General features: G+C 51.6%; 11 protein-coding genes, 3 non-coding genes and 1 pseudogene across 23 annotated transcripts in view; 8 read left to right on the top strand and 7 right to left on the bottom strand.

Annotated features, from left to right (window-relative positions):
* The first annotated feature begins 5905 nt into the window (after positions 1-5905).
* Positions 5906-7326, top strand: LOC100767160 (annotated as a pseudogene).
* A 14707-nt stretch (positions 7327-22033) lies between these two features.
* Positions 22034-25743, bottom strand: LOC100689009 (MHC class I antigen Hm1-C4). The gene is given in 8 exon segments (NM_001243994.2): positions 22034-22234; positions 22380-22427; positions 22575-22607; positions 22780-22893; positions 23020-23295; positions 24693-24968; positions 25196-25465; positions 25671-25743. Coding segments are annotated over 8 exon segments (1095 nt in total). The 3' UTR covers positions 22034-22229.
* A 14807-nt stretch (positions 25744-40550) lies between these two features.
* Positions 40551-50801, bottom strand: Ddx39b (DExD-box helicase 39B). 3 transcript variants are annotated; one of them, XM_027388853.2, is made up of 11 exons: positions 50644-50800; positions 49151-49486; positions 48475-48602; positions 48173-48265; positions 47735-47918; positions 45675-45793; positions 43252-43383; positions 41742-41851; positions 41508-41652; positions 41241-41388; positions 40551-40780 (listed from the first exon to the last, which is right to left on the bottom strand). In XM_027388853.2, exons 2-11 carry the CDS (start codon positions 49359-49361, stop codon positions 40764-40766), a joined length of 1287 nt encoding a protein of 428 aa, XP_027244654.1. In that variant the 5' UTR covers positions 49362-49486; positions 50644-50800; the 3' UTR covers positions 40551-40763. The 3 variants fall into 3 exon arrangements, with proteins under 3 accessions (XP_027244654.1, XP_035307137.1, XP_027244655.1); XM_035451246.1 differs by lacking the exon at positions 50644-50800 and adding an exon at positions 49955-49977; XM_027388854.2 differs by lacking the exons at positions 40551-40780; positions 41241-41388 and having other exon boundaries at positions 41508-41633; positions 50644-50801.
* On the bottom strand, positions 47604-47680 carry LOC113832498. Its single transcript, XR_003479805.1, has one exon. It is a non-coding gene; the product is annotated as a small nucleolar RNA SNORD83 (small nucleolar RNA).
* LOC113832497 lies at positions 49825-49900 on the bottom strand. Its single transcript, XR_003479804.1, has one exon. It is a non-coding gene; the product is annotated as a small nucleolar RNA SNORD83 (small nucleolar RNA).
* A 2992-nt stretch (positions 50802-53793) lies between the features above and the next one.
* Atp6v1g2 (ATPase H+ transporting V1 subunit G2) lies at positions 53794-57897 on the bottom strand. 3 transcript variants are annotated; one of them, XM_035451297.1, is made up of 4 exons: positions 57780-57897; positions 56754-56855; positions 56444-56544; positions 53794-55105 (listed from the first exon to the last, which is right to left on the bottom strand). In XM_035451297.1, the coding sequence occupies exons 2-4, from the start codon at positions 56833-56835 to the stop codon at positions 54932-54934; spliced, it is 357 nt and encodes a 118-aa protein (XP_035307188.1). In that variant the 5' UTR covers positions 56836-56855; positions 57780-57897; the 3' UTR covers positions 53794-54931. The 3 variants fall into 3 exon arrangements, with proteins under 3 accessions (XP_035307188.1, XP_027244651.1, XP_035307187.1); XM_027388850.2 differs by lacking the exon at positions 57780-57897 and adding an exon at positions 57003-57120; XM_035451296.1 differs by lacking the exon at positions 57780-57897 and adding an exon at positions 57011-57053.
* Positions 57898-58477: 580 nt separating this feature from the next.
* Nfkbil1 (NFKB inhibitor like 1) lies at positions 58478-73633 on the top strand. Its single transcript, XM_027388848.2, has 3 exons — positions 58478-59153; positions 72495-72716; positions 72834-73633. The coding sequence occupies exons 1-3, from the start codon at positions 58889-58891 to the stop codon at positions 73418-73420; spliced, it is 1074 nt and encodes a 357-aa protein (XP_027244649.1). The 5' UTR covers positions 58478-58888; the 3' UTR covers positions 73421-73633.
* An 11991-nt stretch (positions 73634-85624) lies between these two features.
* Positions 85625-87609, top strand: Lta (lymphotoxin alpha). Its single transcript, XM_035451792.1, has 3 exons — positions 85625-86271; positions 86354-86453; positions 86657-87609. Exons 1-3 carry the CDS (start codon positions 86176-86178, stop codon positions 87067-87069), a joined length of 609 nt encoding a protein of 202 aa, XP_035307683.1. The 5' UTR covers positions 85625-86175; the 3' UTR covers positions 87070-87609.
* Positions 87610-88902: 1293 nt separating this feature from the next.
* Tnf (tumor necrosis factor) lies at positions 88903-90591 on the top strand. Of its 2 annotated transcripts, XM_027388670.2 has the most exons (4): positions 88903-89088; positions 89627-89678; positions 89852-89899; positions 90173-90591. In XM_027388670.2, the coding sequence occupies exons 1-4, from the start codon at positions 88903-88905 to the stop codon at positions 90589-90591; spliced, it is 705 nt and encodes a 234-aa protein (XP_027244471.1). The 2 variants fall into 2 exon arrangements, with proteins under 2 accessions (XP_027244471.1, XP_035306507.1); XM_035450616.1 differs by lacking the exon at positions 89852-89899.
* A 3385-nt stretch (positions 90592-93976) lies between these two features.
* Ltb (lymphotoxin beta) lies at positions 93977-95428 on the bottom strand. 2 transcript variants are annotated; one of them, XM_035450481.1, is made up of 4 exons: positions 95260-95428; positions 94793-94807; positions 94586-94681; positions 93977-94419 (listed from the first exon to the last, which is right to left on the bottom strand). In XM_035450481.1, exons 1-4 carry the CDS (start codon positions 95426-95428, stop codon positions 93977-93979), a joined length of 723 nt encoding a protein of 240 aa, XP_035306372.1. The 2 variants fall into 2 exon arrangements, with proteins under 2 accessions (XP_035306372.1, XP_027244470.1); XM_027388669.2 differs by having other exon boundaries at positions 94586-94901; positions 95267-95428.
* A 3663-nt stretch (positions 95429-99091) lies between these two features.
* Positions 99092-103049, top strand: Lst1 (leukocyte specific transcript 1). The gene is made up of 4 exons (XM_035451435.1): positions 99092-99218; positions 101519-101644; positions 101949-101971; positions 102900-103049. Exons 1-4 carry the CDS (start codon positions 99092-99094, stop codon positions 103047-103049), a joined length of 426 nt encoding a protein of 141 aa, XP_035307326.1.
* Positions 103050-103236: 187 nt separating this feature from the next.
* On the bottom strand, positions 103237-106924 carry Ncr3 (natural cytotoxicity triggering receptor 3). Its single transcript, XM_027388844.2, has 4 exons — positions 106882-106924; positions 103875-104222; positions 103649-103774; positions 103237-103355 (listed from the first exon to the last, which is right to left on the bottom strand). The coding sequence occupies exons 1-4, from the start codon at positions 106922-106924 to the stop codon at positions 103237-103239; spliced, it is 636 nt and encodes a 211-aa protein (XP_027244645.2).
* A 16427-nt stretch (positions 106925-123351) lies between these two features.
* Aif1 (allograft inflammatory factor 1) lies at positions 123352-124017 on the top strand. Its single transcript, XM_035451204.1, has 2 exons — positions 123352-123534; positions 123809-124017. The coding sequence occupies exons 1-2, from the start codon at positions 123377-123379 to the stop codon at positions 123891-123893; spliced, it is 243 nt and encodes an 80-aa protein (XP_035307095.1). The 5' UTR covers positions 123352-123376; the 3' UTR covers positions 123894-124017.
* A 4687-nt stretch (positions 124018-128704) lies between these two features.
* The window catches only part of Prrc2a (proline rich coiled-coil 2A), a 16660-nt gene continuing 8179 nt past the window's right edge, over positions 128705-137185 (top strand). For 3 of the 4 annotated variants that reach the window (XM_027388784.2, XM_027388783.2, XM_027388782.2), the window contains exons 1-15: positions 129039-129181; positions 130934-131108; positions 131775-131952; positions 132293-132392; positions 132473-132545; positions 132750-132893; positions 133072-133223; positions 133731-133810; positions 133966-134108; positions 134366-134456; positions 134557-134767; positions 135119-135590; positions 135902-136092; positions 136284-136593; positions 136902-137112. In XM_027388784.2, the coding sequence (XP_027244585.1) occupies positions 130997-131108; positions 131775-131952; positions 132293-132392; positions 132473-132545; positions 132750-132893; positions 133072-133223; positions 133731-133810; positions 133966-134108; positions 134366-134456; positions 134557-134767; positions 135119-135590; positions 135902-136092; positions 136284-136593; positions 136902-137112 (2468 nt within the window). In that variant the 5' untranslated portion in view covers positions 129039-129181; positions 130934-130996. Of the gene's footprint in view, positions 128842-129038; positions 129182-130933; positions 131109-131774; positions 131953-132292; positions 132393-132472; positions 132546-132749; positions 132894-133071; positions 133224-133730; positions 133811-133965; positions 134109-134365; positions 134457-134556; positions 134768-135118; positions 135591-135901; positions 136093-136283; positions 136594-136901; positions 137113-137185 lie in introns of those variants that run through there. The other variant, XM_027388781.2, reaches the window with a different exon arrangement.
* LOC113832495 lies at positions 131283-131414 on the top strand. The gene has a single exon (XR_003479802.1). It is a non-coding gene; the product is annotated as a small nucleolar RNA SNORA38 (small nucleolar RNA).

Here is a 137185-nt window from a genome sequence, read left to right as displayed (position 1 = left end):
GCTGACTCAGCACATTTGCTCTTACTAGCATCGTGTGCAAAGTAGTGTGTCACTGTGACCTTGTCACACATGCATACAATGAGCTTGTGTCGCGTGTCCTCTCTCTTTCTCTATTGCTTCCTCTAGACACCCTTTCCCAAGTCTGAGTCCCTAATACTCCTCCAGCTCTGATGCAACACCCCATGGATTTCCCGAGATCCATCCGGTGACACATTGTTTCTTCCTGATTTTGTTTCATTCTATCTTTATTTCATCAATTTTCCAAGACAGGGTTTCTCTGTGTAGCCCTGGCTGTCCTGGAACTCACTCTGTAGACCCAACTAGTCTCAAACTATTATCTGCCTGTCTCTGCCTCTCCAGTGCTGGGATTAAATTGTGGACCACCAATGCTGGGTGTTGTTGGCACACACTTTTAATCCTAGCACTTGGAAGGCAGAGACAGGAGGATCTCTGTGACTTTGAGGCCAGCCTGGTCTACATAGTGAGTTCCAGGACAGGATCCAACGCTACAGAGAACCCTGTCTTGAAAAACCAGAAGAAATACTGTGTATCATCACACCTGGCTCTCTTTTGTTTTATGAGCCAGCTTTTCACTGTGCAGACCTGGCACATGCAGGCTTCCTGGAAACAGCTGTTTGTCAGGCATTGCCTGCACTCCTGGTTCCAGTGTGGAGGCGGTGCCACTGACTTAGTTTTCCACCGAATTACTTCTGTGAACTCAAATCATTCTTCTCCCACTTGGCCTTGATGCTCACATGACAACAGCCTCCAGCATCCAAGTCCCCAGCAGTGGGCCTGGGACCAACGACTGTGTCACTCGAGAGTTCACAGACAAGATACAACATGGTCTCCCACACAGGGGCCTTCAGAGGGTCCTGTGTGGAATTTCCACTGTGCAGCCATGACCTTGACATTGGTCCTGGCTTCCTTCCTTTCTTTTGTTTATCTTCTTTCTTCTTGATTTTTTTTTTAAAGGCAGGGTTTCTCAGTGTAGCTCTGACTGTCCTGGAACTTTCTGTAAATCAGGCTTGTCTCAAAGTCAAAGAGATTCACCTGCCTCTGCCTCCCGAGTGCTGCTGGGATTAAAGGCTGCATCATCATGGCTCAGGTCCTGTCACCTAGACTCCAGCTGTCAAGGAGACCTGGGAGTGACCCTCCCTGATCTTCCCTCAGCCTCTGTTCCCACACCACAGTGATGCTGACCGAGGAGCCCTGGAAGCCATGGACAGGAGAAACATGTGCCCTGCCTTTCCCATGACAGTGAGTCCCTACTGTGTGCTGTAACAGGGCAGCTGTTCATTCTCCATGGTCATTACCAACATACAGAGTACGGTGGGCCTCCCGTAGATCTCAGAAGGCCCTGGCTATACTTGAAAACCTCACGGAACACCAGCCTGTTGGGGTCCTTGCAGACAGGGTCCTGAAATGTGGTGGCGGGGTGACACACATGCCACTGTTTCCCTTAAGACTGAAGAGTGCTGAGCACTGGGGCAACCCTTCTTCCCACTGGCTGCGCAGTGTGCTGGGCTTGCACAGTCCTGCTCCCTGCCTGCACTGATGTCAGAGTTTGCTGAGGTGACGCTTGTGGCAGGCAGAGAGATAGAGTCGGGGGGAGGAAAGTAGAAAGATGGCCCTGCAGGTCAATGCATCCCTTGCCTCCCATTTTCAGCTCTCAAACTCTTGTGATTTTATAGTTTAGTGTGTTTAGTATGTCTGGAGCCCTTGAAGGTCAGGAGAGGTGTTAGAACCCCTGAATCTGGAGTTATGAGTGGTTCTGAGCCACCCTGTGGGTTCTGAGAACTGGTTGAAGTATGTGGCGAGAAAAAAAAAAATCCAAGTTCACATCCATACACCAGAGCTGTTATTTTGTTGTTGTCATTTTGTTTTGTTTTTCCAGACAGGGTTTTTCTGTGTAGCCCTGGCTGTCCTGGAATATGATTTGTAGATGAGGCTGGCCTGGAACTCACAGAGAACCACCTGCCTCTGTCTCCCCAAGTGCTGGGATTAAAGGCTTGGCTGCCACCACTCAGATGTTATGTTTACTGCCTTCAGGTAGGCACAGACACTCAATTTTGATATGACAATAAAATACCACTTTAAGCTTTCATAAATACTTGTTTTGTTTTATGCATGTGAGTGCTTTGCTTGCACGCGGTATGTGAAACACATGAGCCCTGCAGCCTGAGGAGGTCAGAAGAGGGCATCAGATTCCAGGGAGCTGGAGTTACAGGGAGCTGTGAGCTGCCTTGTGGGTGCTGGTCCAGGCCTAGGGAAGGAGGGGTTGAGCTATGTGCACGTGAGAGTGGTGCCTGCAGGGGGCAGAGTGAGGCCTGTGTGCACCTCTGTCTTAGTTGTCACTGCTGTGATAAACACCATGACCCAGAGCTTCTTGGGAAAGAAAGTGTTCATTTCTGCTTCCACCTCCACATCTCAGTCCAGCACGGAAGGATCCAGGGCAGGACCTTGAGGCAGATCCTGGAGGTGGGAACTGAAGCAGAGGCTGTGGAGGAACACATCCTACTGTCTTGTTCCTTGTGGCTTGCTCAGCCTGACTCCTCACACACCCCAGTGCTACCTAGCAAGTGGTGGCTCCTCCCACACTGATCTGGGCCACCCACATCCATCATCAATGAAGAAGGCTCTACAGAATGGAGACTATTTCTCAGTTGAGGTTAAAGCTCCTCAAACATGTCTGGGTTTGGTCAAGTGACCAAAACTAAACAACACATCCTCCTGTGCAGGGTCGCTGAGCCTAGGGACTGAGGGAAGAGGATGTGTATGAGCCCCGTCCCTGGCATGGCGCACCAGGAACCCATCCTGCTTGGGGGAGGCCCCATTGTTAGAAGAGGTGGACTTCAGAGGAGGGGACACACTGGGTTACAACTCCATCTCTGTCCCTCAGTTCTGTGGCCCTTCCCCCTCCTTGCCATGTGTGTGACTCTGTTGGTACAGTCAAAGGTACACTGAGTAGGTCAGGGAAAGTCTCTTCAGAGCAGCCAAATGGATTGGACTGATTATGGAGGGGGAGAGAGAGAGAGAGAGAGAGAGGGAGAGAGAGAGAGAGAGAGAGGATATGAATTAAAATAAAAACAATTAAATTAACATTCTCTTTGGCCACTCACAATTTCCCTTCTTGACCAGAGTGCATGATGCTCCAGGGCCTGCATCTAGGAACATCAATGGCCTTGGGGACAGCATTCAGGATTGTCCCTGTGGTAATTAATGATCTGCTTTGGAGAGTTGGAGCTCTCCTGTGATAGGTCAGAGCTGGAGAGTGACATCAAGGGAGAAACAGGGATGGAGTTTTGTGACTGGTAGTGATGACCTGTAGGGTCTAGGTGGGGTCTAGGTGAGGTGACAGAGTCGGATGGGACAAATATGACACAGAATAAGTAATGATGGGGCATTAGAGAACTAGGCAGCAGCATCTGCCACCATCCTTGCAGACTGTAGTGGGGGGGCAGGTGTGAAGGGGACCCCAGGCCTCTGTCCTTCTGACTCCCCACCTTGTGGCACACAGAGGGAGGTGCTCTTCTCTTGCTCAGTGACCTCCGTCTAGTCCTGGGAAGGCAGGAATGACATCAGGGGTCAGGGCTCCTGTGACAGAGACTGGGCAGTATCCCAGCCTTGTCTATAACAGGAGAGGACACAGGGCCATGCTGGAAGCCGGGTGTGAGACCCTAAGGTGCCCATTTTCCTTGGTGTCTGGGTCCCTGGTGGAGCTGGGAGACCTTCACCCAGAAGTTTGCTGACAAATCAGCAGACATAAAGAATTTGTGAAACAGACTGGGTGAATCTCAAGTGTGAGTTCCTGTGTCAGTCCTCTTCTTCCCAGTCACTCACATCACAGTCGTCCCACACAGGCCCTCAGTGTCCCCAGTGTGGGGACACAGCCTGTCCTGAAGGAGTGCTCACCAGGGCCTGTGTCCCACAGCAGCAGGAAGCTGTGCAGACAACAGCTTAGTGTCTCAGACCGTCCTTCTCCACACGTAACCAGTGACACCAGCCTCTTGGTTTTTATTCGTTTGACCAGTCCCCAAGGGTTTGTGGTTTCTCCTGCCTTCAGCCACACCCACCGCTTGGCTTGGTCAGGTTGCCACAGGTGGGTGCAATATCCAAGGCGACCACAAGAGGGCGGGGGTACATAGAGTCAGGGTTCTAGGCAGGTGAGAGCCACACCTTCACCCATGGACATGGTGCTGGGATCAGAACTCTCATCCTCTGAGGACCAGTGGATGTTGTTACCTGGACGCCAACTCTCCAGTCCCTGAAGATAGTTTTAAATTATATTTAACCCATATGAACTGGACACCAACAACTGACACATCAGTTGTTCAGGTCGTGTGACTGTGACAAGCTCCAATTCACACGAAAATCAGCTGGGATATGATTTAGTTGGTTATTTAAAACGCCAAGGAAAGGTTATATTTTGTGACTAATAAAACTATTTCCATGCTTGAAAATTTACAGAATTCCAGCAGAGGGTGGATGAGGTGGGTGAGATCAAGACCCAAGGAATAAATCTGTGAAGCTGAGACCTAGTGACACAAATATTTCAGATGAAATGTGTAATGGCCCAGTTTAGGTTTAATTCCATTCATGTCTCTATGGCTTATGTGTGAGTAAGTTTGATGAGATTATAATTGGAATTATAAACATTGATAGGGTCTTAAGAAATCTCAACGCTAAGTCACTAAAGACAGAGGCCCTTAATGTCCTAACCCTGTTTCCTGATAAAGGGCTGTGACTGCGCACAGTGGCCTTCCTCAGCAGGTGTCCTCCAGTGGTGATGGGATCCTGTCCTGTGTGGAGACTGCAGGGTGCTCTCCAGGTTCAGATCCAAAGGCTCTCGACCTCCTTCCTGGGATGCTGTGTCCCCCACAGTTCCCGTGGAAACCAGAATTTAGATAAAACTGGAAGTTGCACAAAATACCCGCACACACACCAGCATCAAGAGGGTGAGCAGCAGCGAGGCCACCAACGCCAGCAGGTTTGTGGCCTCTCAAGGCCAGGGCGCGGTCTGTGTGGCTGCATCCCAGCCAATGCTCATTCTCTGTCCACAGGGTCTCCATGGGCTCCAGCATCTTCTCCATCACACAGCAGTGAACCCTGTCCACACTGCCTGTGTTATGTGCACACACTCCTATGACAGAGTTAATAAATCCACCACAGTAAGAGATGAGTAACAATTACAAAGCAGAATGATGACAGCAGGGCAGTGTAGAGAAGTGATCAAGTTTGTCCCCTCCCACTGTCCTGCCCTCACCCTTGTGATGTGTGGTGACAGATGAGCTGATGAGCTGAGGGAGATGAGTGACCCAGGCTGTGGTCAGTGACTCTGTGGATCTGATACCTGAGTGGAACCCGGAGAACCTCAGCCCTGTGCAGTGTGGACAGTGAGGACACTGGACAGAGGGCAGTTCTCACACCAGGGGAGCGGACTGGGGACAGAAGCTTCATCCATAGTCAGAAAGAAACCATATAAAGCATGTATGTCTGAAAGTTCATATAAAACCATATAAAACATGTAAGCATGAGTGATGAAGTCCTGGGCCAGGTCTTCCGGGGGCCGGAGACTCGCCAGCCAGAGCGGGAGGGAGTCAGTGGGCGGCTACCAGCTGCAGGTCCCAGCCCCCAGGTTACCCCAGCTGTCCTCCCGGCCATGGTGCAGCCAAGGCTCCAGGCGGCACCAGGCGGGGATGCAGCCAGCACCGCACCTGCGAGCATCTGGAGTGGCCTCCACTGTGGCAGCGACAACCACAGCGGGACCCAAGGACGCCGAGCCAGCAGCTGCTAAATTTTCCCCTGTAGAGTGCCAGAGAAGAAAACAGCCCAAGGAGAGAACGCTCCAAAAGCTCGGCTTACTTCGTTTTCTTGGCTGTCGAAAGCTAATTTGTTTATGAAAATGCCCTGCGCGTGTAACCAGAACAACTGGAGGCGATGGATCCGACCCCTGCTCCTACTAATTTATGTAGTTTCCATCCTGATCTCTGTTCCCTTGTGTATTTGGGAACATCAGAAACTGAAGGTTGGAATACACACTAAAGCATGGTTTATTGCTGGTATCTTTCTGCTGTTGATGGTACCTGTGTCCCTCTGGGGGATTCTGCAACATTTGGTGCACGACACACAACCCGAACTTCAAAAACCTATATAAGGATTCTTTGGATGGTCCCAATACACAGTTTGGATAGTTGGTTGTCTTTGAAATACCCCAAAATTGCCATATACGTGGATACCTGGAGGGAGTGTTATGAAGCATACGTCATTTATAACTTTATGGTATTCCTTCACAACTACCTAACCCATCTGATTCCCAAACGTGATGTTACACCTGGAAGCTAAAGAGCAGCAACAGCATCTCCCTCCACTATGCTGCTGTCCGCCGTGAACTATGGGAGAAATGCTGCTCCTTCGCTGCAAACTAGGAGTATTGCAGTACACTGTGGTCAGACCAATTGCCACTGTGACAGCATTGATATGTGAGATTGTTGGTGTCTACGATGAAGGGAACTTTAGTTTCTCCAACGCTTGGACTTACTTGGTTATAAGAAATAATTTGTCACAACTGTTTGCCATGTACTGCCTCCTGCTGTTTTACAAAGTGCTAAAGGAAGAACTCAGCCCTCTACAACCCGTTGGCAAATTTCTTTGTATCAAACTCTTAGTCTTTGTCTCATTCTGGCAAGCAGTACTTACAGCTTTGTTGGTTAAGGTTGGCGTTATTTCAGAAAAGCGTACGTGGGAATGGCAAAGTGCAGACGCGGTGGCCACAGGCTTGCAGGGTTTCCTCATCCGCATGGAAGTGTTCTTTGCGGTGATAGCCCATCACCCCTCCTCCTATAAACCCTGCATGCAGGAGGCAGAGGAAGGCTCATGCTTTGACTCTTTCCTCACTCTGTGGGATGTGTCTGATATCAGAGATGATATTTCTGAACAAATAAGATTCGTTGGGAGAACAATGTGAGATTATCTGGGAAAAAAAATGTTTTCCTGAAGACCCGGAGCACACTGAACACACAAGCCTGCTTTCCCATTGTTACAAGATGCAGTTTCTGCAGGTTCAAAGCCGTCCCCCGCCTGGGCCAGTATCAGGGCTTTGGACACAGGCTCACTCCACAGAATGTGGCTGCTGCATCCAAGCTGTGTGAAGATGTCATGATTGATGTCCCAGAAGAGCAGCAGCCTTCTGATGCAGGCCAACAAGAAGACTCAGAAGACACACTTACTTCACGGGATACACTTTCTACAGCCAAGCTATGTGAAGATGCCACAGCTGACATCCAAGAAGAGCAGGAGCCCCCTGACACATCAATGGACTCTTAAAGTTGCCACAATCCTCTTTGTGTATAGGCTCAAGATCTGGACAGTTCAAAATGTTGGAAAGTTTCAAAGATAGGCAAAAACCAGATATAACTACTACATACAATAAACACACACATATAATACTAATACACACACGTTAGTATATATATATTTGTATATGTTTTATATATCACAAATAACATTTAGATTCCCTAGGCTTTGGCTTTCTTAAATTGTTATGGCAACATAAATTCAAACAGTAAGTAACAACTTCAGCTAAACACTCTTGTATTTCTCAAGAGGATGGACATTTGAAAAAAAAATCAGTGCTTCGTACCACTGCATGAATGTAATGCTCTGGACTGAAAATGAAAATGTACATATAAATTCAGATTAATTTAATTTAATCTTAGTCATGTGCCATTTAATTTATATAATTAAATTACATGTCTTTCAATAAATGCAATAACATTTCCTGAAAAAAAAACATGTATGTCATTTTTTCCTGCAATGTTTGCTTCTTTCTTAACTAAAGTCACTAAACTGTAGAAATATATACCCTCTGATAAGAGAGAGCTAACACACAGAGTCCCAGGGCAGCATGGCATGTCTCTGCAAGCTTTAAGATAAGAAGGAGGAACTTTAATTCACTCACCCTGCAGCAGTCCTCAGCTGTTAACTACCCTCACCAGGACTCAGGTACTACCTGTTCCCATGAACTGTTCACACAAAGCTCTGCGCAGTTTACTGGGAAACTTGGTAGTGTGACCTTTAGGCTGCTCCACAGATGTGTCAGATAACAAGGGGAAGCTGTTCTGCCAAACTCTGTAGATGTGTCTATAAAATCCTTGGACCTGGGCAGGACATGTTGGTGCTTTCTTAAATCCCAGCTCTCAGGAGGCAGAGGCAGGTGGATCTGTGTAGGTCCATGGTGAGCTGGATCTACAAAGAGATTCAAGGCAGCCATGACTACACAGAGAGACCCTGTCATAGTAAAGCAATCAATCAATCAACCAGTCAGTCAATCTATCAATCAGTCAGTCAGTCAGTCAATATATCACTATATTAATCAATGCAGGCACCAATGTCCTTGAATCTGGGAATTTTACAAGTCCAAATGTCCTGAAACAGGAAACACTATCCCATCCAGCACTGTGCCCAGCCTGTCCCCAGCTCTAGGAGTGAAGAACCCATGACACAGTCCCCAAGGCCAACCTAGGAGAAATGCAGATCTACACTGTGACAGGGGGAACCTGGACCCTGTGCTGGGACCAAGTCACCTCCTCCTGCTCCCCATGGCTCCTGTGCCTGGCTCACCTCACTGACACCAAGATTGCCACCTGCAGTGACGATGGCACAGATGATAGGATGTGATTTTTTCTGACAGCTCCCTATTGTAGTACATGATCTAATAGGTCTTAATAATAAAAACCCAGTGGCAGATATTAGGGGATGAAAGCTGAAAGATTAGAGAAGCAAAAGCAGCCAGTCACTACCTCTTACCTCTTACCTCTTACCTCAGACCAAATGGGCGATCCTGTCTCCATGAATACTCAGACTGAATGCTCTCTTTACAAAACTTCACACTGCATCCTCACACTGCATCCTCACACTGCACCCTCACACTGCACCCTCACACTGCATCCTCACACTGCACCCTCACACTGCATCCTCACACTGCACCCTCACACTGCATCCTCACACTGCACCCTCACACTGCATCCTCACACTGCACCCTCACACTGCATCCTCACACTGCACCCTCACACTGCATCCTCACACTGCCTGTCTCCTGCCTTATATTCTGCTCTTTGCCCAGCTGTATCCTCTTGTCTCTACCTCTCTAGAGCTGGAATTAAAGGCGTGTCATCCCAAGTGCTGGGATCACCTTTGTGTGAGCTCTGTTTCTCTTTTAGACAGATTAAAATACATGAAGCCCAGGGTGGCTTTGAACTCACAGAGCTCTGTCTGCCTTAGTGCTGTGTGCTGGGATTAAAGGTGTGTGTGTGCCCCACTGCCTGGCCTCTATGGCTAACTAGCTGCTTAGCTCTGCATTCTGATCTTCAGATGAGCTTTATTTGTTAGTCATAAACAAAGTATTACTACACCCTATGGTGTAACCTTCTACTCTCTCTGTCAATCCAAAAACAGGCTGAGGACTTTACTCAGTATTTTCTGAATCACAGGATGGATCTGTGGTTGGTTCCATGGATCTGTCACACTTGGGCCAACATCAGCCTCCTCCTGCAATGCCTGCAGTTGAGTCTCTTTCCTCCATTGGTTCCTATCAGCTGCAGCTGCTCCCTCTACTGCTAACCCTGAGCCCTGCATGGAATTTTTCAGAACCTGAGCCCTGGATGGCATTTGGCAGGGGTAGGGTTACCCTGGGCTACATGGTTAGTGATGAGGCAGGGATGGTGCAGGGACCGTCTCAGACTTCAGAACCTGCTGACCCACTGTGTGCAAAGGTCACAGCTGCTGCCCTAGGGGTGAGAACCAAGCTTGAAGGTGCTCGCCATTCATGTCCCACCCAGGACTTTCACTTTGATCTGTACAGGGTCATGAAGTCTGTGACCCTCACCCTCGAAGTCACCCCAGGACATTCAGACTCTGAGAAGCTCTGGGGTTTTGGGCCCCTCCCTAGCCACTTCTGCAGGGGCTCAGAGTTTCTGTGTCTTACTGCATCCACAGTGGCACCAGTCATCCTGGAAGGACAGTGGAGGGAAGAAAAGGAATTTAAGGTCAGAGCAGGAGGGAAGCTAGGGGTGCCTTGAAGGCTTGGTGAATGAGTGATGCCAACTGCAGATTCCAGGGAGCCCCAGCTGCACCCTAAAACCTGTGATTCCACCTAGGGTTTTCTCTTTTGGGTGCTCTCTATGAAAAAGACGAAAGCCTGTGTGCAACACTCCAGTGGGACAAGTCTTCTTTGGGGTGGCAGGAGCAGGGTCTCCGGAGCTGGTCACACTGGGAAGTCCCCCAGGGAGGAGAGACACCAGGAGGGCAGAGCTTGGCTTGGGCTGTCCAGAGGGCAGGAATCTTTCTTCCCTTATCAACCCCACTCTGTGACGTGACCTAATGGAAACAGTCCCTCTGAGGTTGGGAGTGGGCCAGGTCACTCTGAGTTTGTCCTGAAGAGCTGTGCATGACTTCTGGGGCGGGGGGTGTCGACCCTGATGAAACCCTTGGTTTGTCAGTGGTTTGGGATCCTGCCCTTCCGTCCAGGGTTTATTTCAAGTGTCCCATTCTCTAGGATCAGGACTATTATTTTGTTTTGGTTGAGACAGGGTCTTATTGTAGTTCTGGTTGTCCTAGAATTCACTTTGTAGACCATGTTGGACTAGAACTCACAGAGGTCCACTTGCCTCTTCCTCCTGAGCTCTGGTATTAAAGGCATGTGTCACCCACGGCCAGCCATGACTGTTTGTTGTTCATCTGTTTGTGCTGTCACTAAAAAGCCTTTCCAAGGGCAGGAGTAGCCAACTATGTCCAAGTCAGAAGCTCGTCTGGCTCTCCATAGCTTCCCTTTCTCTGTGTCACGTGGACTTGGATGCTCCTTGGATATTCTAAGGGCCTTGTTCTGAGGTGACATTTCTATCCTAGGGAAGCTGTGGGAGGATTCCTTCAGGGAGTCCCTGGGAGAACTCTGATGAGGGCCAAAGCCATTGCTGCTCTCTGCTGCCCTCTGCCGGCCTCTTTCCACTTTTTCAGCTAACACACTTGCTGCACAGGCCTGACCCCTGAGTGTCATCCCTGGAACCCACCTGTGGGAAGGAGAGAGCCAACTACCACACGTTGTCCTCTGACATCCATGAACATGCCATAGCACATGTGTGCCTTATGCCTACATGACACACAGTGATAATTTATTTTAAAGAAGAAACACAATGAATTCCTGGTGCCAGAGAGGCCACTCTGCTTAAGAGCATGTGTTCAGTGTCAGCCGTCAGGTGACTCACAATGGTCTGTGATGCCATGTTCTGGCCTCCACATCCGTGCATTCTCAGGCACACACCCACACAGGCCATATATGCAAATAATTTAACATTATAAGTCAGGAATGGTGGCACACACCTTTAATCCCCAGTACTCTGGAGGCAGAGGCAGGCAGGTTCCTGTATGTTTGAGGCCAGCCTTGTCTACATAGTGAGTTCCAGTCCAGCCTGGGCTACACAGTGAGATCCTGTCTCAAAAAGAGAAGAAATCATTAAACCATCCAATGCCTCTCTCAGTTACACTTGACCCCAACCTCTTGGACCCTCATATCCTGGGTGCTTCATCAGTTCTCAAAGACTATGACTCTGAGGTCACCCCCCACTGTCTTCTCCAGCACAAAGATGTCCTCAGAGTGTCCCCCTTTGTCCCTCTGTCTGAGAACCCACCCGCCCTGCATCTCTAGTGGGCATCTCAGCTCAGCATCGCCTACCGAGGCTTCCACGGCCCTCCTCATGCATCCCTGACAGTCCTCCTCTTCCTCACCTATGGCCACTCTGTCTTCCTCCAGGACAGTCTGCAGTGCTGCCTGCTGCTCCAGCCCCTCCCTGTCACACCCACAGTTAGTCCAGGAGGAAGGACTGTGATGTCATCTGTAGAGAGGACCCAGGATGCCTCAATTCCCATCCCGGTGACCTCACAGGGGAGGACACTTCCCGTCCCGGTGATCTCACAGGGGACGCTGGAGTGTGCATCAGGAGCAGGACACTGCTTTCCCCAGGTCCCCACTGTCTGCCCGGCTTCTCCCCTGCTACAGTTCCCTCCAGCAGATCCTGATGGAAGAGGAATTGTGCCTCTGTTCCCTCTGCTCAACTGCTCTAACTCCTGTCACACTGTGAGGACAGCTCTGTGTTGTGTGACAGACTTTCCCTGGAAAGACCACACACACACACACACACACACACACACACACACACACACACACACACACACACAACAGTTCATGTCAGTTAGGGAACTCACAGCTGACAAAGTAACCATTGCATCAGTGCTCAGCCTGGTGAGCCAGTGGGTTTTATTGGGGTCACCAACAGGAGTGTGGGAGAGGGGTAACTCACAGGGGCAGGAACAACTGACAGCCCACAGACAGCATCACTGAAAATGCCACCCCAAGACAGGAAACAACTCCTGGAACTTCCTCCTTGGAGCTCTCTGCACAGCTTCCGGACAGCTGGAAGGTCAGAGAATTCTCTCCACAGCTGGATGGTCAGTGTGCTTCCCCAGGACATGTTACTCCTTGTCACACAGTTGTGGAGGAATCCTAGAGAGTAGTCAGTTTCTTTATATAAAATTATTTTATTTTACATGCCTGGGTGTTCATGTGTGTATCTGCACCATGTGTGTGCAGTGCCCGCTGAGGTGAGGGAAGGGCTTGAATCCCCTGGAACTGGCGTTACAGACACCTGGATGCTGGGATTCAAACCCCTGTGCTCTGGAAGAGCAGCAGTGCTCTTCCCTGCTGAGCCAGCTCTCCAGCCCCTCTTCCAACTTCTGTTCTCCCAGACACATGACCTTGAGTTACCTCCTGAGTGTCATGGCCTCCCTCTCCCTCCAAGAGGGAAGGTTTCAACTCAGCAGGTACTACTATGGAACAGTTGGAGGGTTCCAGCATTCTCCAAGGCCTCATGGTGCAGACAGCCTGTGGCTCTGCTCCAGGCATCTGCTTCCTTATTCTTCTCAGAACACACAGCCATGCTCCTGCCTCAGCACATCTGATTGCGTCACCCACAGCCTGGAGGGAACTTGGTTCAACAGCCTCAAGAATGATTTCTTCTTCTTTTAAAAATTGCTGTATTTAATTAATTCTTCTCTCATACAGTACGCCCAAACTGCAGCCTCTCTCCCTCCCAGTTCCCTTTCTCCCCCAGGTCCTCTGTTTCTCTCAAAAAAGAGCAGCCTCCTAGGGATATCAACCAAACAGGGCATAACATGATGCAATAAGACCAGGCACAAACACTCATCTCAAGGCTGGAGGACCCAGTAGGAGGAAAAGTATCCTAAGATCAGGCAGGAGTCAGAGACAACCTCACTCCCACTGTTAGGATGTCACAAAACCCCAAGCCAAACAATCACAGACTATATGCAGAGGACCTAGTTAGTGCAGACACAAGGAGGCCCTATTATTGTCACTTCAGTCTCCGGGAGCCCCAGGAGCCCTGCTTAGTTGATTCTGTGGGCCGTGTTCTCTTGTCATCCTCACCCCTCTGGCTCTTGCAATCTACCTGACCCTCTTCCATAGGAGTCCCCAAACTCGGCACAATGTTTGGGTGTGGGTCTCTGTATCTGTTCTCATCAAGTGCTGGATGAAGCCTCTCTGATGATAATTGGACTCGGCACAGAGCTGTGAGTATAGCCGAATGTCATTAGGAATCTTTCCATTGACTTTTTTTGGGGGGGGGTTCTGGTCTGAGTCATCCAGCTTCCGGTGGTTGGCCATCGGGGAATTGGTAGACATGGGTTCTTGTAGGGAGAGACCTTGATTACCTGTCCTGATGACCCCACCCATTTGGGCATGGTGACAAGTACTTAGAAGGTTGTAGAAAAAGGCGAGAGAGCCAGGTTTGCTCTCTCTCGGGTAGAGTCAGTTTGGAAGCATCTGAGACCAGACTTCTAAGAGTGCCAAATCTGGTTATTGCTTCCTCGTGTGAGTATATATTTCCCAATAAATTACCAGTTAATAACCTATCTTGGGTTGCATTCGTGTTCCTCATTAGGTTCAGTCTTGTGACCTGGGCCTCAAGTTAGGCCACTCCCATAAGCTCTGAGCCACCATTGCCACAGCACACCCTGCAGGCAGGATAGGTGTGAGACAAAGGTTTTGTGGCTGCATTGGTTTACTGGTCCCACTACTGGGATCCTTGTCAGGTAACTGGAGATGGCTGGTTCAGGCTCCGTATCCTCCGTTATTGGAGTCCTTGCTGGGGTCACCCTCAGAGGTTCCAGGAAGTTTCCTCTGCACTATGTTTCCACTTTGCCCTCCAAATGCCTCCTTCCAGTTGTCTCTTCCTGTTCTCTCACCCTCCATTCTTCCCCTTACCAGGCATTTTCTTTTGGGGCCACCAACCAGCTCCCAAATCACAACACAGAGACTTCTTATTAGTTATGAATGCTTAGCCCAGCTTAGGCTTGTTTCTGGCTAGCTCTTTTAACTTAAATTAACCTGTTTCTCTTTAACTACCTTTTACCTCGGGGCTTTTTACCTTTTATTTCTTTCTGTATATCTATCTTAGTTTCATTGCTTTTCATGTCTGGCTGGTGGCTGCCTGGCTTCTGGCCCCAGGCATGTCCCTCCCTTTCTCTCTCATTCTTTCCTCCTCTTCTTCTCCCTTCTATTTACTCTCTCTGCCTGCCTCACCTGTCCCTCCTGTGCCTGGCTATTGGCTGTTCAGATCTTCATTAGACCAATCAGGTGCCTTGGACAGATAAGAGGAAACAAATGTAACACATCTTTAAATAATTAAACACACATCCTTACATTGTTAAACCAATGCAGCATAAAGAAATGTAACACTCCTTTATGCAGTAAAGTGATATACCACAGCATAAACAAATGTGAAACAACTTTGCACAGTAAAAATAAAGTTCCACAAGACCTCCCTGCCCCACCTGACCCCCCTCTTCCCATTGCCACCATACCCCGTCCACACACAAGATCTGTTCTATTTCCCCTTCCCAAGGACATCCATGCTGCCCCCAGACACCTCCTGCACTCAGCCTCTCTTGGACTGTGCATGGTAGCATGGCTGTCCTTTGCTTTACAGCTATTATCCATTTATGAGTGAGTATGTGTCTGTTTTTCTGGGTTTCGAATACCACATTCAGGATGATGTTTTTTTCTAGTTCCATGAATTTTTCGGAAAATTTTCATGATGTCATTTTTTTTCTAACAGCTGTGTAATACTCCATTGTGTAAATATATCAGGTTTTTTTTTTTTTTATCCATTCTTTGGATAAGGGATATCTTGGTTGTTCCCAGTTTCTGACTGTTATGAATAAGCCACTATGAATACAGTTGAGCAAGTGTTCTTGGGGTAGGATGGGGCATCTCTTGGATGTGTGCCCAGAGTGGCATAACTGGGTCTTGAGTTAAATGGATTCCCTATTTTCTGGGGAACAACCCCATTGATTTCCATAGTGGCTGTACAAGTTTGCACTTCCATCAGCAATGGAAGAGTGTTCCTCTCCAGCAGGAGCTGTCACTTGTGGTTTTGATCCTGGCCACACTGACAGGTGTAAGATGGCTTCTCGGAATCCTTCTGATTTGCATATGCCTGATGGCTAAGGACGTTGAACATTTCTTTAAGTGCTCTTTAGTCATGTGAGATTCCTCTGCTGAGAATTCTGTTTAGATATATCTCTCATTTATAAGATTGGATTATTTGGTTTTCTGATATCTGGTATCCTGAGTTCTTTATATATTTTGGATAATAGCCCTCTATGAGTGTTGAGTTGATAATAATCTTTTCCCATTCTGTGGGCTGCCGCTTTGTCCTCATGATGGTGTCCTTTGCCTTACAGAAGATTTTTGGTTTCATGAGGTCCCGTTTACTAATTGTTGATCTCAGTGCCTGGGCTACCAGTGTTCTCTTCAGGAAGGTATCTCCTGTTCAAATTCACACAAGGCTTTCCCTACTTTCTCTTCTGTCAGGTTCAGTGTGTCTGGTTTAACATTGAGGTCTTTGTTTTACTTGGACTTGAGTTTTGTGCAGGGTGATAGATACGGATCTATTTGCATTCTTCTACACGCAGACCTGCAGTTAGACCAGCACTATTTGTTGAAGATGCTTTGTTTTTTTCCCATTGTGTATTTCTGGCCTCTTTATCAAAAGTCAGATTCCATAGGTGTGTGGGTTTATGCCTAGGGCTTTGATTCAACTCCATGGATCAATGTGTTTGTTTTTATGACAATACCATGTGGTTGTTATTATTACAACTCTGTAGTACAGCTTGAAATCAGAGATGGTGTTACCTCAACAAGTTCTTTTATTGTTCAGAATAGTCTTTTTAAAAAGATTTTATTTATTTATTATGTATACAACATTCTGCTTCCATGCATATCTGCACACCAGAAGCTTGTAACGGATGGTTGTGAGCCACCAGGTGGGTGCTGGGAATTGAACTCAGGACCTCTGGAAGAGCAGTCAGTGCTCTTAACCTCTGAGCCATCTCTCCAGCCCATTCAGAATAGTCTTAGCCATAGTGGATTTGTTGTTTCTTCATTTGAAGTGAGTTGTTTTCTTTCAAGGTCTGTATATAACTGTGTTGGAATTTTGATGGAGATTGCATTGAATCTGTAGATTGCTTCTGGTAGCATGGCCACTTTTACTAGGTTAATCCTACCTATCCAAGAGCATGGGAGATCTTTCCGTCTTCAGATATCTTCTCCAATTTCTTTCCTCAGACACTTGAAGTTTTGTCACTCAAGTCTTTCACTTGCTTGGTTAGAATTATCCCAAAACATTTCATATTCTCTGTGGCTGTTTTGAAGGATGCCATTTTCCTGATTTTTTTCTCAGTGTATTTGTCATTTGTATTTAGGAGGCCTACTGATTTTTTGTTCTTAGTCTTGTATCCAGCCAATTACTGAAGGTGTCTTTCAGCTGTAGGCATTCCCTGATATAATTTGGGGGGGGGCTCTTATGTTGAACAAATGAACCTTATTAACTGCTGTATCATTGGGATGTCCTGATCCAACATCGAGGTCATAAATCCTAATTATGAATAGAAACTCCTGAATAGGATTGTGCTCTTATCCCTATGGCAAACTTGGTCAAAAAATCAACAGAGCACTCAAATACATAAGTAAGTAAGTAAATAAGTCTTTTTTAAAAAGATTACGAGGTCCCCTTCCCTTCCTGTTGCCTCTGAGGCTTCCACAGTCCTCCTCCGGCCTCCATTGCAGGACTCAGCCTCAAGAGAGTGTGCCCAAGGCCACTTCTTCCTGGACCTCTGAGGTGACTTTGTGACTTTCCCATCCCTGTCACCACCACCCTGTTGGTTCACACCTGTGAGAGCCCCCACTGCTTCATCTCTGACTGAGTCTCAACTCTTAGAAGAGCGGTGGAGGCGGCCTCCACTCTCCTGTAGCTTGGTGCCCTGCGGTCTCCACTTGAACACTAACCCATCACCTCACTCTGTCTGTCTGTCTGTCTGTCTGTCTGTCTGTCTGTCTGTAGGCAATAACAAGTACTTAATGTGCTGTGACAGCTTCCTCTCCTTTGTCCTGGGGCCTTCGAGTTCTCCAGCATTTCCTTACTGTCGACCTCTCTGGTTCCCACCCTGGTGGACTCCAGGAAGGAGGCAGGGTGGTAACCTATGGTCTCTCGCTGCTCTGACCCAACAGTGGCTAGGTTGCTTAGGGAGGGGACTGCTTTGTAGCTCTCCAGGAAGGTGGCACATGTCACCAGACCTGGACACATGGACAGCTTTGGGCCCTGCCCCGAGGGTTACCGTGGGAAAAGACCACATGACTGAGATTGTCTGTCTCAGCCCCTAAGTGGTTGTCACAACTCCTCTGAAGGTGGAGGGCCTGCAACACCTGCACCCAGACATTGGGACGGGTGAGACTGTCTCTAAAACACATACCTTGTCATTTACATTTGACTCAGACCCTTCCTGCGGCCCTGCTTATGTGCCCAGAGAAGACTGCAGAGCAGTGGTTCTCAACCTTCCTGATGCTGCCACCCTTTAATACATTTCCTCACACTGTGGTGACCCCAGCCATAGAGTTATTTTCATTGCCACTCCATAATTGTAATTTTGCTACTGTTATGAATCATAATGTAAATGTCTGTGTTTTCTGATGGTCTTAAGCAACCCCTATGAAGGGGTCCTTCAACCCCCAAAGGGGTTGAGACCCACAGGTTGAGAACCAGTGCTCTAGAGTGAAGGAACAAGTCCTTTGGGAGGGTCCAGACAGGGTTTCTGTGTGCAGCCCCAGCTGTCCTGGAACTCACTTTGTAGACCAGGCTGGCCTCAAACTCACAGAGATCCTCCTGCCTCTGCCTCCTGAGTGCTGGGATTAAAGGGGTGCACCACCACCACCCAGCAACCTTGAGCAAGTCTTAAAAGCCTGTTTGGTTTGTAGACCTGTAATCCCAGCTAATTGGGAGACTGAGGCACAGGATGGAAAGCCTGCTTGGGTTACAGAATACGTTCAAGACCAGCGTGGACCAGTTCTTAAAAGTAAAGGGCACCGGGGGGTAGGGGCGGCATGAGAGGGCTGGAGAGAGGGCTTGGGGATTAAGAGCACTGGCTGCTTTTCCAGAGGTCCTGAGTTCTATTCCCAGCATCACATGAGGGCTCACAACCATCTGTAATAGGATCTGGTGCCGTCTTCTGGCCTGCAGGTGTGAATGTAGATAGAACACTACATACTTAAATCTAAAAAAACAAAGTAAAGGGGCGGAGCATAGTTCAGAGGCAGGAAACTTGCAAGGTGGATGGCAGTCCCTAGGTTCCGTTGACAATGTGGGGGAAAATTTCAGGTGCTGTCCACACACTACACTCACACACCACACACACACACATTCACACACACACACACACACACACACACTGACACACACACACACATTCACACACACACACACACACACACACACACACACTGACACACACACACACACATTCACACACACGCACCACATACACACACACACATACACACATACACACACACATATTCACACACACACACACATTCACACACACTCACACACACACACTCACACACATTGACACACACACACACACCTGAGGTCATCTCCTCCACCCCACTCTCAGGTACGTGGCCAGTGGCATCTTTGCCGAGCACCTGAGGATCGAACACCTGAGGATCTGGCATGTTGAAGCCCAGAGAAGGGGAAAGAAGGAGGGAGACTCTGAAAGCCACTCTTGATTGGGCCATAGGTCTTGTGGGCGGGGTCAAGTGCTGTCCTGTGGAGCTCGCCCAGTCCACCGCTATTTTCCCCTCCTTGGACCAAGTTCCAGCTTTTCCAGGCTCGCTCTGGCTCCAAGGTTCCCTGAGGCTCACCTGGCTCAGTACTAGGCGGGGGCCACAGGCTCACCCCAGTCCCGGCCTGGGACTCTTTCATGGCCCTTTCCGTCCTGACACACCTTACCCCCTACTGCACCCCCCCTCCAGTGTCAGTCTTGGGGATCCCCGTGTTCTGGTCTCACCTCACACCCCGGCTGTCCTGGGATTTGCTATGTGCTCAGGAACTCAGAGATCCCCGCCTCTGCCTGCTGAGGGCTGGGATTACAGGTGTCTCAAAGACACCGGGGCCTTTCTTTGCCTGGGTTACACCAAACTAAGCTAGTGGGGCTGAGGTGTGGTCATCAGGACATGCTCGACACACAGGCAGCCCTGGATGAAATCCCGGGCAACGTCAGCAACTGAAGGAAAGGGAACTGACGCTGTGATGTGAGGGGCTGTGCAGGGGACAGCGGTTCCTCAGGGTGGCCCAGACAGCCTGGGCGGCTCCAGAACCCTGCAGCCTGCGGTCTGATGGACAATTAATTAACTGTGCGCTCCCTGTCCATCCCGAACCCTTGGAAGCCGCGAAGCCGCTAATGGCCAACAGGGGGCAGCAGGACCCAGGGGTGGGAGCTGATCAGAGCCCCTGCTCACCAGAGCTGCTGTGAACTGGGGAAGGCAGGGAGCTGTCACCTGTGTCCACTTCATCCCAAATTAGCGAGAGATTTTCTCTTCAGCCCTGGAGCCTCTGCTTTGCAGTTTGCACGGGACCTGCGATCCCCGGGCTGATCCGAGGAAGATCTATTTCAAGATCCTCCCCCAACTGCTACTAAACTCTCTCCAATTGCTCTCTCTCTCTCTCTCTCTCTCTCTCTCTCTCTCTCTCTCTCTCTCTCCTCTCTCCTGTCTCTCTCCTGTCTCCTGTCTCTCTCTCTCCTCTCTCTCTCTCTCTCTCCTCTCTCTCTCTCTCTCTCTCTCTCTCTCCTCTCTCTCTCTCTCTCTCTCTCTCTCTCTCTCTCTCTCTCTCTCTCTCTCTTCTCTCTCTCTCTCTCTCTCTCTCTCTCTCTCTCTCTCTCTCTCTCTCTCTCTCTCTCTCTCTCTCTCTCACACACACACACACACTCACACACACACTCACACTCTCACACTCATGTGCACACACACATGCACGCACACAAGCACAAACACACACACTCACATTCATGTGCACACACAGAAGCACACAAGTGCGCACACACTCACACACACACTCACACACACACACACACACACACACACACACACACTGGCACTTGGCATGCTGAGAGGAGACAGAAGGATCAAGAATCAAGGCCAACCTGGGCTACAACAAGATAAAACAAACAGCATAAATGAACACACAGGCTTCACAGCCTACAGCAGCATCCGGGGCCACTCTGTAGGGGAAGTTGTGTCAATTTCCCTTCCCTCGCTCATCCCTAAGATCAGTGAGCACTAGTGCAGGGGACCCTAGAGTGGTGTAGGAGGGCCTTGGAGATCCCCTCCTGCTATAACGACCCCCAACACTGTTCAGGGACCTTGTTCGTTACAGAAATCTAATTTTCCTCCATTTATCTTCCTTTCTTTTAAAAATATTTATTTTAATGTGTAAGGATGTTTGACCAGGTTATGTCCCTGCACCATGTGAATGCAGTGCCTCGGGTGGCCAGAAGAGGGCAGCCTATCCCCTATCCTGGGCGGGGGTGGGGGGGTGGGGGGGTGAGCTGGGAACTGAACCCAGGTCCTCTGGAAGAGCAATGAGTGCTCTTCAGCCCTGAGCAATCTCTCCAGCTCCATACTTGTCCTGGAAATGACACCACCTTCGTTTTTATGCTGAGTTTTCTGGGGTTCTTTTCTCTGCAGCACAGGGCCTCACCCAGACCTGAGCCACCACCCAACCCAGCCCCCTGCAGCGAGGGTTTGAACAGAAGCTCTGGGCTCTCAGGGTCACAGAGTGCCAGCCATGTACATGCTCACAAATCAAAGGAGTTTCCCCATCTGTCCCCACTGTCACTCTCTACAGGAGGGTCCCATGTCCTCCACACAAACACAGCATTAACACAACTCACACAGGGAACTTTCCAGACCAACAGGTTCTCCTGGATGGTCTCCAAATCAACTGGGTGTGTTGTCAAAGTGCTTCTTACACTCTACCCGTGCCTGTTTTTAATGTGTAGCCTCTGAATACAACTTTATCCCAAAGCTTTAGTACTACAATAAACAGGGAATATGGCGTAAAGAGCTACAGCCAGGTCAGAGCCCAGGCTGACCTGTCACAGCAGCCTTGGCTGCTCACAATTCTGGGGACAGGACATTGCTCTGGCATTCCCTGTGTCTCTGTGACAACAGATCTCAGAATGTGGTTTTAAGTGAAAAAGAGAAGAGAGCCTTGAGGTGACAGAGCTGAGGAGTGACCATGTCACAGTCAACAGTGGACTGAGCTCCACCTGGACACAGCCCTGTTCTCACTCAGCTCCTACAATCCCATCCTATCCCAAGATGGACACAGCACAATGAACACAGATTCTGGAAGGTTCTCCACGCTATCACTTATTTCCTCCACAAACTCATAAGTATCTCAATAATTTATTTAACAGCCAATCAACCTGTCAGATCAAGGATGAGAACAATTAAATTCAAATTGAGATCCTTATTTTCAGAGGGGAAGTCAGGGGTGCAGCTCAGGGCAGCATGGAGGTGACAGGATGGAGATGTCCCCTCCTGTCTGCTGGAACAGGAAGTGTTGGCCATGGAAGGGAACACAGGCAGTGCAGGGACAGGGTCCTGGTGTGCAGGGCTGGGCTGGGCTCCTCAGTTCTTCACATTGAGCCCATAGGATCACAGGGAACATCAGACACTGTTGCAGAGTCAACCGTGGATGTCACAGGAGAGGGCTGAACACATTGTCTGTCACTCCGTCCATGCCAGGCAGCTGTCTTCAAGCTACAGAACAACAGTCATGAACAATCTTTGTGAAGACAACATCCCAAAAACCCACCACTCACTCACAGGTGATTCTGGGGGTCCCTGAAACCCAATCATGACCACTTTGCCCCCCCCCATCCCAAATCAGGTCCCAGAGTGTCACCTTTACAATCTGAGAGAGACACATCCGAGCTCTGGGAACTGTCCCTGCCTGGGGATAAAATATATACTTTCATAGGAAGATAAAAACATAGCCCCTAGAAGATTTTGCTGCAGGTGATATTATGGATTTCCAGATCCCCAACTACTCCAGCTTCACCCCACAGGCCTCAGGGACAATCCTGCTCCCCACACTTACCTGGAGCTGGAGCATAGTTCCCTCCTTTTCCACCTGTGAGAAGAAAAGCTGTGAGAGACCAGGGAGGAGCCAACCCTAGGAATTTCCCAGAACCAACAGCAGACCCAGGTCAGAGACAGGAGCTATGGGGTGTGGATGTGTTTCCATGAGGCAGAGAACACTTCTAAAATGGCTGAGAGAGAACTCAGACCCTGCCCTTTCCTACCTGAGTTTCTCCTCTTCCTCACAAAAAACACCACAGCTCCAATGATCACAGCTCCAAGGAGAACCAGAGCAGCAATGACTGCCATGATGGGAAAAGTGGACTGAGGAGGAGGCTCTGGGAAGGGAAGGACAGGAAGGGAAGGTGAGGGTCATGACCCCAGCTCTCAGCCCTGACCCTGCTCAGGCTCTGCAGAAGGCTCCAGCTTTCCCTGACCCCAGCTCTGCACCCCTCCCTCCTTACCCCATCTCAGGGTGAGGGGCTCAGGCAGCCCCTCATGGTACACATGGCATGTGTATTTCTGCTCCTCCCCAGAAGGCACCACTACAGCTGCCCACTTCTGGAAGGTTCCATCCCCAGAAGGTCTGGTCTCCACCAGCTCCATGTCCTGAGTCTGTTCTTCCTCCTCCCTCTGCCAGGTCAGGGCGATGACAGCAGGGTAGAAGCCCAGGGCCCAGCACCTCAGGGTGACATCACCTTTAGGTCCAGGATGATGGGTCACATGTGCCTTTGGGGGATCTGTGTGGAAGATTTAAGAAATCCCACAAGAACAAGGTAAAATGAAATCTGCAAAGACAAAGTTAAATCAGTGATGACACTGAACTATGTGTCTGAACACTTCTGACTGTCATCACACTAGTGACCTGCAGGGGGCGCTGGTCCCCCTCATCACAGATCTGTACATTTTCCAGGGGGACCCAGAAGCTAAGAGGGAATCTCAGGAACCAGCAGGTCACATGGTCTTCCCTATGTGATGTTCTATAGCATAAGTTAGGTGGTAAAAGTATTGAAGAAGGAATGAAAAATAATTTATTTATAAACATGATTAAATGCATATCAAAGTAAGAAATTAAGAGGAACGGCGTACATGAAGGGTGTCACCAACTACTGCTGCCACCATTGAGGCCCAACCACTGTGGCCATCTTGCTGACCAGCATAACTGTCTGTCCAAGTGAACAGCCATCACCAAAGTGAGCAGCAGGAATGGTGTGAACCTCTGACACTCAGCCAGAGAAAATGACTCCCTAACCCCAGCCTCTCGGGGCGAAGATACAAGGTGTTGTCACCCAGGATCCCTGGAAATAGCTGTGGAGCCCAGTGCAGCACTCACTGGGAAATCGGTGCTCACAGGGGTGTGTGGATTTTACTTTTCAGTCAAGAAAGTTCAACTCCTAATTCACTAGGAGCAACACTGCAACTTGTTCCAGCAGAATGAGAGCAGTGGGGGTTTGGATGGTTAATTCTGGCAGAAAACAGTCTAAGCTCATGGGACTCTTTCCTCTAAAGGGAACACTGACTTCTGTGATTATCCAGATTAGCAGTCGCCCAGGGAAGAAGAAAATGACAACTCAAAAAAAGAAAAAGATAAAAAGGAAAAAAATCCTATAATTTCGAGTGTTTTTCAGGGCACCCCAAAAGTGTCACGTGACCACTCTAGGAAGAGATAGAATTGGGGTGAGGGAGGGATGCAAACCTCACCCACAGGAATCTGGGAGATTGTATTCTGTGGAAAGTTCTAGAAACTGGGGGACCACCCTAGGGTCGGGGTAGCCACGTCTCCATCAGGTATAGGAGACTTCCGGTCCTGGTGTGTAAGGCTGACACACTCAGTCACCGGGTGTGGGCAGAGAACCTGGCCTGGCAGAGGCCATGGCTGGCAGAGGGCTGCAGACTGAGGAGCCACTGCTGGGGTGTGGGCATCTTCTCTCCCACCCTCCTGAGATAGATCTGGAACCGTCCAGGGAGAAGGCTGAGCCCTGGGAGATCAGTGCAGCCCCTGCCAGGCTGGATCAGGAGCCCCAGGGCCACTGTGTCCCCTCAGAGACAGGGGCGTGACCCCAGCTGAGGGTCTCTTCTTCCTCAGGACTGAGCCCAGCCCGAGGGCAGAGGGAGGAGATGCCCGCGGCCCCTGCACCTGTGCGCAGCAGCTGGTCCTTCCCGTGCTCCAGGTATCTGCCGAGCCACTCCACGCACGTGCCCTCCAGGTAGGCCCTCTGTCTGTCTGCAGCACCAGCCTGCTCCAACTTGCGCCGGGTGATCTGCGCCGCCGTGTCCGCCGCAGTCCACGTCCTCAGGTCCTCGTTCAGGGCGATGTAATCGTCGCCGTCGTAGGCGAACTGTTCATACCCGCGGAGGAGGCGCCCGTCCGACCCCACGTGACAGCCGAACATCCTCTGGATGGTGTGAGAGCCTGGGGGGGGACCCGCCGTCAGCCCCGCCCACCTGATTAGTCACCGGTCCCGCTCCGAGGCCCCGCCCACCGGTGGCCCCGCCCACCCCGCATCCTCTAAACAGAAAGGGAAACCGGGTCCGGTCCCCGCTCTCCTCCTCCTCCCGGACCACGGACTTGGGACCCGGGGCGACCCGGCCCGTGCGTAGGGACGTGAAGGTCGTGACCTCCGACCCGGGGTCACTCACCGCCCTCGCTCTGGTTGTAGTAGCCGAGCAGGGTCCTCAGGTTCCCTCGGTCAATCTGCGCGTTGCCCTTGGCGATCCGCGTCTGCCCCTCCCAATACTCCGGCCCCTCCCGCGCCACCCACGGCGCCCGCGGCTCGTATCTCGGATTCTCGGCGTCGCTGTCGAAGCGCACGAACTCCGTGTCGTCCACGTAGCCGACAGAGATGTACCGGGGCTCCCCGAGGCCGGGCCGGGAGACGGTGGTGTGGAAATACCTCAGCGAGTGAGAGCCTGGGGGCGGCGCGCGGTGAGACCCCGACCCTCCTCCCGGGACCCCGGGCGGGCGCGCGGGCCGGGAGGGGAGCAGGGCGCGGGGCTCGGGACGCGGGTGGGGACGGGGCGGGAGGGTCCGGCTGGGCGATGCGGGGACGCGGCTTCCCCGGTGCCGCCCCCGCCCTCCCCGCAGAGCCGGTTTCCCTCCCGACCCCGCTCTCACCCGCGCGGGTCTGGGTCGGGGCCAGGGCGGCCGCCAGCAGCAGGAGCAGCGTGCGCGGCGCCACCGCCCCCATCTCGGATCTGAGCGTCCGGGTTCCGCTGTCTGAGGACTTTATACCCGGTGCCCGCGGACGCTGATTGGTTCCTCGGGATCCTGACACCCAATGGGGTGAGCACCGCCCAGGTGTCGTCATCAGTGTCCGGGCAGAAGGAGCTGACACAGGTCAGGAGCTGGAGAAGTGAAACTGGGGACAGGGGATCCCCGCGCTGGGCGTCCCCACCCCGGACCTCACCGCCTGGGACTAAGACTTTGTCTGACCCTGTGCTGCGGACACAGCGCGGTTTGTCCCGGTGTCCCTGAGCCGCCCAAGGCCAATGCTGGTCAGGTTCGTCAGGATGAAACCTGAGAGCTTGAGGATTCCGGTAAAGTACACGCAGCACTTAAAATGAATGTTCACGGAAACAGATGCTGTCACAGTCCCGGTGAGTGCGTGGGGCCGCCGTGGACACTGCATGGAGGTGACTGGAGTTTTACAGCTCTGGTCAAGTCCTTCTGACACACTGTGTCATATGTGACTCTCCGTGCAGGAAGCAGTCCCTACTCCCCTCTGCTTTCACTTTCTACTTCAGTTATGTGTGGCTTGTATTTGTGACACAAATCAAAATGCACAGAAACAAAATAATTATAAGTTTGATTTTTCTCCACATTACTGAACAGTAGGATAAAACCTCCAATTCCCAGTGTGAACCTCTACCATGAGAATCACCCTCTGTCCAGTGTCCACACTGCACAGGCCTGAGGAACCCAGGAGCCAACACAGTTATCAGATCCAGGGCCCCACAAACCTGTCACGCTCATCTTCCTCATCTCATCAGCTCATAAAGTGTGGGTGATGTTCAAAGAGAGAGAGAGACAGAAATAGAGAGGGGGGGAAGGAGAGAGAATGAGAGGGTCACAGGTTATATGCCTTCTAACACACTATCATAATTATTTTCTTTATAGTTAGTTACAGTTCCTCTCCTACTGTGTTTATTCACTAAAGCAACTGTGCCATGGAAGTGTGTGGACACAGGGAAACATGGAGTGTAGACAGCATCAGTGTCCTGCTGTATTTGATATCCACGGTCTCTTCCCAGTAGAGAAGGGGTCCACTGTGCTGAGACAATGACCCAGGTCCACACAGACAATCTCAGGACTATGGATTGAACACCCCTGTAAAACACAACCACCTGGAGCCACAGATGGTCATCTGGGAAGAAACACCAGGAGTCTGAGTGTAAGCTCAAGGCTGTGTAGACAGGATCCTGAATGCAGAGCAAAGTCTCTCTTTACAGGGGTGAGTCCTGAGCATCAGGCTTGGCAGTGTGAGCGCCCCATGCAGGAGACAAGAGCCTGGACTCTGTGGGAGTCTGTGTGGTGCTTGCAGGTCAGAGCCTCTGCTTTAAAGGGAAGCATCTCTCTCCTGCATCCCAACCCCAGTGTTGTTGTCATTGTATCCCTGGAAGTGACTTTATTTGAGAAAAATCCAGGGTTTGACCTCAGAAAAGAAGGAAGAGGAAGTAGGAGGAGAGGATAAATTGTTTTGGGCTTTGGGTCTCTCCTGGTGTTTTTGTTTTGTGTTTGAGACAAGGTCAGTCTCCTTCACTCTGGCTGTCCTGAAACTTACTGTGTAGACCAGGCTGGCCTTGAACTCACAGAGATCCACCTGTATTTGCATCTCATGTCGTGGGATCAAAGGTTTTTGCCACCACACCTGGCTTTAGTTCCTTTTCTATAGCTATGATAAGACATTGAGACCCCCAAAACTTATAAAAGTAAGTGATTAATATGGGCTCAAGTTTTCATAAGAAAGGAGTGGAGGCTGAGACAGCTGAGAGGTCACATCTCTATCCACAAGCAAGTGTCAGAGACACCGGGAATAGTGGGAGTCTATTAAAACCTCAATACCCAGCCCCAGTGGCACACTGTAGGGAGAGACCCCAATATCTGTACCAATCACCACACCTGGCTGGGCATGGTCACAGGTATGTAGAAGGGTGTAGGATAAAGGGCGAGAAAGAGCAGGGCTCGATCTCTGTCTCTCTGTCTCTGTCTCTCTGTCTCTGTCTCTCTCTCTCTCTCTCTCTCTCTCTCTCTGTCTCTCTCTCTCCTGGTTCAGCCAGCCTTTGGAAGCATCTGGGACCAGACTTCTCAGAGTGCCAAATCTGGTTACTGACTCCTCCTGTGAGGATAACTCCCCAATAAATTACCAGCTAATAACCTATCTCACTTGCTCCTCATCAACACACCTCCTCCAGCAAGGCCACACCTCCTGATCCTCCCCAAACAGTTCCATTGACTAGAACTGAGGTATCTGAACCTCTGATCCTGTGTGGCCATTCTCATTCAAACATCACAGTATTCAGTGTGGAATGTGAGATGCCCTGCAGGGCCATTAGGATCCCCCATTTATTCTGTCACCTCCTGCTCTGCCCTTCTCTGTCTCCTCAGGCCTCATCCATCAATGCCCAGCACCCCTCACTCAGGCTCTGCACTGACTCTTTCTCTTCCTTTGCATCCAGGTTCTGTCATCAGCCATCTTGTCAGCCATCTTGCTGTGAGCCAGGCTGTGTGGTTTCCTTCTGTGAAATTCCAATAGGGGCTGGAGAGGTGGCTTAGAGTTAGGAGCACTGTTGCTGTTTACAGGATCCAGGTTCAGTTCCCATCACACACGAGGTGCTTCACAACCATCAGTGACTCCAGTTCCATGGGATCCAGTGCCTGGTGCACCTGCACACACACACACACACACACACACACACACACACACACACAGACACACACACACACACACACACACACACACACACACACAACACACACACAGACACACACACACACAGACACACACACACACAGACACACACACACACACACACACACACACACACACACACACACACACACACACACACACACACACACACACACACACACACACACACACACACACACACACACACACACTCACACACACACACACACACACACACACACACACACACACCCCTAATAAAAATATAAATTAAAACTACATTTTGAAAAGTGCTGCAATGGCTCCCTCTCCCTCTCCTACACGTCTGGAGTGTGACACCCACGCTGAGGACACAGTCCTGTTTAGTCAACATTGAATCACCTGTTAGTGAAGTCACAGCTGGAACAGGACAGACACTGATGACTGAAATAGACTGTCCTGAAATGAAAATAGCAAAACAGTATAAAATTAAAAACACAGAAAGATGTCATTTTATGGACCTACTGTGCAAGGTGAAACACAACCCCATTCCAGGAAGTATGTGCTCCTCTTTGCACTTGAGCCTTGAGTTGGTTTTTAATTGCTGCTGAACAAGACAAACTCCAGTCAGTCACTTGAATGCTAATTGTAACAGATTACGAATTTCTGAATATCCGGAAAGTTCCTGTAGCCAGTGACGTCCCCGTCCTCATCTTCTCTCCCATTTCAGCCCCCCATGGATCTCTCCTTTCTAAGAAGAAAGAGAAGCCTTAGAGTCTAGGGGAGTAGAAACAGGAGAAAAACAGGACTGGGAAAAAACAGGATTGATGTGAGCCAACATACGATAAAGCTTAAGGGGGACCATGGCTGTCTGAGCTGCCACAGGCTCCTGTCTATACAACTCCAAGGGTCTTGGGTCTGAGGCTGTCCTGCCCTTGTCAAACTTACAGCCAGATGGAACTTTCCATCCTTTTCCACCTGTGAGAGAAAACTTCTTGAAAGAGGGTAGGGAGGAGGCAGAGCCATGAGGGCCAAAAGGACCTAAAAAGCTTGAAACCAGGGAAGTTTCCAGAACTCTGAAACAAAATAGGACATCTATTCTTGGTTGTCAACTTGAGCACATGTGAAAGTAACTAACACTAATAAATGGAGGACACAACTGTGAGGGATGTTTGCTTAATTTGAAGTCAGAAGGTCAATTTCTGATCTGGATCTTTGAGGTGGAAAGACACACCCCTAATCCAGAACATTTGAGCTGGAGAAACCCACCTCTAATCTGGGCCACACCTGCTGGAAGTCTCTACAAGGACATTAAAGAAGCAAGATTTTTCTCTTGGCCTCCTAGATCTCACCTCACTAGCAAGTCCATTCCTTCCCTGGCATTAGAGCCGACTTCTTCAGGATTCCAGCATATACTTAAGACCAGCTGAGACATCCAGCCTTGTGGACTGACTGAGCAACTACTTGATTTTTGGACTTTTTATTTATAGTCAGACATTGTTGGATTAGCTGGACCACAGCCTGTGAGTTATTCTAATTAATCCCCTTTCTATAGATAGATACATAGATGCCCAGACATACACATAGATGCACAGATAGACACATATATGCACACATGGATACATAGATGCACAGATGTATACATAAATGCACAGAAAGATACATAGAATTGCAGATGGATACATAGATGCACAGATGGATACATAGATGCACAGAGGGATACATAGATGCACATATGAATACACAGATGCACAGATGGATACATAGATGCACAGATGGATACATAGATGCACAGATGGATACATAGATGCACTGGTGGATACATATATGCACAGAGTGGATTCCCTCAGACCCAAAGCACAGGGAAGCCTGGCCCAGCAGATGGAAAAGGTGGGCAGGGAGCTCATTTCACGGTGAGAACTTGATAAAGACCATGCCACAGAGAAACCTGTGTTCTACGGTGAGCCAGGTGCAGAGAGAAAAACAGCTCTGCTACTCATGACAGCCTAAGACTTGAGAATGAGGCTCGTGACCATGAGGGTCATCAGCTGTGCTCTGCATTTGCTCTCATTAGCATATTGTGCAGAGTAGCGTCATGTGACCTTGTCACCTATGCATATAATGTGCTCAGTCATGTTTCTCCTCATTCCTCTGTTCCTTTCCACACACACCCTTTTCTGTGAGTCCCTAGTACTCTGTAGTGGGATTTTCCTGTCCGACCACAGAGTTGTGCTGGTCATGATGTCTCTTAACAACAGAAACCCTAACTAAGCCTTTAATTCCAGCACTTCAGAGGCACGGATAGGCCGATCTGTGATTTCAAGGCCAGCTTGGTTTACTGAGCAAGTTCCAAGACAGCCCAGGATACACAGAGAAACCCTGTCTCAGAAAAACAAAGAAAAAAGAAAGGAAACCTGGGCTGGAGAGATGGCTCAGAGGTTAAGAGCACTGATTGCTCTTCCAGAGATCCTGAGTTCAATTCCCAGCAACCACATGGTCGCTCACAACCATCCATTATGAGATCTGGTGTCCTCTTCTGGTGTGCAGATACACACGGAAGCAGAATGTTGTATACATAATAAATAACAATCTTTAAATAAAGAAAATAGAAAACCCTAAGACAGAAGTTGTTCCCAGGGAGTAGGGTATTGCTGTCATAGGCCCAGTCACATCATATTTTGTTTGGAGGAATTTGGACTTTAGGGGTTTGTGTTAGGAAAGTAGTGGATGCTTTAAGCACTGCTTAGTGGTCCATACTAGTAGGAGCATGGAAGATGGTGGTGCTGAGAATGATTTGAACTGTGGGGGCTGGCTCAAGAGAAGAGTTTTGAGAGGAGAAGAATTTTAGGACACTGCCTAGAGACAATTCTTGTGATATTTTGGTGAAGAATGTGGCTGCCTTTTTGCCTTTTCTGAAAAGCCCGTCTGAGGCTAAAGTGAAGAGATTTGGATTAATTGCACTGGCAAAGGAAATCTCTAAACAGCCTAGTATAGGCTCTTGTTTGGTTATTAGTGTTCATGGTTACAAAGATTTATAATGCTAAGGAGCAAGCTGAGCTAGGAAAAATACAAAATGTACAATTTGAGGAGAAAAGAAACAACAGGAAGTGGATTGGAGCTAAGTCCTGTGTTCAAGGAGATAAACAGATTAAGAAATGGAATAAAGGGAGTGGACAAGATCCCACCCAGCTAAATCTCCTTCTTGTGCAAAGGAATTAAAGAAAAGGGTAGAGCGGTGTGGTGGGACACGCCTTTAATCCCAGCACTCCAGAAGAGACTGGCGGATCTCTGAGCTGGAGGCCAGCCTGGTCCACAGATCCAGTTTCAGGACAGCCAGGCCTAGTGAAGGCAGAAAGCAGAAAGTTGGTGAAGATGGAATTGAACAGGGGACCATGTTCCAGCCCCAGCAGGCAGCAGGCCTTGGCATCTTTGGTCACATGATTCTTGCTTTAGAGACAAGGATAGAAGAAAGGGGTTGTGGAATCTGCTTCCATGACTGTAGAAAGTTGATGACCCCAAACATGTGAGTTTTTAGTAGGGTTACTTACAGGAGTGGGGCGGTGGGTTACTTACAGGACTCCAAGGCAGCTTCATTCCTCAAGAGCTCACCCCACCCGAGTGATGACATGACAGCTGAGACCCTGAACACTGAGAATCTCCTCTGGGTCAATGGGTGACTCAGAGTCTCCTCCAAGGTGAACTCTGGGAGTTGGTGCTTGTGGATCTTGCCAGTTTCTCTTTTCCCAGAAATGTGCGATGTTACAATAAATCTTTCCACCAAAAGCCACCCGAGCCCTGCCGCTACCTGGGCAGTCTCTGCCAGCCGCCTGAGTTTTGTCTGCCACGTGATAAACAAAATAATACAGAGACTTCTATTATGTACAAATGCTGCTTGGTCAATGACTAGGGTTTCTCATCTGCTAGCTCAGTCTTATATTATCGTAAATCTACATATTTTATAAGACTTATCTTATCGGACGCCTTCCATTGGCTTCACATCACGATGCTGGAGGAAGAGCGGAGGGGAAAAGGGCTACTTCCTGGTTGTCCTTCCTTAAATATGAGTCTCCCTGCTATGCCACTTCCTGCCTGGATCACCACTTCTTACTACATTTCCCAGAATCCTCCTCGACTCCTAGCCCTGCCTAACTTGCTGCCTCATTGGCCACACAGTACTTTATTTATCATCCAGTAAGACAAACACATACACAGAAGCACTTCCCCCACCTGTGCTATTTCCATATTTCCTGAATCTCACAGCCCCCCTTCCCCTCCCCGCTGGCTGGGCTGTATCAGTTTGTCTGCTGTATAAAAAGCTGAAAGCTCTGGGAAGATCATGAGTAGAGACAAGACAACCACTCTTCCATGCTTCCCTGCTATTTGTCGTTACTGTCTTTGCTGCCTCAACACTGTTCTTCAGAGTGTCAGGGGGCTGCAGCACAGGTCTGCAAATGCGGCTGGAGTTCCACAGGCAGCCTGCAGGGGGCTCTCTCCTGGTCTGTGGGACTTGGTCATAGAGGTATACCTACATGATTTGTGCCTCTTTCATGACATTTGAAAATTGTTACGATCAATTTGGGAAATTCTAGGTCAGTGATGACAGCTGTTAGAATGTTATTAAAGCCGGTGTCAGTATTATTACGACCTCGGCCCATGCCTTTAATCTCAGTACTGGGGTGGAGCACCGGGGGCAGAGGCAGGCAGGTCTTTTTGAGTTCTAGGCCACCCTGTTCTACACAGGGAGTTCCAGGACAACTGTGGCTACACAGAACCTTGTCTCAAAAAAATGCATATAATAAGATAAAAATAAAATCATACCCAAATTGTGTGTGTGTGTGTGTGTGTGTGTGTGTGTGAGTGTGTGTGTGTGTGCTTGTCAGGGATCATTTGCGGGGTCAAGGGACACTATGGACCCAGTTCTTCCCTTCATCTTCTTGTGGCAACAGAACTGGAACTTAGGGAGTCAAGCTTGTGTGACAATCAGCTTTAATCATAGAACCAACTCCCCAGCCCTAGTGAAAGCCTTTTCCAAGTGACAAACCTGAGTATGTGCCAACACACGTTAGCTAATTGATTAATTTATTAATTAGCTAATTAAGTGAAGCAGCAGAGCATGAAAACACAACTGCCATGACAACAAACTACAACAAAGCTTGTGTGCATCTCAGTGGCTGTCAACTAGCATGCCTTAGATTCTTCCAAGTCTCCCAGGGCACTAGCAGCTTCCAGGTCCCTGTGAGCACAATACAGCTCAGGTCTTATAACAAGAGCTTGCACTGGTCCCCTTGTCACCCGACATTCGCAGGGCGGCTTCCAAGGTAAAATAACCGTCAGTGAACTTGTATCTGAGCTGCAGTGCTGTGGGCGATGCTCTATTGCTGGCTGTGTCAGCCTGACTTCCCTGTCAGCAGTCACCAGATATGGAACAGCTTCTGTCAGAAAGGAGTTCTGTTCACCTGGCAGAGCTCTGAAGTGAGCCGAGTTCACCTTTGAAAATGTGTAAATGAAAAGATTAAAAGCCCAGTGTTGGCCAAGCACAGTGCAAATCCCAGCACTCGGGAGGCAGAGGCAGGCAGATCTCTGTGAGTTCAAGACCAGCCTGGTCTACAGGAGCCAGTTCTAGTACAGCCTCTAAAGCCACAGAGAAACCCTGTCTTGAAAAACTGGGGAAAAAAAGCGGAGCATTGCCGGCTCTTGTTTCCATGGATGCATGCAGTCTCTCAGATGCCTCCTAACCTACTGCCTGGTATGATTTATACTTTTTTATTTCTATGTATTTGGGTGTTTTGCTTGTGTGCACATCTGTGCGCCACATGCATGCTGTCTCCAAGAAGGGCAGATCCCCTGGAAGCAGAGTTACAGACAGTCCGTAGCCTACTGTGAATGCTGGGAATCAAATCCAGGTCCTCTGAAGAGAAACCAAGGGCTCGCAAACACTGGACCATCTTTCCAGGCCCAGTCAATTATTCTCCTGATGTGTGTGCTAACGAGTTTTATGTCAACTGGACACACTAACTAGAGATATCTGAAAGGATAACTCAATTAGAAACGCCTCCTCGAGATCCAGCTGTAGGGCATTTTCTCAATCAGCCATCAATGGGGGAGGGCCTGGCCCATTGTGGGCGGTTCCATCCCTAGGCTGGTGGTCCTGGGTTCTATATGGAAACAGGCTGAGCAAGCCATGAGGAGCAAGCCCATAAGCAGCTCCCATCCATGACATTGGCATCAGCTCCTGCCTCAGGTTCCTGCCCTGTGTGAGTTCCTGTCCTGACTTCCTTAGATGATGAACAGTGATGTGGAAGTGTAAGCTGAGCAAACCCTTTCCTCACCATCTTGGATTTGTTCTGGGTGTTTCATTGCAGCAATAGAAACCCTGGCTGAGACAGTGTTGCAATCAATCAACCATCAGATGCTATCCTAGTTCGCTTATTTGCTGGGACACACACGGTGACCCAAAGCATCTTGCAGTGGAAAGGGTTTATTTGGGGTGCAGGTTACAGCCCATCCTTGGAGCTGGAGGCAGAACCTGAAGCAGAGACCATGAGACTTGCTCACTGCCTGGCTCTCACTGGCTTCCTGGGCAAGCTGCTTTTTGTTCACCCCAGGCGCACCTGCCTAAGCGTGGGAGTGTCTACACTGAGCTGGGCCATCCCCTATCATGAGTGTAGCACCCAAAGCCCTGGTCCTAGAACCCTGGCTAGGGATAGTGAGGGAATGAAGAAAGGACACACACACACACACACACACACAAACACACACACACACACACACACACACACACACACACACACCAACACACACAATAAAGCCGGGATACGGTGTGTTTCTCTAATGCTACTGACACCGTTACAACCTGGAACCTTCACGAGTTTAAGGTACAGTGGAGGAAGGGGCTAGCTAATCTGGGTACCAGGTCTCTATAGGTGAGCAGTCTCAGGCTGCAAACATCCAGGAACAGGAAGCCACAGTTGGTAATCTTTGCACACATGGATCAACAGTTCATAGACACTCACACTTGGACTCCCAAGGAAAGCTTTGCCATCCTTTTGGGGAATATTATTTTAAGGTGTGTGACTTTGGTTCATCCTGCATTTGTATAACTCTGTGAATCTGTGTTACTGTGCCTGTCTAAAACACCCAGTGGTCCTAATAAAGAGCTGATCAGTCAAAAGTGAGGCAGGAGCAAGGATGGGCAGGGCTGGCAGGCAGAGGTATAAATAGAAGGAGAAACAAGGATTAGCCAGAGAGCAAGGAAAGGAGGAAGATGGGGGCCACCCAGCCATGGAGTAAAAAGGAAAGTAAGAAAGATAAAAGCCCAGAGTAGATGGGTTACTTTTTTTTTTTTTTTTTTTTTGGTTTTTCGAGACAGAGTTTCCCTGTGGCTTTGGAGGCTGTCCTGGAATTAGCTCTTGTAGACCAGGCTGGTCTGGATCTCACAGAGATCCACCTGCCTCTGCCTCCCTGAGTGCTGGGATTAAAGGCGAGCGCCACCAACGCCCGGCTTAGATGGGTTACTTAAGTTAAGAAAATCTAGTTAGAAACAAGGTAAACTAAGGTCAGGCACTCATAACTAAGAATAAACCTCCCTGTGTGGTTTACTTGGGAGCTGGGTCTTGGCCCCTGAAAAAAGGCCAAAGAAAGAGCAAAAACATGGAACAATAGCATCCCTCATGAGCCAGGCCTGGATTGTTACTGTCCTTGTCAAAGTTCCATGGCCATTGTTCTTGATGTCCTTAACCAGGCATGCCCATGTCAAAACACACGCTCACTCACACACACTCATTCACACACACACACTCATTCACACACTCATTCACACACACACATGCACTCACACACAATCACTCACACACTCATTCACAAATTCACTCACTCACACTCACTCACACACTCACTCGCACTCACTCAGTCACTCACTCACACACACACACTCACACTCACTCACACACACACTCACTCACATATGCAATCACACACACTCACTCACAAATTCACTCACTCACACACTCACACTCACTCAATCACTCACACACACATACACATTCAAACATACTCACACACACAACTCACACAGTCACACACACTCACTCACACATTCACTCACTCACTCACTCACATACTCACTCACTCACACTCAATCACTCACACACACACTCACACATTCAATCACACTCACCCACACTCACTCAATCACTCATTCACACATACACACACACACTCACACACTCACTCACACATTCACTCACTCACGGATTCCTTTGCTCCCTACAAACCAACAATCAAGAAAATGCCCACAGACAACCCACAGGCCAATCTGATGACGGCAACTCCTCAGATGAGGCCCACTCTTCCCAGGTGCAGCACACTGACAAGATGAGCCACCACAGTAGCAAACCTGTCTGTGTAGTTGGTTATGTGCTGTCAGCAACATTAGCCACGGAAGACACCGTCTGGATTATTCTTATAGTTTTATTTTTACTTTATGTGCATGAGTATTTTGTGTGTGTGTCTGTGCACATGTGCACTGCCTGTGGAGGCCATAAGAGGGCGACAGATCACCTGGAAGATGAGTTCCAGATGTTTTTTTTTTTTTCTTATTTTTTTATTAGTTCAAATTAGGAACAAGCTTGCTTCACATGACAATCCCTTCTCCCTCTCCCTTCCCTTCCCCCAACCCTCCTCCCCAACCTCCCACCTGCCCCCCACCCAATCCACCCTCCACTCCCCAGGCAGGGTAGGGCCCTTGACCGTGGCTCCCCAAAGTCCACCACATCATCCGGGCCGGGCCTAGGCCCTCCCCCATGTGTCCAGGACAAGACAGCATCCCTTCACCTGGATGGGCTCTCAAAGTCCCTTCTTACACTAGGGAAAAATACATTGGTTACAGGGTTTGATTCTCAGGAACTCTCATAGACACCCACCTCTCACTCCTTATTGTTTTATGGGGACTTTACTGGGTAACTAAACCCACAGGGACATGTCCTAATCTGGGTTTCTATTGCTGTGATGAAACACCATGATCAGAGAAACTTGGGGGAGAAAAAGGTTTGTTCAGATGATTTAAACACGGCACTGTTCATCACCTAAGGAAATCAGGATAGGAAGTCACAACAAGACAGGAACCTGGAGGCAGGAGCTGATGCAGAGGCCATAGAAGGTGCTGCTTACTGCCTTGTTCACCATAGTTTGTAAAGACTGCTTTTATTTTCCACCCTGTGGTTTTCCAAAGCAGGGTTGTGCTTCTCTGTAGAGCCCTGGATATCCTGGAACTCACTCTGTAATCCAGTCTGTCCTTGAACTCAGAGATCTGCCAGCCTCCAGCTCTCAAATGCTAGGACTAAAGGCGTGGACTACTATGCCCATCTCTCATCCTGCTTTCTTATAGAAAAAAAAGGACCACCAGTCCCGGGATTGCACCAACCACAATGGGCTGGGCTCTCCTTCATAAATCACTAAATAAGATAATGCCTGCTAGGCAATGGTGGTGTATGCCTTTAATCCCAGCACTTGAAAGGCAGACACAGGTGGATCTCTGGGAGTTCGAAGCCATTCTGGTCCTGGATATCCAGATATATACACAGAGAAACCCTGTCTCAAACAAGAAGAAAGAAATGCTGTACAGGCTGACCCATAGCCTGATCTTCCTGAGGCATTTTCTTAATTGAGGTTCAGTCCTCTCAGATGCCTTTCGCTGTGTCAAGCTGACATAAAACCATCCAGCACACACGTGATTGGGCAGAAAGGGGACTCTAATGGAAACTGAGTTGTCTAGAGTTTCCTGGCTTTCTCTGTGAACAACTCCTACCAGGATTTGGCCAAATCTCTTCAGAAATGGGGATCTCAAGCAGGAGAGAGGGCTGAGTGGAAAGAGCACTGGCTGCTCTTACAGAGGACCCCGGGGTTGATGTCTGGCTCCCATGTCTGGTGGCTCCAGTGCCCCCTTCTGGGCTCCACAGACATCACACATGTGATATATTTTACATACATGCTGTGAAAACACACACATACAACAATCTGAAAACAAAAACAAAGAACCCAACAGACGCTGAAGCATTTGGCCTTGTCTAAAGCACTCCAGCCTCATGTGAGGACCCTGACCTTGGCAAAGACTCTGCACTGTCTTGACTGCTCTTCTGTGCAGAGAGCGTTCCCCTTGACAACCCAGAGAGGAGCACACAGAGATGCAGGGATGGGCACCAAAGCCATGGGGCTGTCCAGCAGCTGCTCCTTCCCCAGCAAACCTTCATTCTGAGGCAGGTTTTTCTGAACACATCCATTTCCCCAGGTGACCAAGAGTAACTAATACCATCTGTCCCTGCTGAGCCACACCTGCCCACTGGGTCTCCCACTCACAAGAAAACTGGCCCTTTAATATTTTAAAATATTTTTTTCCTTTTTAAAAATTTAAATTAGAAACAAGCTTCTTTCACATGTCAATCTCAGTTCCCTCTCCCTCCCATCCTCCCCTGTCCCCCACCACCGACCCCCTATCCCAAGCCCTTTCTGCTCCCCAGCGGGGTGAGGCCTTCCATGGGGCATCTTCAAAGTCCGTCCTATCATTTGGAACAGGGCCTAGACCCTCCCCAGTGTGGCTGAGAGAGTATCCCTATATGTGGAGAGGGCTCTCCAAGTCCATTTGTGTACTAGGGGTAAATACTGATCCACTACCAGAGGCTCCATAGATTCACCAGACCTCCAAACTGACCTCCTCATTCAGGGGGTCTGGATCAGACCTATGTTTGTTTTCCAGCTATCAGTCTGGGGTCCATGAGCAAGCCTTTGTTCAGATCAGCTATTTCTGTGGGTTTCTCCAGCCTGGTCTTGACCCATTGCTCATCACTCCTCCCTCTCTGCCACTGAATTCCAGAGTTCAGCTCAGTGCTTAGCTGTGGGTGTCTGCCTCTGCTTCCATCAGCTACAGGATGAAGGCTCTATGATGGCAATTAAGGCAGTCATCAATCTGATTATATGAAGGGCAGTTAAGATACTCTCTCCTCTACTGCCTAGATTATTAGCTGGAGCCATCCATGTGGATTCCTGGGAATTTCCTCAATGCCAGGGAACACAAGCACTCTTACAGGCCTGGTGTGGGAAAGACTTTTGCATTCATGTACAGGGCTCAGCAACCCAGCACTGCTTGACACTCACACTAGGGTCATGCCAAGGCTATGAGGAAGGACACACAGGTGCCCAACCTACTAGAGAGGCAAGTCCTTAGACAACACAGTGCAGCATGGAAAATGCTCACCCTGGGAACATGCAGGAAAGAGAAATCACAATTTGAGGCAGGTCAGTGTGAGCCTTCCAGTGAGATGGACCTGGGTGTGAGCATCCCCTCAAAATGCCTGCTAGTGCTGAGGAGGCTGGCTGCACACCAGCATGCTAAAGCAACTGAACTGCCAGAGTGTGAAATCTCAGACCACCAACAGAGTTCTACCCTGCCCCTGGCCAGAACAGACAGGGCTGTGGTTGGGTGCTTTGCACTGAAGCCGCTAGGCAGCCACCAAGGTGCTCCTTCCAGCCTGTTACACTTCCAACTAACACCTCCTGCTCCTGTCCCTCCTGGGATCCCAGTGACCTTGCCAAGAATTTCACTATGAGAACAGAAGAGATACAGATCCATGTCTGAGGTAAGAAACTTCACACATGACCTTCTGAACTCAGACCAAAAAGGAGAATTGAGACAGGCTTCAGGCCTCAGCCCTGGTTGAGGCTTTGTCCTTTAGTCTCCCCACCCAGGGACCCCACCCTCTCTACACAGCTAAGCTGGCCCAGGGAGGAGATGCTGGAGCTGCACCAGGCCCTGCTTAGAAGAGCAGGACGCCTGGGAGGCACAGCCCTGGTACCCAACACCCAGAAGCTCAAGGAGCAGATGAGATGCAGTGACATGGACCTTGTTCTCTGAACCTCTGACCCCATGCACTGTCCCATTCCCCACTTAAACAGCCACTTTAGAATGGAAGGGACACCAGGAAGAGAATGCCACTGGGGAGCCACAGGCTCTTGGGTCTGGGCCATCCTCACTGTGACCCTGCCCACAACAAGGCTCCCAGTCAAGCCCTCAATATAACACACGGAGCACTTACAAACACCACAGACACAGTTGCTTCAATTCTGAGTTTTGTTAAAAAAACAAACAAACAAACAAACTATGATAAATCAGGAACAGGTTTGGGAGTGGTGGTGATGCAGAAGGAAGCATGGACAGGACAAGATGAGGGCTGGCAGGGGCCAGGGGCAGGGCCGTCTCCACCCTGATCCCTGGTATCTTCTTCTGATGAGACAGACGGCCACAGTCCAGAGCGGGTCATTCCTCTCCTCTACCGTGTCTGTTCAACTGAAGAAAAAACGCCACAATAAGACAAAAGAGGAGAAATTTAAATTTCTCTCCCTCCCTCCCTTTCTCTCCCCACAGCTGTGTCCTAGGTTCAGAGGATACTCTTGGGAGTAGGAACACTCCCTGTTGCTGGAGAAAAGAGACGGATAAAGACCCCACACAAGCGTCCCTCACCAGAGCATGGAAACTCCAGGAGGGCAGCCAGCAACCAAGGGCCATTCAGCACCAGAGGCCTCTACCCAGAGGTTTACATGAGGCACTAACAAGGAAAGAGGGAGCAGGATTCAACAAGATGCTTCAGAGGGCAAAGGTGCTGTCACTAAAACTGACAACCTGAGTTCACGCCGGGAAACCCACAGGGTGGAGGACAGACACCCAATAGTGTCCTCTGATCTCTACATGCTGTGGTATGTACACACACGCACGTACGCAGCAGGCAGCATGGTGGGGGTGCACTCACTGTAGGAGGAGATGTCGATCTCATCGGGGAGCTCACTGATGTTGACCTCAAAGCGGTCCTGCACGTCATTGAGGATCTTAGCATCATTCTCATCTGACACAAATGTGATGGCCAAGCCCTTGGTGCCAAACCGGCCTGCTCTGGCCACCTGGGAGGAGACAAAGGGAAGATCACAAGTTCACAGGGGAGACAGAGATACAAGGGAAGGGGACAGCGTGTGCATGAGCGCAGGCACACAGAGGAAGAGGGGGAGGGCGGGCAGCTTACCCGGTGCAGGTAGGTGTCTGAGTCCTCTGGCATGTCATAGTTGAAGGCGATGTTCACACGCTCAATGTCCATGCCTCGACCAAACAGGTTGGTGGCCACAAGAATCCTCCGCTGGAAATCCTTGAACTGCTGATACCGAGAGAGCCTTTGTGAGGAAGGAGAGGAGAAGCTTGAGATTCCCTTCTCACCACACCCCTTCCTCCCCAGAGCACAAATCCCTTGTTTCTCACTCACCTCTCCTCCTGGGGCATGCCGCGGTGGATAGCAATGGCGGGGAAGTTCTGCTCCACCAGAAGCTGGGCCAGGGCGATGCACCGCTGCACGGACTTCACAAAGATCACCACCTGCGGAGCACGGGAGTGATGAACATACAAGTTTCCACAGTCATCTCAACTCTTAATGGTTTTTAAAGTTTGTGTGTGTGGGTGATTTGCACGCATGTAAGTGTAGGCACATTCATGCCTGACGCCTATGCAGAGCCAAACGAGGACACTGGACCCTCCTCACATACCAACTGCAGTCACATGATTAGGAACTGACATGCTATGGAGAATTGGGGAGCCCTGAAGAACAAGAGTGCTCTTAACCTCTGAGTCACTGTTTTGTTTTTTGAGACAGGGTTTCTCTGTGTAAACCTGGCTGTCCAGGAACTTGATCTGTACATGAGCTGGCCTTGAACTCACAAAGTTCTGACTGCTTCTGCCTCCAGAGTGCTGGGATTAAAGGCTTGAGCCATCCTCACAGGGCTCTGAGCCACTCCTTCAGCCCAGCCCCAGTGGTATCACTACTGATAAATCTATATATATGTATGTTTGTGTGAATGTATGCAGGTGTATACAGGTGTCCTTCAAGGCCAGAAGGGTGTGCTGTATTTGTATCTGTATCTTTATCTGCTGGGGCCAATTACAGGCATCGGTGGGAGGGAGGGGGTGTGGATCCTCTGAAGAGCAGGGCGTTTGAGGTCCAGTTGTCTTCAAACACATTATATAAACGATGCTGACCCCACACTTGATCTCAGAGATCCACCTGGCTCTGACTACACAGAGTCAGCTTGGGATTTAAGACTCCCATACTAGCACACCTGGTGAATTTTTGTTTGGTTGGTTCTTTGGTTTCTCTGTGTAGCCCTGACGGTCCTAGAGCTCACTCTGTAGACCAGATTGGCCTTGAACTCAAGAGGCTTGCCTGCCTCTGCCTCCAAGAGCTGAGATTAAAGGTGGGTAGCACCACTAACCCGCCCTGGCAGAATTTCTAACGAGTTTCTCAGGCCCTTTTTCTGTCTCAAATGTCTCTTCACAAATGTCCTCTTCCTCTCTTGAACTTAAGGCGTGTGCCTAGGCCAAGATTTCTCAACAGCCTGACGTGTGAGCTGCCACAGACACAAGACCTCAAACTGGCACACACACGGGTGAGGCGCCCTCAGGAAGATGGTAGGATGTGAACTACAGTCTAGAAAACCAGATGAGCCTCTGGAAACACTAAGAGCCCCACAGGGCTCTGCAGCCAGCTGAGCACAGGCTGACACTGCTCCTCCTGGGTGACTGTAAAAGACAACAGCAGAGCCACCACGTCAGTACCCAGCTCAATGCGTTCCTCCACTCACTCAAGTCATCACGGACTCTACCTCAGCTGTCTCTCACACCTTCACACCCTTGGCTCCTCAATCACAGGCTACTTCTCCACAGGCTTCTGCCACGGCTGGGGATGCCCAGTGCTCAAGACCACACAGACCCTCAATACTGACCTGGTTGAACTCGAGGACATCGAGAAGGTCAAAGAGCTTCCGGTTCTTCTCGTTGTCCTTCAGTTTCACGTAGTATTGCTGCAACCCGTGCAGCGTCAACTTGGTCTCATCATCCACGAAGATCTCCATAGGCTGAGGGAAGGAGGGGTGGGGGCAGGAGGAGGGCAGAGTGGGGGGTTAAACCTGGGGGGGTGGAGGGTGATGGTCTCCAATACACCCCATGGACTGATGGGGAGGAGAGAGAAGACTGAAAAGCCCTCCCCATCACAAGAACGCTCTGTACTGAGGTCCCTTTCCAGTTAGGTATGGCAGTATCTGCAGCAGCTGAATTTTAAGCTCAACTGAGAATGGTCAGAGGAGAAAGGAACTCTGCACAGAGTGGTGAAGCTCCCAGCTGCAAGGTGCCAGTGTCAGAGCTGATGGGGGAACGTTAGCAATGGAGATGGTACTCCAGGGGAGAGTTAGCTATGGAGATGGTACTCCAGGGGAGAGTTAGCTATGGAGATGGTACTCCAGGGGAGAGTTAGCTATGGAGATGGTACTCCAGGGGAGAGTGAGCAATGGAGATGGTACTCCAGGGGACAGCATAGTCAGAACACACAGCAGAGGCAGCAGTGAACCGGCCTGGGCATCGACACCACAACAGGCCAGGGCTGACTGCCCCACTCAACTGTCCTCTCTGCACTTCAGCAAATGTCCAAGACCAGAAGGCTGCAATGGACACAGCCAAAAACGCCATTCAAAACCTGGGCCTTAGTGGCATGCTGTGATCCCAGCTCTCGGGTGGTTGAGGTAGAAGTTATTAAAGAGAAGCACACATTGCTCAAGCTGTGAGACACCTTGTACTCAACACACTACTCAGCTTTAGAAGGGATTTTTCTAAATTCAGAGTCAAACCGTCTATACTTGGGAGGTGAGGGATGAACACACTGTGCTGGCCAACAGAAGTACAGGCTCTTTCCCACACCCACAACAGAACCTGCACCTTCTGAGCTCTAACTCCTGACCGACCCTCAGCACCTTCCATTTCTCTGGAGCCCTCACCCCTGCAGATGTCCGCTTTCCTGGACTCTAAGGGCTTCTCTCCTCCTCTCCTCCTGTTCCCTCCTCCCAGCAGCTGTGAGATTTACAGCTTCCCTGCCCTGTTCTTTTTCTGTGAACATCTAATAATAGAGAGGTTTCTGCATCAAAGGGAAAAGGACAATTGAAAGGAATGGACCTTACATTTTACAAAAACTGTACACCCACCCCAACCCTTGAAGGGAAAAAGGACATCAACAATGGACAGACACCAGTTAACTGCAGGACAGACTTTCCCCACTCTCCATCCTGTCTGAGACAGTTCACATAGAGCAAGGGACTAAGTGGGTGTCACAGAAGTCTCTTCCAGAAAGCAGCCTGGCGAGGAAACTCCCCAAATAAAGTCTCACAGCCTCCTCCTAATTCTAGCCCCTCGCCTGGCCCAAGAGCAAAGCATCTTCTCAAGGGAAGGAAAGGGTCAGGGAGGGAAGGACACCCCACCCCCTGCTCAGTCTCGGCACCGAGACCCACTTGTTACATCTCAGTACAACTTGTCTTTTGTCTCTTCCCATCGTAAAAAACAAAAAGGAAAAAAATCCACCACCCCACTCAAGACACCCCTCCCAACAGGTATGGGGAAAACGGGGTACAGCACATTAGGTTCAGGAAAAAACCGGGAACAGAAAAAGAGGCTGGCTTGGTCCTCAGCATCCTGGTCAGGCTCCCCGTGGCCTCCGCTGCTGCCATCCACGGCTCGTAGGTCTGAATTCTCCCGTCGTGCCTCAGTGCTTCTCTGCTGTCAGCTCTCATCAACCAAGGCTCCGATGGGTGCAAGGAGGTATGGACAGGAAGGAGTGGGGGGCTGCGGGGCTGAGGTGCCAAAGGCCCCCGCCCTTGGAGGTGGGGACTGGTGGGTTTATGGTGCTGTTTGTCTGTTCTTCTTCTGGACAGGCCCTGCCACTTGACTGACTGTCCCTGTCTTGCTCTCCTGCCACTGACATGTCTGAGTTTCGGTGAACAGAAGCTCCAGCTGAAGGCTCCATGCCACCTGGAGGGGGTGTGGCTGTGGGGTGTGTGGAGTTGATGGGCAGGCGATAGGGCACAAAATCTTGCCCTACCCCTGGGTAGGGAGAAGAGGCTCAAACATGTGATTCAAAAATGTCAAATGCTACCCGCTCTCACGTTAACCCGACCAAGTCTTCCGGAGTGTCCCTGGCACGCGCACAGCCCCTATCGCTAACTGTCTCTGCCTCTGTGTTTTTCTTCAAGGAGTCGTCACTCCCAGATGGACACAAGCTCCCTTCTTGGTGCTTGAAGGACAAGGGAGTCTGGAGGAAGAGGGCGAGGAGGGGGAGGAGGCATCGGGCGGGGAGTGGAGGGAGAGAAGGTAGAAGGGTATTTACATCTTGCATGAACTTGCGGCAGACTGGCCGGATCTCTTTGCTCAAGGTAGCACTGAACATCATGACCTGCTTCTCATGGGGGGTCATGCGAAAAATTTCCTGGACATCCCGACGCATGTCTGCAGGGTAGAGTTACAGGAGGAAACCAGTCTGTGATTTCAGTGCCCTGAGGCCACAGCCAGTGATAATCCAGAAGTCACTCTGGAAAAGTGGGCCCCTTCTCTCCATTACCTACAGGAACCAGGCAGGCTTGGTGGGACGATCCTGTAATCCCAGCACTAAGAGGTGGAGGCAGGGGGATCAGGAGCTATGTATTGACTTTTGAAACCATTCAAGAAATGTCTCTGGACCCAAAGTCAAAACTAATAAAATGGGGATAAAATCTACCATAGGTTCAGGAACAGTAGCCCTCAAACACAAGTTATGAGGCTAGAGAGAGAGAGGCCCAGCAGTTAAGAGCATTGCTGCTCTTCCAGAAGACCCAGGTTAGGTTTCCAGCTCCCACAAATGCCTGTAACTTAGAGCTCCATGGGAAACCCAATGCTACTGGCCTCTATGGAAGCACCCACACAATTAAAATTAATAAACTTAGAGCTTGTACCAGGCTTTATGTAGCCCTTGCTGACATGTAATTCATAAAGATCCACCTGGGATTAAAGGCACGAAAGCTGTTTTGTTTTTAGAGACAGAGTGTCAGTGTTTAGTCCTGACTGTCCTTGAACTTGCTCTGTACACCAGGCTGTCCTCCAACTTAGAGACCCACAATCTTACATTAATCTGGGATTGAAGGTGTACACCACCACTAAGTTCTCTTTAGCCTTTATTATGTGTGTAGGTGTTCTGCCTGCATGTTATGTCCATGTACTGGCCATGTGCCTAGTGCTCAAAGAAAGCACAGGAAGGTTTGAGTCCCCAGGAACTGGAGTTACACAGTTACACATTTCCCTGAGGGATGTGTTGGGATGAAAACCAGGTCCTCTGGAAGAGAGCCAGTTCTCTAATCGCTGAGCTATCTCTCCAGTTCTTAGCCCATGAAAATATTTGTTTAATATGCATGGGCATTTTGCCCACATTTTGGGGTCTGTGCTGTTTTATATGGTGCCCATGGAGCCCGAGAGGAATAGACTGTTATGAGCTGCCATGTTGGTGCTGGCATCAAACCCAGATCCTCTGAAAGCAGCCAGTGCTCTTGTGGATGAGCCATTCCTTCAGTGACGCCCCCAAAATTCATTTTTTTAAAAAAATATTTACTATGTATAGTGTTCAGCCTGCATTTATGCCCATAGGCCAGAAGTGGGTACCATATCTCACTACCGGTGGCTATGAGCCACCACATGTGGTTGCTGGGAATTGAACTTGTGAACTCTGGAAGAGCAGCCAGTGCTCTTAACCTATCAGCCATCTTTCCAGCCCCCAACAAAATTCTTTATTTTTGTTTTTGTTTTTCCAAACAGGTTTTCTATGGCTTTGAGACTTTCCTGTACTCACTCTTTAAAACCAGGCTGGTCTCAAACTCAGAGATCCATCTGCCTCTGCCTCCCCAGTGCTGGGACTAAAGCTGTGCACCACCACCACCCGGCCCCCAACAAAATTCTTAATATTCTCTTTTAACCCCACTTGGCACTACACCACCAGAACACATGACTCACCAGATGAATTGCAGAATTGAACTCTAGAAACCTGCTCACTTATCAATTCTGACCACACAGGCTATACTGCAGAGGTTCCCAATCTGTGGGTCGAGGCCCCTTGGGTGGGTGGGTGGAGGTCAAATAACCCTTTCCCAAGGGCCCCATATCAGATATTGACATGTGACTCTTAACAGTAGCAAAATTTGCTATGAAATAGCAGCAAAAATAATCTATGGTTGGGGTCAGCACAACCCTAGGAGGGTTATGTCATTAGAAAGGTGGAACCACTGCTGTCCAGAGCCATCAGTCATGGGTGATAGGTCACGAGTCGTCCTTGCACGCAAGTGCTCCTGTGTCAAACAAACATCATTTGGCTCCAAGGGGCAGCTCCCCAAAGCACCTGAGCCCAGGCGGAGCACTGCCACTCACCGAGCTGTTCAAGCATCTTGTCACATTCGTCCAAGATAAAGTGTTTAATGTGCTTGAGGTTCAGGCTCTTATTTCGAGCCAGGGCTAGAATTCGGCCAGGAGTCCCCACGACGATGTGTGGGCAGTTCTTCTTCAGCACCTCTTCATCCTTCTTGATAGACAGACCACCAAAAAACACTGCCACCTGTCAGCCAACAGCAAAGTGTCACAGGAAAGGGCAAGGATCCAGTCTCCTGCAGAGTCTCCTTTTCTTCCTCTCACTGAGTAGCCCAGGGCCCCTGAACTGACTTTGTGGATCAGAAGAGCCTGTCACTGTACTAAAGGCTCCTATGCAGCCTTCAGGAACTCATCAATTACAGCGGCTCCATGCCTCAGGACAGTCAACTGTTACCCCACAAGCTCCCAGGACCTCCGCTGTCCCAAGCGCCTCACCCTTACCTTGACATTCGGCATGTACTTTGAGAAGCGCTCGTATTCCTTGCTGATCTGAAAAGCCAACTCCCTAGTGTGACACATCACCAGCACAGACACCTTCAAGGGAACAAATGGAGACAACACCCTATCAGTCCTTTGTCACCCTCTCTCCAGAGTGACTGTCAACAGCAGCATCTGTCAAGTTATTTGTGACATCAAATCTGAGGTTTAAAACAGTAAGCCTTGCTGCTGTAAGCATTATGTAGCCACAAACAGCCTTCAGTGTATCGGCCTCAAAGCCCTCTGCAGCACTGCCTCAAACACACCTGCCCAGTGATTGGCTCCAGCTGCTGCAGTGTGGCCAGGACAAACACTGCTGTCTTCCCCATGCCTGACTTGGCCTGGCACAGGACATCCATCCCCAGAATGGCCTGTGGGATGCATTCATGCTGGACTAGAAGGAAAAAGGGGAGAAAGAGAGAGACTTTATGCACCATACCAAACCCCTTTCCTCGAGTTGATTCTCCAGATTTTGCCTGGTCCCTGTCACTTTTCAGACTGACCCATCCTCTCTGTCCCCTTAGTCACATTTACACCCAAATCAAGTCTCAACTGCATCCTAGCTTCAGGTTTCCCTGGCGCAAACCCTCTTGCACCTACCAACAGCTTACCTTCCATGTGCCTGGCATTCTATAACCTTGGACAAAATGAAGGACTTGGTACTTGCCCCAGAAGCCAGCAACTTTAGAGCAATCATTAAGACCCCAGGTGGCCTGGCCCAAAATACTGGATGTAAAACTCCAGCCAAACAGTCAGAAAGACGATCAAGCAAACAAGAAAACCTGGGCACAGGACAAACAGCATCCTGTGTGATCAAAGCTAACAAGCATCTTCTAGCGCTAACATCTGGGTACATTCTCATTGCCTGGCCTATATACCCTAAACACAAATCCCATCTTTAAGATGCATCATGAGGTCCCTATGCCCAACAATAAAATGTACCCTCTGATGGATGCTCAAAGCCACAGTCCACGATGGCCCGGAGCAACTCTGGCTTGAGCAGGAAGTCTCGAAAGCCGGAGCTGTGGATGGAGACGTAGGAGCCCTTCACGTCTTTCTTGGCAGGAGCTTCCGTCCCATCTCCACCTGCTGCTGTCTCCACCTCGTCGTCTTCATAGTCCAAGAGCTCATTGTCCACATCATTCTCTGCCATAATTGGGCCGGCAGGGGAGAAGGGAGGTCTTTGGGTGAGTGGTCCCAGAGAAGGTGAGAAAGCAAGGGGGAGAGAGGGGGCTGAGGAACAGCAAGGGAAGAGACACCAGTTTCCCGACAGAAGAGCTGGGAGAGAGAACAAAAAAAAAAAAAAAAAGAAGAGCTCATCAGTCACGTAGGGACTTCTCGCCCACCCTCACTTTCTTCGTGTTCTCCCTCAACTACAAACCTCTGCCCTGGAAGAAAAGTAAGAGAAAACGAACACCGGGCGAGAAAAAATGGAGAGTGGTCTCGGGTGTGACTGCTGGACAGACTTGGGCTCGCACTTTGACCCAAGAGGAGCAACTCCCGAGACCGTGAAAAGATGAGCCCGAAGCCACCCGCGGGAGGGTGACAATGCGTGGGACAGGAGGGGACCTCAGACTGCGCTCTCCCTGTGGCCCCACGGTGTTGGTCCCCCCAGCAGCCATCAGTCAAGGGTGATAGATGAAGGTCAGCACTGCGCGGAGCGCTCACTTCCCATTGCAAACATCACGTGGCTGCTACTTACTCCCCTGTCCAGCGGCACCTGCGTGCCGCGCTGGAGGCGCTCACCTGGGACCCCAGTCCTGGGGGAGCAGGAGCTGAAGGACGGAGGGCGGGGAGGCGGGCCCGCTGCACCTAACCGCGGGAGCAGGGGCGCCAGGGGCTCAAGGCCAAAAAGCAGGCAAACAACGCCAGAAGCCGGCAGCGCAGACAGTTACATTTTAATGCCTGCCCGGCCACGCGCGAGGCGCTCGCCACAAGGGTGGGCTTTCAAAGCCGCAGGCTCTCAGCTGGGGAAATGCAACCCTCAGGCTGGGACTTGGTGCCAAGCGGCCTTGACAGCGTCTGGCGCGCCCCAGCCTCGCTCCTCCCCGAAGGTGAGCATTCCGGGAGCGCCGACGCCGCAGCGGGCAAGCAGAGGCCCTGGCGGCTGCTCGTCCCCGCCGCGGGCCGCGCCGGGCCCGCCCTCCCGCCAGCGCCGCCTCCGGCCGCTGCGGCCCGCGCGGGAAGGGGACCCACGGGCCACCCAGGAAGCGGGGGACACAATGGCGGCCCGGGCCTCCATTTTGGATCGTCGCCCCCGTCTCCCCGCTCCCCACCGAGGTTCGCTCAGAAAGGGACGAAAACGACGGCACCGCGCGCCCGACCGAGCCGCAGCGGCCAGGCCGCCGCCCGGGCGACGGGTATCAGGGGCGCGCGCGCGGGCGCGGCGGGGCCGGAGCGGATGGCGGCGGATGGCGCGCAAGGCCCCAGCTTACCTAAGCACTGCGAGCGCGTATGGCGGCGGCGGCGGGGACGCAGGCGGGAACCTGCCTTCACTTCCGGTCCCGGGCGCTTTTCCCCCCCGGCCTGCCGCCTTCCCGGCCGCCAGGGCGCAGGCGCGCGATGCCGGAAACCGGAAGTCGGCAGCCGGAAGCCGGCGGTCCTGGAGGCTCCGGCCGCGCCCGCTCGGGGGTGCCTTCGGAAAAGGTCTTCCGACTCCGCCGCCGCCGCCGCCGGTGACCGGAGCGCGACGCGGGCTCGCACCTCCCCGCCCCCTCACCGCGGCGTCCTTCGTCCTTTCCCCGCAGGCTGCCCTCGGGCACCGCGGAGTCTGCGTGCCGAGCGGGACGCGTCCTCACGGCGCCCTTAGCCTGGCACCCAAGGTGACCTGAGGGTGCCGAGCTCAGTCAGGCTCCCGGGGCCGGGGGAGGTGGGGGGGCGGGCACGCCCTTCGCGGCTGCGCTGGGAACGAGCGGAGCTGCCCCAAATGGCGGCGGCAAGGCGGCCACTTAGGAGATGGAGGTTTGCATTCTGCCCGCGCGTTAACAAAATAAACGGTGCGTTTGAGGGCTTCGCAGCTTTCCATAGTTGTTGTCGTTATCATCGGTTTTCTCGAGACAGGGTTTCTCCGTGCGGCTTTGGAGCCTGTCCTGGCGCTCGCTCTGGAGACCAGGCTGGCCTCGAACTCACAGAGATCCGCCTGCCTCTGCCTCCCTAGTGCGGGGATTAACGCGTGCGCCACCAACGCGCGGCTCCATGGTTATTAATTAGGGCAGAGTGCTCTTAGTCCCACCACAGCGGCTCCATTGTTCAGCCTGGGCCTTCTTCCCCCTCTAAACACGTGGTTCTCCCTTCTTTGAGATGCTGCATACACGAGGAGCGATGTCCTGCCGACTATAAGCGCGAGCTTCCCCTGTTAGCACACTTTACTCAGCTGTTAAGTTGGCACCCTCGTCCGCAACCCTCAGCATCTGACAGCCGCCCCCCTCCCACCGCCTAGGAGTAGGTGGGGATTCCTCGGCCCCTGGTAAAGTAGGAAATGCTTTAGCTCCAGGGGCCTATGGCTTTGAAGTTCCCAGGAACTCTTGTAGTAAGCCAGACGGCAGGCTCTAGGCCACCTCTTTCTTCCTGTTGTTCCTAAAAGGCCAGGAAACACCCCTCGGGAGAGGCCTTTTATTGAACCTAACGTAGTAGCACTGAGGAGAGTAACATAGTGAGGTTTATCCCCGTTGAGCCCCCCAACTGAGTCAAACTTCTACTTTACAGCCTGCAAAGGATGTTTGCACCAACACAGCAAAGTCGTGCAAATCAAGGCTTGTGTTTGCACCAGTCAGGACATTGCCCCTTTAGCACACATCCTCTGCTCCAGGGCTATAGGAAGTTCCACCATACCATGGGAGTGGGGTGGGTGGGAGACCATGACATGGGGACTGAGTGTCATCTAGAGTCCATCAAGGCTTGTGAAGGCAAAAAAAAAAATCCAGTAACCAACTATTGTAAACAGTCCTGGCTGAGGCCACACCTTCAGGAGCTGGAGCAATTAGCTGTCATCACACCGTGGTTTTCTCCAGTGTTCAGAATGGCCAGTGTGGATGGTCTGGCTAGCTGTTTTGTTTGACTGATAGTCCTGCTTAAGGCAGCCAAGGAACTGTCCAGCAGATGTCAGTAGAGAATCAAGTCGACCCACCTCCTGGTCTCTGCTTGTTTGCAGGACAGTGAACATCAGAGAAGCACTTATGATAAAAACTTGCACTCGCTAACATTCATGGTGATTTTAACAATGCTTAAAGCCTGAGCCAATGGCCAGAGCGAAGAGTCCCCCTCGTCTGTCTGTCTTGCCATTATTCCTTCCTTCCTTCATTAGTGAGTTTGAGTCTTATATAGCCTAGACTAGCCTCAAACTCTCAATTCTCCCGCCTCAGGCTTCAAGTGCTGGGATTAAAGTCAGTAGACGCCCTGTCCTGCTCTGCTATAAACATAGCAGATAGAGAAATACAGCAAGATGGCCAAAGCAGTGCAGCTAACAGTGTCATGACAAGGTGTAGGCATAACAATTTCCCATCACGTCTATCTCTCTGCTTCAAAAATCTGGTTGATTCTGTATAGCTATTTCCTTGGGATTATAACATTTCCTTCCTCCTCATGACAATAGAGAAGGCTCATAAAATTCAGAAGTTGCAAGACACAGAACCCTTCTCCCAGATTACGTCACCTATAAACAGTTCCTGATGACAGAAGTCTCTTTGGTGGATCTGTGTACAAGTTATGTAGAGAACTCAAGGGAGAAGCAGCTCCGATCTCCCTTGCTCCTCTAAGTGACCTATCACCCATATACTGGAAATGGGCCCCTAACCCTGCCAGTCTAGGCTTGACTGGAGAAGTTTCTTTGGTCTTTCATTAGTGCCCTACTGGTATAAATAGACTTTTTAATGTCTGCCTACAGAAAAACCATACAAGAAAAGTCTACATGTTAACTCACTGATTCATGCCCTAGGTGAAACAAGCTCGCCTTCCATAGTGCAGAGAACTGTTGCAAGAAAGGGAGTCACAGAAGAGCAGTTTCCCACCCGTGAGCATCATTTTAATTTACAGTATTCACCAGCTGCAGTCATGTACCAAGTGCTATCTTAGGCTTTGGGGACACAGCCTATCACCAGATACTTTACATAATGAGAGCCAGTACCTGAACATATAATGTCAGGCCAGGCAGGTGTGGCGGCACACACCTTTAATTGCAGTATTCAATAGACAGAGGCAGGTGGATATCTGTGAGTTCAAGGCCAGCCTGGTGTCCATAGACAATTCCAGGACAACCAAGGCTACACGGTGACTCTCTCTCTCTCTCTCTCTCTCTCTCTCTCTCTCTCTCTCACACACACACACACACACACACACCAGGCACTAATAAGCAGAGTAAAACAAGGGAAGGTGCAGTGTGCTTGTTCGGACACGCCGACCTTTATCTTACAGTTACTGCATGCAGCCCTCAGTGCCCGAGGAGCCTCACATGTCCACACTTGACAGAAATACCACATTACTGTGTGCTTTTGTTTCCAGAAAGCTGCCCCTGGGCAACCATTTGCAGCGTTGTGAGCAGAGGGAATGAGAATGAGAAACCGTGGGGCAGAAAGAGGCTGTTTCCACCATTGACTTGTCCACTGATATTTTATTGACACTGCTGTTACACAGGGAAGCGAGGTATTGAGGGCACAGAAAGGAATCCTTGAATGTGGTTGATGCAGCATCACTCTGGGAAGCAGTAAGCTCTGGGAAATCAGAAAAGAGGGACAGCCAAAGGGAAAGACCCACTCACAAGAAACACAGATGCTAGGAGGGTTAGCATTCACCTGCGACTTGGAAAGAGGGACTAAATGACATTATCATTTCGACTTTTCAGGGGTCATGATGGGCCTTTGGAGAAGGGGAAAAACAAATTCTTTAGCGAATTACTAGAGTCACAACGACTGAGCGTTATAAAGTGCCAGGGACAGATTAGGATTCTCTGGCAGGCAGGTGGTGGTGGTGGTGGTGGTGGGGTTATAATATGGGCTTGCCATTTATGGAATCACAACTACTACCTGTCTGGAACTATGCTGAGTTCTTACAGGACGATTCACAGCAGTTACCGTAAGAGGCTAGCATTATTACCATCATTCCAGTTACAAACAGGAGGACATTAGGGCTTCCAGGTTAAATAGCTTGTCCAGGCCCCTGTCTCACAGCCAGCAAGAAGGAGGGGAGGGAGGGGAACCCAAATCTGCCAGCCCTGAGTCAGGGTGCTTTCCATACCCGCATTACCATGACACGTTTCTCAGAAGGAGCAGATGGGGACGACTTCAGCATTCGTTAGTATATTTCCAGTGGGTGTCATGGGACACAGATTCAGGTTTGAATGGGCTGCTTGTAAGTCTCATAGGGAATGTTGGGTCCTGTCACCTAGAAGTCTCTCTCCTAGGGAAAGGTTATTTTTTAAAGATTTATTTATTATGTACAGTGTTCTGTCTGCATGTATCCAACAGAAGAGGGCACCGGATCTCATTACAGATGGTGTGAGCCACCATGTGGTTGCTGGGAATTGAACTCAAGACCTCTGGAAGAACCATCAGTGCTCTTAACCTCTGAACCATCTCCCCAACCCTGGAAAAGGTTTTTATGTGAAGTGATGCGGGGAGGGGCAGCCCTAGGGATTGAAGCAGTGCCCTGTGCATGCTACCCAAGCGATTTGGGTTAGGATAGGAGTTGGCAGAGGAGTCAGCCTCTAGGACATGTCTCTAAGAAGTGGTCCTAGACGGTGACCCGATAGTTGGGGTGGACCTGGGGCCTGACGTCACAGACCATGCCAAGAAGCTGAGCCAGGACACGCTCCCGGTTTCTCTGCTGGGAGCTCTGCATGCCCTGGACCTGACGTCTGGTGGCCTGCTCCACTTCAGCAGACAGGTTCCCCTGAGAGCCCATGGCCTGGGGAGTGGGGGTGGAGGGGAGAGAGAGAGAAGCAGAAACAGAGAAAGAACGGTCCCAGTGTGTACAAGGAAGGATTCTGAGGAAGGCCGGGAAAGCCTTTTCAAAACTACTGCCATGCCACAAAAACTAGATACCAGACAGGGCAGCACAGTCCCGGTTTCTAAAAGGTGACATGCAGTCCCACCCAAAAATGATCTGAAATTCCCTCCCTCTTACCACAATGGCCATAAAACTGTCCCCCACATCCATGTTGCCACACTGCACACGGACTGTGAAGGCTGCTCCCACACACACACCATCCATGTTACCACACTGCACACAGACTGTGAAGGCTGCTCCCACACACACACCATCCATGTTACCACACTGCACACGGACTGTGAAGGCTGCCCCCACCCCCCACACTCCATCCATGTTACCACACTCCACACGGACTGTGAAGGCTGCTCCCACACACACCATCCATGTTACCACACTGCACACGGACTATGAAGGCTGCTCCCACACCTCACACCATCCATATTACCACACTGCACACGGACTGTGAAGGCTGCTCCCACACACCATCCATGTTACCACACTCCACACGGACTGTGAAGGCTGCTCCCACACACCATCCATATTACCACACTCCACACGGACTGTGAAGGCTGCTCCCACACACACCATCCATATTACCACACTGCACACGGACTGTGAAGGCTGCCCCCACCCCCCACACTCCATCCATGTTACCACACTCCACACGGACTGTGAAGGCTGCTCCCACACACACCATCCATGTTACCACACTCCACACGGACTGTGAAGGCTGCTCCCACACACACCATCCATGTTACCACACTCCACACGGACTGTGAAGGCTGCTCCCACACACACCATCCATGTTACCACACTGCACACGGACTATGAAGGCTGCTCCCACACCTCACACCATCCATGTTACCACACTCCACACGGACTGTGAAGGCTGCTCCCACACACACCATCCATGTTACCACACTGCACATGGACTGTGAAGGCTGCTCCCACACATACCATCCATGTTACCACACTGCACACGGACTGTGAAGGCTGCTCCCACCCCACACACCATCCATGTTACCACACTCCACACAGACTGTGAAGGCTGCCCCCACACACCATCCATGTTACCACACTGCACACGGACTGTGAAGGCTGCTCCCACAAGCTGCATGTGTCCTTTGAAATCCCCAGGCCTTGTCAGGGCGCCCTCAGCCCTGTGACAGCCTCGTTTCTTGCTGAGTCATGTACATTTTACAGAGGCACCCCTGACCTGCGCCTGAGTTGGCCCACCCCTGCCCCTCTCCTCACCGCCTGCTGCTTGCTGTGAAACTCCTGCTCACGCTCCCTGCGGTACTGCTCCACCTCCATTTGAGCCTCCTCCTTTGCCTGCTTCAGTCTCCGGGCCTTCCCTAGAGCAGAACGACAGTGGGCACAGACACCGCACACACACATCGAGGCGTGGTAACTCGGATCGGTCCCCTCCAGTCAGCCAGCCAAGTGCTGGCTTCGGAAACCCACCCATATCTCGTATCGTAGTAAAAGCCTCCAGGCCCCAGCCCTGTCTCCCCCAGGACTCGAATGGCCGCTACCCCCCGCCCCTGCATTCCCCGTGGCTCACTCTTCCTGGCATCGGCCACCTTCTCCGCGGCCCGCTTCTCCGCTTGCAGGAGCTGCTGGATACCCTGGGACTGACTGGCCATTTTTGTCACTAGACAGGATGCTGTTTCGAAGGCGACCAAGGTTCCAGACGGCTGCCAGCCTCCGGCGCCCACTGCTGGGCCGGCCGGTCGGCGGGCCCGTTGCCGCAGCCCTCCCCTCCCACTGGGTCTTAATGCTCCCGTTTTCCCTCAGCCTCCCGCATCCTCACATGCTCACACTGGCGACTGGTCCTCCGCTAGCGCCTGCCGACGCAGTGCCCCGAACGGCCGCCCGGGGGCAGCAGAGACCAGTCCCTGTGCTGAGGACGCAGCAGGGGCAGGGTCCCGGGTCTGCGGGGACGGGGAGGACGGGGACGGGGAGGACGGAGAAGGGGACGGGGACGGGGACGGGGACGGGGAGGACGGGAACGGAGGACAGGGAAGGGGACGGGGAGGACGAGGACTGGGAAGGGGAGGACGGGGACGGGGAGGACGGAGAAGGGGACGGGAAAGGGGACGGGGAGGACGAGGACTGGGAAGGGGAGGACGGGGACGGGGACGGGGACGGGGAGGACGGAGAAGGGGACGGGAAAGGGGACGGGGAGGACGGGAACGGAGGACGGGGAGGACGAGGACTGGGAAGGGGAGGACGGGGACGGAGGACGGGGAGGACGGTGACTGGGAAGGGGAGGACGGGGACGGGGGACGGTGACTGGGAAGGGGAGGACGGGGACGGGGATGGGAGACGGGACTGGGAAGGGGAGGACGGAGACGGGGAGGGGGAGGGGACGGGGGACGGGGAGGGGGAAGGAAAAAGGGATGGGGAAGGGGAAGGGAACGGGGAAGGGGACGGGGAAGGGGACGGAGAGCTTTGTGCTTGGAGAGCGCGGTGGGCCCCACACTCCGCCCCGGACCTCGGTTTCGGTCTCCCGCGCCTCCCCGGCCTCCCGGCCCACGTCTGCCTTCTTAGCGTCGCCTCGAGTCGTTTTCTTTTTGGAGCTACCTACATCTTTGCCCTCGTTGTGATTTTTTCCTCTTCCTTTGTTTTTTGTTTTGTTTTTCCAGACAGGGTTTCTGTGCAGCCCTGGCTGTCCTGGAGCCCCCCGTTGTAGACCAGGCTAGCCTCGAACTCACAGATCGCCCTGCGTCTTTCTGCCTCCCGAGTGCTGGGGTTGAATTTTCCTCATTATAATTTTTTTTAGATTTTATTTATTTATTATGTATACAACATTCTGCTTCCATGTATATCTGCACACCAGAAGAGGGCACCAGGTCTCATTACAGATGGCTGTGAGCCACCGTGTGGTTGCTGGGAATTGACCTCTGGAAGAGCAGCCAGTGCTCTTAACCTGTGAGCCGTCTCTCCAGCCCTCATTATAATGTTTTTATCTTCGCTTCCCCTCTTTGCCGTCCTCCTTTTCCACCCGTTATTAAACTACCGCTTCTCTCCTCCTAGCGCGGGGTCCGAGAGAACCTCAAAGCGCCCTCCCGTCCCCTGGTAACCCGCCCTCTACTCCCGTCTTCCGGTTCCGGGAGGACCCTGGGTCGCAACTGCCTTGTTTCCCCTCCGGAGGCCTCACCACGAGTCACCCGGTCCGGGCGGAACGATTTCCGGGACGGGCCCGATAGTTCATTTCCGCTCGAAACCGGCGTCGGCGCCTGCGCCACTTCCGCCTCGGTTCCGGGAGCGTCTTAAACGCCGGCGGCGGCCCGGGCGGTGTGTGCTCGGGGCCGGGGAGCAGGTGTGCTGGGCGGGCGCCCCCCGCAGGCCCCCGAGCGCGGAGCCTGCGCGTCTGCGTGCCCGTGTGTTCCTGACTCCCCGGCGCGGGCGGGGCTGGTGTTCAAGTCCCCGCCCGGCCTTACTCGCCCCGTCCCCCAAGTTGAGTTAACTTTCTCTCCGTCTCTGGAGCCTCCAGGCAGTCACGTGTCCTTTTCCAAAAACCACACACGCGATCAAATCCGTGGCCCCGGCCCCCCGGCTCGCCCGGCCCGCCCGGCTCGCACAGCCCGTCCCCCGGAAAGGCCGAGCTCCGTCTCGTGCGGGAGACGGGGAGGGCGCAGAAGGGAGACGCGGGCAGGCGGACCCTGCCCGCGTCTCCCTCAGCCCAGGACTTCCATGGCCTCCGCCTCCCGCCGGCAACGCCGGGAGCGCCGCTTCCGGCGCTACTTGTCTGCAGGGCGGCTGGTGCGAGCCCAGGCTCTCCTCCAGCGACACCCAGGCCTCGACGTGGACGCCGGGCAGCCGCCTCCCCTGCACAGGGCCTGCGCCCGCCACGATGCCCCAGCCCTGTGCCTGCTGCTGCGCCTCGGGGCTGACCCTGCCCACCAGGACCGCCACGGAGACACGGCGCTGCACGCTGCTGCCCGCCAGGGCCCCGACGGTGAGTGGCTCGGCTCGCTGGGAACCGGTCGTGAGAGGCCGATCGGAGCTGCAAGGAAGGCCCGGTGCGTTGGCGCACACCTTTGACCTGAACACGCAGGGGCAGGAGGATCTCTGTGAGTTCGAGGCCAGCCCGGCCTGGTCTGCACAGTGCGCTCCAGGACTACATAGAGAGACCCTGTCTGCAACAGCAGCAAAAATAATTGGGAAATAAGCTAGTTAGTTCGTCCTTAGGGCCCGCTGAAGCAGTTGATGGGGTTGGTATGCATTACAGTAACAGATAAGCTTATTCCAAAATTGCCCAAACGTCAACTAAGGTAGGTAGGTAGGTAGGGGTGTGTGTGTGTGTGTGTGTACTCGGGGCTGTTTAGTGTGTGACTGTTTTGGGGTTTTTGTTGTTCTTTTGAGTTGGGGTTTCAGGCTCAGCATCCCAAGGGCTGAGATTGCAGGCATGCCGCAGCACACCCAGCCACCCTGCTTGCAACTTTTCCTTTACATTTCCTATCTTTCAGGATTAGTGATTACTTTGTTTCTTTGATGGCTGTTTGCCTGTAGCACAGCCTTGTGGCTGATTGCTCTGAGGTCAAATCCCAGATCGAAGAAGTTTGCTTCTCTCTGTGTGGAATTAAAACAATAGCAACCTTTGTGATTTGCCACAAACTCTTACAAAGTATCCGGGCTGTCTGTCACGTGATCGGCTGGGATGACCATCGGTCGTGAAACCTGGTGTGGAGTTAAGCAGGAGTCTGCGTTCCTGTGTTAGGAACAGATTCGTGAAATACAGAAACACCCTGGGGACCAGTTTTCTGCAGTCTCCACTCCACCAAAATTCTGTAACAACTAAACAACTCAAATCTAACTTAAAGCTGGTGGTGCAACCAGGCCGTGGTGTTGTAGCCTTTAATCCAGCACTCTGGAGGCAGAGGCTCACAGCTGGCCTGGAACTCACTACGCAGAGCCACAATGGGGACAACACAAAACATCTCAAAACGGTGGTAATGGTTTCACAGTGCCAACAGCCCCCTTCTGTTCTCCAGTTTGTACAGATAACCTGCCCAGAAACAACCTAGCCACCTAGAAAGACCGGAAATTACAGTGTGCTCCTATAATCCCAACACTCAGGAGCATGGGGTTCACCTCAAGGCCAGTATGGTCCAGGCCTAAGAGTCTCAAGCTGACAAGCAAATCTAACCTAAATGGAGGCTGTGGCGTTTAGTTTATCCTGCTGAATTCAACGTTCAGGTGTTCTCTTCCAGGGACTTCTGTGTGCTTGCCTGCCCCTGCTCCCCCAGCCAGGTGACCCCTCTAGACAGGGTACTTCTAGATGAACAAATCCCAGACAGTTCTGAAAACAGCATGAAGGTGTTGCTTTGACAGTGACAGCAGGAGCCGCTCCATAGACAGAAGCCTCCTGACTAGAATCGAGAGGAGGCCCGTCCCCCGAGGGATTGCCTTCTGAACACTGGAGAATGTGAGTAGCACCAACCCTGCCTGCTCCTTTTCTCATCTCCAGCTCGGCCTCTTCTTGGTCCAGAAAAAAGAAAAAAACAAAACAAAAAACCCACTTTCTTTAATTCTGCTTCACACAAGTAAAAGAGGCTTGCATGCTTTTTGTTTGTTTGTTTGTTTTTTGTTTTTCGAGACAGGGTTTCTCTGTGGTTTTGGAGGCTGTCCTGGAACTAGCTCTTGTGCTGGTCTCGAACTCACAGAGATCCACCTGCCTCTGCCTCCCGAGTGCTGGGATTAAAGGCATGCGCCACCAATGCCCAGCGGCTTGCTTTTTTTTTTTTTTTTTTTTTTTTAAGCTTAAACAGAGGAAATTTGCCAAATGCGGGCTGCAGTTGGCTGGATGATTTTGTTGTGGAGAATCTGAAGAGTAAGCTCCTGAGGTGCCTGAATAAGTCTAATGGAATCTTTATTTACCACCAGCAGGACTGTTCCGAACAGAGCAACAAGCCAGATGCAGCCTCAACTTCCAGTTTTGTTTTTTGAGTTTTTAAGGGCAATAAATGCAGTCATGACTATATAGAGAGGCAGCCCTGTACCCTGCAGCAACCAAGAGTTGTTTACCAAAGCAGAGAGAGAGCAGTTAGTCAGACAGTTAACCTTTAGCTCAGGCTCACTTTGTATAGGAATTTGTGGCTGCGTCAGAGACCAGTTCACCATAGATGTTTATGTCTGGTCTAAGTGTCCAGAGACCATTGTTACCCAAGGTAGTATTAGCAATTGGAGTATTCTTAAGAATGCTTCCACAAGCCTGCTGACAACACAGTGTCTGGGGCAGCTGCTTTCGGGTTCTGGAGCCTGCACCCTTACCTCGGAGAGCCTGTTTGCCTCTGAAAATGACCCACACGTTAGCTGCAGTTTTGCTGCGTGGCTCAGGTGGACTTCTCTGTGTAGCTCCCGATGGTGGAGTAGCTACCTCCATCGCTCTACTGAATTCTGAGACTCGTGAGAAACATCTGACACACGGTGGAGAAAGTGAGGCCTTTCTAGGAGGTTCATGGTCTTGTCTGAAATGTCACAGCTGAGAGATTGCAATGTCCCAAAGAGGAACCCGTCCCCCAATGCTCCCAAACCCTTGCTGTTTACCAGTCACCTGTCAGTCCTGCCGCCAGGTGGCGCTCTAACTCCGGAGTCTCCGTGTCATTCAGCAGGCAGCTGCCTGGAAGATGCCTTCCTTAGATGAGCAGGTTAAGTGAGTGAATCTCTGCCCCCCCCCCATTCCCGTGTTAGGTCTGAGGGTGCCCAAGTTCACTGAAGTGGCTGGATAGGTTTATCATACCCACTAGAGGATGGGAGAGGGAAGATCACCCCCTTCCCATTTTAGGTTTTGGTAACTTTTGGATCGTTATGGGAGAGCACTCTGAGCTGTCAGAGAGGCCCATCAGTGAAGCCTATGTCAAACGGTGGCCATCCTGTACACAGAGCAAGCACGCATGGACACTGACAAACACAGTCTCGGGGTTGTTTTTTTTTGGGGGGGGTGGATAAAAAGCATGCAATCATTCTGATGTTTGGGTTTGGGGTTTAAGGTTTGTTCTAGTGGTTTTGTTTGCTTGTTTCATTGTTATGGGTTTTTTATTTGTTGGTTTGTTTGAAACAGGGTCTCTCTCGGTAGTGTTGGCTGTTCTGAAACTCGATACATAGACAAGGCTAGGCACAAACATAGAGAGGTATGTCTGCCTCTGCCTGTGGATCCAACATCTGGTCCCCGCCTGAGTCCAGGGGCTAGAGGTGTGAGCCAGGGTCTCCCCACCTGAGTCCAGGGGTTAGAGGTGTGAACCAGGGTCTCCCTACCCAAGTTCAGGAGGGGCTAGAGGTGTGAGCCAGGGTCCCCACCTAAGTTCAGGGATTAGAGATGTGAGCCAGCTTATTTCATTTTCTTTTTTTATGGTGCTGGTACTTGAATCTAAGCCTCATACAAATCAGACAAAGCACTGCACTCCTCCCCAGCCTCCTTTTTCTCTTTAATTTGAGATGGTGGCCACATGTGTCACCTAGGAGCTGTTGGTCCTGTGGAGTTCCTGACTCTGCACCCTGCCTCCCCACCCCCTGCCCCCAGTAGCTGGGGCACAGGCATGAACCATCAGGCTTGTTTGTCTTGATGTAATGGTCACAGTTCTTCTGTATCAGCATGGTGGCAGACATGCTGTCCGCTGCCACCCTGACACGCACAGTAAAAGCAGGAGGCAGCCTTGTTTTAGAATGACTAGGCAGAGCTGACGTTCCCCCTGTCCCTCCCTCCAGCCTCGCTTCTGCACACCCCCAGATCTGTCACCCCAGCCACAGTTGTCTTCAGTGACCTTAGCACAGGTTTCAAAACCACTGCCCTCTCAGGAAATGGGTGGTGAAAGAATTTACCAGAGCCAGGCATGGTGGCACATGCCTGTGATTCCAGCACCCAGGAGGTTGAGGCAAGAAGACTGAGAGTTCGAGGCCAGCCTGAGCTGCCTGAAACCGTGTGTGTGTGTGTGTGTGTGTGTGTGTGTGTGTGTGTGTGTGTGTGTGTGTCTGTGTGTGTGTCTGTGTGTCTGTGTGTCTGTGTGTCTGTGTGTCTGTGTGTCTCTTTGTGTGTATCTGTGTGTATCTGTGTGTGTCTGTCTGTCTGTCTGGTGTGTGTGTGTGTGTGTGTGTGTGTGTAGGGGTTACCAGAGGCAGTAGAGAATCTGTTGCTACAGTGTAGACAGTGGAGAGCAGCTGTCTACACCTCGGCATCCAGTTCTGTAAGGGCGGTGAGAACCATGTTCATATCACAGTGCCCTGGATGTTGAGGTCTCATGGAATGGGGCACTTGTGTGGGCTCCTATCCAGCTGCTCAGGTGGATAAACATCCTTTATTTTACAGTTTAAGTTATTTCTCCTTGGGTCACTGTAGGTGGCCTGGGCCTGCTCATTAAAAAGAATTCTCTACAATGGTATCATGACACCCTAAGTCAGACTATAAACAGGACTCATTAAGCTGAATTGTTCTCTTTTAAAACTTAGTTTTATTTTTCTGTCTGTGTGTAGAGGTCAGAGGATACAGTTGCTATTGGTCCTCAGCTTCCAGTTTTTTTCTTTTCTTTTTTTTTTTTTTTTTAGAGACAGGGTTTCTCTGTGGCTTTGGAGGCCTCAGCTTCCATTGTATTTGGGACAGTGTCTTGTTTCTTTTTTAACTGTGTACACTAGACTAGCTGGCCCATGAGTCTGTGTAGATAGACTCCTGTCTCTGCCTCTTTTTTTTTTTTTTTTTTTTTTTAAGATTTGTTTATTTATTATGTGTACAGTGTTCTGTCTCCATGTATCTCTGCAGGCCAGAAGAGGGCACCAGATCTCATTACAGATGGTTGTGAGCCACCATGTGGTTTCTGGGAATTGAACTCAGGACCTCTGGAAGAGCAGCCATTACTCTTAACCGCTGGGCCAACTCTCCAGCTCTGTCTCTACCTCTTACCTTTCTGTGGGAGCACTGGGGTTGCAAGTGTATCCTGCTGCATCTGGCTTTAAGTGGGTGCTGGGGAGCAAACTCAGAGTCTCTGGATTTCATGGCAAGCGCTTTACCAATGTTGTGAGCTTCCAGCCTCAAAGTTAACCCTTTCTGGTCTTGTTCAAAGACAACAGCAGCCTTGCTTGAGCCCAGCCCTGTCCAACCATCCACCACAGAACAGCACCCCCACACCCTGACACACGAGGCTCACAAAAGATGGAGGCCATCTTCTGGAATTGCTCCAGGGCTGAGAGGCCCTTGCTGGCAATGCTGATTTGTCAGGCAGCCGTGAGAGCACAGGACATCAAATATTCTGGGAAGGGGAGGCGGAGCTGCTGTTGAAGGAGACCAGCCGTCAGACCAGGACACTAGATCAGGAGGTCCTGGGTGGTGGAAGGTGGCATCAGTGACGCGGTGGCTGCTGCCCCAGGGCAGCACCATCTGGAGCTGAGACCTGGAGTCAGGAAGACATTGATTTACCAGGAGGCTGAGTAAGCAGTGGCCAGAGACAAAGCAAAATGAAGCATAAAAAGGGCTTGTGGGAGCTGCTAGTTGTCCCAGCCAGGAGACGGGTTGAGACCTCCGAGCTGGACAAGGACAGCTGTTTTATTTCTGGCTGGAGTGAGGGGGTGAGAAACATCTGAACCCAAGGAAAGGGGGGCAGCACCAAGGGGAGGCCATGTGCTTCTGAGACTTGCAGGCGGTCATTTGTAAGTTAGAATAGGAAAGCTGGGGTGCACCGTCCCTAGACAGGATGGTGTGTGTGAGTCTCAGGCCCAGCCTGGGCAAAGATGGTACCTTTCTAGGAGAGGAGTTGGTCCCTTAAGACAGTAGACTATGAGCAAAATGACAGTGAGTGGCCCCTCGTACAAGGCTGGAAAGGAGGGGTTACAGGTGAGGGCTCAGTGACATTAGCATGGAAAGAAACCCTGTGGGTGTCTTTCAGGAGTCTGAAATATTGGGGTACACAGGATGGATTCCCTGAAATGGGTTGGGTCCCTTGGTGCCTGGGGGGTCAAAAGAGAGATTTGAGCTGTGTGGGCTCCTCAGTTAAGAGCACTTGTTGCTCTTACCAAAGATCCAGGTCCAGTTCCCAGAACCAAGCTCAGAACCATCTGACTGCCTTTCCAACCTTGGCTAGCATTAGGTGCACATGTAGTGTGTGTGTGTGTGTGTGTGTGTGTGTGTGTGTGTGTGTGTGTCAAATACTCAAGACACATAAAATCTTTTAAAAAAAGTTTTAAGAGAATTTCAAAACTTCTATCGTTAGATCTCAGAAAGGAGACAGATGATCTTGGCCATTCACTAGGATCTGGGGGTGTTTGAGAACAGGTTTCACCTGGTTCTCCCCAAGAGGAGAGGGGAATTTCTAAGCAGTGTACAGGAACGAGTAGCTTGAGCTTTTACCAGAACAGCCCTACTCTGGATTTCAACCTGAAGTGTCAGGTCTTCCTGCTTGGCTGCCATTGAGTGGAGGGGGCTGACAGAGCCCAGTCCCGGAACTTTGAGCAGCCTCTTGTCATGAGAGAGAGTGTTTTTCTTGTTGGTTTATTAGTTAGTTGGTGGTGGTAGTGGTTGTTCTTTGTTTGTTTGTTTTTTGAGACAGGGTTTCTCTGTGTTGCCCTGGCTGTCCTGGAACTCACTGTAGACCAGGCTGACCTCAAACTCAGAAATCCACCTGCCTCTGCCTCCCAAGTGCTGGGATTAAAGGTGAGCACCACTATCACCCAGCTAGGGAGGGTTTTATGATAGATCCAATTCCTGGGTTAATGTGAGGTGCTTCCAACAAGGTGAAATCTAACTTAGAGCTGTTCCTACCCTGTACTCAGTAGCAGCCTTAATAGTTTGTCTCAGTGGCGTAACACCCAGGACAGACAAGGGGTCTCTGGTCTAAGAGGTCTTCCGGGAAAAGGGCCAACCATGAGGGACTTGGAAAAGCTGAGGTGAGCTGTAGGCTGGAGAGTAAATGCCAGCTCTTAGAAGTGGGGGGGGGGGGGGAGGCGAGCTGACTAAGACTGGAGTGCGGCCTGGTGAGGTCATCATCGTTAGATTTGCCCTCTTTCTAGAAGATCAAGGGTGCCAAGCAGCAGAGAGGTCATGTTGGATTATGAGGCCTTGCTTATTCTGAGTGATTCAGGTCATTGCCAAACTGAAGGGACCAGGGAAGTTGGAATCGAGGACTCATATGTCCTCTGAGACGATGGTAACCTCTGAAGCCTTTTGTTTTGCCATCCAGTGTCTTCTAGAACTAGTGAACAGGGTACATGTGCATGAAGAGCAGTTTCTTCGTCTTCCCTGTCATGGTTCTGCTACACTGCACAGGCTCCAAGAGGGAGAGGCCCTGAGGCCCAGGAGAAATCAAAGAATGTGTGTTGGCTGGACATAGAGCAGGTGGTGCAGGCTGAGCCAAGCATGAGCATGGCAGGCCCGGCTGTGGTGACAAAACATCTTGGAGACATTTTTTATGGCAGCTCCAGAAAGGGTTAGCCTGGTGGAGCATAGGCCAGTGTGAGTGTGAGCCTTCAGAAAGGGCTAGCCTGTTAGAGTGTAGGTCAGGGTGAGTGTGAGCCTTCAGAAAGAGATAGCCTGATGGAGTGTAGGTCAGGGTGAGTGTGAGCCTTAAGACTGCTCTTCATGGAAGTCTCCAAGGCCAGGAGCTGTCCTGGGCCCAAGGCTTCACTGGTCTCTTGACTGACATTTGGGACTTGCTGTCCCTTTGAGGAGAAAGTGTCGGCCCTTAACTGGCTGCTGTTCAAACACAGCTGTCTTGCACCTTGCCTTGCCCATGCTTTGAAGAATACAATATATCTGAGAGAGGTAAATCCATGTAGTCATTTCTTGAAGTCGACAGTTGTACGTAATACCTGGTATGGTACCTTCTGTGGCTCAGCCAGGCATCTGAGTGATGGCCCTCCAGGTCTCAGACAGGGTCTCTCTACATAGTCCTGGCTGTTCTGGAACTCACCATGTAGACTAAGCTATCCTGGAACAAACAAGAGATCCTCTTGCCTCTGCCTCACAAGTGCTGGGATTAAAAGCACACACCGCCACTGCCCAGCAAAATTCAGTTTTCAAAGTAACAGAAAGCCTGACAAGCTCAGCAGAGAACGAACATCAGGACAAAACAAAATCTTTGTCTCCTGAAGCCAGCTCTTGGCAAATGTTCTTTAGCAAGGAGCAGCATCTTAGGAGGCCTGAGGAGCAGAGCTTGGGCTTTGGCTGTGGGTGGGTGCCACACTGATGTCGGGTTTCAGTGGCGCAAACTAACACCCGCTCGCCCTTTTCCAGCTCTGTCTGCTGAGGCCTTCTTGTGACTCACTCAGTGTCTCTACACACTCACACTTGTTAGCTTGCCCTCATCTTTTCTTTCCATTTTGGAACAGTCCAGTGACTTTATCTCTTTCTTAACTAAAAATACCCCTTTTCCTTGTCACCGTCCTTACCCAGAGCATCTCTTCACACTCGTCGCCTCCGCTCATGCCTTTTCCCTCGTTCACTGTGTCTTTTTGCTGTGTTTACCTCTCTACCAGAGGCGTGAATCTTCAGTGCGCCCACGACATTAGGTAGCAACCCAAGATATCCTGCAGGCAGATGCCAGACTGTGAGGCTCTGTCTGTCCAGGGTCTGTCTTCGTTGCTGCTTGGATTTTTTTTTTTTCTTAAACAAAAATTCCTGTGTTTATTCCATTATTCCTGTCCTATAGGTTACTGTGCATTATCAGAAGCAACTGAAATCAGTCAGGTGCCTCAAATTGGTTATGTGCTCGTAATTATGCTGCACTAAACATTCTCCCAGCCATAAAACCAGGACCCAAATACTCTTAGCATCTTCATGCTGTGAGTGAGAAAAGAAACCGAGTTTTTAACAACTTGGTGAACTGCCGACAGCTGAACGGTGAGTGAGCGGACCGGGGTTTTGATCCAAGCATGGATGCCAGGGTTCGATCTCCAGCAAATAATGAGCTCTACAGAGAAGAGGTAAAGTGAAGAACAGAGTACTTACAGATTGCCAGGAAGATGCAGCTTTCAGGGCTGGGATTGAAACACATGCAGGCTTTGTAATTGTTAGATTTCCCTTTGTCATTGGGTCTTTTTGTTTGTTTGTTTTACATCTCAACCCCAGTTTTCCCCCCTCCTCTCCTCGCAGTGTCCCCCACCCCTTGGAAATTTAAAAAGCTCTTCTATGCTTAAAAACAAAAGGTGAGAGTGAGAATTACAATGTTACATTCCTGTCAAAGCTGGCAAGGATAACAGCTGACCTTAGACAGGGATTGTGTTAGTCTAAGCATAAGACAAGAGACACTGCCAAGAATGTGTGTTGACCCTGCAATTAGAAGTTTCAGATCCCTAAAAAAACTGAAGGAAAGCTGGGGCGGTGGTGGCACACACCTTTAATCCCAGCACTCGGGAGGCAGAGGCAGGTGGATCTCTGTGAGTTCTAGCCCAGCCTGGTCTACAGAGTGAGTTCCAAGACAGCCAGGGCTACACAGAGAAACCCTATCTCAAAAAATCAAAACAAATGAACTGAAGGAAATAGCAAATGGTTAGTTTTCTTGGAGGATCAGGGGGAGGGGAAGGAGAGAGAGAAGGATGACGGGGGAGGGAGGCTGTCAGGTGGTGGAGACTGGAGATTCTACCGGTGCGATGGGCCTAGAACAGCTGTGTTTGGGACAGATCTGTCAGGGGCAGGGGACACACACCCAGACAGTGTTGGTCTCTGTTAGCTGCCTTGTCAAGGGGACAGATGTTGGGGGTGGGTGCTGTAATTGCTCCCTGTGTGAAGTCCTTGAGTGAGTGTGTGCCGGAGAGAATGTGTGGAGGGGAGAAGGAGGCAGGGGAAGGGAGTGGAGTTGCCCTTGGAAGGGGCTGGGGGCAAAGAGCTGGGGGCTGAGTGGGAGCACGCGTGACTGTCAGGGCCGTCTGCGGCTGAGTTCAAGGGTCCCATGCTGAGGCCATGAAGTACTGGATAGGAGGAATTTTGGAATTTTTTTCCCCAAAAATTATGGCAAAAAGATCCCATTGTAGGGCAGAATTGTAACTCAGTGTGTACTCTTCTGTGGCCAGTGTTCCTCGTCTAGGAGTGGAAACAAGGGCCAGGTTTTATTACAAAGGAAAAATAATGTTTTATTTGCTTTGTGTTTTGAGAAGTTGAAGACAGTTTTTAGACCAGTTTTTGAGAATATGTCCCAGGGTAAGTCAGGGGTCATGAAACCCATCTTGTATCCAACCAGAGATGCAACCTTACCCCGAAGGCATCTTCAGAGGGCAGTAGCCCTCCCAGTTTTCAGTACCGACTTGAGGTTTGCTCTAAACTAGGGCATCCTCCTGACTCAAGGGTGGAACCCAGTTGGTTAGGCCAGAAAAAGGGGCTCACTGTCCCAAGAAAGTGGAACATCTGTTACCCTGGGTTCTCTAGGAGCAGAAAGTCTGGCTGGGACCGGCGACCTGCACAAGTGTGTTGTTCTTGTCTGTGGTGCTAAAGTTCCAGCCATGGGCACACACTAGGAAAGCTCTCCCACTGAGCTGTGTCTCTGCATACCTGCCTCCCTCAGTACAAAGAAGTGCTGTGCTGTCAGAGGTGAGGAGGGAACCCTGCTTTTGTTCTTAAGGGAAAGTGAATGAATGTTTCTTCCACAAAACATTTTCATAAACAGTTCTTCCCATAGGAAAATGCATTTTGTCCAAACATGATGTCACAAAATGTTTTATTTGTTTGTTTTGTTTTTGTTTATGTTTTGAGACAGGGTTTCTCTGTGTAGCTTTGGAGCCTGTCCTGGAAATCACTTTGTAGACCAGGCTGGTCTGGAATTCATGAAGATCCACCTGTCTCTGCCTCCCGGGTGCTGCCTGGCAGTGCCACAGACCTTTTAATCCTAGCAGACAGGAAGCAGGGGCAAGCGAATCTCTGAATTCTAAACCAACCTGAGCTACGTGGTGAGGCCCTATCTCAAAAAAAGAAAAAGGGAGGGAAGGAAGGAAGGAGGGAGGAAGAGACTATGCTAATGAATATTGGAAAAGTTGATTTAGGGACTGCAGAGGCAGCTCAGTGGTCAATAGAGCACACTGCTCCTTCAAAGAACCCAGGTCCAGTTCCCAGCACCCATGCTGGGCGGCTCACAACTGCCTGTCACTCCAGCCCCATGGATCTGACTTTCTCTGCTAACACCAACCTTCCTAAAGTTGGAATGAAATCAAGAAGAAAATTTTGGTAAAAAATTAAAAACTTTTGAAGGATAGATGGGGAGAAAATACAGTTTTCTGTTTGTTTTTTAAAATAATGTGTTTCAACAGTCCCACAAAAAGGAATTTCTTCAACTGGGCAAGGTGATGCATGTCTTTAATCCCAGCACTTGAGAGGCAGAAGCAGTTGGAACTCTGAGTCCAGGGCCAGCCTGATCTACAAAGTTCTAGGGCAGCCAAGGCTACACACACACACACACATAAAAAGCACTTTCATATCTGTGTGAATATGAAAATGTTTCCAAAGAAGAAAATTTTTGAAGAATATGAGTAGGTTATTCACAAAATAAATACTAGTAGCCAGAAATATTAAAAAATAAATAAACTTATTAATAAAACTATTTTGGGGCACCGGGTCTCTCCATAGCCCTGGCTATCCTGGAACTCACTCTGTAGATCAGACTAGTCTTAAGCTTACAGAGATGCACCCCCCTCTGACTCAACTGCTGTAATTAAAGAAAGGTCTGTGCATGTCCCATTAGCAACATGAAAAGCTTGGCATGCTTGTACAGTTAAGGAAGGTGGGCACACTGTGTGCTTGTGGCACAGATACTGAGAACAACCTGGCAGGCTTGCATAGGCTTTGACTCAGAGCATCTACCCTGAGCAGATGCTGCACCAAGTCCACAGACATGCAGGCTTGAGGCTGAAGGTTCTGGATGCACACACACACACACACACACACACACCATAGCCAATAAATGCATTTGGTATTTCAGAAAAAATCATTTTAAAAAAGCTGCCATCTGGTAGCATATCTCTGAGTAAATGTGTGTACCACATGGTCACAGCCATATGTGCATTTATGGACCAAGGCAGGACTGGGGGATTGCAGCAAACTGTTAACAGTTATAATTTTAAGCTGGGTGTGTTGGTAAACAACAACAACAAAACCCCAAAACTCTTGAGTTAAACCTTCTATGCAAGCCTGGACACACTCGCGCACACACACACAAGTGCACATACCATATACTCACACACTCATATAAACACACACTGCACACTCTCATGCATCTGTACACATGCCCTGGTGAGCCCTGGTGGGAAGAAGTTGAAAGACGGAAGCCAGAGCAGATAGTTGCTAACTGGGACAGCTTGGGAGGGTTTGTGGCAGGTCACAGCAGCAAACCTCACACCCTGATGTGGTTTCGGAGGGGCTTGGCACCTTGGGTAGCCAAGGGTAGGCCCTTCTGTCTTCCCGGTAATGACAGGGCAGCCCTTCTTCTATGCCATCCTCCTGGTAGGTGAACAGCACTTCCTGGAACCAGCTAGGCCTGGCGTTCTACCTCCACCTCCTCCTCCTCCTCCTCCTCCTCCTCCTCCTCCTCCTCCTCTAGGAGACAAGATAGGTCCACAGGGCAGGAAAGCTGCCCCACTCCTGCCTCTGGCTCCTGAATTGAGGCAGGTGGTGGCCTTCCTAGTCTCTACCTGGTGAGATCAAGGTTCAGAAACATGTTCCCAGGATGTCTGGTTATTTCTGCCGGCCCCCCCCCCGCAGGCTGTCACCCACCGTGTACTCCCCCTGCCCTGGCATCTATGTGGTCCATGCTCATTCCTTCCCATCCGTGGGTAAGGCTGAGAAATTCTGCAGAGAACGTTTATTTCACTCCTCTTTATTGGGCAGAAATAGTAAATGTGCTTCTGTGTTTGCAGCAATACGGATATGCTCTTTGACATTCTCTAGCACTACTCTTTTTTGTTTTTGTTTGGTTTTTTGAGACAGGGTCTCACTGTGTAGCTTTGGAGCCCATCCTGGAACTCAGACTCACCTCCTTTCCCTCCTGAGTGCTGGGATTAAAGGCTTGTACCACCACCCCCCCCAGCAGTGATCTTAATATGTAGTTTTGGGTGAGAACGATAGTTAGGAATAGGTATATAGTGATAATAGTTTCAAACCAAAAAAAAATAGTCAAAAGAATTGGAAGCCATCCTAGGTGGCAGGAGCTGTGTCCAGAAAACGGAAGCACTTGCAGTGAACTGAAGTCGAACATTCTAGACCTCCACACTTAGCACTCATGTAATTACTAGTGAATGTCAGTGTGGTTATTCCGCATACCCAGGAGTTAGAGACTCCAAGATGGTGGCGCATCAGGGCCCGAGCCCCAGCTGATCGGCTTGCTGTCTCTGCCCACAGCTTACACGGACTTCTTCCTGCCACTGCTGAGTCGCTGCCCCTCCGCCATGGGGATAAAGAATAAGGATGGGGAGACTCCCGGGCAGATTCTGGGCTGGGGACCCCCCTGGGATTCTGCTGAAGAGGAAGAGGATGAAGAGGTCTCCAAGGAGCAGGAGTGGCGGCAGAAGCTGCAGGGCGAGTTGGAGGATGAGTGGCAGGAGGTCATCGGGAGGTTTGAAGGTGAGGAAGCCACTGCCACCCATAGCCGCCCTCCCTCCCCTGGCCCGGGTCCTAGGCCCTCCCCTCTGCGTGCATCCTTACCCTCCCTCCAACAGCCTCCTGCCTCTTCCCCAACAGAGGATGCTTCTCATGAGATGCAGGAACCCGAGTCCTTCTCAGCCTGGTCAGACCGCCTGGCTCGAGAGCACGCCCAGAAACGGCGGCGGCAGCTGGAGGCAGAGACATCCCGCCGACCCCCAAGGGCTGAGGGCTCCAGTCACAGCTGGCGGCAGCACGAGGAGGAGCAGCGGCTTTTCCGAGAGCGAGCACGGGCCAAGGAGGAGGAACTGCGTGAGAGCCGAGCCAGGAGGGCTCAAGAGGCTCAAGGGGACCGAGGGACAGAGCCTCCCAGGCCTGGGCCCAGGGCAGAACACCCACGAGGGGCAGGAAGGGGCAGCCTCTGGCGCTTTGGTGATGTGCCCTGGCCATGCCCTGGTGGGGGGGACCCAGAGGCCATGGCTGCAGCCTTGGTGGCCAGAGGCCCCCCTCTGGAGGAACAGGGGGCTCTGAGAAGGTACTTGAGAGTCCAGCAGGTCCGATGGCACCCTGACCGCTTCCTGCAGAGATTCCGAAGCCAGATTGAGACCTGGGAGCTGGGCCGTGTGATGGGAACTGTGACAGCCCTTTCTCAGGCCCTGAACCGCCATGCAGAAGCCCTCAAGTGACCCTAGGGGATGAGCAAGAACCTGTGGGGATGTCGCCAAGGACAGATGGGAGACGCGGAAGGTCGTGGATGGGGATGGATGAGCAGCAGCTTAGCTACTGCGCAGAGAGGATATGGGGCAGGCTCACGTAATGGGTGCGGGGGTGGGGTGGGGTGGGGGAGGCTCCACCACTGTTCTCCACCGCCATTTCCTAATAAGATCCACTCCAGAGTCTTCTGCTTTTTCCATCGCTATGGTTTTCATCACCCGTGACATCTCCTTTCCCGCCCAACTGTCGAAACCCGCAGCTCCCACACACCTGCTGCACAGAGTCGGACAGTGTGCGCTCTCAACACAGGCCAGAAGCCCCCCTGCCTGTCCTCCCTCGAGGCCAGCCCTTAGAAGGCCCAGTTTGTCCCCCACGCCCCCTCTGCTCCCTCCCCTGGGGTCCTCACCACTTTGCAGTCTACAGCTGAAGAAGTGAACAAGTGTCAAAAAAGGAAACAGACCGCTTTCCTCCCCCGTGCTCCCCAAGCAGAACCACATCCTCCCCATGGCACCCCAACCCTCCTCCTGCCTGCTGGCACCCCTACCCAACCCAGGGCTTTCCCTGTGCTGAGTCACTGAAAGAGCTGAGGCGGGGGCCACCAGGGCTGGGGACCATAAGGACCCAAGAGGATGAAGACTAGAAAGGGGATGGAGGAAGAGATTGTGGGGGAGGGAATTTCATTTGCTAAAATTAGAAGCAGGAAGGAGGCTGGAAATAGCCAGATTATGTAACCGGGTTGTCTGTTCTTGGGCAACTAGAGATCCACACCCGAGCCTGTCCAGGGATCCTGCCTCTCAGTCATCTCTCTGGGACTCCAATCCTGGCATCTACTGTTCGCCTCTCCGACCCTAACTAAACCTGGGCTTCAGCTCTGGACAACTCAGGCTTGGCCTTCCACATAAACGTCTCCTTCCCAAGAACCCTAGCTGAGGTCCTAGGGGTGGGAGAGAAAGGGCCTGAGACATTGAAGATGAGATAGGGGAAATCCATCCATGCCATTGTTCAAATTCAGCAGCTCTCTCTGGAAATGGAGGAACTGTGGGCAGATCCCACTACCAACACCTAAGACACAGCTGGGAACTCAGGTCTTTTGCTTTTTTTTTTTTTTTTTTTTTTTTTTTTTAAGTAGAGGCAAGACAGAAAAAGTGTTGTGCAGGTGTGTACTGTGTGTGGTTGTGTGTGATCTGACAGGGAATTGTCAGGGCTACAGCCCAGGCCTACTCGAGGGGGTCCCAGCATTGCACAGGAAGAAGCTGCTGGGACATTTGGTGAGCCTGAGACCCGGGACCTGGGGAGACATCAGGGAGGTTGGGAAGAGGCCCAAGCCCCCTCGCCCCAATACCCGGCAGATGTTGAGCGGTGGGAGGGCGAACTCTGTGAGAGGAAGCTGCTGTGATTCGGAGAAGTCTTGGAAAGGAACCGTGAGCAGCCCCGGCATCCGGTTCCTCTCACAGGCCAGGGATTTCGGAAGTGGCATGCAAAGAGCCCATGTTGGAGTCTGGACCCTTGAGCTGGGGTTGAGAGGAACAGCGGTGCTGGGGTGTGGACTGAGAGCACTTGGTTTCCTCCTCTACACAAATGACATGAAACCAAAATACGCTGATACCTGCTTCACCCCCCCAGCAGACCTCCCTCTCTGTGCCCCCCCAGTGTCTGGCCCCCAGCCCTGGTGGGGGTTCCCCTGAGATGAAGGCTGCTCACTTTCTCTGACCACATGGTTTCCGCTTCTGCATCTCTCATTTCCTAGGCTGATAAAAATACTGAGTCCCAGAGGCCCCGGCTTCCTCTGACCCCCTGGTACCAGGCAGCAGGCATCCTGTCCACCATGGTGGGGGTGGGGAGGAAACTCAGGGATCCCCAAGAGTTGACTCAGTGCCTACTGTGAACAGCAGTTGCTGTGGAAGTGTGTCCCTTCTGTCAGGCCGGGCCCAGGAGTTGGATCTCTGGGGTGGGGTACTTCGGGATTCAATTTGAGAAGAGAGGCTTGGAAAGAAGCTAGAGATTGAATGTCAGCCTGGGGATTCAGGTGGGGGTGTTTCAGTTAAATCAGGACAGGGGTCTGGGCTTCTGTTTGGCACGGTTCAGCTGAGTACCATGCAAACCCTGTTTCTGGGGACATGCCCCTACTCCAGTGTCTAAAGGTCTTCACAGTAGGGCTCATGGGACACAGTCAGGAGGCTCCCCAGAGGACAGGAACTGTGGAAATGCCTGCATGTGCTGTGGTAGGGCTGACCAAAGAGCCTGGACCACAGAGGCTGAGAAGTCAGAAAATGGTGTGAGCAGGTGTGAGCGGAGCATCTGGAAGTAAAGCATCGCAGATCTGAGGGGGCATGTGAGGAGAAGACTGGGGTCAGGGAATTGATTTGTACTGTGACAGTGACCCTGGGGCAGCTGTGAAGTTTGAGAGTGAGAAGGCACTGCAGGGCCAGGCTGAATCTCCCCTGGGTTAGCTTTTCCCAGTCACTGTAATCCTGTGGGTCTCCAAATCTCTCAGGATAGGGCACAGTGACCTGCTGAGTGCTTTTTACTGAAGGGACTCAGAGACAGATCTCTGCCACCCTTCCACCTCTCCCAGAGCCACTCAAACTAGAACTCTTGCCTATTTGGGTCATCGAAGCTAAGACCAGCCATAAAACTTAAAGTTCTCTGACCCTCCAATTTTCCGTGTAAAAACTACCCATAAGTGAATTCTTCGAGCCATGTTGTCTGACGGTAGGTCATAAACCCCTCTGCGGAGGTCTTGGGAGGAAGGAATGTTGTTTAGATAGGTCCTGACAAAGGATGGGCCTAGCTGAGTTCCCTGCCTCCTGCCTCTGTATCTATTGGGTGCTAACCTCTGTCCAGTAACACCTCTACTCTGCTGTTCCTCGTGTGTTGTCAAATCTAAACCTAAAAAACGGACACCCAGTTAGGGCTTTGAGGGATAAGGAAAGAGGTCACACCCTGTAACCCCTACATTGTCATCATCACCAGATCGTAGCTGTGGATCCCCCCCCCCCATAGCATAGCCATGCAGCTCAAAGGCAGTGAAATGAAGATCAAACTCCCCTAACTGCTGTCCTTCTACTTAAATCCAGAAACTGTGGACATTCAAGTGGGGAGGGATGGGGTGAGGAGATGTTTCAGCCCGTAAGTGCTCGCCTTGCAACAAGAAGCCTGAGTTTGGTCCTCGGCACCCACGTACAAGATCTGTTAGATGAGACTTGAAAGGATCTTGTAGGTTCACAAACTAGACAATTACAGATTTTGAGAGTCAATTTCATTGTATTAGACGGGAGAGTTTCTTTTCACGTTGAAGAATGAGTGGGAGGTGAGGTGAGAGGTGGTGGGCACAGAGAATGGTGAAGACAAGACAATCGTCTCCACCCACAAATCTCCATGATGGGGAAAATCTTACTGGTCCTGTTAGTCAAAAGGTCTAGTATTCTGAAACATCACACAGAGAGGGCAAGGGAGGGGGAGAAAGATTCCAGGGAGGGAGTTTTATATTTGTCTTCAAGAAATAACACTGAATGTGTTTGTTAAGCAAAGGGAAGGTTCATGAAATGAGAGCAGCACTGGAAATGTAAGGAAGGGGGGCGTCGAGGAGCACAGGCTGAAGGGTCAACCTTGGAAACGAAAAAGTACTTCCAAGAAGGAAGCAAAGAGGAAGCAAGCGCTAGGAACATGGGGGAGGGGCCATCTTCGGTGGGCTCAAGCTCAGTGAGGTAGATGACAGCACCACCAACTGACAGGGAAGCCACTGGGTCAAGGACAAAAGGGGTGTGCAGTACTGGAGCCTGCCGAGCAGCGGGCAGAGCCCATCAGAAGCCCCTGGGAAGCCATTCTCCATGTTTGGTAGCACGAAGGGAAACCCAGGAAACCCTTTTCATTTTCTCAGATTGAGATCTCAGGGGTCTTTTGGTAAAACATCAGATGGGTAAGAGATTCAAAACTAAGAGTGAAATTGTTAGACCTGTCCTTTGTGGTAAACAAAACCGACAAGAAAAACTGGGGATGGATGGATGGATGGATGGGTGGGTGGGTGGGTGGGTGGATGGATGGATGGATGAGATGAATGGATGGGTGGACGGATGGATAGATGGATGAATGGGTGGACGGATGGGTGGATGGATGGATGGGATGGATAAGATGAATGGATGGACGGATAGATGGATGAATGGGTGGACGGATGGACGGATGGATAGATGGATGGATGGGTGGACGGATGGATGGATGGATGGATGGATGGATGGATGGGATGGATGGATGGATGGATGGGATGGATGAGATGAATGGATGGGTGGATAGATGGATGAATGGGTGGACAGATGGATGAATGGGTGGACAGATGGATGAATGGGTGGACAGATGGATGAATGGGTGGATGGATGGGTGGGTGAGATAGAGGAATAGATTGATGGGAATAGTACAGGGGTAGTCACTGCCCACATAAGCATGAGGACTTGGGCTTGGATTGTGTGGGTTGCAATGCCAGCACTCTTGCAATGAGGCAGAAGGTGAGAAAGGAAGAAGAATCCCCAGACACTTGTGAGCCAGGTAGCCTGGCGTGTGCAGCCACCAGGACATGAATCTGTCTCAAACAAGGAAGAAAGTAACATGAACCCCTAGGCTGCCCACCAACTTCCGGATACACGTGAAAGCACACGTTAACAAGAAGCCTGATGTGGGGGCTTATGCCTCAGCCCCAGCCTTTGAGAGGTAGAGGCAGGAGGATTGGGAGTTCAAAGTCAGCCTCAGTTACATGTTGATTTTAAAGCCAACCTAGGCTACATGACCCAGTCTCAAGTCCCCCATCCCCAAAAACAACCAACAAGAGAGAAAAGGTTGGCAAGATGGCTCCGAGGGTAAAGGTGCTTGTCTGAGTTTAAGAAGAAAAATTTCAGGTTGTGGTGGCCCACCACACACCAGGCCCTGATGACCTGTGTTGATCCTTGGCACCACAAGGTAGAAAGCGAAAACTGGACTGACTCCCGTAAGTTGTCCTCTGACTTCCACACAGTGCTGGAGCTCATGTTCACCCCCACATACACAAAATAAATGTAAAAATATTTTTTAAAGAAAGAGAAGCTAGAGAGTTGAGTCGAGAGAAAAATTAATTCAGCGGAGAGGAGAGAATGGGGAAAATGGGTGGTTATAACTAGGGAGAATTCAAATACCAAACTCTTCAAAATGAATGTGGGAAAGAGGTGAGCCAGCGTCTGTGAGAGCCCACAGAGCCCACAGAGCCCTTGGAGCTCACAGTTGCCATGGGCTGTGAGCCACCTGATGTGGGTGCTGGGAACTGAACTCCCCTAGTAGTTCAGGGGAGCAATGCTCTCCTGCTCCCCGGCAGCAATGCTCTCTTTTGACCCCTGCTCTGAAAGGCAACCTCGCTGAGGTGGGAGGTGTGGCCTTTCCCAGGGGTGGCTGAGACAGAGGCTGAAGCTGGCAAAGTTAAGAAAGTTGGAGAGGCACTAAGGAGGCAGAGGCACGTGGATCTCCGTGCCTTTAGTCCCAGCAGACGGATCTCTGTGAGTTCGAGACCAGCCTGGTCTACAAGAGCGAGTTCCAGGACAGCCTCCAAAGCCACAGAGAAACCCTGTCTCGAACCCCGCCTCCCCCCCCCAGATAAAAAGAAAGTTGGATAACTGAGTCCAGAGCCTGGTATCTGTGGGCTCTGTGTGGTTTTGAAGATGGTGGCAGGCCCTGAAAGCTGGAAAGAAACTGAACTAGATATAGGTTGTTGGTGGCACAGCACAGATGTTGATGGAGATGCAGACAGAAAGAGCGTGGCGAGTGCGGTCAGTGCGGCAGGAGCCTCTCTCCCCTGCCCCTTCTCCCTAACGCTAGTGCCAAAGAAAGAGCAGACTTCCCCAGAGAGGACAGAGGGGTTGTTAGAAAAGAACCAAGTCGGCCGGGCGGTGGTGGCGCAGGTCTTTAATCCCAGCACTCGGGAGGCCGAGGCAGGTGGATCTCTGTGAGTTCGAGACCAGCCTGGTCTCCAGATCGCAGATCGAGTGGCAGGATAGGCTCCAAAAAGAAAGAAAGAAAGAAAGAAAGAAAGAAAGAAAGAAAGAAAGAAAGAAAGAAAGAAAGAAAGAAAGAAAAAGAAGAAAAAGAACCAAGTCTCTGGTACCTAAAGAAAATGCCTTCGACAATGAAGGGGGGGGTGTAGACATTCCACAGCAATAGACTACAGCGAGCCAGATCTACAGAAGGATCTGAGTCAGGTAGAGACTTGAATCCCATGACCTTAAATCGATGTGAGAACAAAGGAGAAGGACGTGTGGACAGAGCTTCTTCCAGAAACCGTGACAGACTATGTACAGCACTTATTGTGGGGAGGTGTGTGACCTTGACAGGCCCTTGGTTCCTGGCTTCCGGGGCCACCTTGTGCTGGCAGCTCCAAGTCTCTTCCCAACCCCACCTTGCCCCTGAGACTGAGTGACAGACTTAACCACTCTTGAGGGTGGATTTAGACCTCACACATCCAAAGCAGCCCAGCCGCCTCAGGGTGCCACCTCAGGCTCAACTTCCTCCTCGCATGCACCGGCCCATGCACCGGCCCTCACCTAGGCCTGTAGATACTCTCCCTGAACACGTCCCCAGCGTGTCCACCTCTCTCATGCTGCAACACCTTCCCAAAGTTCCTTGGTGGCATAAAATGAGGATGCTTTGCCTCTCCTCTCCTCGCAGGGCCCTGCATGATCCTGCCTTCCTCTCTGACCTCACCCCCACCCCTTCAGTCCTTAACCTTCTTGCTGACCATCAACCCCCCACCTCCACCCTAGCTGGTCCCTCTGTTTGGAAAACGTTGCCCCTACACTTTTACCCAGTCTGTCATGTGTCTTCAATGCTACCCACTCTGAGAGTGACGTGACTGACAACTGTGTCCAAAAGGATTCACTTCCACGGGCCCGACCTGACTTTTTTCCTCCTAGGACTATTTTACTGATTCATTCATTTTTTTGTTTTGTTTTGTTTTTGTTTGTTTTTTTTTGGGTTTTTTTTTTTTTTTTTTGAGGCAGGGTTTCTCTTTGTAGCTTTGGAGCCTATCCTGGCCCTCACTCTGGAGACCAGGCTGGCCTCGAACTCACAGAGATCCGCCTGCCTCTGCCTCCCGAGTGCTGGGATTAAAGGCGTGTGCCACCAACGCCCAGCCTTACTGACTCGTTCTTATTTCATGGCAGTTCTCGGGTTGGGATGCAGGGCCTCACACATGCTAGGCAAGTGCTTTACTTTTGAGCCATGGCCCCAGCTCCTGGATGTCTTTCTCCTGTTTCAGGCCTGGCGGGAACACTGCCCCCAATAGAATGGGTCCCTTGTCTCACCTTTTTTGCCACGGTATTCTTCCTGCCTTGAACAAAGCTCCTAGCTGGTGCTCAGGAAATACTAATTGAAGGTTGGTGGACAGTGTGGTAAAGCAGGACAAGATCCAGCTGCAGTTTCTGGCTCATGTAGACCTGGTGCCACGCTGAAGTCTGGGTTAGTGACTGGACAGCTCCAGAGACGGGTGAACAGATTCACAGGATAGATTTTATTTGCGGAGTTCTCTGATAAGAATGTGCTTAGATTTGAGGTTGATTTTGAATTGTGATTTGGGTAAAGGTTAAACTTGGATAAAGTCTGAGGCTGAAAACAGAAAAACACAAATCCGAGGCTACTGTCACTTCAGCCTGGTTTGGAGGCCCCAGAGATTTCTGTGGCCTCTCCTCTGAGAGCTCTGTACACACTGCACAAGACTCCCAGTCATCAGCACTCCCACCCGGGGAAAGTCCCAAACAGCTGTTGGCCTCCCCAAGAAAGAAACCGAATTTTACACAACCTCTAAAACTGAGATTGAAACCAAAATTGGCCCACGGCAAGGCACATCCTTCAGCATGCTGCCAACTGTGGTGACACAGCTTAGCCCCTCTTACCCTTCCTCTGTCTCTCACCTTCCCCTTTCCATTGTCCTCCATTTCCTTCTTCTCAGACCCAAATCTAATCTCTCTCTCTTTTCCTTCCCTCCCTCCCTCTCTCTTCCCTCCTTCCCTCCCTACCACCCTCTCTCTCTCCTTAACTGTTTTGCCACTTTCCATTTTAATACAGCTTGGCCAGGGTCCCAGTCCGTCAGCCATGACCATTTTAGAGGCAGAAACGACAGGAAGCACAAAGATTCCCAGGGAAAGGGGAACACAGAAAAGGAACCAACAATGACACAATGACTAGACTAAAATTCTGTTCTAGAGAATGTAGCTCAGTAGAGGAGTGCTTGCCTAGCACGCTCGGCCGTGGGTCCCCTTGCCAGCACTGCCAAGGATCCAGAGACCAAGGAGACAAGGCATAGAAGTTACAGGGGCTGGGTTTTGTTGTTGTTTTTTCTTTGTTTTGTTACAAAGTGTCTCATGGAATCCATGTAGCTAAGTCTGACCCTGAGCTCCTCCTGACCCTTCTGCCTTCATTTCCGGAGCCTTAGGATTGTAGGCTCGCATCACCACACCCAGTTCATGTGGCGCTGGGGACCCAACCCAGGGCTTTCTGCACACTAGATAGGTTACCAGCTGAACCACATCCCCAGCCTGAAAGAGACACTGGTGTGTTCCTTCCTCCAGTGTGTCGGGACAGTGACAGTGTGTCAGGACAGTGACAGTGTGTCAGGACAGTGACACCAGCACTGTAGGTTTTGCCTTGAAGCAACTTTCCCCTCTACATAAATGCAGACTCCTGCCAGCCCCAGCTGGGTCATTGTAAAATGGTCTCCATAGTGACCTCAGGGCCCTCCACTCTTCCTGCTGCTTTCAGACTCCCTTTCATAAGGTAACAATATAAGTGAGTCTCTCCCTTCTTTAAATTTGCTGGTGGCTCTATCATAGCAGAATGAGATTTAAGCTTCTTTCCTTGGTTTTAAACCCTGCAGGGTGCGTTCTCTGCCTACCTGCAAGTATTTCTTTTGCAGATGTACCCAGATGAACACCTCAGCTCACAAGGGTGCTCTCACCTGCAGTGTCCCTCCCCATCTCTCTTTACCTCCATAATGATTGCCCCCAGGTTTCATGGATTTCCTGTGGGCTACCCTGCCAAGGTCCTGAAGCCTAACTACACCCCAGTAAACCTGAGATTCCTGAAGTCAGGGAACCGTCTGTTGGAACTGTCTCTCCCGTTCCTTGTGCCAGGTGCACAAGTGTCTGTGGAGTGCAGAGGATCCTGAGGCGATTGTATGAGAGCTCACAGCATGTGCCCCCAAAGGATGGAGCCTGAGCTGGGAACTTCAAAATAAGTGTAAGACCTAAGAGACAGCACCTGGTCTCTGCCCATCCAGGCTTCTGTCCTGCCCACATCTTCCCCCTTGGCAAGCCATCGAAACTGGAATTTCTCTTTACCAACGTGGGTCATAGAGACTAGAATCCTCCTTTTTCCATGACCTAGAAGTGTTGCTCTTCCCACGCCTTTCTGTGTAAGAACTGGTCACTAAGAAAATGTCTAGTCCTGGGTCGCAAGCCTCATTCGGCAGGGTCCTGCCTGATTCTGAGAAAGAAGGGCTGCAGGTCAGAGTGCCCATGAGGAAACTGAACAGACAGGACCAGCTTATGTTCTCACTCAACCATATGGGCCTGAGAACAGCAGTGTGCCCAGTGACCAGCCTGACGGCCACCATTGCCAGCTGCAACCCCCATTACAACACTCTGACAAAACAGGACAGCGAGGGCAGCAGTGGTGATATTTGAGGTGGCCAGCCGCTGGCCTCCGTCTCAATTTCATCAGATATGACAAAAAATAATAATAATAAATCATCCTTAAAAACTTTGCTTTGGAAAGCTGTGACTTACAAGCTGAGTGAAACTGGCTTATGCACAAGCATTTTCTTTTTGTTTTTTTGAGACAGGGTTTCTCTGTGGCTTTGGAGCCTATCCTGGAACTTGTTCTGGAGACCAGGCTGGCCTTGAACTCAAAGAGATCCGCCTGCCTCTGCCTCCCAAGTGCTGGGATTAAAGACATATGCCACCGGTGCACAACCAACACCCAGCACACAAGCGTTTTCTAATCATTGTTTTTACCTCAGACAAAACTAGAAACACACCTAGTGATCATCACCAATGTCCTAGTGGGCTTCACCTGAATACTTAGCAGACGAGAGTCACCTGAAGAGGGAGTTTCAGCTGAGGGATTGGCTGTGGGGGTTTGTTAATTGATCTAGGGGGGCCCAGACCACTGTGGGTGGCACCATCTTCTAGGTGGTGATTCTGGGTTTACATAAGAAAGCTGGATAGACTACACAGAAGCAGGCCAGCTAGGGCTATGTAGTTAGACCCTGTCTAGTGTGTGTGTGTGTGTGTGTGTGTGTGTACCTATATACATGTATCATCATAATAAAATAAATCTCTAAAGAATAAAATGTGGCCGGGCGTTGGTGGCGCACGCCTTTAATCCCAGCACTCGGGAGGCAGAGGCAGGGGATCTCTGTGAGTTTGAGACCAGCCTGGTCTGTAGAGCGAGTTCCAGGACAGCCAGAAAAAAAACAAAAAACAAAACAAAAAAAGGATAAAATTTGAAAAAACAACTGTATTGATAATGATAAGAAGGCCGGGCGTTGGTGGCGCACACCTTTAATCCCAGCACTCGGGAGGCAGAGGCAGGCAGATCTCTGTGAGTTCGAGGCCAGCCTGGTCTCCAGAGCGAGTGCCAGGATAGGCTCCAAAGCTACACAGAGAAACCCTGTCTCGAAAAAAAAAAAAAAAAAAGATAATGATAAGAAGGAGGAGGAGAAATTGTTTCAAGAAAGACAGAAAGGTTGGACAGCAAGATGGCTCTGTGGGTAAAGGTGCCTGCTGCCTTTACCTAATGACCTGTGCTCAATCCCCAGGAGAAAACCAACTCCCAAGAGTTGTACTCTGACCTCCACATGTGGTCTGTGGCACTTCTATGCACTCACATGCACATACATGAACTAAATAAATGTATTTTTAAATGTTATGCTGTGTATGGAAGTTTTGTCTGCGTGCATCTCTGAACCACTTGGGTGTAGGGCCTGCAAAGGCCAGAAGAGGCCGTCAGATCCCCCTGATGAACTGGAGTTCAGGCAGAGTAAGCCAACATGTGGGTGCTTGGAATTGAACACTGGTCCTCTGGAAAAACAGCCAGCACTCTGAACTGCTAAGCCATTTCTCCAGCCCTCAAAATAAATAAATATTTTAAGGTTTTGTTTTAAGAAAAAACAATGTTGTTTCTGGGAATGTGGGGATGGACACACACACACACACACCTGGCAAGCTACCATAGCTGCATCCCAGGCCCTTCAGAAGTAATGGCTCCTCAGGTGTTGCTTCAGACAAGACCCTGGGCTACCGTCCTACTGTGTAGAATTCTGAAGGAAGCCTGGGGTCGGGTTATTTAGGGCTGTATAAATCTATCTGCAGACAGTGGGCTGAGAGGGTGGTGGTTCTCATTAGCCCCCCCACCCCAAACACTCTAGGCAGTGGTTCTCGACCTTCCTAGTGCTGTGGTGACCCCCAGCCATAACATTATTTTTATTGTACTTCATAACTGTAATTTTGCTACTGTTATGAATCATGATGTATATATTTTTGAAGACAGAGGTTTGCTGAATGGGTCACCACCCACAGATTTAGAACCCTTGCTGTAGAGAGTAATGGGGCGAGCACCAGGATACCCCAGACCAGAGTGTGTGTGGGGGGGGTTGCTCTGTAATGGAACTTTTTGAAATGAAACTGTCAGAGGCCAGAAAATACATATACTGGAATAAGTGTGACTCGAACCCCCAGAGACAAGATAGGAAATGGGGAACCTGAAGGGGTGTCAGTGGCGAAAGGCTTGTCTAGCCTATGTGAGACCCTGGGTTCAAACCTGAAAAAAAGCAAAGGTGTCAGTGGCCACATGTGGCGAAGAGCCCTCCAGATGTGACCCGGAGGATAGAGAGGAAATGTGCAGAGAAGACTGTGCAGTCAAGGGTGCAGGCGTGTCACAAACCACCGCTCTTCAGGGAACCCGGCTTCCAGCCGCAGCCCAGTTGTGCCCCCTCGTTCTCCACGAATTGCCTGTCCCTTCTCTGGAACGCCTAGGCCTGACCCGGCTCCCTGATAGTCCCTGTAGCCCACAGTTCCCCCCACACACCCCACTCCCTTTCCCAGAACTCAGTTGTGTGAGCCCCTAGCCTGCGGCCTAAGCCTTTCCTGCCTTCGACTGAAACAGCAGCGTCTTCTAAGCCCTGGGGGCTTCCCCAGGCCCCAGCCCCGACCTAGAACCCGCCCGCCCGCTGCCTGCCACACTGCCGCTTCCTCTATAAAGGGACCCAGGCGCCAGCGCCCAGGACCCCGCACAGCAGGTGAGCCTCTCCTCCCCATTCCCTTGGGCTTACCAGGAGCAGGCATCCCTCGGGATCCAGGGGATCCTGCCTCTTCACTTGGGCCCCAGCCCTTCCTGTACCAGCTGCCTGGTCCCCAGCCTTATTGGGTCTGGTCCCTGTGGCTTTGACTTCTGGTCTGTCCCTGTGGTGTCAAACTCGGTTGTCTGTCAGTCGCGCTCTCTGTCCCTGTCACCCATCTGGTTTCTCTGTGGTTCTTTTCCTCTTTCAGTCTCTTTCTTTCTCTCTGTAACCCTGTTCACTTCAGGATTTCCCTACTTGTGTCTTGTCCCCATCTCTGTCTGTCGCCCTGTATCTCGGGGTAGCTGTCTCAGCTGGGAGGTCAGATCTGTCTTCCGCTGTGTGCCCCGCCTCCCCAACACACTGTCTCCACAGGTTATCTCCATGACACCGCTTGGACGTCTCTACCTCTTGAGGGTGCTTGGCGCCCCCGCTGTCTTCCTTCTGGGGCTGCTTCTGGCCCTACCTCTAGGGGCCCAGGTGAGGCAGCAGGAGAATGGGGGTGCTGGGGTGGCCTAGCCAACTCGGAGCCTTAGAACCCTCTCAACTCTGTTTCCCCTAGGGATTCTCGGGTGCTCGCTTCTCCTCTGCCAGGACAGCTCATCAGGCCCCTCAGAAGCATTCCACCCATGGCATCCTGAAGCCTGCTGCTCACCTTGTTGGTAAACTTCTCCCTCCAGAGGTCCAGTCCCTGGCTCTCCCCCTTCTCACCCAGGGGCCCGTGACCACCCCATCTCCACATACCAACTTCTCTTATCCCTAAAGACATTCCCATTCCCATCCCCCTCCAACCACCCCAGTGCCTGATTCCTCAGGGATAAAGACCTCTGACCTTGACCCTCCAACACCTTATGACTTTTTCTAGGATACCCCAACAAACAGAACTCACTGCTCTGGAGAGAGAACACAGATCGTGCCTTCCTCCGACATGGCTTCTCTTTGCACAACAACTCCCTCCTGGTCCCCACCAGTGGCCTCTACTTCGTCTACTCCCAGGTGGTCTTCTCTGGGGAAAGCTGCTCCCCCAAGGCCACGCCTACTCCCATCTACCTAGCCCACGAGGTCCAGCTGTTTTCCTCCCAGTATCCCTTCCATGTGCCTCTCCTCAGTGCACAGAAGTCCGTGTATCCGGGGCTACAAGGACCATGGGTACGCTCGATGTACCAGGGGGCTGTGTTCCTGCTCAGTAAGGGGGACCAGCTGTCCACCCACACGGATGGCATTGCCCATCTACACGTCAGCCCCAGCAGTGTATTCTTTGGAGCTTTCGCTCTGTAGAATCTAGAAGAACCCAGGAGTTGGTTTCCAAGCTTCCATTCTGACCATTTTAAGGGTCACGCCACCTCTCCTTTGCCCATGCCCACAGTCTCAAGCCTTCCCCAACAAAGTCACCTGGAGCTTTCACAGAAGGAGTCTGAGGCACCCCAGGGGAACCACAGCTCTCCCAGGGCCACCCCAGATGCTCAGCTGAGGATTCAAGCCTGCCTAGAAGGTCCTGCACAGAGCAGGGTCTCTGTGGGTCTGGGTGGGCAGAGACCTGGTTATGACAGAGGGACAGATTTGGGGAGGTGCCTGGCGACAGGGAACGGGAGACTATTTATGAAGGGAAAGGTTAAGTTATTTATTTATGGAGAATAGAAAGAGGAAATAAATAGGCACTGGATGGCAACTAAATCCCAGACACAAAGAGTGAGGTGGCATCGGGTCAGGACTCATCTAAGGGAGAGAGAAGCAGGTGTGAGTGACCAAGGGGTTCAGAAGGACACACAAGGCTCTAAGCACGGTGCTTGGCTAGACGTCCTCAAGGAGCCATCTGCCCTATCAATGACATCCAATAAACCTCTTTTCTCTGAAATTCTGTCTGCCCGTGTCTGTCTGTTCAGGATGGGGGAGACTCTTCCCAGTCTCGTTAAGGAATGGAGTAGGGGCAGAAGCCTCAGGTGGATCATGGGCTGTGGGCAGAACAAGGAGATATAGAGGAGCCGGCAGCTCCCAGATACATGGTAGATCCGTGGGAGTCAGCAGCCTACCAGCTGGCAGAGAAGCAAAGGAGATTAAGCCAGGGGTGTGGAGAGGTTGGAGGGCTACCCCAGAGGGCGGCAGAGTGTTCAGGTCTGGGAGGGTTCATTGGAAGATGTGGAGCCATAAGGATTGGAAGGAACCCTGGAAGCAGGAGGGGTGGGGGACATGGATGTCTGAGGAGATGGGGCCACACGTCAAGGCTATATGGCAAAGTCTTTATGAAAACAAACAAACAAAATCCCTTGGAAGCTGAGACTGAAAGGAACCACCAGGCTCATGGTCAGAGTGAAAGAAGAAGGGTTAGGCTTGCCTCGTGGGGTCCGTGAATTCCCAAGGCTGAGTTCACTCCCTCTGGGACTGTCCCATACTTGTCCCCGCTACTCCCACCAGTCCTCCCAAAGCCCATGCGCACTCCCTGCTCTCGAGCGAGCGAGCCGCTAGGCCCTCAGCCACTTCCTCCCAAGAACCCAGAGGGCTTCCCTCTCCAATGGCATTTCTCCCCCTCGTGCACTCCGTTTGTCAGAAGCAGCCCCACTGCCAACTTCTACCCCCTGAAAGTCCCATCCAGAAACCAAAGGGAAACAGACACAGGCATGGTCTCCCTATTGTTAGCACTAGAGGGCAGAGAGGAAATGGGCTTCGGGTCCCAGGGTCCTGCACATGCAGCTACTGATTGGCCCAAGATTGCCACAGAATCCTGGTAGGGAGGGGGAAGGAGATTCCTTGATGGCTGGGTGTCCCCAACTTTCCAAACCTCTGCCCCCGCGATGGAGAAGAAACTGAGACACAAGGTGTAGGGCCACTACCGCTTCCTCCACATGAGATCATGGTTTTCTCCACCAAGGAAGTTTTCCGCTGGTTGAATGAGAGCATTTCCCCGCCCTCTTGCCCAAGGGCTATAAAGGCAGCTGTCTGCACACCCAGCCTGCAGAAGCTCTCTCAGCGAGGACACCAGGGACCAGCCTGAAGGGAGAACAGCGACTCCAGAACACCCTGGAAATAGCTCCCAGAAAAGCAAGCAGCCAGCCAGGCAGGTCCTGTCCCTCTCGTACACCGGCCCAAGGTTCCACATCTCCTGGAAAGAACACCATGAGCACAGAAAGCATGATCCGCGACGTGGAGCTGGCAGAGGAGGCACTCCCCAAAAAGGCGTGGGGCCCCCAGAACTCCAGCCGGTGCCTATGTCTCAGCCTCTTCTCCTTCCTGCTTGTGGCAGGGGCCACCACCCTCTTCTGTCTGCTGAACTTTGGAGTGATCGGCCCCCAAAGGGAAGAGGTGAGTGTCTCGGAAGCCTTTATTCTCCCTCAGGCAGAATCAGGGCAGGAGGGCAAGACACAGGGAGCGGGCTGGGCTGATGGGCACAGGTAGTGTGGAGAATAGAGAGACAGCCCATGCAGAGATGGCGGAAAGAGAATCTCTGAAAGACAGAGAGAGACGGGACCTCTGACCCATGCAGCCAGTTCACGAAACTTGTGTTCAGTGGATGTGTTCAGTGGAGGACGAATGAATGAAAAATCATGCATGGTGTGTGGGGATCTGGAGAGAGACGCAGGATATGGCCAGCAGGCGATAAAGGATGGTGAGACAGAGGTGAGGGAGGCACTCGGGATAAGGAGATAAGGAGAGATAAGGGATAAGGAGAGAGATGTGGGATCAGCACAGAAGAAGCTTCAGAGGGAGACGTTGCATGGTTGGACGAATGAATGAACAGAGAATGAATGAAGAAAACAAAACAGACATGGGGGGCAAAGAGAGAGCTGGGGGCTTCTCAGCTACTGGCTGCCGCTAACCTTGTCTTTCTCTTCCTACACAGAAGTTCCCGAACAACCCTATCATAGGCTCCATGGCCCAGACACTCACACTCAGTAAGTATCCCCAAAGCTCCTCTCTTAACTTAGGGTGGGGGCAGTTAGACTCGGGATGGAAGCAGTGGGGAGAACCCACTGGTTTTGGGGGAAAGGGAATAGATGTCCAAGTAGACAGACGCTTGCGGGAAAGCCTGAGAGTCTCATCTTCGCCTTTCTTCTTTCCCGTTCAGGGTCATCTTCTCAAAATTCGAGTGACAAGCCTGTAGCCCACGTTGTAGGTAAGAGCTCCACCTGCGCATCTTGGGGACAAAGGGGCAGGATATTTTGGGGTCAAACCAGGCTGAGAGTAAGTTGCAGACAGTAAGTGATAGAGTCAAAGGGAGATGATTCAAAAACAAGGCCTTAGTGGGGGTACTCAGGACCTCACCGCCAATGGGATGTGGGGAGACAGAGGGCGCAGGAACCGGAAGTGAAGTGTGGGTAGAACTTGAGGCTCAGGATGTGGAGGGTGAGCTAACAGGGTCACACTGACTCAACTCTCCCTCCCTCAGCAAACCACCAAGTGGAGGAGCAGCTGGAGTGGCTGAGCCAGCGTGCCAATGCCCTCCTGGCCAACGGCATGTCTCTCAAAGACAACCAGCTGGTGATTCCAGCGGATGGGCTGTACCTCGTCTACTCCCAGGTTCTCTTCACGGGCCAAGGCTGCTCCAACTACGTGCTCCTCACCCACACTGTCAGCCGCATTGCTGTCTCCTACGAGGATAAAGTCAACCTCCTGTCTGCCATCAAGAGCCCCTGCCCCAAGGAAACCCCTGAGGGGGCGGAGCTCAAGCCCTGGTACGAGCCCATCTACCTGGGAGGGGTCTTCCAGCTGGAGAAAGGCGACCGACTGAGTGCCGAGGTCAACCTGCCTAAATACTTAGATTTTGCAGAATCCGGGCAGGTCTACTTTGGAGTCATCGCTCTGTGAGGCAGATGAGTGTCCATCCAATCTCTACCCTACCCAGTCCCCACTCTGACCCCTTTATTGTCTATTCTTCAGAGCCCCGGTCCATCATCTCCTTCTAACTTAGAAGGGGAATTATGGCTCAGGGTCAGGCTCTGAGCTCAGAATTTTCAGCAACTATAACACTCAGAAACACGAGCTGCAGGGATAGCGGCCTGGGCTGTGGGGTTCTCACCAACCACCCACTATCAAGGATTCAAACGGGCTTCCAGAATTCGCTGGAGCCTCAAATGTTGACTTCTGAGCTCTGCGAAGGCGGTCTGGGCTACCTCTGGCTGCTGGCAAAGATCTCAGGCCTTCCTGTCTCCGGATGTTTGCGGACTCTTGAGTGTCCAGCCACCCTCACAGAGCCACCCCTCTATTTATGATTGCACTTATGGATGGTTATTTATTTATTATTTATTATTTATTTATTTGCTGATGAATGTATTTATTCGGAAGGCCAGGGTGTCCTGGAGGACCCAGCGTTGGGAGCTGTCATGAGACTGACTTGTTTTCTGTGAAAACAGAGCTGAGCTATCAGCTATTCCCACCTGGCCTCCCGGCCTCATTGCCTCCTTTTTGCTTGTGTTTAAAACAGACTATTTATCTAACCCAATTGTCTTAATAACGCTGATTTGGTGACCAGGCTGTCGCTACATCACTGAACCTCTGCTCCCCACGGGAGCCGTGACTGTAATCGCCCTACGGGTCAGTGTCAGAAATAAAGATTGCTTGAAAGAGAAATATGATTTCTTTCTTGGGATTAAGTTCACATCTGTCTCTCTCTGGAGGTGGGAAACCAACCCCTAATGTCTTCCTTCCAGAGGCGTAAGGTCTTGGGTCCAGATCCAAGTCTTTACACCCCTGGCCCTTAAGACCCCATGGAACAAAAGCCAGCCAACATCCCCCCCACCTGTCCCCCGGAAACAGGAGCCCAAACCTAATTACCTTTGCCTATGGGCATGGGAATTTCCCACTCTGGGAATTCCAAATACCTACTGGGAAAGTACTGCCGTTCTTTCCGGCTCTTGTGGCTCCCATGGAGCTGGGGAGGAGTCACATTCTCAGGTGCCTGAATCACAGCCAACACAGGCAAGGAAGTTCCAGAGCTTCAGGTGTCTGGGCTCCAACACCAACTGTGCACCCTGAACAGAGACAGAGCAGCCACGTCTATGGAGGGAAGCGGTAACCTTCGTCTGTGCCCATTCCTTGCTGGACAGGGCAGGCTCAGTCAATTCTGCCTTCCTCCCAGCCATCAGCTGCCTTGTTCCATCCATCCTATGAAGATGAGAGAAATGTTTTTTTAAAAGACATACGGCCTAAAGTATGGTTTTACAGTATGGGGGGAGCATACTTAGTGTATGGGATGCCCTAAATTCAAACCCAAGACAAGAACAACAAAGAAAGGGTTACTCTGTGGGTGAAGGAGCCACTGCCACTTTGGTTTCACCAATGTTTTTGACAAATGATGAATATGTGAGGTGGGTGGATTAGAAAGAGAAAAGCACCTTGTTTAAATACTTTGTTTTTTAAAAAAATTACTTAATCACACACGCAGGGTCTTGGATTTGATCCCAACACCAATAATAATAATAATAATAATAATAATAATAATAATTTTTTATTGTTGTTGTTGTTATTCAATAGTACTTGCTGAAGCATGTAAGACTGACTTTAGTCAGAATTACAGCTATTGGTGCAGAGACTTGCTGTAGAGTGTGCAGTGAGAGCAAGTGGTCTTAAGAGACAGAACTGGGTGGGCGTTGGGGATGGCAAATGACTAAGAGGAAAGAAAAATCAGGGGTAGGGGGACGCTGTCTAAACAGATCAGACAAGACGCCTGTTGAGACAGGCCAGGTGATCAGACATCACCCGGGGCTGTGGAGGATGACTGAGGGTGATCAAGTATGGGAGAAGGGAGCTTGCTAAACCAACTTAATGGGTTTTTCACTAAAACTAGATTTTACAAGGAAAACAATGACTAGGTGTAGGAGATGCAGCAGCCTGACTAGAGCTTAGACAGAGTTTGTCACCCTCTCACCCCACTGGAAGGCCCATGTGCAGACAAGCAAAGACAAACAGGAATCAGGTGTGTAGCCATGCCTTTAATCCCAAGGCTCGGGAGACAGAAGAAGGTGACTCTTTGTGAGTTCAAGGCCAATCTGGTCTACACACAAAGTTCCAGGCTAGCCAGGGCTACATAGTGAGACCTATCAAAAAAAAAAAAAAAAAAAAAAAAGAGAGAAAAAGAATAAATAAATAAAACAAAAAGAAAGAAAGAAAGAAAGAAAGAAAGAAAGAAAGAAAGAAAGAAAGAAAGAGGTAATGGAGTTAAAAGTGGAACTCCATAGAGTGGCAGCCCTAATTTGGCTCACGGTTGGTTGGGCCTTCCTTCGCCGCAGTAACCAGAGAGGGGAAAACCAAGCACGTGGTATGGTGCCGGGTGTGGGGCGACCCACTCGGGCGACCTACATAGAGCATTGGGTTCCCCTCTGCCTCCTCCAGCCATGGCGTGGGGGGGACGACTGCTGTTACTCATCTTAGGGGCCTCACAGTTGCCCAACTGTGGCGGGTGGGCGCCTCAAGTGTGAACTCAGGGTGAGGACTTTCCGTGTCTAGAAAGGACTCCAGGGCATCAGTCTCCTCCACACACGGCTCCCCAGGCACCAGTCTCCGCCCACTCCCTCCTTCTCCCCAGGGTTCATTTCTTCAGTCAGCCTGGGACTGACCTGACCCCCCTTAAAAACGGCTGTCGGAGTCCGTGGTGGCGCACACCTTTAATTCTAGCCCTCAAGAGGCAGAGGCCGGTGGATTCCTGTGAGTTTGGGGCCAGCCTGGTCTACACAGTGAGTTCCAGGTGAACCAGAGCTGCACATGAGACCTTTTCTCAAAACAAACAAACAAACAAATAAAAAGCCGCCAGGCAGGCAGCAGTGGGACGCTAATGGGCCCGCGGAGCTTTGCTCGTCAGTCTTTGGAGTTTTTGTCTGTAGGGACGGATACTGTCTACCTTCCCCTGTGTAAATTCCTCCCTCAGTGAGGCAGGAGCTAAGAGAAAAGGCGTTTGTGAGGTGTCCCTGGCGACCAGGATGCTGCGGGGGAACCCTGGCGTTTCAGTGGCCCTCCTTCCCTCCACCTGGACCCTTGGCGTTAGAGCCAGGGGGTGGGGACAACAGGTGTCCACCGCTCAAAGCGAGGCCATCCACCCAGAATCAAGGCATGTCTGCATCAGAGTTTGCATTCTTTATTTTCAAAATTCATGCCCTACAATCCCCCCACACACCCCGGTCATGGGGTCCCAGGCTCCCCGACATCATGATTGACACATTCGCAACGCCAGTCCATCCTCCAGGGGTGCAGACGGCTGTCACCCCACCATCACCGCCCCGAAGAAGGTCTTCCCCCTCCTGGAGTCCACCATGTCCGGGTGACTGATGTTGACATACACCCGCTCGCCGCTCCGCAGCTGCACCAGGCCGCCGAAACCCACGCTGGTATACCACAAAGACCGGTACCCGACGGGGTCCACAGCGGGGGTCACGGTCTCTGCGCCCTCCAGCAGCAGCTCCGGGGAGCCCCGCCCGTAGGCGCCCCCGGCGCGGTACAGCGCGCTGCGCAGAGTGAGCGTGCGAGCGCGGCCTCGGCCGGCAGGGGGCGCCCTGCCCCGGTACCCGACGTGGCAGTAGAGGTAATAGACGCCGTCCAGCGGCAGCGCCAGCCCGTCGGTGCCGGAGAACTGCGCTCCGCTCCTCAGAAACGCTTCTTCTTGGCTCGCCTCCCAGCCGAGCCCTCGCCCGCTCACCCAAGCGCCTGCAGAGAGGGACACGCGTGGGCTCTCGGGCCGTGGGCTCTAGGATGGGGACCCCGTAGGGTGAGCCGGACCCGAGCGAGCGGAGGGGCGGGGTCTTTTTCCCTCCGATGTACTCAGCGGGGAGGGGCAGGGTTAAGGAGGCTACCAGGTCTACCAGATGCTTACCAATGAGGTGGGCAGCAGGAAGCTCGGGGCTGGGCTCAGTTTCCAGCTCCCCCTTTGGCCGCCGTTGAACCCCTGGATCTGGTGAAGAATCCAGGGCTGGAGGCAGGGTGGCCACCCACGCAGATGCCTCCTGAGAGGACTGTGCAACCGGCCCCTGGGATGCGGAGCCTGGATTCTTGGAAGAAGGGGGTGTTTCGGGGCGCAGACCGGGGTCGGGAGTCCCTGAGAGGCTGCGGGGTGAGGGCAAGAGGCAAGACGGCTTGTTGTCATCCAGTCTCTTTTGAGCCTGCGCTGCTGAGCCAGAGATCTTCTCAACCTGGATGACAGGGTCACAGCGCCCAGAGTTCAGACGCGGCTGATGGCAGCTCCACCCCTCCCGGCACAGAGCCCAGCCCTAGGCTACCTCCAGCGACCTGCCTCGCACGCATCTTGCTGAAAGACAGAGCAAACATAGCATACGCTCTTGGGCAGAGAGCCGGGAGCCGGGTGTCAGGAAGAGACAGACGGGCAGCCAGGAAGGGGCTTGCAACTTCAGGGTAGGGCGGCATGGAGAGCAGACAGAGACAGAGCCGACATGCCCTCTGGGGAAGCCCCCAGCTGAACTGGGTGGGGAGCAAGCACAGCCAGAGGTTAGCGAATGGCCACAAGATGCAGCCCTCTGGCGCTGTTGCAGCCACTCACCCGACGTCCCTGATCCTGGGGCACCAGGGCCAGCACAGCCAGGACAGTGATGGGCACTGCCAACAGCAGGGTCACCAGGGAAGTAGCTCCTGCCACAGCCAGCAAGAGGCAGCCCCTCCCCTGGGGCCTCCCACCTTGGCCCTGCAGTCCCCGTGTCCCCATCCAGACTCAGCACCCCTACCAGGGGTCAGGGGCTTTCATACCTTAGGGGTAGGGCCACCCCCTCCCAGAAGACCCACACACCTGCCTGGGACTTTCCAACACCCCTGCTCCCCTCACACAGCTTCCTGTTTACCCAGAGCTGGGGCTAGGGCGGGGTAGCTGGATGCCTGGGTTCTCTGAACTGGGGAAGGAGATGGGGCAGAGAGAGGTTTTCAAGGAAAAGGTGAGGGGGGCTTAGCAGGGGGGGAAATGAAGCCTGGGAAGGAAGGAAGGAAGGAAGGAAGGAAGGCAGCTTGCAGAAGGCCAGGCAACGAGACTGTAGTGGGCAGACAGGGTTCCAGGATTTCATGTGGTCTGTATGCTCTGGACCTTACCCGCGCGCGCGCGCGCACACACACACACACACACACACACACACACACACACACACACACTAAGAAACTCTGGGCAGCTGCATGTCTGCACCCCTGAGATGGCCCTACCTTCAAACTGGCTGACCTCTGCTATGGGTACCCCCTAAAACTAAGTAGGAAAGGCAGAAATGAACCCACCCCACAGTAATTATAGCTTCATGCAGGGACCTCAGCCTTGCTCTCTGAGGTGACACAATGACAGAGCAATGCAGAGGCACACTCCCCCTCAAGGGATGCAGTCTAGAGTGAGTGTCATCCATCAGGAAGCGCTCACTAAGGTTCATAACTGAATGGCAGGATGAGTGGTGAATAGGCGTTCACTGAATGTCGTGAACAGCAAGAACAGAATTAGCGGAAGGGGTGGCAGCTGACTGGAGCCTAAGGAAGGCTCTGTAAGGAAGCTGGACCAAGATCTCAGGTCATCTCTCCTTCCTGATGGCCCAGCAGTGTGCCAGTCCAGACTGTTTGTCTGGGTGATAATACCCGCACAAACACGAATATAACTGACAGACAAACAGCACTGAGAACCTGCTGGCCACCTATCTACGGTCTTTATTATATTATGCATTTAATCTCCATGTCGGGGCTCAGAGAGATTAAAAGGCTGTGGCTGGGATGGGAGTGGAACTCATTGACAGAGTGTTTGGATACTGGGTTTCATTTTTTTTACAGTAAAACAGTACTAATTTCAGATTTGTACATTTTACTATATGCAAATTTTATCTTCCTGTGGCAAGGAGGAAAAATGAGGAAACAAATACTGACTTGAGCAGCTTAGAGGTAACATGTAGTAATGCTTGCAACTTGGTAAGATATGAGAAGTAGCTGGGGTTGTGGCTGCTGGGTCAAGTGCTTGCCCAGCGTGCACAAAGCCCTGAGTTTGAGTCCCCTGCACAGCAAGGCTGCAGTCTCTGCAGGATGATCCTTGACTGCAAGTGTGAGGCCAGGCTGGGGTGCAAGGGAAAGAGCCAGGCGTTGGTGGTGCACGCCTTTAATCCCAGCACCGGGGTGGCAGAGGCAGGCGGATCTCTGTGAGTTTGAGACCAGCCTGGTCTACAGAGCGAGTTCCAGGTCAACCAGGGCTGCACAGAGAAACCCTGTCTAGAAAAACCAAAAACAAACAAAGAGATTTTTTTAAAAAATGAGATAGGTATGTGATTCAGCAAACAAAATGTTTGCAGATCTAGGTCAGTGGTTCTCAGCCTTCCTAATGCTGCAGCCTTTGGTACAGTTCCCCGTGTTGTGGTGACCCGCAACCATAAAGTCTTTTGTTGCTACTTCATAACTGTAATTTTGCTACTGTTGTGAATCATAATGTAAGTATCTGATATTCAGGATATCTGATATGTGACCTTCCAAAGAGGATCACAGGTTCTCAGGTTGAGAACCATGCTGATCTAGTTGATAAGATTAGTTTATGGGGACTGGAGAGAGGGCTCAGTGGTTAAAAGCGCTTGTGGCTCTTGCAGAAGACCTGGGTTAGTTTCTAGGACCCAGGTCAGGTGACTCACAACCACCTGTAAGTCCAGCTCCAAAGGATCCGATGCTCTCGTCTAGCTTCTCATGACATTTGCACTCATGTTTGTACACAGACATGGAACATAATTATAATTAATTAATTTAAATACAAATATAAAATATGATTAAATTAAATATAATTAAAATAATAAAAACAAATCTTTGAACATATATATTTATTTGTTGTTAAGGTTCCTTCTGTCTTTCTAGATGCTTGAACTTTAGAAGTGTGTGTGTGTGTGTGTGTGTGTGTGTGTGGTGTATATGTGTATGTGTGTATGTATATGCTATGTATATGTGTATGTGCGTGTATGGTGTGTGTGTGTATGTGTGTGTGTGTGTGTGTGTGTGTGGTGTGGTGTGTGTATGTGTGTGTGTGGTGTGTGTGGTGTATGTGTGTATGTGTGTGTGGTGTGTGTATGTGTGTGTGTGGTGTGTGTGGTGTCTGTGTGTATGTGTGTGTGTGTATGTGTGTGTGTGTGTGTGGTGTGTGTATTTGGTGTGTGTGTGGTGTGTGTGTGTGTGTGGTGTGTGGTGTGTGTGTGTATGTTTGTGCTATGTATATGTGTATGTGTGTGGTGTGTGTGTGGTGTGTGTATGTGTGTGTGTGGTGTGTGGTGTGTGTGTGTATGTATGTGCTATGTATATGTGGTGTGTGTGTGGTGTGTGTATGTGTGTGTGTGGTGTGTGTGGTGTATGTGTGTATTGTGTGTGCGGTGTGTGTGTGTGTGTGGTGTGTGGTGTGGTGTGTGTGGTGTATGTGTGTATGTGTGTGTGTGTGGTGTGTGTGTGTGTGTGTGGTGTGTGGTGTGGTGTGTGGTGTGGTGTGTGTGTGTGTGTGTGTGTGTGTGTATGTGTGTGTGTGTGTGCATTCTTGCATGTGAGTGCATAGAAGACTTCAGTTGTCAGTCTTGTCCTTCCACCTTGTTTGAGACAGGTCTGGTGTTGTCTTCTCTGCAAATCCCAGGCCAGGCACTCCCTGTGTTCTTCCAGGAATTCCCTTTCTCCCCTCCCCTCTCACAGCAGGAATATGGAATTTCAGAAGTGGCTGTCACACCCATCTTTATATGGGTTCCGGGGACAAACTCAGGTCTCCAAGCTTGTGTGGCAAGTGTTTTCACCAATGGTCTTTCTCTTCACCCAGTGTTTGAAATTTTTAATAAAAAAATAAGTTGTGATAATAAAATATAAAAAAGAAGAAAACCATTTAAATTGTGTCCCACACCACACATTTGGGGGTGTGGTGTAGGAAATAAGTACCATAAAATTCCCGAATCTGGTCAACAAAACATGCGTAGGGACCCAGGCACCAGACTCACTCATCAGCTGTCTCCGTATTAGCTACCAGCCTTCACTCTGAGCAAAGACTTGGGGCACAGCCCTTGAGTGCCCCTCCCCCTCGCACTCCCCCTCCGCCTCTCGGGGTCACTATCGCCCTTAGTTCTCTCTCGATGTCAGAATGCTGCCTACAGGGTTCCCAACATTTTTGCTAGCACCGGCTTGTCGCCCACGCCCTGCGTCTGCGGAAACAGAAGCAGATCTAGACTGGCTGCCTCCGGTTCTGCTGCTGAAGTAGTCCATCGATATCCCCATGCATATGGCCACCAAACACCAGGATAGGTGCCCCAAGACACCCCAGAGCTCCATCTGGCGCTAGAGATGCTGGGTCTACCTGCCTATACGCAAATGTTAAACAGACACAGCCGAAGGGGAATCTGGGTTTGAATTCGTCATGGAAGGCCCCGGGAGGAGGTGGACATTCATTCACAGGGTGAATTGGAAGGCGGGACCCGAGGGGGCAACCACACTGGTGGTAGCCTGGCGTCTCAAAGGGAAGTTGCTGCAACCCATCTCCCAAGGTTACACTTCCTCTCCTAGATGCAGGGGAAGGAAGATAGAACCAGAGGCGGGACACAAATGCCTGGGGTGGGGACGTTTCTTTCCACTCAGATGGCTCTGAACAGTTGACTGAGTGGCCTCTGTAAACGGCAGAGTCTGGGGAAGCTACCGGTGGGTGTCGATCCTGCCCCGGAGGGATAACCGCTAAGACAGAGGGAAACAGACTGTGGATTTGGGGTTTTCAAAGCCTCAGGGAATCTTCTATGTTCAGATCCTATCCTTGGAGACCCTGGTGCCTCCCTTTCCAGATGTTAGAAGAATCTATAGCTGAAAGTGGCCGCACACTCTGTAGGCCGAGGCAGGAAGATGCGGAGTTCCAGGCCTGCCCCGGCTACACAGCAAAACTCTGCCAATAATAATTAGTTAATCAATCAATTAATTAATTACCTGTTCCCGATTCATCACAGTTCCTTGCCCCCCCACCCCCGCCCCCGCGTGCCTGTCCACAGAATTCCCCTTAAAACTAGGAGGCTCTTGGTTTCCAGCTGTCATCCCCGAGCCTGGTTCTTGGGTTATGTTTTTGGGGCCTCTTTCTGCCCTCAGACGAGAACCAGATTAAATGGCAGGAAGTGCCCGAGGGAAGTTAAAGGCCTCAGACCACTTCTCCACACCAGCCAAATAAGGCTTTCCTGGGGATGGGCGCCATCTCTCTATTTTCCCAGGGGTCCCACACCTACTCCAGACCCTGGCTCCCTTGCCTTTATGGGCTCTCTCGGCAGCACACAGGCTCACACAGTTCTCCTGACCTCATCCAAGACTCTCCCCAAGACACTCCCTCCCCCCACCACATCAGCCTGGGGCAGAGGAGATCCAAGGGGCTGGGGACAGTTAAACACCTTCTCTATTACTTCTGGGCCTTGTTTGCTTTTCATACAGGGTCCCACTGTGTAGCCAGGCTGTCCTGTGTAGACCAGGCTAGCCTTGAACTTACAGAGCTCCATCTGTCTCTATTGTCAGGCTCAGCGCTGGGTTTTCCTTGTTAGTCTCAGGCCCCTAGCCGAGAAAGGGGCACCATAATATATCACGACAAACAAGACAGCCCGTCAAGGACAAGGATTGTAACAGGGCCCCTTGCCTCGGATGGGGAACTTGGGGGCCACGTGACTTGCCCAGGTCATTAAGCCCAGCAGAACAAGGATTAGTTTAGTCTTGACCTTCAGGCCTGTTCTCAGAGCCCAGCTATGTTAACAAACAACCGTGGTAAGTAGGGGACTCCTCTGATCTAAGGGGAAGGGACCTGAGTGCTAGAGAGTGAGGGGGTGAGAATCGGTGTTCATGGTTAGGAGAGGTGGTCAGAACGGCCCCAGAACTAACCAGTGCAGGTATGAGTGGGACTTTCAGAGACCCAGAAACAGGAGGGCGTGGGTGAGAAGTCAGGAGGGTGAGAGGTCTCAGATACCAGGAAAGGTAGCCGAACGGACGGACGTTATGTGTTATGTGAATCTCTAGAGGAAGTGAGAAGTTGAAGTCTTGGTAAAGAAAGTGCCTTGGGCTGGGGAGTGCTCCTGAGCAGACACAAAGCCCTGGGTGACAGTTCCAGATGTTCAAACTGGGTATGGTAGTGCATACCTGCCTGCCCAGTGCCAGAGAGGTGGGGCAGCAGGACCGGAGGTCAAGTTCATTACTCTTTACATAGAGACGTCAGGGAGTTTGAAAGCAGCCTAGACTATAGAAGAGCCTACAAAAAACAAAAAACAAAAACAAAAACAAAACAAAAAACAAGCAAACACACAAACAAAACTAAAGCAGGGTGGTGGTGGGCGGCGCACACATTTAATCCGGGCACTCAGGAGGCAGAGGCAGGCAGATCTCTGTGAATTCAAGGACAGTCTGTTTTACAGTGTGAGTTCCAGGACAGCCAAAGTTACACAGAGAAACCCCGTCTGGAAAGAAAAAAATCTCCTAGAGTATATTTCCTGCATCTAAAACTGTTAGAGGGTAGTAGAGCCCTGGCTTTAACCCCAGAACCACATAAGGCATGCATGGTAGTCAGCACACATTTATCAACTAGCATTCAAGAGGTGGCGGCAGGAGGGTCAGAAGTTCAAGCCTTCTTGGCTATGTAGTGAATTTGAGGCAGGAAAGAGACAGAGTGGTGCGAGAGGCACTGGGTGGGAGGGGAGAGGGAGAGGGAGGAGAGACTTTGTATATATGTAAGAAGTTGTGAAAGAATAGAAAGAGAGTGACGGTGGAAGGAAGAAAAGATGAAAGAAAGAAAAGGGAAAAAATGAAAGGAACTATGAAACTTACATTTAACCAGTTAAACCATGTCCCCTTTTCCACCCTACAAAAGAATTCCTGCTGTATGGGAGCTTGGGGCTGGGAGGGCTCCTTCTCCTGCTTGTCACCATCCTGTCCATCTGCCTGTGCCGGATCCATCGGAGAGGTGAGCCCTACAGTCACCTCCCACAGCCATCCACAGCTTGCCCCCTATACCGTTTCTACTTTGAGGACAGAGGTCCCATCAGTCCTGTCAGATCCTGGTAGGAGGGGAGGGTCCAAAAGGCCCAGGCTTTGACTGTAGTCCCCACAGCAGTCGGCAAGTGAGGAGTGGGGGAGCCGCTGTGCTGGGGTTGGAAAGTCCGGGTGGGGTGCTGTCCTAGGGTGGATGAGCCAGTTTGGGGTGCCATTCTGGGTTGTGGAGCTGGAGAGAGTCTTGCTGAATCCTCCCCCCCCCTTTTGTTTTCCAGTGAAGAGACTGGAAAGGAATAAGGTAAGTCTGAGGGGTGGGGGGGTGAGGGGAAAACCAAGTAGGGAGTGGGGCTGGAACGTAGGGGGGGAGCAAAGAAAAAAGGGAAGAGGAAGTAGGAGCGAAGGAGAAAATGAGAGAGACAGAAAGAGAAACGGGGCAACGAGGAGAAGGGAAGGAAATGGTGTGTTGATAAGCGTGTAAAACAAGTCCAGAACAATGACCAAGAAAGGAAGACTTGTGATAGAGGAGGTTAGAGAGAGAGAAAGATCCCAGGGCAATCAGGACTACAGAGAGAGACCCTGGCTCAAAACAACAGAAGCAAGAGAGAGAAGAGGGGGAGAGTGGCTGGCAGTGTGGTTCAGTTAACAGTGTTTATCGACCATGTACAGAACCCTGGGTTTAATTCAAAGCACAGCATAAAACCAGAGCAGTGGTACATGCCTGAAATCCCAGCTAGAGACAGCATGTTGTCCTCAACTACATATCCAGGTGAAGGCCAACCTGAGCTACATGAGACCCTGTCTCAAAACTGTGTGTGTGTGGAGGAGGTTCCTAAGAAAAGTGCTTGCTGCAGCCTGCCTTGGTGGCCTGTGCCAGAATCCCAGCATTGTAGGGTGAAGACAGGCAGGTCCTAGGGGCTCTCTGGTCAGCCAGCCTAGTGGGAATAGCAAATCCCAGTTTTAGTGAGAGACTCTGTCACTACTACTACTACTAATAATAATAATAATAACAATAATAATATGTAGAAACAATTGGAAATGCATCCAAGCCTTCTTTCTGACTTTACACAAGCATAGACACACACACACACACACACACACACACACACACACACACACACACACACGGAGATTGAGGCAGCAGAGAGAAAGAAAGATGGGAGCTGGGGCAGGGCTCAGGGAAGGATGTGAGGGCAGCACCCTGGGCCCTCATCAGAGTCCTCTGCCAGGGCCTGGTCCCAGGGCAGGAGCCCCACTATGCATCTCTGCAGAGGCTGCCAGTGTCCAGCAGTTATGACACCGACAGAGGAGAAGGCGGAGGTGTGAAGGAGGAACCCAGCACTGACTATGCCTGCATTGCCATGAGCAAACCCACCTGAGCACCCTCAAATGCCTCCCTCGGCCTGGGAGGGGGGTCAAAGTCACTCTGTGTTCACCTAGTAAAGACTGGTTCCCCACTTCTGTGTCACTCCATGGCTAACACTCCCACCCGCTTGGGGTCAGTTGTCACTGAGTGTGGAAAGACAGTAACCAGCTTGCGGTCCCCAATGTACAGTTGACAAGGGGTCAAATTGGCTCTGATAATCTTCGTTTCTCAGCTGCTGCAGCCATAGCCTCAGAGCCCAGAACAGGTGGGTGTGGCGGTGCGAGCAAGTCTGTCCCTGGACTTTTCGATGTCAGTCCTGCTGGAAGGGAGAGCTAATTGGGGGTGGGTGGGTGGAGAGAAGTGTAGAGAGGTGTCTGCATAGTAAGAAAATACATGAGAGTCATAAGTGGGAGTGAGGAGCTGACACAGATTTATTGCTGGTCTTTGAGGGTTACAATCGCTCCTCACGGGCTGTGGCTGGGAGGGGCGCCGTGTATTCCCATGTGACAGGGGCCTGGAGAGAAATGGGGCGGGGGGGGGGTGCTCAGAGTCACTGTCCGGAAGCTCTCTTCCTCCCATTCCTGCCACCATTGCCCCTGCTCAGCAACTCACATTTGCCCTGATAATAGAGGGCACTGCCTATGGCCACAGAGAGAAAGCCGAGAGCATAGAATCCAGCTCGGAGGAGGAGGCTTACGTGGGTCACTTGTTCTGAACTGGAGGCTTGCTGAGGAGGCTCTGCACCGGGACGTGGAGAGGGAGGAGCTCGGGATCTCAGAGCTGGGGACAGTCCTTAACTCCCAGGGACACTGCATCTCGGGGTGTCCCACCACCTCACCTTTCTCCACCACCAGCCGAGTCCCATTTCCTGTTCCGACGCCCAGGCCCAGCACCTCCACCCTGCACACATAGATCCCGGTGTCATGGCTTTGGGTGTCCCGTATGAGCAGCTCTGCCGTGTGGTCCCTGATGAACCGGGGAACAACAGCAAAAGAGGCCACGCGGCCCCTGAACTCTGGGGTCATGTTTCTCACCTCCATCCCCGGGGCCACTTTGTCTTGGTACCATGTGACAGAGCCAATGGCCACTGCCCCTCGGCTGGCATTGAAGGAGCAGGGCAGAAGGGCAGGGGCGCCCTCTTGGACGCGTATCTCAAGGGGCTGAGACACCCAGAGAACACAGGATCCTGGGAAGAAAGCAAACATCCAGAGAAGAGCTACTCAGTAACTGCAAAGGAAAAGGCATCTAGAGGACAGACACCCCAGCTTTCCTCATGGCGGTGTGTCAGGACAAGCACCCTAGGGTGTCTTGTTAAGCCCTTCCCCTCTTTACTAATTTAATTTCTTAGTTTTCAAATTCTTTCACACACCAACTCCAGCCCATTTACAGCCAACCTTCTCTAGAAACCCATTTTTCCCAACTTGATCCTCATGGTATACTTGAATCAGGAATGAATGTAGCTGCCTAGTTAAGAAACTCCATCGTGGCGTCACTCTAGATATTATTATTGTGATGGGAGTTGCTTTTGCTTTATGTTTGCTGGGGTTTGTTTTGTTTTGATTTTGTTTTCTGTACACCTGACACACAAACATAGATACAGGCAAAATTCCACTTTTTTTTTTTTTTTTTTGAGACAGGGTTTCTTCTGTGTAACAGCCCTGCTGTCCTTTGTATACAAGGCTGCCCTCAAATTCACAGAGATCCATCTGCCTCTGCCTGCCTCCTGAGTACCACACACACAAAAAAAAAAAGAAAGAAAGAAGAAAAAGAAAAAGAAAAATGTCATCCTACACTACATATCAATTAATTTTTTTGAGTTATCTTTCTTAATCTTTCTTAATTTAAAATATTTTATGTGAGCCGGGCATTGGTGGCACACACCTTTAATCCCAGCACTTGGGAGGCAGAGGCAGGTGGATCTCTGTCTGCAGAGCGAGTTTCAGGACAGGCTCCAAAGCAATACAGAGAATATATTTGGTCTCAAAAAAACAAATATATATAGTATGGGTGTTTTGCCTACTTATATGTCTGTGTGTCACATGCCTGCCTACCGCCTGTGGAGACCAGAAGGGTGCCAGACCCCCCCAGAACTGGAGTTATAGATGGTTTCTAGCCACCATTTGGTCCTGGGAGTTGAACTATGGAAGAACAGCCAGAGCTTTAAACCACAGAGTCATCTTTCTAGCCCCTACATATTAATTTTAAAACTAGACTGGGCTATTGGAGATCCTGTCACCCAAATAAACATTAAATTAAAAAATAATTGTGAAATGAGGATGATGACATGGGCCTGTCCTCCAGCACTCTACATCCAGCCGAAGTCAGGAGTACCTCCAGAAGTTCAAAGTTCAACACACTACATAGAGAGTTGCAGGTCATCCAGGGTAACATAGCAAGACCCTACTTCAAAATAGAAAAAGCCCAACAATCAGTCAATCGGCAGAACATTACCATGGGCAGGCTCACTAGAGATCTGCAGAAGAGCCCGAGAGTTTGCCTGATGGTCCCAGCATCCATGATTTTGGATCAGCAATCTACAGTTTGAAAAGCACGTATGTACTCAACAAACATAGCTTTTGCTTGTTTGTTTGTTTATTTATTTGTTGTTTTGGTTTTTGGAGCTGTTTTCTCTGTAGCTTTGGAGCCTACCCTGGCACTCGCTCTGTAGACCAGGCTGGTCTCGAACTCACAGAGATCTGCTTTCCTCTGCCTCCTGAGTGCTGGGATTAAAGGTGTGTGCCACCAACGCCCAGCCAAACATAGCTTTTTATGTTCTCTTTGTTAATTAAAATCTGTTTCAGAAAAAAAAAATTATCAGGGGCTGGAGAGATGGCTCAGGGTTAAGAGCACTGGCTGTTCTTCCAAAGGTCCTGAGTTCAATTCTCAACACCCATATATTGACTCACAACCATCTGTAATGAGAACTGGTGTCTCTTCTGGCCTGCAGACATACAGACAGAACACTGTATACATCATAAATAAATCTTTTTTAAAAATGTATCTTAGCCATAAGTCTCTAAAACTCCTACTTACATATGTGAGCCCTATCTAATAGACTTGATAATCTAATCGACCTCATAAAACAAGTTGAGCCCTTAAGGATGAAAATCAGAGTGGCTAGATGGCTTAGCAGATAAGGCACCAGCCACCCAGCCGATGGCCTGAGTTCAAGTCCCCACGTAGCAGAAGGAAAGAGCAGCAGACTCTTGCAGGTTATTCTTTGATCTGTGTGTGCCTTGGCAGGTGTGTACTCCACCTCCAAGAATTTTAAGAATTAAAAACAAAGAAAGAAAACCAGCTGAGTGTGTTAGTTTGATCTAGGCACTCAGGAGGCTCAGGGGAGAGGGCTGAAAGGCCAGGGCCAGGCTGGGCTGCACAGCCAGGGCTAGGGGATTAACTCATTTGGTAGCATGCCCGAAGCCCTGGCTTTGATCCCTAGCTGCAGGCACACTGATGCACCAAGTGTCCTAGGCACCTGGCAAGTGGACATGAGAGAACAAGTTCAAGGTTATCTTAGCTACTGAGACCCTGTCTCAAAAACAAACAAGCAAAAATAACACGCATAGCCAAACTCAAAGTGCCACCCCTCCTTTTCCACCCATTTTCCTGGGGCCTTTCAGGTTTATCTTTCTTGAGAGGAGGCTGAGAAGAAAAAAGGCTCCGGAAGGGATGATAGAAATGACCCTTCAGGTGGGGGTGACCTAGCAGGTCTGCCTCCTGAGTCCACAGGCAAAGGCTTTCCCTATCCCTTGGGGCACAGTGTTCAGTGCTCACCAGGCACCCTCTGGAGCATCTAAGTCCTCCCCCACACTCCCACCCTGGGTTCTGAGCAAACTCCCGGTCACCTGGATAAACCATAATGCAGATGAGCAGTAGTGCCTTGGCCATGTCTTCAGTTGACGAGGTGAGGCAGACCTCAGCAGTGAGGTCTAAGCAGAGGAAGAATGACCCGAAGCCTAGGACAGGCAGGACTCACATAAGACTTGCTAAGGACCTCGACTGAGCTTATGCATGTCCTGCTGAGGAGGGAGGTGGCACTGACTAGGATGCCTGGGGCTCTCTGGAAGCAGCTAGGGGTCAGGTGGTGCACCAGGGCAGGATGTCCTTGCATCTGATTTTACAAGAGGGGGTGGGTGAGACCAGGATGTGGTTCTCTCACCTGAGGTTCAAGACCAGACCTTCTCCCAGAACAAACCTCCAGTCCAGAAGGTCTCCCGCCTTCCTCTCCCCTTTGTTCAGCCATGCCCAGGCCCGCTGCCTCCATGACTCCCCAGTCTGGCTTTCCCTCTGGGCTGCCCTAGGACTTCTATAAACGCTGGGATTAGGGGAGCAAGCTAATCAGTGGTGGTGGATGTGAGGTTACCCAGGACTGCATCTGGAAGCTTCATTTGTACAGGTTGGACCTATTCCCCCACCGTGTTGACAGGAGAGTAAGTATCATTAATGGATATGTTTGGCTTGTTCATAGTTTTCACATTTCCTGGAAAGGGTCATTCCCAGCAGGTCTGCTTTACTGTGCCTGCTACGCAGACTCGACCACTGGGAAATCTATTCATTTATTATTTTATTGATGTTTATTGAGAATCTACAAGGTGCCCATCATATGTTTTTCACAGGCACAATGGCAGACACCTTGTTACCTATAACTGCAGGTCACACAAGTGCCAGTATCCCCTGGTATGAACTTCACAGACCCACAGGAGATGATACAGTACCTGGAGGAGAGGCCTTAGTGTAAGGTGCTGTGCAAACAATGGCCCAACCTCGCCGTCCACCCTCTGGCTCCTTTTATTTTAGTGTGTGTGTGTGTGTGTGTGTGTGTGTGTGTGTCTGTGTGTGTCTGTGTGTGTGTGTGTGTGTGTCTGTGTGTGTGTGTGTGTGTGTCTGTGTGTGTGTGTGTCTGTGTGTGTGTGTCTGTGTGTGTCTGTGTGTGTGTGTGTGTGTCTGTGTGTGTGTGTGTGTCTGTGTGTGTGTGTCTGTGTGTCTGTGTGTGTGTCTGTGTGTGTGTGTGTGTGTGTGTGTGTGTGTGTCTGTGTGTGAATGTGTGTCTGTGTGTGTGTTTGCATCTGTGTGTGTGTGTCTGTGTGTGTCTGTGTGTGTGTGTGTGTGTGTGTGTGTGTACGAGGTAATATGTGCCACAGCAAGTGTGTAGAGGCCAGAAGACAACCTGTGGGAGTGGGCTCCCGCTTTCTCCCATGTGGGTCCTAAGGATAGAAGTCAGGTTGGCCGTCAGCCTTGGTGGCAAGGACTTTACCCATAATCTCACTATCCCCATCTTTTCCATGTTTAGTTTTTTTTTTAAAAGTAAATAATTTTTAGATTTTGCGTATGTTTAGCCTGCATGTATGCATGTGTACCATGTGCATGCCTGGTGCCTATGGAAGTCAGAAGAGGGCGTCAGATCCTCTGGAACTGGAGTCACAGATGGTTGGGAGCCACCATGTGTGTGCTGGGAATTGGAGGCCTATCCTCTGCAAGAGCCACAGGTGCTTTTGCCCACTGAACATCTCCAGCCCTCAAACCCATCTTTTAAACCGATACATTCCCCCTCTTTGTATCTGTGTGTAGCTCTGTTTTGCAACATATTGTCTAATTGCTTCCCAGCCAAGTGGCTTTCTGTTGAAGAAGCAGTAACCTAGTTGTTAAGACTGGTTTAGTCCTGCTGGTGGCACAGCCTTTAATCCCCTCACTTGGGAGGCAGAGGCAGGAGGATCTCTGAGTTTGAGACCAGCCGGGTCTACAGAGCAAGTTCCAGGACGGCCAGGGCTACACAGAGAAACCCTGTCTTTACAAACCAAACAAAAAAGAATGGCTTTGGAGCACTTCCAGTGCTTGCTCTCTCCCATAATACTCTCTCGGCCACCTGGATTACCACAGGTAAACTCACTGGGAAGGACTAACTGGCCACCAGTGAGCTGTGGAGAAGCCTGCTCACTAAGGTAACTAAGCCGAGGGTGCGGGACCCAGATGCCGTGGACAGTTATGTGCTGCCCCCTGCTGGCTATGGATCCCGGGGTGAGGCATTTAGGCTATTCTCCACCCAGCCTCAATTCCCAGCCCAGAGGCAGTGTGGGGAACACTGTCTTCTTCACCATAAGCCCCTGGTTTGGGAAGGGAGGGGAGGTGCAGTGGCCTTCTGACTTGAGATGAAAGCTGCATTTTCTTATCTTTTCTCTTACGCTTGATTTTTATGTGTAAGGGTGTTTTGTCTGGATGTATGTCAGGCTGCCTACCACGTGTGTGCCAGATGCCCACAGAGACCAGAAGAGGCCTGGCATTGGAGTTACACAGGGTTGTGAGTTGCCACATGGGCTCTGGGAATCAAATCTGGGTCCCCTGGAAAAGCAGCAGGCACCCCTAAGTGCTGAGCTGTCTGTCCAACCCCCAAACTGTATCTTCCCAGCACACACTCAGACTTGAGGAATAAGGGTTTGTTTACAAGTCATTCTGAACTGCACTCTGCATTGAGTACTCGAGTTCTCGGGACCACAGCTGTACACTCCTCCATGCTAGCTACTCAGGGTACATAGGTCCCTCCCTCACTCTTGGGTTGGGGTGACCCGGGAGTTGGCTGGGTCTAGACATAACTCCACGTGGGTTCTGTTGAGTTTGTGGTTCCTGTTTCATCACCCACAGCTGCAGCAAAACAGCACCACTCTGCTCTCCCCTTCCCTTTTTGCCACCCAAGACTTCCAACCCTCTTGCCGTGGCCGTGGATTCTGGAGACATTACATTAGTCTGTGTCTTAGTCAGGGTGATGAGTCTGTGATGAGTCTCATGATGAACGGAAACTTGGGGAGGAAGAGTTTATCTGGCTTACATAAAGGCCTGTGCCACCACAACCCAACTTTCAATTTATTTAATTTATTTTTTGTTTGTTTGTTTTTTCAAGACAGGTTTTCCCTGTGGCTTTGGAGGCTGTCTTGGAACTAGCTCTTGTAGACCAGGTTGTCCTCAAACTCACAGAGATCTGCCTGCCTCTGCCTCCTGAGTGCTGGGATTAAAGGTGTGAGCCAACACTGCCCAGCTCAATTTGATATTTTAATTAATAAACTTAAGACACACTTGAAACATGAGTATGTAGACCAGGCTACCCTCAAATTTCCAGCAACCTCTTAAATTGAAAAAAGAGTTCTTGGGGTAGAGAAACAGCTCAGTCACTAAGTGTCCTTTTGGGATGCTCTCCCAAAGGACCTGCATGGTCCATGCAGCTCCCACCATCTTGTTACTCTTCTCTCAGAGCAGCTGACATCCTCAGCTGGCCTCTGGGACACAAGTGGCACATAGACATACGTGCAGGCAAAGACCCCACACACACTTAAAAATGTATTATTCAAATCGAGCAATGGTGCCCTGCCCTGTATGTCTTTATTAAAATTGACCTTCAAAGTCAGAAACAGCAGCACTGGCTTCAAGTCACAGGCTTAGGTGCCTGAGGTAGGAAGATCAGTTGCTCAAGGTCGGCTTCTGGGCCAGCCTGAGCTACATGAGTCTTGTCTCAAGATGAAAAAGAGGCCGGGTGATGGTGGCACATGCCTCCAGAGGCAGGAGGATCTCTGAGTTTGAGGCCAGCCTGGTCTACAGAGTGAGTTCCAGGACGGCTGGGCAACACAGAGAAACCCTGTCTCAAAAAACATAGGGGGAGGGCTGGAGAGATGGCTCAGAGGTTAAGAGCACTGGCTGCTCTTCCAGAGGTCCTGAGTTCAATTCCCAGCAACCACACAGTTGCTCACAACCATCTATAATGGGAACTGGTGCCCTCTTCTGGCATGCAGACTGAACATTGTATACATAATACGTAAATAAATAAATAAATCTCTAAAAAAAACATAGGGGGAAAAAGATGAAAAAGAGAAAGGTTGTACAACTTTCTCATCACAGATCACTTGACATCTAGTCTGTAGTCCATTGGCTACAGAAACTTGAAAGAAATCTTGGCAGAGCAGGTGCCTGAAGATGTGTGTTGGCCTTGGGGAAGGTTTGGGCTGCTATATGCTTGTGGAAATGCAGCCATAGTGATAGACACCCCAATGTCCTCCATCCTACTGCCAGGAGCTCCTCCATAGCCCCAAACAATTGGAAGCCAGAGACACCCTCTCATATGGTCTGCACAGGTTAGTCTCTCTCTCTCTCTCTCTCTCTCTCTCTCTCTCTCTCTCTCTCACCCTCCCTCCTCCCTCTCTCTCTCTCTCTCTCTCTCTCTCTCTCTCTCTCTCTCTGTCACACACACACACACACACACACACACACACACACACACACACCTTGTACTTTCTGGCCAGTGCATTAGTCGTGGGCCTATCTCTAGTTATTGCCCCTGGAGAGCACAGAACCATAATAAGGGCCCTTAGCAACAGAGGTTGTCGCTAACCTCAGAGGGTTCCAAAAGATCCTTCCCTTCCCCATCTTGTCTCTTCTGGGGTTGTTTTTTTATTTATTCTGCGTGCATGTCTGTGTGCATGCCTGGAGGGACTAGATGCCAACTTGTGGAAGTCTGTTCTTTCCTTCCTTCCACCACAGGGGTTCTGGGCTTCCCACTCACGCCTTAGCGTCAAGCTGTAACTCACTGAGCCATTTCCCTTGCCCTTTTCTCGTTTCTGGCCTAGAACTCTGTTAAGGCTGCTTCCAAGAAACCTTAGACATTCTTGACTCAGGCTCCCAGTGCTGGGAAATATAGTCCTGCACGTTTTAAAAATCCCTTTAATCTTGGCTACCACCACACAACGCTGACAGAGCTTTAGTCCAGCTCCATCTTCACCTGACCCCAAAGCTGCTCTATGCAGACTCCAGCCACGGAGACTGCTCTTGCCTCAAGGCCTCTGAGCTTGCTGCCCCTCATTTTCTTCCCCTTGTTATACTAAGATGTAGAACCTCCACTCACTTCCTGGGCAAAGCTCCTAAATCCCCTGCCATCTCCTACGAAGCAAAGGTTAAAGGGCATCTTCTATGTATCATGTTTGACTTATGTTAGTCAGGTAAACTTTGGAAAGTCCCTAAAGGTAGGCGTTCTGTTGCCAAGGGCAGGGGCTGGGAAGGGGGCTGTATAACTTTTAGCTCAACTGGTCCTTAGCCAATAGCTAATGATTTAATGGCTCATCCCAGCGTGATGACATGTCCTAACACCCCCAAAGATGGGGGTCAGAGAGCTGTCAAGGAGGGTGGTGCCCAAGGGCTCCAGATTCATCTTCCCAGTGCCTTGTTTCTCTCATCCGCTCCATCCACTATCACTGTTGTTGACTTTTAAGATTTCTTTATTTAGGGCTGGAGAGATGGCTCAGAGGTTAAGAGCACCGACTGGTCTTCCAGATGTCCTGAGTTCAATTCCCAGCAACCACATGGTGGCTCACAACCATCCGCTATGAGGCCTAGTGCCCTCTTCTGGTGTGCAGATATACATGGAAGCAGAATGTTGTATACATAATAAATAAATAAAATAAAATCTTTAAAAAATAAAATACTTAAAAAAAAGATTTCTTTATTTAGCTGGGCGTTGTGGCACATGCCTTTAATCCCAGCACTGGGGAGGCAGAGGCAGGCGGCTCTCCATGAGTTTGAGGCCAGCCTGGTCTGGAGAGCCAGTCCCAGGACAGGCTCCAAAGCAATACAGAGAAACCCAGTCTCGAAAAACAAACAACAAAAATTTATTTATTATGTATCTAGTGTTCCATGTGCACATATGCCTGCAGGCCAGAAGAGGGCATTAGATCCGACTAGGGATGGCTGTGAGCCACCATGTGGTTGCTGGGAATTGAACACAGGACCTCTGGAAAGCAGCCAGTGCTCTTAACTTCTGAGGCATCTCTCCAGTCCCCACCATCACTGTTGGATACTTTATAATGAACCAGCAAATGTGGGCAAGGTGCTTCATCTGAACCCTCAGGGCCAGCTTGGGGCCCTCAGAGCCAGCTTGCAGCCCCTGGAGCCCTCAGAGCCAACCTGGAGCCCCTGGAGCCCTCAGAGCCAGACTGGAGCCCCTGGAGCCAGCCTGGAACCCCCAGGGACAGCCTGGAACCCCAGGGACAGCCAGGAGCCCCGGGAGCCAGCCCGGCAAATGACCAAAGTCCAAGAGGGCCTTGTGGTGTTCTTGATTGACATTGCTGGTTGTCTAGAAGTCTGAGACGCCTGGGCTGGAGACCAGCATCTTGACCTGGAGCAGTCTTGTTGGATAGAAGCCCTTCCACATGGAGGACTGGCAGGCAGGGGCAGACATGAGTTACTCTGTAGGATGCTTATCAGTTCCCACCATAATGAAGGAGCTTTGTAACCTGTGAGAGTAAGATATCCTTTATTAGATAAACGTCAGCCGAACACAAGCCAGAGTGTGCCAGGGGCAGCAAGGCAGGGAGGCCAGAGAGAAGAACCCCCATGTGCCTTGTGTTTTGTCTGTCCCTTTAAACCCTTCTCCAGTCATCCTGACCTCACCTTGACCACGCCCTGACATAGCAGGCTTGGCTTACACTGTGCCCACACCACCAAGAACTGGGGAACTGGTTGCTCTGGGAAGAACCTTGCCATGAAGTTCAGTGACTTGGGAACTGGTTGGATCCAACTCCTGCAAGTTGTCCTTTGCTCTCCATCCACATCGTGTGGCATGGATGCCTGCACACACATGCCTGCCTGCACACACAATACAACGAGTAATTAGAGTCAAATTAAAATAAAAAGTGCAGTTTTCCCTTTTTACACAAGTCTCTCTTGCATCTCTGAGAGTCAGTTTCTCAGGCAATCTCTCCTGACCATGATATTGAGACCTGCCTTCAACACAGACCTGCCCTCTACACACAGACCTGTCCTCTATACACAGATCTGTCCTCCACACAGACCTGTCCTCCACACACAGACCTGTCCTCCAAACACAGACCTGCCCTCTAAACAGACCTGTCCTCCACACAGACCTGCCCTCTACACACTGACCTGCCTTCTACACACAGCCCTGTCCTCTACACACAGCCCTGTCCTCTACACACAGACCTGTCCTCTACACACAGACCTGTCCTCTACACACAGACCTGTCCTCTACACACAGACCTGTCCTCTACACACAGACCTGTCCTCTATACACAGACCTGTCCTCCAAACACAGACCTGCCCTCTAAACAGACCTGTCCTCCACACAGACCTGCCCTCTACACACTGACCTGCCTTCTACACACAGCCCTGTCCTCTACACACAGCCCTGTCCTCTACACACAGACCTGTCCTCTACACACAGACCTGTCCTCTACACACAGACCTGTCCTCTACACACAGACCTGTCCTCTACACACAGACCTGTCCTCTATACACAGACCTGTCCTCCAAACACAGACCTGCCCTCTAAACAGACCTGTCCTCCACACAGACCTGTCCTCCAAACACAGACCTGCCCTCTAAACAGACCTGTCCTCCACACAGACCTGTCCTCCACACAGACCTGTCCTCTACACACAGCCCTGTCCTCTACACACTGACCTGCCTTCTACACACAGCCCTGTCCTCTACACACTGACCTGCCTTCTACACACAGCCCTGTCCTCTACACAGACCTGTCCTCCACATACAGACCTGTCCTCTACACACAGACCTGTCCTCCACACACAGACCTGTCCTCTACACACAGACCTGCCCTCTACACACAGACCTGTCCTCTACACACAGACCTGTCCTCTACACACAGACCTGTCCGCTACACACAGACCTGTCCGCTACACACAGACCTATCCTCCACACACAGACCTGCCCTCTACACACAGACCTGTCCTCTACACACAGACCTGCCCTCTACACACAGACCTGTCCTCTACACACAGACCTGCCCTCTACACACAGACCTGTCCTCTACACACAGACATGTCCTCTACACACAGACCTATCCTCCACACACAGACCTGCCCTCTACACACAGACCTGTCCTCCACACACAGACCTGCCCTCTACACACAGACCTGTCCTCCACACACAGACCTGTCCTCTACACACAGACCTGCCCTCCACACACAGACCTGTCCTCCACACACAGACCTGTCCTCTACACACAGACATGTCCTCCACACACAGACCTGTCCTCTACACAGACCTGCCCTCTACACACAGACCTGTCCTCCACACACAGACCTGTCCGCTACACACAGACCTGTCCTCCACACACAGACCTGCCCTCTACACACAGACCTGCCCTCCACACACAGACCTGTCCTCCACACACAGACCTGTCCTCCACACACAGACCTGCCCTCCACACACAGACCTGCCCTCCACACACAGACCTGCCCTCCACACACAGACCTGTCCTCCAAACACAGACCTGCCCTCTAAACAGACCTGTCCTCCACACAGACCTGCCCTCTACACACTGACCTGCCTTCTACACACAGCCCTGTCCTCTACACACAGCCCTGTCCTCTACACACAGCCCTGTCCTCTACACACAGACCTGTCCTCTACACACAGACCTGTCCTCTACACACAGACCTGTCCTCTACACACAGACCTGTCCTCTACACACAGACCTGTCCTCTACACACAGACCTGTCCTCTATACACAGACCTGTCCTCCAAACACAGACCTGCCCTCTAAACAGACCTGTCCTCCACACAGACCTGTCCTCCACACAGACCTGCCCTCTACACACAGCCCTGTCCTCTACACACTGACCTGCCTTCTACACACAGCCCTGTCCTCTACACACTGACCTGCCTTCTACACACAGCCCTGTCCTCTACACAGACCTGTCCTCCACATACAGACCTGTCCTCCACACACAGACCTGCCCTCTACACACAGACCTGTCCTCTACACACAGACCTGCCCTCTACACACAGACCTGTCCTCTACACACAGACCTGCCCTCCACACACAGACCTGTCCTCTACACACAGACCTGTCCTCCACACACAGACCTGCCCTCTACACACAGACCTGTCCTCTACACACAGACCTGCCCTCTACACACAGACCTGTCCTCTACACACAGACCTGCCCTCCACACACAGACCTGTCCTCTACACACAGACCTGTCCTCCACACACAGACCTGTCCTCTACACACAGACCTGCCCTCCACACACAGACCTGTCCTCCACACACAGACCTGTCCTCCACACACAGACCTGCCCTCTACACACTAACCTGCCCTCTACACACAGACCTGTCCTCCACACACAGACCTGTCCTCCACACACAGACCTGCCCTCTACACACAGACCTGCCCTCTACACACAGACCTGTCCTCTACACACAGACCTGTCCTCCACACACAGACCTGCCTTCTACACACAGACCTGTCCTCTACACACAGACCTGTCCTCCACACACAGACCTGCCTTCTACACACAGACCTGTCCTCTACACAGACCTGTCCTCTACACACAGACCTGCCCTCTACACACAGACCTGTCCTCTACACACAGACCTGCCCTCCACACACAGACCTGCCCTCTACACACAGACCTGTCCTCTACACACAGACCTGCCCTCTACACACAGACCTGTCCTCTACACACAGACCTGCCCTCCACACACAGACCTGCCCTCTACACACAGACCTGTCCTCTACACACAGACCTGCCCTCTACACACAGACCTGCCCTCTACACACAGACCTGCCCTCTACACACAGACCTGTCCTCTACACACAGACCTGTCCTCCACACACAGACCTGCCTTCTACACACAGACCTGTCCTCTACACAGACCTGTCCTCTACACACAGACCTGCCCTCTACACACAGACCTGTCCTCTACACACAGACCTGTCCTCCACACACAGACCTGCCCTCTACACACAGACCTGTCCTCTACACACAGACCTGCCCTCTACACACAGACCTGTCCTCTACACACAGACCTGTCCTCCACACACAGACCTGTCCTCTACACACAGACCTGTCCTCCACACACAGACCTGTCCTCTACACACAGACCTGTCCTCCACACACAGACCTGTCCTCTACACACAGACCTGTCCTCCACACACAGACTCCTCTACACACAGACCTGTCCTCTACACACAGACCTGTCCTCCACACACAGACCTGTCCTCTACACACAGACCTGTCCTCCACACACAGACCTCTCTACACACAGACCTGTCCTCTACACACAGACCTGCCCTCTACACACAGACCTGTCCTCTACACACAGACCTGTCCTCCACACACAGACCTGCCCTCTACACACAGACCTGTCCTCTACACACAGACCTGCCCTCTACACACAGACCTGTCCTCTACACACAGACCTGTCCTCTACACACAGACCTGTCCTCTACACACAGACCTGTCCTCCACACACAGACCTGTCCTCCACACACAGACCTGTCCTCCACACACAGACCTGTCCTCTACACACAGACCTGCCCTCCACACACAGACCTGTCCTCCACACACAGACCTGTCCTCTACACACCACCTACACACAGACCTGTCCTCTACACACAGACCTGTCCTCTACACACAGACCTGTCCTCCACACACAGACCTGTCCTCTACACAGACCTGCCCTCTACACACAGACCTGTCCTCCACACACAGACCTGCCCTCCACACACAGACCTGTCCTCTACACACTGACCTGTCCTCTACACACAGACCTGTCCTCCACACACAGACCTGCCCTCCACACACAGACCTGCCCTCCACACACAGACCTGTCCTCTACACACAGACCTGTCCTCTACACACAGACTACACAGACCTCCTCTACACACAGACCTGTCCTCTACACACAGACCTGTCCTCTACACACAGACCTGTCCTCTACACAGACCTCCTCTACACACAGACCTGTCCTCTACACACAGACCTGTCCTCTACACACAGACCTGTACACACAGACCTGTCCTCCACACACAGACCTGTCCACACACAGACCTCTACACACAGACCTGTCCTCTACACACAGACCTGTCCTCCACACACAGACCTGTCCTCCACACACAGACCTGTCCTCCACACACAGACCTGCCCTCCACACACAGACCTGCCCTCCACACACAGACCTGTCCTCTACACACAGACCTGCCCTCTACACACAGACCTGTCCTCTACACACAGACCTGTCCTCCACACACAGACCTGTCCTCCACACACAGACCTGTCCTCCACACACAGACCTGTCCTCTACACACAGACCTGCCCTCCACACACAGACCTGTCCTCCACACACAGACCTGTCCTCTACACACCATGTCCTCCACACACAGACCTGTCCTCTACACAGACCTGCCCTCTACACACAGACCTGTCCTCCACACACAGACCTGCCCTCCACACACAGACCTGTCCTCTACACACTGACCTGTCCTCTACACACAGACCTGTCCTCCACACACAGACCTGCCCTCCACACACAGACCTGCCCTCCACACACAGACCTGTCCTCTACACACAGACCTGCCCTCTACACACAGACCTGTCCTCCACACACAGACCTGTCCTCCACACACAGACCTGTCCTCTACACACAGACCTGTCCTCTACACACAGACCTGTCCTCTACACACAGACCTGTCCTCTACACAGACCTGCCCTCTACACACAGACCTGTCCTCTACACACAGACCTGTCCTCTACACACAGACCTGTCCTCTACACAGACCTGCCCTCTACACACAGACCTGTCCTCTACACACAGACCTGTCCTCTACACACAGACCTGCCCTCCACACACAGACCTGTCCTCCACACACAGACCTGTCCTCCACACACAGACCTGCCCTCCACACACAGACCTGTCCTCTACACACAGACCTGCCCTCCACACACAGACCTGTCCTCTACACACAGACCTGCCCTCCACACACAGACCTGTCCTCCACACACAGACCTGTCCTCCACACACAGACCTGCCCTCCACACACAGACCTGTCCTCCACACACAGACCTGTCCCTACACACAGACCTGCCCTCTACACACAGACCTGTCCTCTACACACAGACCTGTCCTCTACACACAGACCTGTCCTCTACACACAGACCTGTCCTCTACACACAGACCTGTCCTCCACACACAGACCTGTCCTCCACACACAGACCTGTCCTCCACACACAGACCTGCCCTCCACACACAGACCTGTCCTCCACACACAGACCTGTCCGCTACACACAGACCTGCCCTCTACACACAGACCTGTCCTCTACACACAGACCTGCCCTCTACACACAGACCTGTCCTCTACACACAGACCTGTCCTCCACACACAGACCTGTCCTCCACATACAGACCTGTCCTCTACACACAGACCTGCCCTCCACACACAGACCTGTCCTCTACACACAGACCTGTCCTCCACACACAGACCTGTCCTCCACACACAGACCTGTCCTCCACACACAGACCTGCCCTCCACACACAGACCTGTACACACAGACCTCTACACACAGACCTGTCCTCTACACACAGACCTGTCCTCTACACACAGACCTGTCCTCTACACACAGACCTGCCCTCCACACACAGACCTGTCCTCCACACACAGACCTGTCCTCCACACACAGACCTGTCCTCCACATACAGACCTGTCCTCTACACACAGACCTGCCCTCCACACACAGACCTGTCCTCCACACACAGACCTGTCCTCTACACACAGACCTGCCCTCTACACACAGACCTGTCCTCTACACACAGATCTGCCCTCCACACACAGACCTGTCCTCTACACAGACCTGTCCTCTACACAGACCTGTCCTCCACACACAGACCTGTCCTCTACACACAGACCTGTCCTCTACACAGACCTGCCCTCTACACACAGACCTGTCCTCTACACACAGACCTGTCCTCTACACACAGACCTGCCCTCCACACACAGACCTGTCCTCTACACACAGACCTGCCCTCTACACACAGACCTGTCCGCTACACACAGACCTGCCCTCTACACACAGACCTGCCCTCTACACACAGACCTGTCCTCTACACACAGACCTGTCCTCTACACACAGACCTGTCCTCTACACACAGACCTGCCCTCCACACACAGACCTGTCCTCTACACACAGACCTGCCCTCTACACACAGACCTGTCCGCTACACACAGACCTGCCCTCCACACACAGACCTGTCCTCTACACACAGACATGTCCTCTACACACAGACCTGTCCTCTACACACAGACCTGTCCTCTACACACAGACCTGTCCTCTACACACAGACCTGTCCTCTACACACAGACCTGTCCTCTACACACAGACCTGTCCTCCACAGAGACCTGTCCTCCACATACAGACCTGTCCTCCACACACAGACCTGTCCTCTACACAGACCTGTCCTACACAGAGACCTGCCCTCTACACACAGACCTGCCCTCTACACACAGACCTGTCCTTTACACACAGACCTGTCTTCTACACACAGACCTGTCCTCTACACAGACCTGTCCTCTACACAGACCTGCCCTCTACACAGAGAGCTCTGCTATAGACCACGGTGACAGACTTTTCGTTTCTTGTTTCACCAGGCCTAGCAGTGCTGCATGAAAATGGCTGGAGGACTGTCCTCACCAGACACTGAGGGCAGGGCTGCATGGTTCTCTGCAGTTGCCACAAAGGAGGCAAGAGGCTGGGTTCTTCTGCTAGAATCTCCCCAGCGCCTGGGTGGAGGGGAAGCAGAGTGGATATTGCTGGCAGTGAAGGGGATGTGGCCTGGGCAGGGAGAGCAGAGGGAAGGGGTCAGATTGCCTGCGAGTCACAGCTGGGCTGGATTCACAGCCTGGGCCTCCCCTGCTGACCTAGTGGCTAAAGTGAAAATGGCTATTCCTGGGGAGGTCATTTGCATGAGGTCAGACCCCTGCTGGGCCCACGTGGAGGGAAGTGGCTCAGTCTGCTGCCCCTGCAGCCTCACTTTCTGTTCCTTCTTAAGTTCTCAAGTTTACTGTAGACTCCACTAAAATTTCAAAGTAACTGAGGCAGAAGGGCAGTGGCGCTGCAGACCCTGAAGCCAACAAACCGAGGTCCTTCGGGAACATACTTGGGGCCAGAGGGAAGTCAGGTCTTTCCTTTTCAAGGCCCTGGCCTCAGCTCACCCCACTCCTGGATTGGACTGCAGGCTTGAGCCTCTCTCTTCCAGAGGGGGGAAAGTCAGCCAGCCCTCCTCAGTCAGCTGCCTGTCTTAACCTGTGTCATGAAGCCTGAGGAAATCTCAAGTAACCAGAATCTCACTTCTTTGGTTCTGGTTTTCCTTTGAGACGGGTTTTTATCATGTAGGCCTGGCTGGTCTTCAGCTCCCAGGATCCTCCAGCCTCAACCTCTCTCAGGTGTTGGGACTGCAGGCCTGAGTACCACGCTGGGTCCCCTCAGATCCTGGTTCCCTTCTAACCCTCCAGGATCTGACTGTCCTTCTCCCACTGTAAGACCTCAGGCCTCCAGGATCTTTTCCCAGGACCGAGGCCACCCCAATCACCATGCGGAGGCGGAAACTTGATGCAAACAGCAAGAGGCTTTAATGAAAGGTGGACGTTTGTACAAATGGGCTCTCTCAGCATGCAGGCTAGAGAGCAGCCCCGTCCCCCAGGCACGGGCGTTTTTAAAGGCAAAAACCATAAGCTTAGGGAGGGGCCTCAACTCTCTGTCCATTGAATACATGACCAGAGTCATGAGTTCCTAGGAGGCCCTTTGTCTTGAGGGGAGGCCTCCTGACCCACCAGTTGTAAAATCTGCAGACCTCAGGATGTGCTAACTAATGGTAGCTATCTCTTTGTTTCATAGGGACCCTTAATTGTTAATTATTGTCACACTGGCCGGTGGGGCAATCTGTTTCCTTCATGAGGCCCTTGGGGAGGGTGGCCATCTGGGAATTCTTGGTACCCAGTTATCTTATGGCCTTGTAAGGGAGTAATTGCTGGCGGCTGGTAAATTCCAGGCACTAAGTCATAGTAGTAGCCTTGGTCAGTTTCTGGGCTATATTTCTTTGTTAATTTTTAAGTCTTTCACCATGTACAGTCTGCTTTCTTGGAGGAAGTGTGTGGAGCTAGGTACGGCGCAGGGCTGCAGTCCCAGCCATTTGCGAGGCTGAGGCAGGACAGCCACTTGAACTCAGGCACCTGGACAAGAGAATGAGACCCGGCCAAAAAAAAAAAAAAAAAGCAATTTATCCGAATGTTATTTACTTATTTATTTATTTTGGTTTTTCAAGACAGGGTTTCTCTGTGGCTTTGGAGGCTGTCCTGTCCTGGAACCAGCTCTTGTAGACCAGGCTGGTCTCAAACTCACAGAGATCCACCCGCCTCTGCCTCCCGAGTGCTGTTATTTGTTCATCTCCCTTAAACCCTCTCTGCCTGCTTCATGGTTGCTGGTGTCAGCAGGAATGATGGGGAAGTGATGCCTGGGAGTTAACAAAAGAGCACATGAGTAGAAAGGGCACCAGAGAGGTCCCAGAGGAGACTGGTGGAGAGGAGAGCCAGCAGACGGCGAGACCCAGAGAGACCTCCAGGCTGCTCCTCTCCCCAGCATCTGCTCAGCTATGAGCCAAAGCAGGGATTTGCAGGGTAGGGTAGGGACCACTTAGCATCAGGAACCAGGAGGGCAGAACTGGGGTAGCTCTCGGCTGGGCTGGGCTGGGCATGGGGAGCAGGAAAGGAAGGGAAGGTGGTCAAACCTCTGTACCCTGCAGGAGGAAAAGCCTTTGGACTGCTTAAGGCCCAGCAGGAGGAAGGGCTGGATGAGATCAACAAGGTAAGAGAAATAACCGAGGGGTAGAGTCTGGAGGCGCCCCAGGCGGAGGGGGGAGGGGTGACCCTGGCTCTCATCTGCCCCCAACAGCAGTTCCTGGACAATCCCAAGTACAGCAGCGATGAGGACCTGCCCTCCAAACTGGAGGCCTTCAAGAGTGAGAAGTGTGGACGGGGAAGGAAGCTGGGGCGGGGTGGGGGCGTTGGGGGACACTGGGGGGGGGTTAACAAGATCACAGTGAGGCCAGCAAAAACAGTTGATTTTTGTGGTGGGAAAGGGATGGCTGTCTTTGCACCTCTCTCCATTGTGTCCTGCTCATCTTACACCCCTTATAGGCTCCCCCCAACTTCCTCTGCCTGCCCCTCCCCTCCCTCCACAATCTACACTGTGCGGGCACTGACTACCTCTTCCTTAAACCCCCATAACCAGCAATCACTCTCTGCTCTTTTTTCCCCCTAGAGAAGTACATGGAGTTTGATCTGAACGGAGATGGAGATATTGGTGAGAAAAAGAGGGTGTGTGTGTGTGTGGGGGTTGTGTGCACACCTAGGCAAGCGGCAGTCTCTTCTAGCGCTGTCCCCTGTGAACAGGCAAAGGTCCAGCCACAGTTGATAACACAAGGGTCGGGGATGGGTGCGTGGGGGACAGGATGGCAGAAAGAGGGGACCCTCCTTTCCCACCATCAGATATCATGTCCTTGAAGCAAATGCTGGAGAAACTCGGGGTTCCCAAGACCCACCTAGAGCTAAAGAAGTTAATCAGAGAGGTGTCCAGTGGCTCTGAGGAGACGTTCAGCTACTCAGACTTTCTCAGAATGATGCTGGGCAAGAGATCCGCCATCTTGAAAGTGTGAGCGTCCACTGAACTTCCCTGAACTCCCCTGACTTCTCTAAACTCCCCTGACTTCCCTATCGCTAGCCCTAACCTTGTCCCCGGCAACCGCCCCTCCTCCTTAGAGGGACCCTTCCAAGATCCTTCATTACCCCCAACCCATCCATAGCTCTGGCCCCACAGTCTCCAGCATTCTTCCCTGCCTCTATTCTTCCACCCCTTCTGAATTCTTGCAGGGGCCTGAGATCTACTCCCTTGAGAGATGTGTCCCTGATGCTTGTGTCTCTTGCAGGATTCTGATGTATGAGGAAAAAAGCAAAGAACACCAGAAGCCAACTGGTCCCCCAGCCAAGAAAGCTATTTCTGAGTTGCCCTAATTGGAGGTGGAGGACACATGGTGTGACGGAAGGGTGCCTAATGACAGCAGCATGGAAAAAAGAGAAGCAGTTGTAAGCCATAGTCAAACTAAATAAATAATGCTCCCCTACTGGTCAAGTCAGCTTTGATTTTATTGGGGGACACCAGCAGGGGCCTGGGGAGAAAGGAAGCATCATAGCCCCATAATGTCCAATATTGAATGGGTTTGTTGTAGTGTACAGCTCTTTGTACTGAGGGGAGATTCCAGAGTCCCAAGGCAGCTTTGACCTAAAGAATGTGCCTGGTGGTGGTGCCGCTGGTGCACACCTTTAATCTCAGCACTCGGGAGGCAGAGGCAGGCAGATCTCTGAGGCCAGCCTGGTCTACAGAGCAAGTTCCAAGAGAAACCCTGTCTCAACAAACAAAAATAATAAATAAATAAAACAAAACAAGAAGTGAAGTTAACCTGGACCGAGTCTTTATCTCCACTTTTGTGACCTCAACAAATCACACAGCCTCTCAGGCTTTACTTTGAAAGATCGGAATGGATGAGAGCTAAGCTTTTTGCTTGTTTGGTTTTCTTTTTCTTTTCTTTTTTTGGGGGAGAGAAGGGGGTTTCGAGACAGGGTTTCTCTGTGTAGCTCCGTAGGTAGACCAGACTGGCCTTGAACTCACAGAGATCCACCTGCCTCTGTCTCCTGAGTGCTGGGATTAAAGGCGTGTGCCACCAACACCCGGCAAACTTTGTAATTTATGATGGCTCAAACTCACTGTGTAGCATAGGCTGGCCTCAAACTCAGGATCCTTCTGCTTCAGCTCAGAAATGCTGGGATCATGGTATCAATGAGCAGTCCTTTTGGTCTACCTAGGTAATTATTAGTTGTAAGAAGCTCTTTAAATTCAGGTTTGGGCTGGTTTTGTCTTACCCCTTGTCTGTTAGCAAGTGGCGCCCTCTAGTGTGAAGCTCTGGTGTAGCTCTTGTGTAGATAGGGATGGGAACCAGGATTCTTCAACTCTTCCCAACACCTGGAATTGCAGCTTCCTGGCAGATGAGCCCAGATCCTTCAGCCCTTGAGACCCGGCAGTATACAGCTGTTGGCAAGGGGTATCCAGGACCCGTCCTGAACACTTGACAGTTCTCTGGGACTCTTATTACAGTGACTGGGGCCTGCAGTTTCTCCTTTGTGGTTATTTATTTATTTATTTATTTATTGAGGTAGGGTTTCTCTGTGTAGTCCTTGGCTGTCCTGGAACTCGCTCTATAGTCCAGGTGGTCTCGAACTCACTGAGAGCCACCTGTCTCTGCCTCCTGAGTGCTGGGATTAAAGGCGTGCACCCCCACCGCCCAGCCTTTTATTTTTGTTTAATTATTACTTTACATACACGAATGTTTTGCCTCCTTGTGAGTCTATGCACCACATGGTGCGCCTGGCATCTGGAGGCCAGAATAGGGCCTTAGATTCCCGAGACTGGAGTTACAGACTGTTGTGAGCCACCTAGAGTGCTGGGAGTTGGACCCTGGTCCTCCCTAGGAGTGTGGCGGGTGTTCTTAACTGCTGAGCCATCTCTCCACGTTTTTTGTTTGTTTGTTTGTTTTGAGGCAGCATCTTACTATGTAGACCAGGCTGGCCTGGAGCTCGCAAGGTCAGCCTGCCTCTGCTGGGACTCGTGGGGGTGTCCCCAGCTCCTCTCCGGCTCGTTTGGTCTTCTACTCTTTGGCCTCATCTCTCCATTCTTTATACTACTGTTTTCCCTCCACCCTTGTTCCCATCTACATGCGCTTTCAAACTGATCGATCGATCGGCTGTCATGCAGCTTGCCTCTGCTGTCTCAGGGTTGCTTTTCTCACGATGCCAGCTCAGCCCACACTACTGAAAGCAGGCAAGAGACTTCACCAGAGAGGAGTCTTTAACACCAAGGGAGTGCTGCCCAGGCGACTTCCCAGTGAGCCCAACGTCTTTGCTCAATCCCCAGGGAAGGGGTAGCACCAACCGCAGCCAAGCTCTCATGGAAACGACTCACTGTAAACTGCAAAACTCCAGTCACAGCAGCACCCTACCAGGCCACCAAATGTGTGGTGCTCTGCTCTCTCTCTGGCCTTCGTGAAAATGGCAGGAGAACATCTAGAATTCATGGATGCCTGTTGAAAGACCCGCTCGGAATGCCCCTGAGCCCCCTGCCCCGAAGCTGCCGGGGCCTCCCAAGCCTACACCCCGGCAGGGCTCGCGCCCCCGGCCCGCCCCGCCTGGCACCTCGCCTCGGGGCTGGGGCCAAGCAACGAGCACCAGGTGGGCCGGCCTGGAGCCCGGCCCCTGAGCCCTGCCCAATGAGAAACACTCCATCCCAAGGTCTCCGCCCCCAAGGTCAGCCATCTGGACGCGGAGGGAGGGGGAATTGAGTCTGTTGTACCAGACACCAGACCTTGAGAATATGCTGATCTGGAATGGCTCTGTGTCTCATTTGAACCATCCAATGGAAATGATTCTGTATTTCGCCTCATTTGAAAGACTCTATGTTTCACCTCATTTGAATAACTCTGTACTTTGCCTCATTTGAATAACCCTGTATAGCGCCTCATATACATTGACCAATGGGAATAGCTCTGTACAATGCCTCATTAGAATTATCCAATAGAATCCCTGCTCCTAGCTTGCGCCTTTTTCCCTATATAAGGACCCCTTTCCCTTGGCTCGGGGCGCTTAGCCACACAGAAGCTAAGTCGCCCCGGGTACCCGCGTCTCCAATAAAGCCTCTTGTTTTTGCATCCAAGTTCGTGGCCTCGCTGATTCCTGGGTGTGGGTCTCCCTCTACGAAAGTACCTCTTGGGGGGGGGGGGTCTTACATTGTGAGAGCAGAGAGTTCAGTAAAACTATTTGAAACAGCACTGACTGGGGCTGTGCCTTCAGGGGCTGGAGCACCCAGCTGCATTATTGTTTCTTTAACACTGTGGGGTGTCCAAAAGAATGGATGCTGGCAACGAGTGGTCTGGCCAGCTTGACTGACAGACCTTCCTTCCTCTCAAGGAAGCCAGGGAAGGTAGGAGGGCTGCCAACTGCGGAATCAAATAGCCCCATGTTCTAGTGTCCTTGCTTGTGTACAGGGAAGTGGTCAGAAGGGGCGGTTACAATAAAAACTTAAAGAGCTTATTGCTAGTACTTAGTAACAATTTAAACAGTGCTTAGCACCCAGTGCCCCAGGTAGGCTGCTTCAAGATTACAAGCACATGCTAATTCTTAACTGTGCCCTGCTAACTTCATTGTCTGCACTTGGCAAGTGATTCCTTTATTTACCTATGTTAGCCGGGCACAGGCCTGCAAGCCTTTGCTTCTACTCATCGGCCTTCCGTACCTGAACTATATGTATCCCCTTCAAAACTGAGTAGGATTTGCACCATGTTTCAGTGTATGTGTGTGAGAGACACAGAGACAGACAGTCAGAATCCTGGTCGATCCATCTGTCCCTGCCTCTGCATCACTGGGATTACAAGTCGATGCCTCTTCTCTCTCGTCATGTACCTGAGGTTTCCTAGAACACTTTTGTTTTGTTTTGTTTTTCGAGACAGGGTTTCTCTGTGTAGCTTTGGAGCCTATCCTGGCACTTGCTCTGGAGACCAGGCTGGCCTTGAACTCACAGAGATCCACCTGCCTCTGCCTCCCGAGTGAGTGCTGGGATTAAAGGCGTGCGCCACCAACGCCCGGCCCTAGAGCACTTTTTACCCTGCGTTCACTAGCAGAGAGTCAGATCACCCTTGACCTCTGCTGTTGCTGTTGATGGCCGTTGGAGAGACGGCTCAGTAGTTAACAGCACCTGCTGTTCTTGCAGAAAACTTGGATTGGATTCCCAGCACCTACATCCCTACATCCGGGAGCTTACGACCACCTGTAAGTCCAGTTCCAGGGGATGCAACATCCTTTCCTGAGATCCACCAGGAACCTACAATGGTACATATGTACACATGCAGATATCCATACACAGGAAATAAAAATAATTAAATCCCAAACAAAAGTCATTTCTGGGGTTGGGGAAATGGCTCAGTGGATGAAGTACTTGCTATGCAACCATGAGGCCGTCTGTAACCCCAGTGCTGGGGAGCAGAGACAAGATCCCTGGAGCTCGTTGGCCAGTCCATCTGGAATCCCTGCTCACCCATCCAACTATCCAGATTCACGGAAAGAGTCTGTTTCAGAAAATGAAGAGTCTGCGAGAGACACGTCAACCTCCAGCTTGCTCAACCACCGTAAAGGCCAGCGCATCCCTCATATACATAAAAAAAAAATAACACGAAAATGTTGACTAGGTAGGCCTGGTGAGAGGCAAAGGGTTTTGCAGCCAAGTACTACGAAACAAAGGGGGGGAAATAGTACTGCCTTGATATCCACTGTTGGAAGAACACAGAATTGCCAATGACATTAACTCTAAAAAAAAAAGAATTCTTTTTCTTTTGGAAAATGACAGGGCATGAAATCACAGGCCCACCTAGGGTCTCCGCTGCTAAAATCTGAAGAGGGGGTCATTCCTAGTCTTTGTTCAGGTGATTTGCATATATTATGCAAATACCCAGAAGCTCCGGCCGAGTCGCTGGCAGTCTCCTGCGGACGCTCCCATTGGCTCGCCCGCCCGCTTCCTCTGCATGACGTGATTTAATGACGGGAAAACGCCCGCCTCCCCGGAGCCTCTACCTCTCCCGAGTGGACGCAGGGTCGGCGCCGGCTCCGCCCTCCACTAAGGAATCCCTTCCGCGGCCCGCAGGTCCTCCCGCCGTCTCGGCTGACGGCGTCGGGCCCGCACCCTTCCCCGGCGCCCTGCGCGGCCATCCCTCCGCGGACCGCACCGCGCATGCGCCGCCCCTTTCTTCCCACCGTCCGTCGTGTAAATTCTGCGCCCCAACGGCCCGGCATTCCGCCGGGTCTGCGCGTCTCAACTGCCGACGCCGAGGCGCCTCGCTAGCCAACCGGCGTCCTAGCGCCCGTAAGTCCCTCCCCTTTATGCAAATAGCCTCCGCACACGGCCCGGTGGCTTCAAAGTAGGGGGCGGCCCTGAAGCGCGGAGGGGTCCGAGAGGAAGGGGGCCCGCCCTCTATGCAAATCAGGGGGCGTGCCCAGCCGCGGAGGGAGGCGGGAGGTGGGGGGTGCTCCCGGGGGCGGCGGTTGCCCGGATGGGCCGTTAGTCGGAGCCCAGCCGCGGAGTGAGCGAGGGAGACGGGAGGAGCCGAGCGCGGCGCCATCCGCCGCCATCCGCCCCCGCCCCGCCGCCATCCGCCCCCGGGGAGCCTCTAAGCCCGGGTCCCGGACCCCCGCGCACCGGCCAGGTGAGTCTGGGCGAGCCGGGTGCTGACGCCCTTTCCGGCCGCGGGCGGCGACGCGCGGCGGCGGCGGCGGCCGGGGGAGAAGCTGCCATCCAGCCGCCGCCATCTGTCCTCCTGCCGCGCCCGCCCCTCCCCCTCGGCCTGCGCCGGCCGCTCCCAGGCCGCCGCCGCCGCCGAGGGCCGGGGCCCGACCGCAGCCCCGCAGCCGTCCCCCGGGGCCCGACCCCGCTGCAGGCCGCACTCCTGCCCGCGTCGCGCCCCGGTCCCCGCGGCCCGCCCGCCCGCCCGCCCGCCGCCCACAGACGTGCCCTTTGAGGGTCGCTGGGCATTACCGGACCCCGTCCTATCCCGCCCGGCGCAATGGTTCCCCTCCTTTCCTGGGCTTTGCGTCGAGTCCCTCGCGTCCCCGAGCCCGGCTTCCACCCAGCGTCTTCACCTTCGTGCATCCCCCGAGTCCCGGCTGTCTCCTTTTCCTCCCCTTCCCCTTCCTGGCTGTCTTGACACGGCCCCCCGCCCCCGCCTGCCCCCGCACCCCCACCCCCGGCCAGTCTGGCTTCCACCCGGTGTTTCCCTCCCTCCTTTCTCGCTCATTCGCTAGTATTATTAGTAGTATTGTTATTAGTATTATTATTGGTAATTTAGGTTTGTGTGCTCTACGATTTTCCTGCTCCCTACCCCCCCTCCCCGTTTTTCGTCGTAGACTTCAGCTCGGCCTCCCCGGCTGCCTGTCCCTGGCTAATGGTAGAGCTCTGTCCCCGGTTCTGGCTCTCCTCCTGTGCCTGCATGCTTTCTTCCTGTCTTCCATCTCTCCTTCACGCCGTTCCCACCCACAAATGAATGCCTGGTCGCCCCAGAGTGGACTGAGATGGAGAGTTTGGCCCGCCTGGGGACCCAGGGTCGTTAGGGAAAGAACTGTCTGCTTGCAGAGAGATTATGAGGATAGAAATCGAAGTTGGGTCTGGCTTTGGCTCTCTGGACCAGTTCTTACAGGGTGTTTTCAGGTTAGCTCCATAATGCTTTGTTTTTCCTCGGTTTTAAATGGTATATACACCAGAGTCCACTAGTGTTTTTCCCAGGAGCAGAATTGTCTCCAAGAACCAGGATGGGGGCAGGTAAAGGAATAACTGGCGTGTTCTGCGTACAGGGGGTTTTGTTCAGCCTGGGAGTGTGCAGAGCCCCTGTTGTTTAGTAAGGCTTATTCTGGCCCCAGCTCCCAGTGTGGCATAGCAAGCTCATAAAAATCCTCAACCTCCCAGCATACCTTCCGTCAGACCTCCCCAGATGGGACTTAGGGCTGCTGGGAATGGAACCTGGGACACCGGGCCCTGGGGCATGATTACAGAGCTGGCGTCTAATAGCTTGGCAGTCCTAAGTTCTCTTACTTGCTCGATGGAATTGTGTACCCCGTTGTGGTTTTCTCTGGGGCTTGGACCTGGTTGGTTGTCCAATTTTATCTCTGATTACTGGAGGAGTGAAAGAGGACTACTTTTGGGATAACGAGAGAGGCTGCTGCCATTTCTAAGGTGGCACAAAGGATAGAGCGTTTATATCAGGAAGATACCCGTCTTTTATTTGTTTTGTCAGGAAGAAAGGACTGGCTGTGGGAGCTGAGTGGATTGTGGTTGCTTAAGAGACTGTAGTAGCTTACACAAGCTCGAGAGCCACATATCTGGTCCCTAAAGAGAATGAAGAGAGCTTCTAGGCCTTTGTCTGTGAAGGGGACAGAATTTGAGCTGCCTACTGTCTGACCCACAGGCACCGGCTCGTTTTGGGGGAGGTGCCTGCAGGACCCAACGTACTCAATGAGCTTCCAGCGCAATGTCCGATCGCTCGGGGCCGACTGCCAAGGGGAAGGATGGAAAGAAGTATTCCTCGCTCAACCTGTTTGATACGTATAAGGGCAAATCCTTAGAGATCCAGAAACCCGCTGGTGAGGGTCCTGCAAAGAGGTTGTTAAAATGTTTGAAGGCTGAGCATATGTGGGGTGTAGGTTTCTTCAACAGAGGCAGCAAACAAACCAGAGGAACACTGGAGACCTCCTAGTTTCATCCTCAGCGCTAATGGGGGGGGTGCCCCGGGCTATGGGTAAATAAAACACCAGTCATCCTCCTGCAAAGGCGTGTTTTTGGTTCCTTTGTCCTTGGACACGTAAGAATCGGAGGGAAAGAAATGTGGATTTGCACAGATCTGGGGCTAGCTCGCTCCACGCAGGCTCTGGATCAACGGTCCCACAGAGAAACACTGATTCTACCGTGTCTCACCTTTCTCAGGAGAGTTTAGAGCTTGTTAGTGTGTGATGTCCGGGATGGCTTCTGAGAAATGGGTAGTGAAAAGGTAGTAGACTGTGGAGGCTTAGCCGGGCGTTGGTGGCGCACGCCTTTAATCCCAGCACTCAGGAGGCAGAGGCAGGCGGATCTCTGAGTTCGAGGTCTGCCTGGTCTCCAGAGCGAGTGCCAGGATAGACTCCAAAGCTACACAGAGAAACCCTGTCTCAAAAAACAACAACAACAAAAAAGAATGTTGAAGCTTGTCTAAATGGGACCTGTGGATGGGAGACTGTTAGGCATTTTTGACTTTTTCTCCACATTTTCTTCAGTTGCTCCTCGACATGGCCTGCAGAGTCTCGGAAAAGTTGCCATTGCCCGGCGTATGCCACCCCCAGCCAACCTTCCAAGCCTGAAAGCCGAGAACAAAGGCAATGACCCCAATGTCTCACTAGTGCCGAAAGACGGAACAGGATGGGCAAGCAAACAGGAGCAGTCAGACCCCAAGAGGTAGAAAGGGACCTGGGGTACCTGGAATGATGGATCTTTTATCTTCGAACTTGAGAATATATTAAGGCATTTGTCTGCTCTAGACACATAAGAGCCAAAGACAAAGAGAGAAGCACATTTTGCACCTCCTCATGTTAGATGACAAAGAAACGAAACCTTAAGCTTAGACAGATGGAGAGAAATAAGAGCCACACAGAGCCTGTCTGATGACAGTTATTTTGTCCTAGTATTTGTAGATGGTAGTGATAGGCAAGGGTCAGTTTCAGTGGTGGACCAGTTAGAGAACTAAGGCCGAGGCTTCTCACACCCTGATACCCTTTCCATCCTGCTATTCTCCCAGTTCCGATGCCTCAACCGCTCAGCCGCCGGAATCGCAGCCACTGCCGGCTTCACAGACGCCTGCCTCCAACCAGCCGAAACGACCCCCAACAGCCCCAGAGGTACTAGGAGAACCTGGAGGGGTTGGCGCAAAAGTGACATTTTCCTCCTCATAACCATTTTTTTGCCTTTGCTTACCCAGAACACTCCTTCGGTTCCAAGCGGGGTAAAGTCCTGGGCACAAGCCAGCGTCACCCATGGAGCACATGGAGATGGTAAGTTCAAGAGTGTTGGTGGTCTGGGCATGGCGACCAACATCCTTAATCCCAGGACTTTGGAGACAGGAGCCCTGCATACTTTCAGTAAAGATCTTTGGTCTTTTGTCTAAATCTCCTTTTCCCAGTATTCAGAGCCTTCTCCACTTTCTGTACCTGCTCAGGGAGTGAGTTCCTGTCTGATTTACGTCCTCCTTTCAACAGGTGGAAGGGCATCAAGCCTACTGTCGCGATTCTCTCGAGAGGAATTTCCGACCCTGCAGGCGGCTGGCGACCAGGACAAGGCTGCCAAGGAAAGGGAGTCTGCCGAACAGTCGTCTGGGCCCGGACCAAGCCTCCGCCCCCAGAGTGAGTGGCTTCCTGGTGTGAATGAGGGGTTGAGTGTAACCAGGATAGTGCCTGCCGTATGGACGGACGAGCTGACTGTTGTGTGACTCTCTTTCCTCCCCGTCATTCTTGATGCAGCCTCTTGCCCTCATCAGGAGTAACTTAGCTCTTCCCTCTCTTTGCATTTCCCAAAATACAGATTCTACAACTTGGAGGGACGGAGGTGGGCGTGGCCCTGATGAACTGGAGGGCCCGGACTCCAAACTTCATCATGGTCATGATCCCCGGGGTGGGCTGCAGCCCTCAGGCCCACCCCAGTTCCCTCCCTACCGCGGAATGATGCCGCCCTTCGTGAGTTTGACTCTCCAATCTTAGAGTGGTTTCACTATAAAGGCAGAGTTGGGATTTAGGCAAAGTATTGGTGGCTAATGCCTTTCATCCCAGCATTGGGAGGCAAAGTTCAAGGCAGCCTGGTCTGCAGATGAGTTCCAGGACAGCCAGGGTTATTACACAGAGAAACTGTTGGGGGTGGGTGATTCAGGACTTAGTCTTTGGAGGACACAGTTAGAAAGTAGACCCCAGTGAACGGGGCGGGGGGGGGGGCGGTGGCGCACACCTTTAATCCCAGCACTCGGGAAGCAGCAGAGGCAGGTGAAACTCTGTGAATTTGAGGCCTGCCTGGTCTACTGAGTGGGTTCTAGGACAGCCAGGGCTACACAGAAACCCTGTCTCGAAAAAAAAAAAAAAAAAAAGATAGCTCCCAGAGAAATGGGGATGGGAAGATGACATGTTTAAAGGCTGGTCGACTGTGACTGGCTATTTATCCCTCTTAGCAGCCATTGTTGGGCCTTTTTGCAGATGTATCCCCCATATCTCCCATTCCCTCCGCCCTACGGACCCCAGGGGCCTTATCGATACCCGACTCCAGATGGGCCCGGGTAAGCTGTCAGATTTCTGGGTTTGTTCCTGGGGACAGTGTGAGGCTGCTTGGGAAGAGGTGTGTTTTCTACCCAGGAGGGTCAGCTTTGTATGGGATTCTATTGTATGCTGTATGTAACATCATTTCCCCCCCTTGTTTTCTTCCCATACACAGCCGTTTTCCCCGTGTGGCGGGCCCCCGGGGCTCAGGGCCGCCAATGCGCCTTGTAGAGCCTGTGGGTCGGCCTTCTATTCTTAAAGAGGATAATCTCAAAGAATTTGACCAATTGGACCAGGAAAATGATGATGGTTGGGCAGGTGAATTTGGATATTTGGATCTTAAAGATTAAAGTCTGATTAGGAAATGATGAGTCGTGTGTGAGGGTAAAGGGTGCGCGGGTGCGAGGTACAAAGCGCGGAGGGTGAGGGTGACCAAACTTGGATGGGGTGGGGGTAGTTAGCATTGCATGATTTTGTTTTTGGAGCTCCAGGCTGTCTGCTGTGTTAGGGGAAAGGATCTGAGATTGGAGAGCCGGCTGCTTGGTTTACTTACTGTCCATTTTCTTTCACCTCAGGGGCCCATGAGGAGGTCGACTACACTGAAAAGCTCAAGTTCAGCGATGAGGAAGATGGGCGAGACTCTGAGGAGGAGGGGGCTGAGGGCCAGTGAGTTAGTTAGGGCACCAGAGGAGAGAAGGGGGCTCTGTTTTTCTGGTATAAAGGGCTGGTTACAGCTGAGTTTAAATACACTGTGATCTGCCCACAGCAAGGACTCCCAGTCAGCTGTTAGTGAGGAGCCTGAAGCAGATGGCAAAGAGGGCACGTCCCCTGGCAGCCTACCACCCCCTCCCAAGACAGCCTGGACAGAGAACTCTCGACTTCCAGAAACGGAGCCAGCTCCTGCCACCCCAAAACCCCCCCCACCTCCACCTCACCGGGGACCTGTGGGGAACTGGGGGCCCCCTGGGGACTACCCAGTGAGTATCTGCAGTGAGGGTTGAGACGGTGGGTTGTGGGGGGCCATCAGCTGAATAATTAGGTAATAAGCAGTAATGAGCAGAAGCTAGAGGAGGGCTGTGTAGTATCTCAGAAAGCTTGGCAACTGCTTCTGGGGCATTTGGGGACAAGAGTGAGATGCTAGCGAGGGGGGCCTGCATGTTTAGGTCTCCAGAGGAACAGAGATGAGGGTGAGAAATTTGTCTCCACCCAAAGAGACCATTAACTTACAGGCTTGGCATTGCTGGATTAGTTTGTTGACTTTTGGTAGAGGTAGTGGAAGGTCTGATGACTGACTGACACGCCTGGCCTGACGGTCTGCGCATTGCCAGGATCGTGGGGGTCCTCCCTGCAAACCCCCAGCACCCGAAGACGAGGATGAGGCATGGCGCCAACGTCGGAAGCAGTCGTCCTCGGAGATCTCCCTGGCAGTGGAGCGGGCCCGAAGGCGACGGGAGGAGGAGGAGCGGCGCATGCAGGAGGAGCGCCGGGCGGCCTGCGCGGAGAAACTCAAGCGGCTTGACGAGAAGTTTGGGGCACCTGACAAGCGGCTCAAAGCAGAGCCTGCGGCCCCACCTGTTAACACTCCTGCACCAGCTCCACCACCTGCAGTCCCCAAAGAACTGCCTGCTCCTTCTCTGCCGCCAGCACCAGCCCCAGCACCAGAGAAAGAACCCGAAGAGCCAGCACAAGCCCCTCCTGTGCAGTCCACCCCCAGTCCAGGGGTGGTTCCCGCTCCCACTCTGGCGAGTGGCGGCGGCACTGCCAGTAGCACCAGCAGTGGCAGCTTGGAAGGCAGCCCAGGTATGGAGGAGGGTGGGCCAGGCCCTGGGCTTGTGGGGAGCTGGGTAGGATCCATGGGATCAGTGCCTGAACTATGAGAGTAGGGAAAGAAAGGCATCTTGTCGCTGGGATGTCTGGAGCACGATCAGAAACCATTTTTGCTGAACCTAAAGTGGAGCAGAGCTCTTTGTGTTTTCTGGCAGGGTCACAGGAGTACTTGAGGCCTTGAAGTGTTTTCCTGGGTGGGCATTAATATAGCTGATATTTGGTTGGAATTTCTGGGACATTCTTGACTGTTTTGATGGACCAAGTCAGTCTATTCTTCAATGCAGTGGAACCCCAACTGCCTTCAAAAGAGGGTCCTGAGCCAGCAGAAGAGGTTCCTCCACCTACCACATCCCCAGCCCCAAAGGTTGAACCTAAGGGTGATGGGGTTGGTCCTACTCGCCAGCCTCCCAACCAGGGCTTGGGCTACCCCAAATACCAGAAGTCATTGCCACCTCGCTTCCAGAGGCAGCAACAGGTAAGGCCAAGTTACCTTCCTCTCTGGATGTTTTTGTCTCTTCACCATCCTCAAGAGACACCTTCAGGCTGTGTTCACTTTCATGTGTTACCACAGTCCATGTGCTCCACCTTTCTGTCACATCCATGACTCTCTGCTGATGCCTTTGGGTGTGAGCTGTGGTAACCCCGCCCATTCTCTGTTCCTGGCAGGAGCAGCTCCTGAAGCAGCAGCAGCAGCAGTGGCAGCAGCAGCAGCAGCAGCAGCAGCAGCAAGGCCCTGCCCCTCCTGCCCCAGTGCCCCCATCACCACCACAGCCTGTGACTCTGGGCACTGTACCTGCCCCACAGGCACCACCCCCACCCCCCAAAGCCCTGTACCCAGGTGCTCTGGGCCGGCCCCCACCAATGCCTCCAATGAACTTTGACCCCCGCTGGATGATGATTCCTCCATATGTGGACCCTCGGCTTCTTCAGGGCCGGCCCCCTCTGGACTTCTACCCTCCTGGTGTGCATCCCTCTGGTGAGGATGCACCGAGTGCTGGGGCGCTCCCTAGTCCCAGGAGGGGACACTCTTGTTTGCATGACAGATTGCCAGGGTGGTGTGTCTGCTTAGCACCTGTGAGAGTGTTGTGAGAATAGGTGCAGGGAAGAGGGGAACCGGGGTCTTTCCTTGGGCGTGGCCTCTTGTGCTGCTTGATCACTTTGGAAAACTGACTGTTGCACAGGAGGAGACAGGACCCAGAACAGGTGCAGGTGCCCCCTGCTTGCATGGGGAAGGAACTTTCTGGTGTGGAAGGCCTACGACAGGGTAGTTCCTTGTTTTCTTAGGTCTGGTTCCCCGGGAGCGTTCAGACAGTGGGGGCTCAAGCTCAGAGCCATTTGAACGCCATGCACCCCCTCTATTACGGGAACGGGGCACCCCACCAGTGGACCCCAAGTTGGCCTGGGTAGGAGACGTCTTTACCACCACACCCACTGACCCTCGCCCTCTAACCTCACCTCTGCGCCAGGCAGCAGATGAGGACGACAAGAGTATGAGGTGAGTTGCTAGGGAGGGGTGGGTGCACGGCTGAGTGTGGCGGGTAGCCTGAGGTGACGGAATCCCATGGAAG

The sequence above is a fragment of the Cricetulus griseus genome (assembly GCF_003668045.3).
Source record: "Cricetulus griseus strain 17A/GY chromosome 1 unlocalized genomic scaffold, alternate assembly CriGri-PICRH-1.0 chr1_0, whole genome shotgun sequence".
In the NCBI taxonomy this organism is placed as follows: Eukaryota; Metazoa; Chordata; class Mammalia; order Rodentia; family Cricetidae; genus Cricetulus; species Cricetulus griseus.
Note: the sequence above shows the minus strand (reverse complement) of the source record. Positions and strands in the feature narration are given on the sequence as shown.

What these genes read in the sequence shown, in the direction of transcription:
- Lst1 (XM_035451435.1), top strand. Translation starts at nt 99,092, where the DNA reads ATGGAAGGCCCCGGGAGGAGGTGGACATTCATTCACAGGGTGAATTGG. An exon ending in GCTGCAACCCATCTCCCAAG is followed by an intron (nt 99,219 to 101,518) that starts GTTACACTTCCT and finishes ACATTTAACCAG; the next exon opens with TTAAACCATGTCCCCTTTTC. An exon ending in AGAGACTGGAAAGGAATAAG is followed by an intron (nt 101,972 to 102,899) that starts GTAAGTCTGAGG and finishes GTCCTCTGCCAG; the next exon opens with GGCCTGGTCCCAGGGCAGGA.
- Lta (XM_035451792.1), top strand. Translation starts at nt 86,176, where the DNA reads ATGACACCGCTTGGACGTCTCTACCTCTTGAGGGTGCTTGGCGCCCCC. An exon ending in CCCTACCTCTAGGGGCCCAG is followed by an intron (nt 86,272 to 86,353) that starts GTGAGGCAGCAG and finishes TGTTTCCCCTAG; the next exon opens with GGATTCTCGGGTGCTCGCTT. An exon ending in GCCTGCTGCTCACCTTGTTG is followed by an intron (nt 86,454 to 86,656) that starts GTAAACTTCTCC and finishes GACTTTTTCTAG; the next exon opens with GATACCCCAACAAACAGAAC.
- Nfkbil1 (XM_027388848.2), top strand. Translation starts at nt 58,889, where the DNA reads ATGGCCTCCGCCTCCCGCCGGCAACGCCGGGAGCGCCGCTTCCGGCGC. An exon ending in TGCCCGCCAGGGCCCCGACG is followed by an intron (nt 59,154 to 72,494) that starts GTGAGTGGCTCG and finishes CTCTGCCCACAG; the next exon opens with CTTACACGGACTTCTTCCTG. An exon ending in GGTCATCGGGAGGTTTGAAG is followed by an intron (nt 72,717 to 72,833) that starts GTGAGGAAGCCA and finishes CTTCCCCAACAG; the next exon opens with AGGATGCTTCTCATGAGATG.
- Aif1 (XM_035451204.1), top strand. Translation starts at nt 123,377, where the DNA reads ATGTCCTTGAAGCAAATGCTGGAGAAACTCGGGGTTCCCAAGACCCAC. An exon ending in AGATCCGCCATCTTGAAAGT is followed by an intron (nt 123,535 to 123,808) that starts GTGAGCGTCCAC and finishes TGTCTCTTGCAG; the next exon opens with GATTCTGATGTATGAGGAAA.
- Tnf (XM_027388670.2), top strand. Translation starts at nt 88,903, where the DNA reads ATGAGCACAGAAAGCATGATCCGCGACGTGGAGCTGGCAGAGGAGGCA. An exon ending in TCGGCCCCCAAAGGGAAGAG is followed by an intron (nt 89,089 to 89,626) that starts GTGAGTGTCTCG and finishes CTTCCTACACAG; the next exon opens with AAGTTCCCGAACAACCCTAT. An exon ending in GCCTGTAGCCCACGTTGTAG is followed by an intron (nt 89,900 to 90,172) that starts GTAAGAGCTCCA and finishes TCCCTCCCTCAG; the next exon opens with CAAACCACCAAGTGGAGGAG.
- Ddx39b (XM_027388853.2), bottom strand. Translation starts at nt 49,361, where the DNA reads ATGGCAGAGAATGATGTGGACAATGAGCTCTTGGACTATGAAGACGAC. An exon ending in CAAGATGCTTGAACAGCTCG is followed by an intron (nt 45,794 to 47,734) that starts GTGAGTGGCAGT and finishes TCTACCCTGCAG; the next exon opens with ACATGCGTCGGGATGTCCAG. An exon ending in GGCATGCCCCAGGAGGAGAG is followed by an intron (nt 41,653 to 41,741) that starts GTGAGTGAGAAA and finishes TTCCTCACAAAG; the next exon opens with GCTCTCTCGGTATCAGCAGT.
- Atp6v1g2 (XM_035451297.1), bottom strand. Translation starts at nt 56,835, where the DNA reads ATGGCCAGTCAGTCCCAGGGTATCCAGCAGCTCCTGCAAGCGGAGAAG. An exon ending in GGTGGCCGATGCCAGGAAGA is followed by an intron (nt 56,545 to 56,753) that starts GTGAGCCACGGG and finishes GTTCTGCTCTAG; the next exon opens with GGAAGGCCCGGAGACTGAAG. An exon ending in TTCACAGCAAGCAGCAGGCG is followed by an intron (nt 55,106 to 56,443) that starts GTGAGGAGAGGG and finishes CCCACTCCCCAG; the next exon opens with GCCATGGGCTCTCAGGGGAA.
- Ncr3 (XM_027388844.2), bottom strand. Translation starts at nt 106,924, where the DNA reads ATGGCCAAGGCACTACTGCTCATCTGCATTATGGTTTATCCAG. An exon ending in CTGCATTATGGTTTATCCAG is followed by an intron (nt 104,223 to 106,881) that starts GTGACCGGGAGT and finishes CTTTCTTCCCAG; the next exon opens with GATCCTGTGTTCTCTGGGTG. An exon ending in CCTCTATTATCAGGGCAAAT is followed by an intron (nt 103,356 to 103,648) that starts GTGAGTTGCTGA and finishes TCTCCCTTCCAG; the next exon opens with CAGGACTGACATCGAAAAGT.
- Ltb (XM_027388669.2), bottom strand. Translation starts at nt 95,428, where the DNA reads ATGGGGACACGGGGACTGCAGGGCCAAGGTGGGAGGCCCCAGGGGAGG. An exon ending in CCCAGGATCAGGGACGTCGG is followed by an intron (nt 94,902 to 95,266) that starts GTGAGTGGCTGC and finishes CCTGTCATCCAG; the next exon opens with GTTGAGAAGATCTCTGGCTC. An exon ending in TCCTGCTGCCCACCTCATTG is followed by an intron (nt 94,420 to 94,585) that starts GTAAGCATCTGG and finishes CCCTCTCTGCAG; the next exon opens with GCGCTTGGGTGAGCGGGCGA.